At 25.9% G+C, this 130,024-nt stretch overlaps 1 protein-coding gene across 1 annotated transcript; it reads right to left on the bottom strand.

Annotated features, from left to right (window-relative positions):
* Positions 1-71,359: 71,359 nt before the first annotated feature.
* Positions 71,360-119,520, bottom strand: LOC135927489 (ubiquitin-conjugating enzyme E2 G2-like). The gene is made up of 5 exons (XM_065463500.1): positions 119,432-119,520; positions 119,305-119,386; positions 119,146-119,264; positions 118,964-119,104; positions 71,360-71,710 (listed from the first exon to the last, which is right to left on the bottom strand). Exons 1-5 carry the CDS (start codon positions 119,472-119,474, stop codon positions 71,595-71,597), a joined length of 501 nt encoding a protein of 166 aa, XP_065319572.1. The 5' UTR covers positions 119,475-119,520; the 3' UTR covers positions 71,360-71,594.
* Between the last annotated feature and the right edge of the window lie 10,504 nt (positions 119,521-130,024).

Raw genomic sequence — 130,024 nt, 5'->3', positions numbered from 1 at the left:
TTCCGTCAATGTTTATTAAAAAAAATTGTTATGATTTTAATTATGATAGTAATAATTTAGTTAAAAGGTTTGATTGTGTTTTTAACAGAGTTGTACAAAAGATCTTCTTTGAAGATTTTTGAGCGTGATCTAGCTCAAAAATTTGAGCAAGATCTTTGAAGATCGTAAAATTTGAAGATCTTTTATTTATAAAAAAATTTGAGCAACGATCTTCAAAGATCTATCTTTTATTTTTTAAAAATTTTGTGTAACGATCTTCAAAGATCTTCATGATATTTATTTTTTTACCCTTTATCCAGATGTTTTTCAATTTTATTAATATAATATTTCTTTTATGTTTTATACCGCTCCTCCTGCCTTGATGAAAGAAAAAAATAAATTTTTTTTAAAAAAAAAATATTGACACAGCATGTTTCTAAAATTTTTGTTGGCTTTATTATTAGATTGCAAAATATTAAAAAAAGAGTGCCTACAAGAATATTTTTTTTGATTGATATAAGAGTTTTTAATATTATCATTGAAAAGTGAAATAATTTTTATTTATTTGAATTGTAAAAAAAATATTTAAAAATTTATTGAAAAGCTTCCTTTTCTTCCGAAATTTTTTTAAAAAAATAAAATTATAACTGTTTCCAAGTAAAATATTTTGTTAAAAGATGATTTTAAACCAAGATTTTTGAAGGCCAGGAGAGTACCGTTTGAAATAGAAGAAGAGTTAGGTAACATTCTAGAACAATGGTGTCAACATGGCATAATAACCCCTGTTATATTTTCCCAATGGGCGACACCATTAGTTTTGGTTAAAAAGAAGGATAATGCTTTGAGAGTTTTTGCTGACTTTAGGGTCACTGTTAATCCACAGTTTTGAATATCCGCTTCCAAGGATAAGTGACATTATTGCTAAGGTCGGAAAAGGCAGATTATTTTCAAAAATAGACTTTTCCTCGGCTTATTTGCAAATACCTATTTCTAAAGAAACTTCCAAATTTTTAACCGTTTCAACCCATAAAGGTCTTTTTCAATTTAATAGATTACCTTTTGGACTTACAGTGTCGACTGCTTATTTCCAAAAGACCATGGATGAAATTTTTGCTGACTAACGGGGTTATGTATTATTTAGATGATTTATTAATTTTTGGTAAGAATAAGGAAGATCATTTTAATAAATTGAAAAAGGTATTTCAAAGAATGATGGATTTTGGTTTGATTGGAAATATAAAAAAAAGTTAATTTTGCAAAGAGAGTATTAAGTATTTAGGTTATTTGATAAGTGACAAAGGTATACAGCCAATTAAAGAAAAGATTGATCCGATAAGTACCATGACTGAACCTATAAGTAAGGAAGAATTGCATTCGTGGTTGGGTCTGATCAATTATTATTCAAGGTTCATAGAAGGTTTTTCTAAAAATTTATTTATTTCTACTGATGCTTCTAATAAAAGTATGGGTGCTGTTTTATTTCATGTTGAAGAGGATGGTCTTGAAAGGCCGATTGAGTTTATGTTAAAAGCATGGACGGGTGCTGAGAAAAGATATTCGATTATTGAGAAAGAAGGATTGTCGATTGTTGTGGCTGTTAAGGAATGGAGGGAATATGTAGTAGGGAGGAATTTTAAAATTTTTACGGATCATAAACCTCTAATTAATTTGTTTGGAATAGATCCGGTTAAACTTTACAATATGTCGCCATGGCTTCAGAAATGGGCTTTTTGTTTAGCCGGGTTTGATTTCGACATTAATTATAGGAGGGGTAAAGATCAATTTATTGCTGATGGGTTATCTAGGTTAATAAAGGAAGATGTTATTTGTTTTTTTAATATTGATAATGATTTAAATGACCAGAGAATTTTGAATAATTTAGATATGATAAGAAGAGAGACTGTGGAAGATTTAGAACTTATCAAAGTTAAACAATTTATTTTGAATAAAGCGGGAGATTTCACACAGATTAAAGTATATATGGAGCTAGGTAAGTTGTTGTTCATTAAAAATGATTGCATTTTTAAGGGAGAGCAGATTGTTATTCCCCAATCGCTAAGAAAAGAGATTCTATATGTTCTTCATGAGGGACATATAGGTTTGTCTAGGATGATTGATATTATGGAAAGATATTTTTGGTGGCCTGGGGTTAAAAGAGACATCAAGGAAATGGTTTTTAGGTTTAATATGTGTATGGTAAATGCTCCAAAATTACCAAGGGTTAGAAATAATCATTGGGTAGATCCGAGCAAACCCTGGTATCGTATTTTTATTGATTTTTTTGGACCCATTAAGAATTATTATGGATTAGTAATAATTGATGGGTACTCTCGATGGCTTGAGATTATCAAGGTTAAAAATATTACTACTAATACCACGATTATGGTATTAAATAATATTTTTTCTAGATTTGGTTACTCCGTAGAGTTGGTTTCTGATAATGGACCAGCTTTTAGGTCGTATGATTTTAAAAATTTTATATTAAAAAAGGGTATAACACATATATTTACTCCTGCATACCATCCGTCTTCAAATGGTATGGCTGAAAGAGCGGTACGCTCAGCTAAGGATATGATTTATAAATTAGGTGGTTGGGATGATAGGTTATTGGAAGAGGTGTTATTGAATTATTGCAATACCACTCATTCGACAACCAAAACTTCACCTGCGTTTAGATTATTCGGCAGGGAACATAGATTTAAGAGTTTTTTGAAGGACAGTGACTGTGATATGCGACCTAAAATTAAAAGAATAAAGTTCAGAGAATTAACATTTGGCAATTCTGTTTTTGTCAAAGTGGGCTTCAATCAAGAATGGCGTGTGGGGATTGTCATTGGGAGAATTAGTAACGTCATTTGGGAAATTCAGGTAGATGATAAGTTTCTCTTTGTTCATATTGATCACATTAGAAATTATTAATAGGAATATATTGCATTATATTTTTACTTTTATATTGTGGGTTACAAATATTAAAGCATCATATATATTCTATCTTTCCTAGTTGTGATAATTTTGATTAATAAGTAACATTGTTAATATTGAAAATAATTCTCCCTTCCCAATTGTAATTGTTTATTATATTCCAAAAAAAAAGGAAATAATGACAATAATTTCCCCTTCCCAATTGTAATTGTTTATTATATTCCAAAATAAAATAAAATAATGACAATAATTCCCCTTCCCAATTGTAATTGTTTATTATATTCAAAAAAAAAGGAAATAATGACAATAATTTCCCCTTCCCAATTGTAATTGTTTATTATATTTCAAAAAAAAATAAATAAAATAAAATAATGACAATAATTCCCTATTCCCAATTGTAGTTCCTACTATCCCCATATATATATTATTTGTTATATAATTCCTTGTTAATCTTAATGTAAGGGGTATTATTTTAATAATGATATCATTGTAACATTAAATTTTAACCTTATTACGCATTTAACAGTATAAAAATACCTCCCGCATGCCAAGCGAGAGTTTATTCCCTATAAATTGTAGTTTCTTTCATTTTTTATTTCAATATGATTAAATAATTTTCTTCATTATATTAATTTTATTCCAAATATATTTATTGTTTATTGGCCACTTATAGTGTGAATTGTACCTATCGATAGTGTAATCTATACCTTTTGTAAGGGTAATTACATAAAAAACTATCATGTACAACTATGGTGTCATTTCCCCTTTATACATATATATTTTTTTTTATTCTTAAAAAATAAATCTAAATTACCTCTCGCATGCCAAAAAAGTTCTTTCCTTCCCCATTTTTTTGTACCATGTTGTATTTTCAAGATTTATAATTTTTTTTTTCATATATTTTTTGGAGGTGGTGCATGTTGCATGTGCGCATGTGCGCTATTATATTATTAAATACTTAAATAATTTATATTTAAAAGTTCAGTTGTATATCTCAAGACAAAAAAAATATATATAAATTAATATATATTTTCATTTTAAATCACTTGTTTTTCTCATATAATAATAACTTGTTTTTCACATATAATAATAACTTGTTTTTTTCTGATTTTTAAAATAAATTATAAAATTATATTGGAATTTCTCAATCACACACTTTATTCTATTCTATTCGTATTCTTATAAATACTTTATAAATTAATATAGTACATATTACATATTATGTAATCAGTATAAAAGGTTAAAATCTACTAATATTTAAATTATTTAGTAATTTTCCTATTATGAGAAATATCTAGTTAAATTTTATTTAAGTTATAATTAATTATAATTAATATTTAATAATTATTATATAATTTCAAAGTGTTGTAATTATTTATACTTAATACTATTTATTATTTTTTTTTTTTATAGTACTGGATTCTTATAATTATAATGAGCTATCAAATTTCATAATAGGCTTCATTATATAATTTGAAATTCCCTTTAATAAGGACCTGTAAGATCCCTTAATCTACCTCTATATGCATCAATATATCTTAGTCATGATGAGTTATATTTTTTTCGAAACATTGTATTTTAAAATAGCCTTAATATACCTTATGACTTTATAAATGACTAAAATTAGAATTAATAATATCCATGCATTGGCGTACGCAGCGGCCCCCCCCCAAAGCCAAAAAATGCAGATGTCGGATATATTTTTCTAAAATATTAATGTTTATATTCATTTATATTTTATTATATTTATTCATATCTCATTCTTTTTAAATTTTTATATTATTACCTTTTTCATTTACTAATTTATTTTATCAATTAATTTCATTTTCAAGTTTTCCTTGGCGTAATATTTATCTATTATTTTTAAATTTCCCCATTTTCAAATTTCTAGTCATGGATATTAGACCTTTTTTTTTAAAACACTGAATATAGTGATAATCATATCAAAAAGCAAAAAATTATAGTAAAATAATTTAATAAAATTTTCATTTTAAAATATTTTTAGCACATAAAACCCCTCCCATAATAGCAAATAATGAAAGAATTGTTGAAAGAATAATTGAGAGTCAGGATATAGAGCCATCTAAAGGTTAGTTATTCTAAAAATACAATTGGGCAGGTTTATAATAATTTAGCTGGTATTATTTAATAATTTTAGATATTTAATTTAGTAAAAGAATGAGATTGCAACAATGTGCAACAATATTTTTTTTTAAAATAATTTTAATTTACATCTCAATATTTAGACATAAACTTAAAACTAAAATCTTTATACAAAACTAGAGTACAATGATCATCCATATGATATAGCCAATTTTTAGATAAAGATAATATTAGCCTAGAAGAAAGACATATACTTCTCAAAAAGGTATATATTAAAGATACTTTAGCGAAGGTAGAACCATTATTTACATTTATTTATTTCTATAATTCATTCAAAATGTGTTAGAGATCAGCAAAGTTAGGCCCGGCCCCTACCCGGCCCGAGTCCATTTAAAATAATTAGATTCGGGTCGGGCCGGGCCTAATATTTTTAAAAAAAATTCGGGCCGGGTCGGGCCGAACCTTGGAATTTTTTTTAAATATATCAAAATTTATCAATTTTATATTGAATTTTTCATATAAAATAAAAATATTAGATTTTATTTATCAAAATTAAACGGCATATAACATATTCCTTTTATTTTAAGTAATTATAAAAATTAATTTCTATATTTAAATAAATTCGGGCCGGGTCTGTAAATTTTTTTTAAAAAAAATTCGGGTTCGAGCCGGCGAAACTTTTTAAAAAAAAATTTCTGGCCGGGCTTGAAAAATTAGACTTGATGCAGATCACTACAATGTGTATCAGTTTTTATTGACATTTTATTCTATATTATTTAACCATAAGGTGCAACTCAATTATAAATGGCGATATATAATTACCCATTAATGGATGGGTCTGTACATAATACATTAGGAAGTTAAACAACCCCTATTATATTAATCGTAAAAAAAAATATATATATAATCATATCAAATATAATATATAATATGATAAAATATTACAATAGATTACTTATTTATAACCAATGACGTAGCCAGCGTCTACATGAGGGGGAGAGTTAGGAACAGTTTGCATCCTATTTTTTTGAGGGGGTAAGCTGCTAATGGGGGTAGGATAAATTTTTTTTTTGGGTTATCTATTAAATTTTGAGATGAAATAAAACAAAATTTATTGCTGTAAAAATTAATACTATTATTATAGTATTATTATAATACAATTCATCGACCAAATCTATATATTGCAAACAATCATACACATTGTTTTCCAAATAAACAATCCTTTTAAATATAATTTAAAAGGTTTAGATATTTCAGAAAGCTCATAATGCCATAATAATTAATTCATTGTAAATAATGGAGGTTTAATTAAATTTATTATCTAAAAAATAAATTCTTTATATTCACAAAATATTGATAGTTGGTAGTAGAGATAGATTAATTTAGGTTATCCTTTATAAATTATTAAAGAGAGTATCAATAAATAAATAGGTGAAAATAATGATAAAGAGACATCGCCGCCGAAGGCGGCGGAGATTTTTTAGGGAGGTAGGCAAAGGATTTTGAAGGGGGTTTGCATCCAGTGAAAATCCTGTCATGTAGACGCTGGGCGTAGCTACGGGGGTAGTTTTCGGGTTTGGACCCCTCCCAGAGCAAAAATATTTTTTTAGATTATACGTTCAAATGACTTAAAAGTGACTTTATATCAAATAATAAATGCCATTAATATTTATATTTTTCTGGTTTTGATGTTTGTGGAAGGATATTATATTATTATTGAAATTATTCTGGATAGTATTATTATAAAGTCATTGAGAATAATCCACTAAATTATAATAACATATTATTGATGCATTTAAAAAATATATTTATATATATTACCGAAGATATGGTTATGATTTGTAAGATAAACACGGCCGAAGCCTGGGCAAAAGGGCCAAAGGCCCGTATAAGGAGGTTTGGGAAGCGAATCCCCACAGGATTTTATATGTATGGACCCCCTCTAAGGAAAATTCCTAGCTACGCCACTGTTTACTACATTTCCCCCTACATTAATTGTGCGATGCCTTTATCTCTTCAATCATTCGTTTCAGGGGCTTATGTGTCCACCCTCGCCTTGGGGTCTCCCACTCTCTCTGATCGCTGTCAGCGACGCGCTCCGTCGTATCTGATATCAAACGGTCCCTTAGTTGGTCAGCATGTTTTCGTATTACACGATCTGGGGTCTTGACTACATAGGAATATAATCCCTTTTTATCCTGTATCACCCCTTCTCTCCAACCCTTAGTGGTTTCATCTATTACCCATACACGCTGACCAACGTCAAATTTCCTAAAATTGGAATGTGTATCACGTTCTTGATTTTGTTTATCATTGGCTTTATCAATCTCCTTTCCCACCTCTGGTCTAGCCCAGTCTAGATTAGTTCTTATTTGACGACCGAACATAATCATCGCTGGTGACCTACCCGTCGAACTATGTTCTCCCAGCCTATACGCTGCTACCGTTTGAGTCATAGCCTATTACGGGTCATTAATTGATTCTCGAGTGGCATAATAACTCCCTTTTAAGGTTCGAATGGTTTGTTCCGCCTGCCCATTTGTCTTCGGGTGGTGCGGCGTTGAGCGATTGTGGCAAATGTTGTTTTCTTCACAAAATCGCTTAATTTCTATTGAAATAAATTAAGGTCCATTATCCGTTACAATGCTTTTAGGTACCCCAAAAGTAGCAAACCACTTCTTTAATCTCGTTAACATCTCCTTCGCCGATGTATTCCTCATCAAGTCTATCTCAGCCCATTTTGAGTATGAATCTACTCCCACTAGCCAATATAAAGAGTCAACCGGTCCCGCAAAATCTAGATTTATGCACTCCCGTGGCTCTTTGGTACAATTCCATGAGTATAGTGGTAACTCCATTACGTTTGGTCGATTTTTCTGACATTCAACACACAGCTTTATATACCGTTCTATGTCCTCTTCGCACTTCAGCCACCAACAATACAACCGAAAAATAGATTTCATCGCGTTCATTCCCGGATGTCCCCGATGTAGTGTTTCCAACACTGAATTCCTAAGTTTCGTAGGGATTATCAATCTTTCAACTATTCCCCTGTCTACTGTTAATTCCTCTCGTTGGGTGTGAAAGATTACTAGCTCTGGTTCTTCTTTCCGATTAAAGCCTCTCCACCCTTGCTCAATATGTTGTGCCACTCGCTTTAGTATTGGATCTTTAATTGAATTCTTGCGCAGGTTTCCCTCTGAGGCTTGCATATCCTCTAAGTTTACGTTTCGAATAGCCAATGCATGCTTGGTATCCCGATTAGGTATGATATCGTGGAGCGGTAGCCTAGATAAGGCGTCTGCCATAATATTCTCACGAACAGATCAATATTCCACGCTAAAGTCGTAAACGGCCATCTTCCTGGCCCAACGTGTCAGACGATTGTTCGATATCTTTGGCAGATCCCTCTTTTCCCCGAACAACCGTTCCAAGGGTTTATGGTCTGTCCGAAGTATAAATTTTCGACCGTAGATAAAGTTGTGGAATTTTTCTATTCCAAATAACAATGTCCTCGCTTCTTTATCGATAGGCGCATAATGTTTCTCCGACTGTAACAACGTCCGAGACGCGAATGCTATGGGTTTTTCCCCGTTTTGTGAAACCTTATGAAGTAAAACAGCCCCCATTACTGTATCTGACGCGTCACACTCCATAATCAACGGCAATATAGCATTATACGGCGTTAAGGTTTTTTCTGCTGATAACAATGTCTTAACTTTATCGAAAGCCTCTTGCTCTACATTAGTCCAAAACCATGATACTTTTACACTAGTCAATCGATGTAACACAGTTGCTTCACTATGAAGAGGTGTGGCCTGGATTGCTTTAACTTTCTCTTTGCTTGGATGTACCCTATTTTGGTCGATAACGATACCTAAAAATGAAACAGATTTCCGTAGAAATTGGATTTTTCCAAATTTAGCTTTGAGGCCTGCTTCCTGCAGCCTATCGAGTACTATTTTTAAATTAGCCAGATGTTCGGCATCATTTTTGCCGGAGATAATTACATCGTCCATACACTCCAGTCATCGGGCAATCTTTTAAAACATTGTCCATGTAACAGTGGAAAATAGTTGGTGCGCACGAAAGTCCAAACAGCATCCTTCGGTATCCATAATATTTTTTATGTGTTGAGGTGACCAAATATTTTTGGGACTATATCTCAACGACCATTTGTATATACGCGTCCTTTAAATCTATCACCGTAAAAAGCCCCCCCCCCTGAATCTTAACCAATAAGTCATCTAGCATAGGAATAACATGATGATCATATAATAGATGGGGATTTAAACTCACCTTGAAATCTGCGCAAATACGAATCTCGCCATTGTTTTTCCTGACATTTACTGTTGGGGTTGCCCATAACACCCTAGTTATAGAGGAATCGATGGGCTCCAAAATCTCCGCAGCCACAAGGCGATCCAGTTCTAGTTCAACCGCTCTATGTAACGGAAATGGCACTCGACAGGCTGGAAACGATTTTGGAACAGCCGTATCTTTTAATTGGAGTCTTACCGCGAAATTACGTATTAACCCCGGTTTGCCGTCAAAAACAGCTTTAAACTGTTTAGCTAACAAATTCCCTATTGAGTTTTCCGTTAGTGACATCCTCGATCCGTGTGAGCATCGATTGTATTCGAACGGCCCATCGGGGCTTCGGCCCGCGGGGCCACCGATTGTATTCGAGTGGCCCATCGGGGCATCGTTGGTTTGGTGGCAACTTGATGTTATTGTTTTTCTATTCGTTTTGAGAACCTGTTGTATGCTTACCTGTCTCGGTAACTCAAACCCAAATGCTAAAATCCATGGCAACCCAAACAGAGGTAGGTCATTTGACTTTATTATAATAACTGATAAATTGCGAATTTCCTTCCCCACTTGCACACGAACCATGGCTTCACCCATAAGATCCAAAAGCTTATCTCCATAGGCTGCTAACGGGTTTGTAGAAGATGTTAGTGGTTTGCCAATTTTCTCTCAAATATTCAATCCTATAATAGAGGCTTGTGCTCCTGTATCATAATCAAAAGTGACACTAAGTCCATTTATTTTGGCTGTGATCCTTTTATTTAATCCCCTTGTCCAGAGATTATTAATTAAATCACTTGAGTAAAAATGTGGTTACTTAAATTGCTATATACAGGCTTACTACGGCAACATGCTGCAAAATGTCCGGTTCTTTGGCACTTAAAACATGTTTTGCTTTTAGCTGGGCATAAATATCTTTCATGCCAGCCGGTAAATTCTTACATTTATTATCGTAAAACTTGTTATTAGGCTTCCTATAATTATTGTCTCTCTTAACACACTCTTGTGAATTAGGCATTTTATGTTTGCAATCTTGCAATCTGACACTATTTACCAAGTCTTTCTTGATAGTCATTTCGATTTGAACATTTTCTGTTGCCGTTGCCATATCTAGCACGAACTGGAAGGTCAAGGGCTTTTTGTTCACATCCAATGCTAAAGGATATTTAGTCCTAAGTTCAACTTCGAGACTTGGTAGATCTATATCCGCAACTAATTGATCTCTTAACCGACCGTCAACTTCTTACGGCGTAAAACAACACGCTTTCGCAGTTATTTTGATTCTATTAGCGAAATCTCCAATTAGTTTATTCTCATTCCTAATTAACCTTATGAAGGATAATCTACTACCGAAAATGGTTTTATTCTTCTCAAAAATATAAAGCGAGACACTCCCTATCTTATCAAATTTAGTCGTTAGAATGGTTTCAGGAAATAAGTATTGTTTCGAGAATGTCAATGCTCTCAGCGCCAAAACTCACCATGAACAGGTCCTTATTTTCTTGATCGGTCGGTGTCAGTTCTTTAGTCTTAACGTTGCGTCCAAACCAACGTTGTATAGACCCATTAATTTGATATTTTTCTAACTTATCAATTACTTGGTAGATCTATACCCGCAACTAATTGATCTCTTAACCGACCGTCAACTTCTGAAGGCGTAAAACAACACGCTTTCGCAGTTATTTTGATTCTATTAGCGAACTCTCCAATTAGTTTATTCTCATTCCTAATTAACCTTATGAAGTCTAATCTACTACCGAAAATGGTTTTATTCTTCTCAAAAATATGTAGCAAGACACTCCTTATCTTATCAAATTTAGTCGTTAGAATGGTTTTAGGAAATAAATATTGTTCGAGAATGTCAATGCTCTCAGCGCCAAAACTCACCATGAACAAGTCCTTATTTTTTTGATCGGTCGGTGTCCAGTTCTTTAGTCTTAACGTTGCGTCCCTAAAATTAGAACCAACGTTGTATAGACCCATTAATTTGATATTTTTCTAACTTATCAATTACTTGGTAGATCTATACCCGCAACTAATTGATCTCTTAACCGACCGTCAACTTCTGAAGGCGTAAAACAACACGCTTTCGCAGTTATTTTGATTCTATTAGCGAACTCTCCAATTAGTTTATTCTCATTCCTAATTAACCTTATGAAGTCTAATCTACTACCGAAAATGGTATTATTCTTCTCAAAAATATGTAGCGAGACACTCCTTATCTTATCAAATTTAGTCGTTAGAATGGTTTTAGGAAATAAATATTGTTCGAGAATGTCAATGCTCTCAGCGCCAAAACTCACCATGAACAAGTCCTTATTTTTTTGATCGGTCGGTGTCCAGTTCTTTAGTCTTAACGTTACGTCCCTAAAATTAGAACCAACGTTGTATAGACCCATTAATTTGATATTTTTCTAACTTATCAATTATACTAGTATTTTTGGACTGAGGCATAATTTATAAAATTAATAACTATTTTCTTACTTGTTTTAATTAGAATATTAGAATCCTCGTCGCCACTTTAGCGAAGGTAGAACCATTATTTACATTTATTTATTTCTATAATTCATTCACAATGTGTATCATTTTTCATTGACATTTTATTTAGTATAATTTAACCATAAGGTGCAACTTAATTACAAATGGCGATATATAATTACCCGTTAATAGATTGGTGTGTACATAATATAGGAAGTTAAACAACACCTATTATATTAATCGTAAATATATATATATATAATCATATCTAACTGGCAAATATATTATATAATATGATAAAATATTACAATAGATTACTTCTTTACTACATATACCTATGATAAATATATTTGTCTATATTTTATGTTAAGTAAAAAAAAATTCTGTCTATTTAAATAACAAAAATGCCATTAAATACTAATGAAACTTAAAATCAGGCAAAAATATAAATAAACATTATTATTGAAATAAAACGAACATTAAAATACTGTACTGAACCTGTAAAGGGGTCAATATATGCATATCTCTAGTAGTTGGGAGATTATCATCAAAAAATAAAATTTGTCTAGTTGGGGACTTATCAAGACTATTATATTTTTCTGAAAATTTATTTTGTATTTGTTGATTAAATTATATATAAATTGTTGTTTATTATATAGGGTTATTGTAGCTTTTCGGATAAATTTAATGTATGTCTTGCATTTCCCAAATTATTTGTCTATATTTTATGTTAAGTAAAAAAAAATGCTATCTATTTAAATAACAAAAATGCCATTAAATACTAATGAAACTTAAAATCAGGCAAAAATATAAATAAACATTATTATTGAAATAAAACGAACATTAAAATACTGTACTGAACCTGTAAAGGGGTCAATATATGCATATCTCTAGTAGTTGGGAGGCTATCATCAAAAAATAAAATTTGTCTAGTTGGGGACTTATCAAGACTATTATATTTTTCTGAACATTTATTTTGTATTTGTTGATTAAATTATATATAAATTGTTGTTTATTATATAGGGTTATTGTAGCTTTTCGGATAAATTTAATGTATGTCTTGCATTTCCCAAATTATTTGTCTATATTTTATGTTAAGTAAAAAAAATGCTATCTATTTAAATAACAAAAATGCCATTAAATACTAATGAAACTTAAAATCAGGCAAAAATATAAATAAACATTATTATTGAAATAAAACGAACATTAAAATAGTGTACTGAACCTGTATAGGGGTCAATATATGCATATCTCTAGTAGTTGGGAGGTTATCATCAAAAAATAAAATTTGTCTAGTTGGGGACTTATCAAGATTATTATATTTTTCTGAACATTTATTTTGTATTTGTTGATTAAATTATATATAAATTGTTGTTTATTATATAGGGTTATTGTAGCTTTTCGGATAAATTTAATGTATGTCTTGCATTTCCCATATTATTTGTCTATATTTTATGTTAAGTAAAAAAAAATGCTATTTAGTTAAATAACAAAAATGCCATTAAATACTAACGAAACTTAAAATCAGGCAAAAATATAAATAAACATTATTATTGAAATAAAACGAACATTAAAATACTGTACTGAACCTGTAAAGGGGTCAATATATGCATATCTCTAGTAATTGGGAGGCTATTATCAAAAAATAAAATTTGTCTAGTTGGGGACTTATCAAGATTATTATATTTTTCTGAACATTTATTTTGTATTTGTTGATTAAATTATATATAAATTGTTGTTTATTATATAAGGTTATTGTAGCTTTTCGGATAAATTTAATGTATGTCTTGCATTTCCCAAATTATTTGTCTATATTTTATGTTAAGTAAAAAAAAATGCTATCTATTTAAATAACAAAAATGCCATTAAATACTAATGAAACTTAAAATCAGGCAAAAATATAAATAAACATTATTATTGAAATAAAACGAACATTAAAATACTGTACTGAACCTGTAAAGGGGTCAATATATGCATATCTCTAGTAGTTGGGAGGTTATCATCAAAAAATAAAATTTGTCTAGTTGGGGACTTATCAAGACTATTATATTTTTCTGAACATTTATTTTGTATTTGTTGATTAAATTATATATAAATTGTTGTTTATTATATAGGGTTATTGTAGCTTTTCGGATAAATTTAATGTATGTCTTGCATTTCCCAAATTATTTGTCTATATTTTATGTTAAGTAAAAAAAAATGCTATCTATTTAAATAACAAAAATGCCATTAAATACTAATGAAACTTAAAATCAGGCAAAAATATAAATAAACATTATTATTGAAATAAAACGAACATTAAAATACTGTACTGAACCTGTAAAGGGGTCAATATATGCATATCTCTAGTAGTTGGGAGGCTATCATCAAAAAATAAAATTTGTCTAGTTGGGGACTTATCAAGACTATTATATTTTTCTGAACATTTATTTTGTATTTGTTGATTAAATTATATATAAATTGTTGTTTATTATATAGGGTTATTGTAGCTTTTCGGATAAATTTAATGTATGTCTTGCATTTCCCAAATTATTTGTCTATATTTTATGTTAAGTAAAAAAAAATGCTATCTATTTAAATAACAAAAATGCCATTAAATACTAATGAAACTTAAAATCAGGCAAAAATATAAATAAACATTATTATTGAAATAAAACGAACATTAAAATAGTGTACTGAACCTGTATAGGGGTCAATATATGCATATCTCTAGTAGTTGGGAGGTTATCATCAAAAAATAAAATTTGTCTAGTTGGGGACTTATCAAGATTATTATATTTTTCTGAACATTTATTTTGTATTTGTTGATTAAATTATATATAAATTGTTGTTTATTATATAGGGTTATTGTAGCTTTTCGGATAAATTTAATGTATGTCTTGCATTTCCCATATTATTTGTCTATATTTTATGTTAAGTAAAAAAAAATGCTATTTAGTTAAATAACAAAAATGCCATTAAATACTAACGAAACTTAAAATCAGGCAAAAATATAAATAAACATTATTATTGAAATAAAACGAACATTAAAATACTGTACTGAACCTGTAAAGGGGTCAATATATGCATATCTCTAGTAGTTGGGAGGCTATCATCAAAAAATAAAATTTGTCTAGTTGGGGACTTATCAAGACTATTATATTTTTCTGAACATTTATTTTGTATTTGTTGATTAAATTATATATAAATTGTTGTTTATTATATAGGGTTATTGTAGCTTTTCGGATAAATTTAATGTATGTCTTGCATTTCCCAAATTATTTGTCTATATTTTATGTTAAGTAAAAAAAAATGCTATCTATTTAAATAACAAAAATGCCATTAAATACTAATGAAACTTAAAATCAGGCAAAAATATAAATAAACATTATTATTGAAATAAAACGAACATTAAAATACTGTACTGAACCTGTAAAGGGGTCAATATATGCATATCTCTAGTAGTTGGGAGGCTATCATCAAAAAATAAAATTTGTCTAGTTGGGGACTTATCAAGACTATTATATTTTTCTGAACATTTATTTTGTATTTGTTGATTAAATTATATATAAATTGTTGTTTATTATATAGGGTTATTGTAGCTTTTCGGATAAATTTAATGTATGTCTTGCATTTCCCAAATTATTTGTCTATATTTTATGTTAAGTAAAAAAAATGCTATCTATTTAAATAACAAAAATGCCATTAAATACTAATGAAACTTAAAATCAGGCAAAAATATAAATAAACATTATTATTGAAATAAAACGAACATTAAAATAGTGTACTGAACCTGTATAGGGGTCAATATATGCATATCTCTAGTAGTTGGGAGGTTATCATCAAAAAATAAAATTTGTCTAGTTGGGGACTTATCAAGATTATTATATTTTTCTGAACATTTATTTTGTATTTGTTGATTAAATTATATATAAATTGTTGTTTATTATATAGGGTTATTGTAGCTTTTCGGATAAATTTAATGTATGTCTTGCATTTCCCATATTATTTGTCTATATTTTATGTTAAGTAAAAAAAAATGCTATTTAGTTAAATAACAAAAATGCCATTAAATACTAACGAAACTTAAAATCAGGCAAAAATATAAATAAACATTATTATTGAAATAAAACGAACATTAAAATACTGTACTGAACCTGTAAAGGGGTCAATATATGCATATCTCTAGTAGTTGGGAGGCTATCATCAAAAAATAAAATTTGTCTAGTTGGGGACTTATCAAGATTATTATATTTTTCTGAACATTTATTTTGTATTTGTTGATTAAATTATATATAAATTGTTGTTTATTATATAGGGTTATTGTAGCTTTTCGGATAAATTTAATGTATGTCTTGCATTTCCCAAATTATTTGTCTATATTTTATGTTAAGTAAAAAAAATGCTATCTATTTAAATAACAAAAATGCCATTAAATACTAATGAAACTTAAAATCAGGCAAAAATATAAATAAACATTATTATTGAAATAAAACGAACATTAAAATACTGTACTGAACCTGTAAAGGGGTCAATATATGCATATCTCTAGTAGTTGGGAGGCTATCATCAAAAAATAAAATTTGTCTAGTTGGGGACTTATCAAGACTATTATATTTTTCTGAACATTTATTTTGTATTTGTTGATTAAATTATATATAAATTGTTGTTTATTATATAGGGTTATTGTAGCTTTTCGGATAAATTTAATGTATGTCTTGCATTTCCCAAATTATTTGTCTATATTTTATGTTAAGTAAAAAAAAATGCTATCTATTTAAATAACAAAAATGCCATTAAATACTAATGAAACTTAAAATCAGGCAAAAATATAAATAAACATTATTATTGAAATAAAACGAACATTAAAATAGTGTACTGAACCTGTATAGGGGTCAATATATGCATATCTCTAGTAGTTGGGAGGTTATCATCAAAAAATAAAATTTGTCTAGTTGGGGACTTATCAAGATTATTATATTTTTCTGAACATTTATTTTGTATTTGTTGATTAAATTATATATAAATTGTTGTTTATTATATAGGGTTATTGTAGCTTTTCGGATAAATTTAATGTATGTCTTGCATTTCCCATATTATTTGTCTATATTTTATGTTAAGTAAAAAAAAATGCTATTTAGTTAAATAACAAAAATGCCATTAAATACTAACGAAACTTAAAATCAGGCAAAAATATAAATAAACATTATTATTGAAATAAAACGAACATTAAAATACTGTACTGAACCTGTAAAGGGGTCAATATATGCATATCTCTAGTAATTGGGAGGCTATTATCAAAAAATAAAATTTGTCTAGTTGGGGACTTATCAAGATTATTATATTTTTCTGAACATTTATTTTGTATTTGTTGATTAAATTATATATAAATTGTTGTTTATTATATAGGGTTATTGTAGCTTTTCGGATAAATTTAATGTATGTCTTGCATTTCCCAAATTATTTGTCTATATTTTATGTTAAGTAAAAAAAAATGCTATCTATTTAAATAACAAAAATGCCATTAAATACTAATGAAACTTAAAATCAGGCAAAAATATAAATAAACATTATTATTGAAATAAAACGAACATTAAAATACTGTACTGAACCTGTAAAGGGGTCAATATATGCATATCTCTAGTAGTTGGGAGGCTATCATCAAAAAATAAAATTTGTCTAGTTGGGGACTTATCAAGACTATTATATTTTTCTGAACATTTATTTTGTATTTGTTGATTAAATTATATATAAATTGTTGTTTATTATATAGGGTTATTGTAGCTTTTCGGATAAATTTAATGTATGTCTTGCATTTCCCAAATTATTTGTCTATATTTTATGTTAAGTAAAAAAAAATGCTATCTATTTAAATAACAAAAATGCCATTAAATACTAATGAAACTTAAAATCAGGCAAAAATATAAATAAACATTATTATTGAAATAAAACGAACATTAAAATAGTGTACTGAACCTGTATAGGGGTCAATATATGCATATCTCTAGTAGTTGGGAGGTTATCATCAAAAAATAAAATTTGTCTAGTTGGGGACTTATCAAGATTATTATATTTTTCTGAACATTTATTTTGTATTTGTTGATTAAATTATATATAAATTGTTGTTTATTATATAGGGTTATTGTAGCTTTTCGGATAAATTTAATGTATGTCTTGCATTTCCCATATTATTTGTCTATATTTTATGTTAAGTAAAAAAAAATGCTATTTAGTTAAATAACAAAAATGCCATTAAATACTAACGAAACTTAAAATCAGGCAAAAATATAAATAAACATTATTATTGAAATAAAACGAACATTAAAATACTGTACTGAACCTGTAAAGGGGTCAATATATGCATATCTCTAGTAATTGGGAGGCTATTATCAAAAAATAAAATTTGTCTAGTTGGGGACTTATCAAGACTATTATATTTTTCTGAACATTTATTTTGTATTTGTTGATTAAATTATATATAAATTGTTGTTTATTATATAGGGTTATTGTAGCTTTTCGGATAAATTTAATGTATGTCTTGCATTTCCCAAATTATTTGTCTATATTTTATGTTAAGTAAAAAAAAATGCTATCTATTTAAATAACAAAAATGCCATTAAATACTAATGAAACTTAAAATCAGGCAAAAATATAAATAAACATTATTATTGAAATAAAACGAACATTAAAATACTGTACTGAACCTGTAAAGGGGTCAATATATGCATATCTCTAGTAGTTGGGAGGCTATCATCAAAAAATAAAATTTGTCTAGTTGGGGACTTATCAAGACTATTATATTTTTCTGAACATTTATTTTGTATTTGTTGATTAAATTATATATAAATTGTTGTTTATTATATAGGGTTATTGTAGCTTTTCGGATAAATTTAATGTATGTCTTGCATTTCCCAAATTATTTGTCTATATTTTATGTTAAGTAAATAAAAAATGCTATCTATTTAAATAACAAAAATGCCATTAAATACTAATGAAACTTAAAATCAGGCAAAAATATAAATAAACATTATTATTGAAATAAAACGAACATTAAAATACTGTACTGAACCTGTAAAGGGGTCAATATATGCATATCTCTAGTAGTTGGGAGGCTATCATCAAAAAATAAAATTTGTCTAGTTGGGGACTTATCAAGACTATTATATTTTTCTGAACATTTATTTTGTATTTGTTGATTAAATTATATATAAATTGTTGTTTATTATATAGGGTTATTGTAGCTTTTCGGATAAATTTAATGTATGTCTTGCATTTCCCAAATTATTTGTCTATATTTTATGTTAAGTAAAAAAAAATGCTATCTATTTAAATAACAAAAATGCCATTAAATACTAATGAAACTTAAAATCAGGCAAAAATATAAATAAACATTATTATTGAAATAAAACGAACATTAAAATACTGTACTGAACCTGTATAGGGGTCAATATATGCATATCTCTAGTAGTTGGGAGGTTATCATCAAAAAATAAAATTTGTCTAGTTGGGGACTTATCAAGATTATTATATTTTTCTGAACATTTATTTTGTATTTGTTGATTAAATTATATATAAATTGTTGTTTATTATATAGGGTTATTGTAGCTTTTCGGATAAATTTAATGTATGTCTTGCATTTCCCAAATTATTTGTCTATATTTTATGTTAAGTAAAAAAAAATGCTATCTATTTAAATAACAAAAATGCCATTAAATACTAATGAAACTTAAAATCAGGCAAAAATATAAATAAACATTATTATTGAAATAAAACGAACATTAAAATACTGTACTGAACCTGTAAAGGGGTCAATATATGCATATCTCTAGTAGTTGGGAGGCTATCATCAAAAAATAAAATTTGTCTAGTTGGGGACTTATCAAGACTATTATATTTTTCTGAACATTTATTTTGTATTTGTTGATTAAATTATATATAAATTGTTGTTTATTATATAGGGTTATTGTAGCTTTTCGGATAAATTTAATGTATGTCTTGCATTTCCCAAATTATTTGTCTATATTTTATGTTAAGTAAAAAAAATGCTATCTATTTAAATAACAAAAATGCCATTAAATACTAATGAAACTTAAAATCAGGCAAAAATATAAATAAACATTATTATTGAAATAAAACGAACATTAAAATAGTGTACTGAACCTGTATAGGGGTCAATATATGCATATCTCTAGTAGTTGGGAGGTTATCATCAAAAAATAAAATTTGTCTAGTTGGGGACTTATCAAGATTATTATATTTTTCTGAACATTTATTTTGTATTTGTTGATTAAATTATATATAAATTGTTGTTTATTATATAGGGTTATTGTAGCTTTTCGGATAAATTTAATGTATGTCTTGCATTTCCCATATTATTTGTCTATATTTTATGTTAAGTAAAAAAAATGCTATTTAGTTAAATAACAAAAATGCCATTAAATACTAACGAAACTTAAAATCAGGCAAAAATATAAATAAACATTATTATTGAAATAAAACGAACATTAAAATACTGTACTGAACCTGTAAAGGGGTCAATATATGCATATCTCTAGTAATTGGGAGGCTATTATCAAAAAATAAAATTTGTCTAGTTGGGGACTTATCAAGATTATTATATTTTTCTGAACATTTATTTTGTATTTGTTGATTAAATTATATATAAATTGTTGTTTATTATATAGGGTTATTGTAGCTTTTCGGATAAATTTAATGTATGTCTTGCATTTCCCAAATTATTTGTCTATATTTTATGTTAAGTAAAAAAAAATGCTATCTATTTAAATAACAAAAATGCCATTAAATACTAATGAAACTTAAAATCAGGCAAAAATATAAATAAACATTATTATTGAAATAAAACGAACATTAAAATACTGTACTGAACCTGTAAAGGGGTCAATATATGCATATCTCTAGTAGTTGGGAGGCTATCATCAAAAAATAAAATTTGTCTAGTTGGGGACTTATCAAGACTATTATATTTTTCTGAACATTTATTTTGTATTTGTTGATTAAATTATATATAAATTGTTGTTTATTATATAGGGTTATTGTAGCTTTTCGGATAAATTTAATGTATGTCTTGCATTTCCCAAATTATTTGTCTATATTTTATGTTAAGTAAAAAAAAATGCTATCTATTTAAATAACAAAAATGCCATTAAATACTAATGAAACTTAAAATCAGGCAAAAATATAAATAAACATTATTATTGAAATAAAACGAACATTAAAATAGTGTACTGAACCTGTATAGGGGTCAATATATGCATATCTCTAGTAGTTGGGAGGTTATCATCAAAAAATAAAATTTGTCTAGTTGGGGACTTATCAAGATTATTATATTTTTCTGAACATTTATTTTGTATTTGTTGATTAAATTATATATAAATTGTTGTTTATTATATAGGGTTATTGTAGCTTTTCGGATAAATTTAATGTATGTCTTGCATTTCCCATATTATTTGTCTATATTTTATGTTAAGTAAAAAAAAATGCTATTTAGTTAAATAACAAAAATGCCATTAAATACTAACGAAACTTAAAATCAGGCAAAAATATAAATAAACATTATTATTGAAATAAAACGAACATTAAAATACTGTACTGAACCTGTAAAGGGGTCAATATATGCATATCTCTAGTAATTGGGAGGCTATTATCAAAAAATAAAATTTGTCTAGTTGGGGACTTATCAAGATTATTATATTTTTCTGAACATTTATTTTGTATTTGTTGATTAAATTATATATAAATTGTTGTTTATTATATAGGGTTATTGTAGCTTTTCGGATAAATTTAATGTATGTCTTGCATTTCCCAAATTATTTGTCTATATTTTATGTTAAGTAAAAAAAAATGCTATCTATTTAAATAACAAAAATGCCATTAAATACTAATGAAACTTAAAATCAGGCAAAAATATAAATAAACATTATTATTGAAATAAAACGAACATTAAAATACTGTACTGAACCTGTAAAGGGGTCAATATATGCATATCTCTAGTAGTTGGGAGGCTATCATCAAAAAATAAAATTTGTCTAGTTGGGGACTTATCAAGACTATTATATTTTTCTGAACATTTATTTTGTATTTGTTGATTAAATTATATATAAATTGTTGTTTATTATATAGGGTTATTGTAGCTTTTCGGATAAATTTAATGTATGTCTTGCATTTCCCAAATTATTTGTCTATATTTTATGTTAAGTAAAAAAAATGCTATCTATTTAAATAACAAAAATGCCATTAAATACTAATGAAACTTAAAATCAGGCAAAAATATAAATAAACATTATTATTGAAATAAAACGAACATTAAAATAGTGTACTGAACCTGTATAGGGGTCAATATATGCATATCTCTAGTAGTTGGGAGGTTATCATCAAAAAATAAAATTTGTCTAGTTGGGGACTTATCAAGATTATTATATTTTTCTGAACATTTATTTTGTATTTGTTGATTAAATTATATATAAATTGTTGTTTATTATATAGGGTTATTGTAGCTTTTCGGATAAATTTAATGTATGTCTTGCATTTCCCATATTATTTGTCTATATTTTATGTTAAGTAAAAAAAAATGCTATTTAGTTAAATAACAAAAATGCCATTAAATACTAACGAAACTTAAAATCAGGCAAAAATATAAATAAACATTATTATTGAAATAAAACGAACATTAAAATACTGTACTGAACCTGTAAAGGGGTCAATATATGCATATCTCTAGTAATTGGGAGGCTATTATCAAAAAATAAAATTTGTCTAGTTGGGGACTTATCAAGACTATTATATTTTTCTGAACATTTATTTTGTATTTGTTGATTAAATTATATATAAATTGTTGTTTATTATATAGGGTTATTGTAGCTTTTCGGATAAATTTAATGTATGTCTTGCATTTCCCAAATTATTTGTCTATATTTTATGTTAAGTAAAAAAAAATGCTATCTATTTAAATAACAAAAATGCCATTAAATACTAATGAAACTTAAAATCAGGCAAAAATATAAATAAACATTATTATTGAAATAAAACGAACATTAAAATACTGTACTGAACCTGTATAGGGGTCAATATATGCATATCTCTAGTAGTTGGGAGGTTATCATCAAAAAATAAAATTTGTCTAGTTGGGGACTTATCAAGACTATTATATTTTTCTGAACATTTATTTTGTATTTGTTGATTAAATTATATATAAATTGTTGTTTATTATATAGGGTTATTGTAGCTTTTCGGATAAATTTAATGTATGTCTTGCATTTCCCAAATTATTTGTCTATATTTTATGTTAAGTAAAAAAAATGCTATTTAGTTAAATAACAAAAATGCCATTAAATACTAATGAAACTTAAAATCAGGCAAAAATATAAATAAACATTATTATTGAAATAAAACGAACATTAAAATAGTGTACTGAACCTGTATAGGGGTCAATATATGCATATCTCTAGTAGTTGGGAGGTTATCATCAAAAAATAAAATTTGTCTAGTTGGGGACTTATCAAGATTATTATATTTTTCTGAACATTTATTTTGTATTTGTTGATTAAATTATATATAAATTGTTGTTTATTATATAGGGTTATTGTAGCTTTTCGGATAAATTTAATGTATGTCTTGCATTTCCCATATTATTTGTCTATATTTTATGTTAAGTAAAAAAAAATGCTATCTAGTTAAATAACAAAAATGCCATTAAATACTAATGAAACTTAAAATCAGGCAAAAATATAAATAAACATTATTATTGAAATAAAACGAACATTAAAATACTGTACTGAACCTGTAAAGGGGTCAATATATGCATATCTCTAGTAATTGGGAGGCTATCATCAAAAAATAAAATTTGTCTAGTTGGGGACTTATCAAGATTATTATATTTTTCTGAACATTTATTTTGTATTTGTTGATTAAATTATATATAAATTGTTGTTTATTATATAGGGTTATTGTAGCTTTTCGGATAAATTTAATGTATGTCTTGCATTTCCCAAATTATTTGTCTATATTTTATGTTAAGTAAAAAAAATGCTATCTATTTAAATAACAAAAATGCCATTAAATACTAATGAAACTTAAAATCAGGCAAAAATATAAATAAACATTATTATTGAAATAAAACGAACATTAAAATAGTGTACTGAACCTGTATAGGGGTCAATATATGCATATCTCTAGTAGTTGGGAGGTTATCATCAAAAAATAAAATTTGTCTAGTTGGGGACTTATCAAGATTATTATATTTTTCTGAACATTTATTTTGTATTTGTTGATTAAATTATATATAAATTGTTGTTTATTATATAGGGTTATTGTAGCTTTTCGGATAAATTTAATGTATGTCTTGCATTTCCCATATTATTTGTCTATATTTTATGTTAAGTAAAAAAAAATGCTATTTAGTTAAATAACAAAAATGCCATTAAATACTAACGAAACTTAAAATCAGGCAAAAATATAAATAAACATTATTATTGAAATAAAACGAACATTAAAATACTGTACTGAACCTGTAAAGGGGTCAATATATGCATATCTCTAGTAATTGGGAGGCTATTATCAAAAAATAAAATTTGTCTAGTTGGGGACTTATCAAGACTATTATATTTTTCTGAACATTTATTTTGTATTTGTTGATTAAATTATATATAAATTATTGTTTATTATATAGGGTTATTGTAGCTTTTCGGATAAATTTAATGTATGTCTTGCATTTCCCAAATTATTTGTCTATATTTTATGTTAAGTAAAAAAAAATGCTATCTAGTTAAATAACAAAAATGCCATTAAATACTAACGAAACTTAAAATCAGGCAAAAATATAAATAAACATTATTATTGAAATAAAACGAACATTAAAATACTGTACTGAACCTGTAAAGGGGTCAATATATGCATATCTCTAGTAATTGGGAGGCTATTATCAAAAAATAAAATTTGTCTAGTTGGGGACTTATCAAGATTATTATATTTTTCTGAACATTTATTTTGTATTTGTTGATTAAATTATATATAAATTGTTGTTTATTATATAGGGTTATTGTAGCTTTTCGGATAAATTTAATGTATGTCTTGCATTTCCCAAATTATTTGTCTATATTTTATGTTAAGTAAAAAAAAAATGCTATCTATTTAAATAACAAAAATGCCATTAAATACTAATGAAACTTAAAATCAGGCAAAAATATAAATAAACATTATTATTGAAATAAAACGAACATTAAAATACTGTACTGAACCTGTAAAGGGGTCAATATATGCATATCTCTAGTAATTGGGAGGCTATTATCAAAAAATAAAATTTGTCTAGTTGGGGACTTATCAAGACTATTATATTTTTCTGAACATTTATTTTGTATTTGTTGATTAAATTATATATAAATTATTGTTTATTATATAGGGTTATTGTAGCTTTTCGGATAAATTTAATGTATGTCTTGCATTTCCCAAATTATTTGTCTATATTTTATGTTAAGTAAAAAAAAATGCTATCTATTTAAATAACAAAAATGCCATTAAATACTAATGAAACTTAAAATCAGGCAAAAATATAAATAAACATTATTATTGAAATAAAACGAACATTAAAATAGTGTACTGAACCTGTATAGGGGTCAATATATGCATATCTCTAGTAGTTGGGAGGTTATCATCAAAAAATAAAATTTGTCTAGTTGGGGACTTATCAAGATTATTATATTTTTCTGAACATTTATTTTGTATTTGTTGATTAAATTATATATAAATTGTTGTTTATTATATAGGGTTATTGTAGCTTTTCGGATAAATTTAATGTATGTCTTGCATTTCCCATATTATTTGTCTATATTTTATGTTAAGTAAAAAAAAATGCTATTTAGTTAAATAACAAAAATGCCATTAAATACTAACGAAACTTAAAATCAGGCAAAAATATAAATAAACATTATTATTGAAATAAAACGAACATTAAAATACTGTACTGAACCTGTAAAGGGGTCAATATATGCATATCTCTAGTAATTGGGAGGCTATTATCAAAAAATAAAATTTGTCTAGTTGGGGACTTATCAAGATTATTATATTTTTCTGAACATTTATTTTGTATTTGTTGATTAAATTATATATAAATTGTTGTTTATTATATAGGGTTATTGTAGCTTTTCGGATAAATTTAATGTATGTCTTGCATTTCCCAAATTATTTGTCTATATTTTATGTTAAGTAAAAAAAAAATGCTATCTATTTAAATAACAAAAATGCCATTAAATACTAATGAAACTTAAAATCAGGCAAAAATATAAATAAACATTATTATTGAAATAAAACGAACATTAAAATACTGTACTGAACCTGTAAAGGGGTCAATATATGCATATCTCTAGTAGTTGGGAGGCTATCATCAAAAAATAAAATTTGTCTAGTTGGGGACTTATCAAGACTATTATATTTTTCTGAACATTTATTTTGTATTTGTTGATTAAATTATATATAAATTGTTGTTTATTATATAGGGTTATTGTAGCTTTTCGGATAAATTTAATGTATGTCTTGCATTTCCCAAATTATTTGTCTATATTTTATGTTAAGTAAAAAAAATGCTATCTATTTAAATAACAAAAATGCCATTAAATACTAATGAAACTTAAAATCAGGCAAAAATATAAATAAACATTATTATTGAAATAAAACGAACATTAAAATAGTGTACTGAACCTGTATAGGGGTCAATATATGCATATCTCTAGTAGTTGGGAGGTTATCATCAAAAAATAAAATTTGTCTAGTTGGGGACTTATCAAGATTATTATATTTTTCTGAACATTTATTTTGTATTTGTTGATTAAATTATATATAAATTGTTGTTTATTATATAGGGTTATTGTAGCTTTTCGGATAAATTTAATGTATGTCTTGCATTTCCCATATTATTTGTCTATATTTTATGTTAAGTAAAAAAAAATGCTATTTAGTTAAATAACAAAAATGCCATTAAATACTAACGAAACTTAAAATCAGGCAAAAATATAAATAAACATTATTATTGAAATAAAACGAACATTAAAATACTGTACTGAACCTGTAAAGGGGTCAATATATGCATATCTCTAGTAATTGGGAGGCTATTATCAAAAAATAAAATTTGTCTAGTTGGGGACTTATCAAGATTATTATATTTTTCTGAACATTTATTTTGTATTTGTTGATTAAATTATATATAAATTGTTGTTTATTATATAGGGTTATTGTAGCTTTTCGGATAAATTTAATGTATGTCTTGTATTTCCCAAATTATTTGTCTATATTTTATGTTAAGTAAAAAAAAATGCTATCTATTTAAATAACAAAAATGCCATTAAATACTAATGAAACTTAAAATCAGGCAAAAATATAAATAAACATTATTATTGAAATAAAACGAACATTAAAATAGTGTACTGAACCTGTATAGGGGTCAATATATGCATATCTCTAGTAGTTGGGAGGTTATCATCAAAAAATAAAATTTGTCTAGTTGGGGACTTATCAAGATTATTATATTTTTCTGAACATTTATTTTGTATTTGTTGATTAAATTATATATAAATTGTTGTTTATTATATAGGGTTATTGTAGCTTTTCGGATAAATTTAATGTATGTCTTGCATTTCCCATATTATTTGTCTATATTTTATGTTAAGTAAAAAAAAATGCTATTTAGTTAAATAACAAAAATGCCATTAAATACTAACGAAACTTAAAATCAGGCAAAAATATAAATAAACATTATTATTGAAATAAAACGAACATTAAAATACTGTACTGAACCTGTAAAGGGGTCAATATATGCATATCTCTAGTAATTGGGAGGCTATTATCAAAAAATAAAATTTGTCTAGTTGGGGACTTATCAAGACTATTATATTTTTCTGAACATTTATTTTGTATTTGTTGATTAAATTATATATAAATTATTGTTTATTATATAGGGTTATTGTAGCTTTTCGGATAAATTTAATGTATGTCTTGCATTTCCCAAATTATTTGTCTATATTTTATGTTAAGTAAAAAAAAAATGCTATCTATTTAAATAACAAAAATGCCATTAAATACTAATGAAACTTAAAATCAGGCAAAAATATAAATAAACATTATTATTGAAATAAAACGAACATTAAAATACTGTACTGAACCTGTAAAGGGGTCAATATATGCATATCTCTAGTAGTTGGGAGGCTATCATCAAAAAATAAAATTTGTCTAGTTGGGGACTTATCAAGACTATTATATTTTTCTGAACATTTATTTTGTATTTGTTGATTAAATTATATATAAATTGTTGTTTATTATATAGGGTTATTGTAGCTTTTCGGATAAATTTAATGTATGTCTTGCATTTCCCAAATTATTTGTCTATATTTTATGTTAAGTAAAAAAAATGCTATCTATTTAAATAACAAAAATGCCATTAAATACTAATGAAACTTAAAATCAGGCAAAAATATAAATAAACATTATTATTGAAATAAAACGAACATTAAAATACTGTACTGAACCTGTAAAGGGGTCAATATATGCATATCTCTAGTAGTTGGGAGGCTATCATCAAAAAATAAAATTTGTCTAGTTGGAGACTTATCAAGACTATCATGTTTTTCTAAACATTTATTTTGTATTTGTTGATTAAATTATATATAAATTGTTGTTTATTATATAGTGTTATTGTAGCTTTTCGGATAAATTTAATGTGTGTCTTGCATTTCCCAAATTATTTGTCTATATTTTATGTTAAGTAAAAAAAAATGCTATTTAGTTAAATAACAAAAATGCCATTAAATACTAACGAAACTTAAAATCAGGCAAAAATATAAATAAACATTATTATTGAAATAAAACGAACATTAAAATACTGTACTGAACCTGTAAAGGGGTCAATATATGCATATCTCTAGTAGTTGGGAGGCTATCATCAAAAAATAAAATTTGTCTAGTTGGGGACTTATCAAGACTATTATATTTTTCTGAACATTTATTTTGTATTTGTTGATTAAATTATATATAAATTATTGTTTATTATATAGGGTTATTGTAGCCTTTCGGATATATTTAATGTATGTCTTGCATTTCCCAAATTATTTGTCTATATTTTATGTTAAGTAAAAAAAAATGCTATCTATTTAAATAACAAAAATGCCATTAAATACTAATGAAACTTAAAATCAGGCAAAAATATAAATAAACATTATTATTGAAATAAAACGAACATTAAAATACTGTACTGAACCTGTAAAGGGGTCAATATATGCATATCTCTAGTAGTTGGGAGGCTATCATCAAAAAATTTGTCTAGTTGGGGACTTATCAAGACTATTATATTTTTCTGAACATTTATTTTGTATTTGTTGATTAAATTATATATAAATTGTTGTTTATTATATAGGGTTATTGTAGCTTTTCGGATAAATTTAATGTATGTCTTGCATTTCCCAAATTATTTGTCTATATTTTATGTTAAGTAAAAAAAATGCTATCTATTTAAATAACAAAAATGCCATTAAATACTAATGAAACTTAAAATCAGGCAAAAATATAAATAAACATTATTATTGAAATAAAACGAACATTAAAATACTGTACTGAACCTGTAAAGGGGTCAATATATGCATATCTCTAGTAATTGGGAGGCTATTATCAAAAAATAAAATTTGTCTAGTTGGGGACTTATCAAGACTATTATATTTTTCTGAACATTTATTTTGTATTTGTTGATTAAATTATATATAAATTATTGTTTATTATATAGGGTTATTGTAGCTTTTCGGATAAATTTAATGTATGTCTTGCATTTCCCAAATTATTTGTCTATATTTTATGTTAAGTAAAAAAAAAATGCTATCTATTTAAATAACAAAAATGCCATTAAATACTAATGAAACTTAAAATCAGGCAAAAATATAAATAAACATTATTATTGAAATAAAACGAACATTAAAATACTGTACTGAACCTGTAAAGGGGTCAATATATGCATATCTCTAGTAGTTGGGAGGCTATCATCAAAAAATAAAATTTGTCTAGTTGGGGACTTATCAAGACTATTATATTTTTCTGAACATTTATTTTGTATTTGTTGATTAAATTATATATAAATTGTTGTTTATTATATAGGGTTATTGTAGCTTTTCGGATAAATTTAATGTATGTCTTGCATTTCCCAAATTATTTGTCTATATTTTATGTTAAGTAAAAAAAATGCTATCTATTTAAATAACAAAAATGCCATTAAATACTAATGAAACTTAAAATCAGGCAAAAATATAAATAAACATTATTATTGAAATAAAACGAACATTAAAATACTGTACTGAACCTGTAAAGGGGTCAATATATGCATATCTCTAGTAGTTGGGAGGCTATCATCAAAAAATAAAATTTGTCTAGTTGGAGACTTATCAAGACTATCATGTTTTTCTAAACATTTATTTTGTATTTGTTGATTAAATTATATATAAATTGTTGTTTATTATATAGTGTTATTGTAGCTTTTCGGATAAATTTAATGTGTGTCTTGCATTTCCCAAATTATTTGTCTATATTTTATGTTAAGTAAAAAAAAATGCTATTTAGTTAAATAACAAAAATGCCATTAAATACTAACGAAACTTAAAATCAGGCAAAAATATAAATAAACATTATTATTGAAATAAAACGAACATTAAAATACTGTACTGAACCTGTAAAGGGGTCAATATATGCATATCTCTAGTAATTGGGAGGCTATTATCAAAAAATAAAATTTGTCTAGTTGGGGATTTATCAAGACTATCATGTTTTTCTGAACATTTATTTTGTATTTGTTGATTATTAATGGTAGATATATCAATATTTAAACAATTATAAGGAAGAAATAAAGCAGGGTATGTTATATAAAATAAAAACAAATAAAAATTTTTAAAAAAATGAATGCGTTAAATTTGCAGAGAAGTCAATATTAGGTTCAACTCCCTAGAAATAGTGGGAATATCATCAGAAGATAAAATGGATGTATTCTAAAATATAAAAAAATATAAGAACATTTATGCCTTTTTAGTATATATATATATATATACACTAACTTTATTATGTGTTGTTAGTATATTTTGCTGGGATTCACAATCCCTATAGCTATTCTTTTATTGATGGACCTGCCATTTTTTTCTTACATTAATGATGGATAAATCACCATCTGTACAATCATTAAGTGAGGTTAAGACAGGGTTTGTTATCTAAAATAAAAACAAAAGAATAATTCAAAAAATATAAATGCATTGAACCTGTAGAGGAGTCAATATAAGGTTCAACTCCCTAGAAATTGTGGGAATATCATCAGAAGCTAAAATAGATGTATTCTAAAATATAAAAAAATATAAGAACATTTATGCATTTTTATATATATATAAGGGCTAACTTTATTTTGCGTTGTTAGTAGATTTTGTAGGGTCTCACGATCCCTAGAGCGTTTCTTTTTTGATTGACCTGCCATCTTTTTCTTTTATTAATGACGGATAAATCACCACCTTTACAATCATTAAGTGAGGTTAAGACAGGGTTTGTTATCTAAAATAAAAACAAAAGAATAATTTTAAAAATAAATGCATTGAACCTGATGAGGAGTCAATATACCACCTGTACAATCATTAAGTGAGGTCAAGACAGGGCTTGTTATCTAAAATAAAAACAAAGAATAATATAAAAAATTTAAATGCAATGAACCTGAAGAGGAATCAATATTAGGTTCAACTCCCTAGAAATAGTGGAAACAATATCAGAAGCTAAAATAGATGTATTCTATAATATAAAAGAGTATAAAAAAACATTTATGCATTTTTAATATATATATAAGGCTAACTTTATTTTGCGTTGTTAGTAGATTTTGTAGGGCCTCACGATCCCTGAAGCGTTTCTTTTTTTGATTGACCTGCCATCTTTTTCTTTTATTAATGACGGATAAATCACCACCTGTACAATCATTAAGTGAGGTTAGGACGTGGCTTGTTATCTAAAATATTAAAAAAAGAATAATTAAAAAACATATTAATGTATTAAACCTGAAGAGGAGTCAATATCAGGTTAACCTCTCTAGAAATAGTGGGAAGATGAATAACTTTATTTTGCATTTGGTAGATTTTATTGGGCTTCACGTCATATGACCCAGTATAATATTTTTGCTTGAATATGAGTTGAATTAAGAATTGAATGATGTTTATTTTTTGATAAGCCCAGCTTTCGGCTGGAGTGTGTAGCCTGAGGTAGGGAAATAAGAGAAAATTAAATGGAAAGAAAATAGGGAAATTAAAAGGGAAAGGAAGGTAAAGATAAAGAAAATTAAAAAGTGAAGATAGGAATAGGAAATGATGAGAAAGGGGAAGATAATAAAAGAAATTAAAAGGGAATGAAAGGAAAAGAGAATTTTAGTATTTTTTTAAATTTTGATTTTTCCCATATTATTTGAGATTGTTGTTAAAATAATGAATGTTAGTGATATCTTTAGTAGAGATACATATGTTGTCGGCATAGCATTATTCTACATTTTGTATGTTACTGAAAACTATTCTTTGAGTTAAAATATATATTAATAAAAATATTTAAGACTAACATTTAACATTAAATAATCCCAATCTAGGTTCAAGCCAACAATATCTGGAAAAAATATCCAAGCATCTGAGATCTTAATAATTTAAAAAGATTTTCTCAAGCCCACCTCAATCCCTAATAATTTTGAAACCAAGCCCAGAGATATTAAATTTATAATTAATGAAAAGGAAATCTCTGATTGACCATTAGTCTACGGGTAAAATATATTACTTTATAAAAATAATAACATAAGACTAACATTTAACATTAAAAAATCCCAATATAGGTTCAAGCCTACAATATTTGGAAAAAATTTCCAAGCATCCAAGATCTTAATAATTTAAAAAGAGTTTCTCAAGCCCATTTCAATCCCTAATAATTTTTGAAAACCAAGCCAATATTAATTTTGAGAAATATTTTTTAAGCCCAGTCCAACCCATAATAATTTTGAAAAAATTTTCTCAAACCTAGAGATATTAAATTTATTGAATTAACTCAGTTATGAATTTCTATATAAAATAATAATAATTTGTAATATTTAGTAAATAATGTAATACTTTGACAATTGGTTTTAATATGGCCTCCTACAGTTCCACTAATTTTGAAAGAAATCATGTGAATTGGTAATAAGGGAAACTGAGAAAGCCTGAACATAGCACTTATTAGAGAATCATGACAAAATAAGATTTGCATAGAAAATTTAAGTTATAGGTAAATTTTGTATAAAATAAATAAATAAAATCAACAATAGTAAATAATGTATTACTTTTTGGTTTTAATATGGACTACTACAGTTGCATAGAAAATTTAAGTTATAGGATCATCTGTTTGTATAAAATAAATAAATAAATAAAATAAAATCAACATTAGTAAATAATGTATAAAATCAACAATAGTAAATAAAGTATTACATTTTGGTTTTAATATGGCCTCCTACAGTTGCATAGAAAATTTAAGTTTTAGGATCATCTGTTTGTATAAAATAAATAAATAAAATCAACAATAGTAAATAATGTATTACTTTTTGGTTTTAATATGGACTCCTACAGTTGCATAGAAAATTTAAGTTATAGGATCATCTGTTTGTATAAAATAAAATAAAATTAACAATAGTAAATAAATAATGTATTACTTTTTGGTTTTAATATGGCCTCCTACAGTTGCATAGAAAATTTAAGTTAAAGGATCATCTGTTTGTATAAAATAAAAAAAAATCAACAAATAAAAAATAAATAAGACATGACGTAACGATGACATGACGTAACGATGACATGACGTAACTATGACATGACGTAACTATGACATGACGTAACGATGACATGATGTAGCGATGACATGATGTCACGATGACGTAGTGAGGACATCGAAAAATTATAATATAGATTTACAGAGAAAGTAAAGGTGATGTTTAATACATAATGAATATTATTAGATTAAGCAAGTTAGAATATATACCTTTTGATGAGAATATAATTAAATATTCCTGCTCTTTATTAACATTTTCAGTTTATTAATTAATGAATATCTTTAATATTTTATATAGACTAATCAATATAAAAGAAAATCTATATACTAATAAGAATATAGTTTAAAATTTTGTCATTTCCAGAGAAGTAAGGATTTATTGTTTTCTTTAATACTTCATGAATATCTTTAAGATTTTAAAAATATATTTAGACTTATCAAGTTAGAATGAATATTTTTTATAATAATTAATTTGATTATTTATATTTATATATTCAATAACAAGAATCAAAGCGAGGAAAGTTATATTATGATTTGAAATTTATTATATTTTTTATATTTTAAGAAAATTGACCCATTCTTGATTATTAACCCATCTTTAGCACATGTTTAATACCTAACTTTAAAATCTGGAATTTGCATATTTTCTATTTCATCACATAATTTCTCTTTTTTATTTCATTTATCACTTTTTTTTTATATACAACATTATTCAGACATTTCATATCCATAATTTTCTTTTCATTTTTTTTTAAATATTAGTAAAATATTTCATATCCATAATTTTTATTTCACCATATTTTTTTAAAATATCAATATTATCACAATATATATATATTTTTGATACTTCAAAAAAATTTATTTATGCTAATTATAATCTCAAAATTTAAATATTAAGCAATCTTTTCTGTCCTGCATATCGTAAGGTCTTAATTTCTTATGACGGAATACCTATAACGCCATTCAAGAGTTTTAAGGTTTTCAAAATAAACCTTATTATAAAGACAGATGGTTTAAAAAATAAAATCAAAACATATACCTAAATTATTACCCCCACCATATGCCAAAGTTCCAATTTTTTTTTCCAAAATAAATAATATATATCATATCCAATGGTTCCCAAAAAAATTTTATATTCTAAGATAAACCTAAAAAAACTCTTCTAAACCCATGTTTTACTTTTGATCACTTATTTTATTTACTCAATTAAGACCATTGAAAACCTTTTAAACCCATACTTTAATTTCTATCTTATCTTTTATTAACTCAAAATTTAACTATTAATTTTAAAATAACATATAAAAAATTTTTTTTAAATAAAACTTTATTTAATTTCATCCTTCTCTTTCTTTTTAAATTACCAAATTTTCTTTTAAATTCAACATTAACTTTACTTTTATAAATTTATACATTTTAAATTTAATTCTTTCAACTATATAAACTATTAATATATATAAAATAAAATATTATTCATTTATATATCCAAAACTTTAACTTCTATATATCAAAACATTTTAACCCAACCAAATTCTTTTGAAAACATCTTTCATTTAAATTTCTTTTTTTTCCTCTCTTCCCTTTTTCCCTTCCATCTATTCCAATTTTTCTCTACTTTCTTATTTATAATTTTATAAATTGCATACAAATATAATTTTGTAGGTTTGTTTTCAAATCTTTTTTTATTTTATTCTTAATGTTCCATGATCGTATATTGTTAATTACTTACATTGCGTCAAATTTTTCTCAAATGTCTTCTCCTTTGTTGAAAAAGCGGCATCACTTTTTAACAATATATGATTCTATATTGCCAATTCTTTATTTTACAAATATAAATCTATATAATAATGTCACATGATCTAAAAAGAACAAAGATATTAAAAATGTTATATATCTCTTATTCGAAATCAATTGAAGAACGTCCATAAATGTCAATTATATATCAACAGATACAACAAAGGGAATTGGCTTTTTGATATTAATTCAGACCCAAGGAGAGGGAAAAAGTAATCCATCATGTAATAAAAAGTCTCATGTGAATAATGGAATCAGATATTTTGTATTTTATATTGGAAATTTAGGATTATGATTGACAGTGAAGAAGTGCTGGAATAATATTAAAATAAACGAATAAAGAATACATTTTGGAGGTAATTTAAAAAAAAGGCATCTGGCTGAATTACTTTCTGTAATATTCTGTACAGTCAACTACAATGATACTGAATTAATTTTAACAATCGTAAGATAAGAAGGATCATGACTGCTCAATGAAGCTACGGATCAACCAAGTTATGACTCATTAACCATTAATATTAATCACAATCAACAGTATAATCAACGTCTCAATGGCAGAAAATTTGATGGAGGCAAACCCTCCTATAAAATCCACCCCTACCTCCCTAAAAAAAATCCGCACCTTTGGCCGCGATATTCGCCAAACCTTAAAGCTATAGTGATATTAATAAAAAAAAATCAGCTACCATTTATTCACAACAAAATTTTATTTACATCTTTTCATGCCTATTTAGGCTAGAAAAAACAATTAAATATCTAATTCTTACTAATAATTAATCGGCAATTAAAAAGCTGTTTGGACCACTCCATTGGGATTGATCATTGAATGAGAAGAAAATATAATCTATAAATCTTCAATAACTTTGGATGTTTGCTAATTATTAAATAAAGAATATAGTTAAAATTAGTTAACCTATCGAAAATCTTATTTTTTAATAATACATATTTAAAGTATTTTTCTAAAATTTTAAATGATTTATTATATTCTTAGATAAATTTATTATTAAAATTAATCGTATATGTTAATTACTTTTAGAAAATTAACAAATAAAAATAATATTAATATTTACGTGTGAAATTGTAAAATATTATGATAAAAAATTAATAAGAAAGCTTATAATATAAAAAAAATAATTTCAATATATTTTGGAGACATTTGTCTCCTATCCATCCCGGCCATGTAGACACTGATTACAATATCAATCAAGCTATGACCCACACACTGTTTTAAATGATAATCAACAGCAAAATGACAACTATTAGGTATGGTTAAGAGAAAATATGGAACTTCTGAAAAAGAAGAAAGAAAATTTAATGAGAATAAATAATAATAATTGTTGATCATTTATTAGAATTTATGCAGATATTTACTTAGATTATATTGATATATACGTAAGTTGTATTATTTATCCCAGTTTATTTGTAATTGACAGATATGGACGTTTTTCAATATATTTTCGAGAAGATATTATATTACTATTAATTATCTTTGTTTAAATTAAATCATGTGATTTTTATAGGGATTTCGATATTATAAGAAAACTAAGAAGTTTCATATACATATAAAATAATACCTAATTTAATATAATAAAAAAATGGTTATATCCTTTATTTCTTCTTTAAGCACCATAAACGCGAATTAGTAAATAAAAGCTAAAAATATTGACATAATTATTGAATTATGAATAATTTGATGGAATAGCTCAAACATATGACCAGGCCAAGACCAGCTAAGGGGGTTTGAGGGGCAAAAATTCCCCAAAAATCTCCCCCCCCCCACTATCTTAGGAAAAACATGGATACGGTGCTGACCTAACATAACACCAAATATCTAAAAAATTGGCAAAATATTTTAAATAAGTTAGTCCTCTGATTTATATGTATTTAATTTAAAACCTTCGCGTATTATATTTATTAGGTATTTTAATGTGTAGGAATATCTTATAAAATACTAATTATAATATAAATACATCGTGCCACATGGAAAATAATATTTATTTAAAATATGCACTAAAATTTCGTAAGGTTACTATTTAATATTAACTAATTATTTTAATTCAGTGCTAAATTTTTGAAAAAGGGTGCGAATCCATTTTCAAAATTGGTGCCTAATTTTGAAAAAGGGTTTCTAGCAGTCAAAGCATCTAGCTAGCGACGCCATTGCTAAAACCTAATTTATTATAGTATTTTTATTTACTAAAAACATCAAATCTAGCCAACCTATTTTTCATATTGTCTAATAAGGCAGTAATAAATTTTATTTATCTGATACAAGTGAGCCTTCTGTTTCCTTTAGCTTTTTGAGATATTCTCATATGTTCTACTTCGCAAATCGTCACCTGAGAATTAGACTATTTTATCTCCACTTTTTGTATTTTTACAGGAAAGGATTTTAAAAATTAGGTTTCGATAGTCAATAATATTGTTTACCTTATATTGGCTAAATTTAATTTATTTTATAAATATTTCGTTTTATTTAAGTAGAATAGTATAATTATAAAAATTGATTTATGTAACAAGTCATTTGTGACAAAAAAGGGAAATAAAATATTAAATAAACATTAATTTAAAATTGTAAAAGTGATTTGGAACCTACCAGGCATATTCTTAAACGATTGTTTTACACGAATACTTACACTTTATTGATTTTCAGTGTTAGGTAAACTGATTGTCCTTGACTAAAGCCTTAAAGACATATTGAATGATTCAAATAGAATTATATACATCAAGGCGAGATCGGACAAGAATTCGCCAATTTCCAACCGGGTGGTTAGCTTATTAAATTTTGCACTTTTTATATAATTTTCTGAATTTTTGAAATGCGTATGCAGAGCCTCATAATTATTCCAAACTTCTTAACAGTACGTAGACTTATAAACCAATCGTACATTAAATACCTTTCAATCTTCAGCAATTAGATACCCAATTCAAACACTATCTTATTGATCCAACGTCTTTGATTTTTGGTAGACTGCCTATTTGCTAGATATATTGATTTTATTTCAAAGATATTTATTTTATACCTAACGGCAATAATAAAAAAAGATTTTGTTTCTCAGGGTTGGGTAAATTTTCAGAAAATTGTATTCGGATACAGATACTTTATAAAATTTTGTATTTAATATTCAAGATACTTTAGAAATATTCCAATAAGATACAAGATACATGTATCTTTTTAAAAAAAGGTATCTAAGTTACAAGATACTTTCTTAAAAACTTTAAATAGTCGAAATTAAAATGTATAAAGCTTTATTTTCTTATCTATAATATAAATTTATAAAAAATATGAAAATAAATTGTAGAAAATAACAAATTTGTTATATAAGATAATGCGATATTTTTAAAAAAAATTGTATATTATAATAATGAAAACGATATCAGAATAAAAAATTAATTAGTAAATATTAATATATCAACATCATAAATTAGCATTATTTTTTAATATTATTAATTTTTCAAATAATTTATCGTTCAGTCTTTGATTGGTCTATTGACCATATTACCAAAGCTAAATAATCGTTCAACAGGGGCAGAGGATGGTAATATTGTGTTATATTTAATAAATATTTCTTTTATATTTATACCCATTTAACAAATTTATACTGCGCCTGTTAAATTTCATATAATTTAGGACCTCTGATTATATCATTTATTGAATTATTAGAATTGGATGTGGTACTTTTAAAACAAAAGTAATCATCATCTTCATCAATTGGATTTTGTTGACGTATTAATTTCAATATTATTTTTAAAAATAATTAAAGCTTTATGCATTAATAAATCCTGAAGGTATTTTTTTCTTTTCCACCATCAATCCAAATATGTTTAATATAGGTATGAGAAATAGTGGCCAAAAATGCGCTTTTAAGTTATTATCAAATTCATATATATTTTTAAATCTTTTATTTAAAAAATTTTCTACTGCAATAGCTAATGGTTTGCAAAAATGTAGATCAGTTTGAATTAAATTTTATAATTTTTTTTAACGACATTTAATATTGGAACTGATTCTCCATAATAGTAGTTGATTTCACTTTGTATTTTATCAATCGCTATAGCCAATGGGGACATTATATGGCAATATTCTTCTAAATATTGAATTTCAATATCTCTTAATTTTGGAAATTCAAATTTTTGACATAATTTAGGAAGTTCGCCTTTAAATTTTAATGAACTACTAAGGCTATCAAACATACTATTCCATCTGTACAGCATGGTGTAATTAATTGTTTTCCTAAAACTGCTTTGATTAGTTCTGCAGTTTTAGGTCTATTACTAGCATTCCATAACTTAGTACATTTAGCAGTGCGGGATGATGAATTTTAGAATTGTTAGGAAAATCTTTAATAACTTTTTCGACATCTGTTGTGGCAATAAGACTTATCGTATGGCATTGACAACGAAAGTGCCGAGGCAATGTTATTGAGGCTTCTTTAGACCCTTAAATTTAAACAAATAAATAATTTTATTTGAATAAATTTTTTTATTAAATTTACTATATCATAATAAATATTAAAATAAAAGAAGTATTAAATAATACTTTCAATGATTTCAAATTCTATACATGCTCCACACCTTCCATAGAATATCCAAACTCCTTGAAAGCTTTCTTGAATTTAGATCCGTTGTCTGTCACAGTTGCTATAACTTTTTTATCAAAGTCATGATGGATATCATCAACTAATTCTGCTATTTTATCATATGTGTGGCTTTTCAAAAATCTTCTTACAACAAGGGCCCGAGATTGTCTTTGTAAACTATCGCTTGAGAGCTTATTTAAATATTTATTAAATTGAATTTATAAATATAATTGGCATATTATTTCATTACCCAGTGATAAGTCTGAAAAGAAAGAAGGAAAGGATATACCTGCGAGTAAGTAAAAATATATTTTATTATTATTAACTAACTACTTTTTCTCTTTATACACATGCTATATATATACTATATAAAATTATAATATATATGATTAAACAAAAAACAAAAAGTAAGGTTACGAAAAATAAAAAGTAATACAAGTTGAATTTGAATTCATAATAAAAAATAAAAACATTATTTGAATAAATATAATGAATGTATGTTATATAAATTAAAACATATTACTATTCAATAACCAATATTTTAATTTATTAATTCCTATAATGTAACATTCTCCCTCTTCTACAAGCCTTCCCATAATTTCATCTAAGAAGTCATAGAGAGTTTGCTGTTCAAGTGGTTTATCGTTTTGGTTGTCAATGTTGCATAAGTCACATCGTTGGCTTGTCCAAATCGTTGGTTTGTTCGTTTTTACACGTTTTTGTTTAAATCGTGAGCTTGATATCCATTGTCCTTACAAATCGTGACTTCATATAGCTTGTAGTGCTCAGTTGTTATTATTATCATTTTTCAAATTACGAAAAATAAAAAGTAATATAAGTTGAATTTGAATTCATAACAAAAAATAAAAACACTATTTGAATAAATATAATGAATGTACGTTATATAAATTAAAACATATTACTATTCAATAACCAATATTTTAATTTATTAATTCCTATAATGTAACAAAGTCATTCCAAGAAGAAATCTAGTCTTAGTAGACCAAATCTGCAGTAATGTAGATATATGTCTGATTCCCTATTTTCTTTCCATTTAATTTTCTCTTATTTCTCTAGCTACACACTCCAGCCATAACTATTTTAAATTATCAGTTTCATATATGAAGCTTTTCTCAATTTTTCTTTGCAAAGATCTTCGAGAAAATTTTTTAATTGGTAATGATAATCCAATACAAGATAATATTTCTAATAAATTGACAAGTAGAAGAAATAAGGATAAGAGAAAAAAATTAAATTTACCTTCCATCAATTTGACAAATTCCTTTTCCTCAACTATAGATAATGGATGCATTCCTTTAACAGCAAATGAAGTTAATAAATTATTAAATTTTTCTTGAGATATTTTTTTCTTTTTATCATTTCAAATTCTAATGTTTTTTGAGTTAATGATGCAGTTTTCACAATTTCTTTTTATTTTTCTGTTTGTGTAACATATTATGATGGTTCATATAATTTTTATATGATTCATGACGTCTCTATAAGTGAAACAATAAAATATTTAATATTCGAGATTTACTAATTTTTTGTAAAATGTTTACTTTGAAATGATAGAATTAAATGAAATGTATTTATATTAAAATATTATGATATTTATAAAAATTTTGTCTTATTTATAAATAATAACTATTACCTATTAAAATTTTATAAATAATAATTAAAAACTTAGATACTTTTGTAAGAATTTTTTTTAAAATGCAATATAATGGTCATGGTCATCTATTTATTTTATAAAAAAAATTATATTTTTAGCATATATGCAAAAATTAAAAAAAAATATATATGAAAGGTGGATTAAATATTGCTAAGTACTCTATCATATAAAAATGGTACCCCAAATATTTGGATTATATTTTGGCCTAGTGTTCAAATTAACAACCTCTTTTTATTTCAATATTAATATTCTAATTCTTTTCATAGATAATTTTTATACATCATTTTAATTTCATTATTAATCAATATAAAAATTTATTTTAAAATACCTCTAAATTTAGCAACAGATTGATATGGAATATGAAATGATGATGAATATGATTATAAATGTTATTTATTATAAAATTTGTGGCATTCTTTACATTCTGCAATAATTTTATTATGTCCTTGTTGAGTTACTTTACTTAATTTAAATTTATAGTTATATTTTTCGGTGGAGAATCATCTGAAGACGAAGATAAACATATTATTCTATTTTCTTCTTCCATTATTTTAAAATAGAAGGATATACGATTCAAATAAAACATCATAGTTCTAATTGTTAGCAAATTGCTATATGATGACCAACGTCATATATCATACATTATCTTAAAATATCTAAATTCTGATTAAATTTCTCATTAAAATTTTAAATTTTAATACTATTTAAATTAACTAATATAAATTTTTTTAAAGTATCTGTATCTTTTTGAATACAAAGTAGGTTAAGATACAAATACTTTTAAGTAATATGTATCTTAGATACTGGATATAAGATACTAAATTTAATAATTTAGAATAATAATTATATGAGTTGACATTGAATATTGTAGGAAATTGTGCTTATAAAATCTGGAAGGTTTCGCATATTTCTCGCAAAGTTTCTTTAACCAAATCTGGGTATTCGGTGTCCAACTATTACACGTCATCGCTCAAGTTTGGTTTCATCCGTAGCCACTTTGCATTTCATTTTTTTAATTATTTATTTCCATTCAGATTAGAAATGCGATGATTCCAACCTTCGCATTGATTATATCAGTTATTCGTCAGATAGAGTGCTCTGATTCACGTTCCAAGTTTCTGAAGGAAATCGAGGCACAATTCGACGTGTTTGGAATTGAGAATTACTTCTTGTGACGTCCCTTGATACTCCATTGATATAATTTTTAATTAGTTATAATATGGGCACTCGCTTATAAATTTATTTATCAACATTAATTATTGCTAGGTTTTATTATTATATAAGAGTGTATAAAATAATTCTCCACTCATTCAAATTTGTAAAAAAAATAAATAATTCCATATAAAAATTAGCTAAAAAGTAAAAATCAAAACAACATTTACCTTTATTTACCCAACACTATATATTAATATGATAAAGCATTCCTAATAATTCCCCACCACTCTTTGATTTTTGATTCAAATAAGATCCCATAGAAGAAATCGTTTGGTGAGATTCAAAACGTGTTAATTATAAGCATAAAATTTGATTAAAAAATACTATTTAAATTTTTAATATTTTATTTCCAAGACATTTAATTATTGTTAATGTTATTAACATAAATTAAAATAGTATATGATATAAGTCAAAGTAATAATCTTTTTAAATATTTATAAACTTGATATATTATAGTATAGTATTCATTATTTAACCTTAGAATGGTTGGTAAATTATATATTTCCCCTTTTAATGATGGATATATTAGAAATTTACCTATCTTATGAGATGTGAATCAAAAATATATTTTTATTTTGATGAGAGGTGGTTACTAAATTTCCAATATTTAAAAAAACCTTAACAGAGTATTTATACCTTGTAGGGAAATAATAAATCCTCAAAAAGCTATGCAATCTAAAATAAGGTATGCAAAACTCACAACTAGCAATATTTTACAAATGAAGTGGTAAATATTTTAGGCAAAAAGTCAAATTTATATTCGCGCGTCATTCTTGACGGGATAGCTACTAGTTTATTATAATTGTATATGTGTTATTAATTGCATATAAAAATAAATACTTTCTTCGTTCATAAATAAAACAATTTTTAGAAGTTAATTTTGTATTAAGTTATTTGAGCCGTTAACAATTTTAGAAATATAAAATGTTTCTTCATTATTCCACTAGGAAATTTTATTAAATAGGATTAATTCCAAATAATTCCTACTAATAATATATGATTATTTTTCTTAATACTAAAAATTATACTAGTCGAATAATCTCGAATTATTCGATCGAATAATAGATAAAAAATTATTCGATGAATAATATATTTTCCTTATTCGAATCAAATAATTGTGTTATTAATATTCATAAAATATAAATCGAATCGAATATCAAATAACAAATAATTTGTTTTAGGTATACTCGAGTTGTAAACTAAGTTCCTAAACTCAAGTTATGAAAATCGAGTTATAAACTCGAGTCGTAAACACGAGTTATGAACTCAAGTTAAGAAACTCGAGTTATGAACTCGAGTCGTGAAATAGAGATATGAACTAGTGGAAGAATATTTCATAATTACCTTTAAATTAAAAAATAATTTTTATTTTTGTTTGTTTAGAAATAAAATAAGAATCTATGGCTAATTTTTTGGATAAAAATAGATAATTATGGAGATGACCTGATTAATTTTTTTATATATTTCTTTTTCGTTATTAACTTAATACTAACCTTGTGGACTTATTTTGTAATATAAACTCAATAGTTTGATTTAAATTGATTTTTCGTTTATATAAATTAAATTGATTTTTCGTTTATATAAATTGTTTACATGCTATATAAGCAAGAAAAATATATTACATTTTTAGTAAAAAAAATATATATTTTTAAATAAAATAAATTCTTAAAATTTCTAATATGATTGCAATTTAAATTGAATAAAATCTCCTTGTTATACCTATTAGCAGTAAACATAATGGACAATTGCATATTAAATTTAGAAAACTTCAGATTATATATGTAATGCTGTGAAGTAACGTCAAAAAAGTAACATCGTTACTAACGACGTTACTTTTTTTGAAGAAAAGGAACGCCATTCGTTACCTTCTTCTAGAAATAACGAGTAACGGTAACGCGTTTCTTTTTATGAGTAATGGTAACGTAAAACATTACTCGTTACTTTATATTTTTCTTAAAAAATATCAACAAAAAGAAAAACATATTTTAATGTATTATAAAATTACTTTTATCTATTTTTTAATTCTTTATATAAATAATTTAATCAGAGTTTTAATTCATATCAACCATTGCCTTCATTTTTATTTTAAATTCTCGTTAAATTTTCTATCGAAATTAATATTCAAATTCATATACGTTAATAATAATATTATTATTCTTATAATTTATTTTAAGAATATTATGTCCATAGTACTTACTTCTTCAGATGAAGATGATTTAACCCTTCCCTTGCCCCAATTTGAAATATATTTTAAACCAATAAAGAAAATTAATGGTATAAAGTGTACACTTTGGAAATGTAAATTATATCCCAACACAAATATTTCAACCTCAATGTCCAGAAGTTCAAACTTAAAAAAGCATTTGAAGGTAAAAAGATAAATTAATATATCATTATTTTAATATTATTTTAATAATAGAAGAATATTCTTTCATAATATTTTGAAAAGCTTAATCATGGAATTAAAATATAAGTAGGGCTGTGTCGTTAAATATAAGATCAAATCGGTACCGATATATAGAATTTTCCAAAATATCGGATCGGGCCGATACCTGTAAAAACCGATCCGATTTTCTAACTTTTTTTTTGTTATTTTATGTTATGTATATTTATTATAATATTTTCTAAATAATTTTTTTTTAAACAATACAAATGCACAACACCCTTTAAATTTTATTCTTTTTTAAAATAGATTTATAGTATTTTAAAAGTTTTTTACCACAGAAAGGTACACCCAAAGTTTTAATTATTCTAAATCTTTTAAATAAAAACGCCAATTTTATTAATTATACTTTAAATAAAAGAATATTTTTAAATATGGTATCTGAATTATGGAAATATTTTACAAAAGACAAAGTTAATTTTGCAAAATGCGTTATCTGTGGAATCATCTGAGTTTACGGAAGGGGATATAGATACTCCGTATCGTAGAAGCTTATTGCCAGAAAATCTAGAGCCTCTACTATTTATTTAAAAAAATCTAATATATTATAATTTTATATATTAAATTCAATTTTATAATTCATACCAACATAAAATGTATATATTATCAAATATATGTTTTTTAAATTATAGTCTTAATTGTAGAAATAAAAAAAATTAAAATGCATAATTTGTTTTTTGCATATAAAATATTGATTTCTTAATTAAATTTGGTTCAAAGGGGGGTGGGGGGTGGGAGGGGTTGTGAAAAACAATATAAATATCGGATCGGTGTCAGTCGCATCAGTTTTGGAGCAATATCGGATCGGTGAAAATATGTGGATCGGTACAGCCCTAAATATAAGCAATTAAATTATACTACAGTATTGGGCTGGAAACAACATTAAAAACCTAAAATTAACAAAATATTGGTGTTGGTTCAAAGTGTTATATTAAGTTTTTTATATCTTCTAGTTCTTGTTTAGTATTGCTTGGTGTGACTATATTTGTTAATAAATTTAAAGAATAAAAAATAGTGATTTTAAAAAACTTTATTTAAATAATAAATATATATGAAAGAGTGGCGAAGCCAGGATTTATCCAATAACAAAATTTTACAGAGAATTTTATTATAGATTTTATTTATTATTAAAATACTATATATAACAACCCATTATTTAACCAGCCGTGTTGAGCACTAAGCGCTCTTGTTTGTCTGATCAAAATTTTGAAATCAATTGTTGCTAAAAATAAATAAAAAATTATTACATAAAGATGTTATCTTATAATATATTATTTTTATATAATTTTATTTATATTATAATTAAATATATGTAGACATGTGCGCCGCCGGTGATTCTGACCACGCCGACGCCGCACGCCAAAAAAGTGTCGGCGCTCAACACGCCGCCGCCGATGTAAAAATATGGCGGCGTGGCGGCGTGATACATATTTTTCATTATTAATTTATTTTATATGTTATTTATGAATTGTAATTAGAAGAAAAATATTAATTATTTTTTGAATTATTTAAAATTGCGATTTTAATTAATAAATATTATTTGCTATAGATTTCCATATTCGCTCACTTTGGGCAGGTTTGTGACCAACTTGCTAGATAAAATAAGATTAGGACATTAAATTTGAAAAGGTAATTCTATATTTTATTCTTTTAATTTTTGATGCTTCAAATAATTTACAACTCGTTATATAAAATTTATTTTCTATCATAATAGGAAATTTTAATAATGATTTTTATTTTGTTGCCATTATAACATATATAAAAAAACCAGGACTAAAACAATTATAATGGATGCAGCATTGCAATACTTTGTAACAAAATATAGTATATCCTTGCAAGCAAAGCCTTCTTTTGCTTGGAAACATTTTGGATCCTTAATATTAAAAATTGACACAAATAATAAGAGTACCAATGTTACTACAGATAAAGTCTTTTGTAATATATTTGCAAATAGCACTTGATAAAGATGGTGAGGATGAAAATAATTATAGAGTAAATTTTTTGATTATTTTAAAAATATTTGTAAATTTTTTAATTTGATATCCAATCAAATCTTTTTCAAAAAATATCAGCACATCAAATATAATAAAACATTTACTTGACAAACATGATTTATCATGTAAAGAAGAAATACCTAAACAAAATTTAAAGTTATTTTTCAAACCCATAAGATACAACTGATCCTAAAATGGATTCTGGTAAAGAATTATGTTCTCATGTGTTGCAAGGATTTAATGCCATTCTCTTTTATAAATAATATTGGAATGCAAGATTTTCTAAAGGTTATTTGTAAAATCATTATAATTTTTTATAGGGCAAGGGCAATCTTAATTTTTATTATAACTATTAATATATTTAATTATTTTATAACATCCCACATTTAGAATTTTTTACGACATAATATTTTTATTATTAACTTTTTATTATATGGAAATATAGCATTATTTCAGATGCCAAAGAATTATCATATAGAACTACACTTAGCAGGAGTGGATTAGATGATGTGTATTTATAAATGAAAGCATACATATGCCAACATAATACAGGTCCTAAATTGTGTGCTATAACTTTTGATATGTGGACCGACAAATATAGACGGCGAAATTATATCACCTTTACATTTCACGAAATAGGTAATAATTTTAATATTGTATTTTATACATTGGCGACACATCATGTCACTCAAAAACATACCGCTGAAACTATTCTTTCCGAAATAGAAAAAGTTGAAAATGAATTTGATTTAGGGTCCAAGAAAATTCAAATGGTTACGGATGCAGGACCCAATATGAAGAAAAGTGTTCGTCTAGGAGAATATGACCATCATTTATGTTTGGGGCATGGATTACATAATCTAGTGACAGTCGATGGAATAAAAAAAAGTTAATAAAATAGAAAATCTCATTAAAAAGTGAGAGAAGTTATAGTTGCCTTAAGATTCAAAACAGTGGATTTTGAATAAATAAACGATATAGAAAATGTTTTGAATCGATATCATATATATCGGATATTTTAGATTTGGATGATAATGATTCTTTTTATGAAGATCGTTTGGGTTTTGTGATGATAGTGTAAATCAAAAATCATATGAGAAAAAACAAAAAACCTTAAAATTAAATGTGGCCATTGGTATAGTTGGTGCATGAACTTTTAAATTTTCTTAAAACCTCCAAAAAAAACTGTTGAATTTTTATCTGTCCAAAAAGGAGTAACTATAAATTTTGCCTTATTATTTCGTAGTGAAATTAATATGATAGTCCTCCCATAGCATCCCTTAAACAAAATAGTGCTTACTAAATTTGATCATAGATTTCCAATAACCAGGTACTATTTTAAAATACATAAATTATTTTTATATATTATTTCTCTTTCTTTTATTAATTTACTTAGGTGTTAGGAGCACTTTTGGATCCTCGTTTTCAATCAATAAACATAGTAAATGAATATTTAAAGGAAAAAATATTACTCCGGTTGAATTTTTATGTCAACACGCTACCTCTATACGGCCTTACACGGACGAATTAAACGAATATGAAACGACGGAAGTTGCTTCAAAACTCGATTATCTTAAGTCATTGGCTACGAAACATTCATTTATTCAAAACAATAACCTGGAACAACAACACTATTTAACTAGTTTAGAAAAAGAGTGTTATTCATTATTTTCGCCTTATAATTTGGAGATAAAAGATGTCTTCGATTTTTGGAAGATAAGAACATTGGATCTTCCTAAACTCAATATTCGGTAGAAAGGTGCTGTGCATTCCAGCTACGAGCACACCCAGCGAGCGTGTATTTGCTGGGCTCACTCTGAACTCTAAAAGATCATTATTATGTCCTTTAAATCTTAATAAAATAATATTTATTCATGATAATTATAACTTAATAAAATCATTAAATTATAGTTATAAACATAATAAAGTATAAATTTTATTTTAAAAGTGTTTCCAATGAATTTATAAATATAATTAAAAAAATTTAAGTTAGAAAAATATTAGACGCCGCCGCGCCGCCGCCGATTTTTGTGGCGGCGTCTAAATTGATTCGCCGCCACCAGCCGATCATTTTAAAAAAAGAAACGCCGCCGCCGAAAATGCTGTCAGCGCACATGTCTAAATATATGAATATTTTTTTTATAAAACGATTTTATATATTTTTTTTATATAGTTTTATTTTATTATATATTGTCGGAAATAAATATTATTTTTGTATATATTTAATTTTTTTAAGTAACGAGTAGCCTGTTACTTTATTGAGTCGGTAACGCGCGTTCCTTTTTTGAAAAGGTAACGAGTAACGGTAACGCGTTCCTTTTTTCAGATGTAACGAGTAACGGTAACGCGTTTCTTTTTTGTAGTAACGTTTACAGCACTATATATTAGTATATGAATTATTAAAATCAAAAATCATTAATTTAATTATATATTTGTATATAGATTTTATCTCAGATATCAAATGTTGCGTAATGGGGTGGGTCTATTTATCGCTCGGCTAGGAAATATCGCTCGGCTAACCACATAATAAATCATTTATTACTAAATATCGCTCGGCTAACCGCATAATAAATCATTTATTACTAATTATCGCTCAGCTAACCACACAATAAATCATTTATTACTAAATATCGCTCGGCTGGAAAATGTTGCTGGGCTAACCACATAATAAATCAAATCCTAAACTAGTGACATAATAAATCATTTATTACTAAATATCGCTCGCCTGAGAAATATAGCTCGGCTATAAATAATCCTCTATTTATATATTATATTTACTATCATATTCTAAGTGAGCTTTCATTTTCTTAATATTAATTGAGTATTATTAATTTTTATATATAAAATAAGTGTTTGGAGGTATAAAAAAATTTCTATTAGATATTTAAGCATCAATACTTTTATAAAATTAAATTTAACCATAATCCTTATTTTTTATAAAAGTAATAAAAATAATATTCTATCCGCTAGATGGCGTCAATAATATTAATTTTATTTAAATAAAAATAATGAATGGATTTAATATATTTTTTTTAAATATCTAAATACTACCAAGTTAGCCTTCTAAATCAACACACCCATTTAGTAACTTGACCCTATCCACGTCATGTACGCAACCTTCTTCCACTGTACTAAGTTTGAGACTGTTCCTCCCTATCAATAATCACATTCTGTTTCAGATATTATAGCTTTAATACATTTATAAAATAAAATTTACTCATTTTTTTACATTCATGATAGTAAAAAAAAATAAATATTTTTCTATCCTCTAGATGAAATTTTTTTTATCATTCAAATTAAGAAAACAAAAATTTTGGACTGGTCTATTTTAACTTATTCTACCAAGTTGCACTAAAATGAACGGTGTTTTTTATTGTATTCTTTTCTATATTTTAGTAAATTAATTAGTAGTCTTTTTTAAATTTTACCATTTCCATTGATCAGAGTAATTCGAGTAATTCTTTTTATTGATGCATAATTATAAATCATAATTTCACATATATATATATATATAATAATAATGCTGTTATAATATAAGTGATTATTTATATAAAATATAATTTATCCGGCATCGGCGAAGAGAGGATTAAAATATATATTTAAGATAATATAATTATATATATTGACGAAATAAATAATATTAGTTATTCTAGAAATTTAAGAAAGGGGCAGGCGAAGGTCGGGACAAGTTAACTTCACTATATTATAAACCTAATTATGTATATTGATGAAATATATCTGTTACTTTAATAGGCGAAGGGCATGCGAAAATCAGGAAAAAATAGGGAATTAAAATTTATAATAAATATTTTCATAATTGCGAAATTTAAAAAATATTAAGTAGTGAGTTCATAAATGCATTCTAAATATATTAATGAAGTGAAATAATAAAATAAATTAACGATAAGAAATAAAGCATTAAAAATATAATGTAGGACCTCTAAGCGAGTAAACCCGATTCATATTATTAATTTTTACCAATAATATAAAAATATTTGGAAAACACTAAATGTGCCAATCCTATGCGATATTTAATATCGGCACAGCCCTATAAATGATTTATGTTTTCCCCATAATTTCGTTAAATGAGCTCTGATTTTATATCTGGGTTTGAGTATTATGAAAATAAGTATCTTTTATTAATGAATATTGTATTTTTTTTAAATTAAACAAAAATTATTTTAAAAAAAAGTTTGGACCCTGAACCTAAATTTCAAAATAGGTTTTTTCCGCGAAATATCGAGTTGTTTTTAAATAAAAAAAATAATAAAAATTAATTTCAGGAAATAACTTTAATTCTCTGAATGAGAAAAATTATTTTCAGAAAAACTTGATAAAATATATTGAAATAACAGTGACAGATGAGTCAAATAAGTTATTTCAAAATAAAATCATTTATGACATATCACCAATTTTTTTCGAATTCAGATTCAATGGAGGATGCTTTATTAAGGTTAATATTCATTTACTCTTCATATTTTCTTTCAATATGTGATTTATAAATTTTATTATGGGTTCTATTTTTCATTCAAATAATATAGTTTGTTAAAGGGGTTTGAATCCTGCAAAAAATCTCTCAAGGTTCGAATTAGATTAGGTGCCCAGAAAAATAAAGACTTGTAAAATTTAGTTAAAATAACAGATACATAATTTTACTTTAAATTAATCTTATTATATTTATTTTAGAATTCACCTTAAAAATATTTATCATTCGGAGTTTTGGTGATAATCATTTTAAAAAAAAGAACTATATATTACAGTCTAGGGCGATAATTTAATAAAATTGGACATTATTTACTCTATATCTTATAAATATAAACCTTTATCTACTATTTATGTATAAATAAGAAATAGTTTTAGAATTTTAAAAAATCTGAGCTTTTTTTAAATTTTAAGAGCGGGGATTAAATGGCGTAAATAAATTTAATTGTTTAAAATTTATTAACATTCTAATAGGAATCTTTGAGAATAAATTCAAAAAATTCAAAAATGGCGTAAATAACTTAAAATTTATTAACATTTAATTAATTGGAAATTTGAAAATATTATAAAATCCCTTAAATTATTATTATTTATAATTATACAAATATCTTAATATATAATTTTAAACAATACATAGAACCCGATTGAACCCGGGTTTATATAAAATTTCCGGATTCTGTTTGAGGTTTTTAACATTTTTAATAACTAGATTTATAATGCTAACTAGATTTATAATGCTAACTAGATTTATAATGCTAACTAGATTTATAATGTATATTTTTAAATATAAATTTTAAAATTAAATTAAATAAAAGGAATATAATTAGATTTAATAAAAAATATATTTTAATAATTTCTAGATGTATTTCTGATGTAAAATGCGCTACTTCGCTACTTTCAAAATTAATAGCGAGATACCACTATCGCTATTTTCTAAAAAAAGTAGCCCGCTAAAGCTACCGTTACTGAAAAAAGTAGAGCGCTATATTAACAACACTGTAAATTAGTTATTATTAGCAATTATCGCAATATTAAATTCGCTATTATATCTTCGCGATATATGTTTCGCGAAATAATTATCGCTATATTTTCTTCGCGATAATAATTTCGCTATAAAATTTTCGCGATAAAGGTTTAGGGGTAATGTATTCGCTTTAAAGGTTTCGCGATAAAGGGTTCGTTATAAAATTCTTGCGATTATTGATACACGATATTGTATTCGCGGAATAGTAATTCGCTATTATGGATATGCGATAAAAGTTTAACTATAAAATTCATTCGCGATAAAAGTTTCGCTAAATTGACATGGAGACCATTATATCACATATGGGAAGGGGTGAGTATTGAGAGAAACAAAAAAATTACCTATATGTATATAAATATATGATAATATACTGGTTAATAATTAAGACTAATATAAATAAACTTGTCAACGATCTCAAATTTGATTTATGCACGATATAACAACTTTACGATCTATCTTGATCTCCCACATGACATTACTGATCCTCCCAATGACAATCCCCTTATGTCAATCATGATATGTACACACTTTCACAAAAACATATTTACCTATAATTAATTCTTTTACAATGAGACTCCACATCACAGTCATTTTTATCTAAAAAACCTAATTTCCATCTCAATTTCTTACCCAACAATCTAGTTGCAGGTGGAAAATACGTTACCGAATGAGCATTGCGATAATTTAATCATCTGCTGACATGAGCTCATCCCAACCCCTAATCTATAAATCAGCAATCTCTGCCATCTCTTTAGAGGAAGGGTGATAAGCAGGAGCAAAAAATATAAAAATTTACCTGGTAAAAATTTTTTAAATTCATAAGTTATAAAAATTGGTCCATTATCTAATACCAATTCTACTGGATAACCGATTCTAGAAATTTTTTTATTTTATTTAATTATAGTGGTAATGGTATTAATGTTTTTAACCTTGATAATCTCCAGTCATCGAGAGTACCTATCGATAATTATCAATCCGTAAAATTTTTTAATCGGTCCAAAAAAAAATCAGTGTAAATTCGATACAATGGTTTATCTGGTTGTACCCAGTGAATTTGCACAACTCTTCGTTATGTAGGTGCATTAATCATAAAAGTATTACACCTAAACACTATTTCTTAAATGTCTTTAATAACTCCTGGCAACCAAAAACATCTTTTCATCGTATCTATCATCCTGAATACACCATTGTGCTCTTCATGTAACTTAATAAGTATATATTTTGATAGTTCTTGCGGAGAAATAATTTGATTTAATTTAAACATACAATCATTTATTATGTTTAAAATATTTACATGTGTTTTATACTCCTTAACTTCTGAATAATTATTACATTTATACAACAATATTTCTTTAACTTTAATAAGCTCTGTATCTACCAAAGCGCTTTTAATTATATCCAAATCACTAATGATATTTTGATCATTATTAACATTATCCACATTAAAAAAACAAGTGACATCTTCAATAATTAATCTAGATCAACCATCAGGAATTATCTGATCTTTCCCCTTTCTAAAATTTATATTAAAATCATATCCAGCTAAACACAAGGCCCATTTTTGTAACCTTGGTGATATATTATAGAGTTTGGCAGGATGTGCCCCAAATAAATTAACAAGCGGTTTATGATCTGTATAAATTACAAACATCCTACCAACTAAATATTTTCTCCATTTATTAACTGCCAAAACTATAGCGAATCCTTCTTTTTCAATAATGGAATCATCACCCCACATGATTTCAAGAGACCTCTCATGTCATGACCATCTTGAACATATATTATTGCTTCCATATCCTTAGTAGAAGCATCAGTCGATATAAACAAATCATAATGTGTTAAAATAGTCGCATTACACAATCTTCTTCTAATCTCACAAAAATTTAGGTTGCATTCAAAGTGGAGACGGATCCGTTTTTTACACCCGTTCCGTCAAAAGTCAATCTCATTAAAAATGATATATATGTTCAAAGTGCGTCCGTTCCGATAACTTCCGTTTTAAAAACGGATCCGGCAAATTTTGACTTTTTGATCCGAAAATTTTATAGAGCGTTATAACGTTAGTTATAATTTTTTAAAAATGAAAATCAATACATACATATATATCATTTTTAATGAGATTGACTTTTGATGGAACGGATGTAAAAAACGGATCGGTCTCCACTTTGAATGCAGCCTTACTCTTTCATTAATCCCCCAATAAAAATGTTTCATCTTCTTAGACATATGGAATAATTTATAAGCCAATTTCGAAAAACCTTCGATAAACCTGGAATAATTCATGAGTCCCAACCAAGATTGTAACTCATCCTTATCTTTAGGTTGAGTTATTATACCAATCGGTTCAAATTGGCTACCTTTACTATTTATTAAGTAACTTAAATACTAATGTTATATTTACCAAATTCATTCTTTTTAATATTTCCTATTAAGCCAAATTCTACCATTCTTCCAAACTTTTTCAATTTGCTAAAGTGATGCTCGGCATCTTGACCAAAAATTAATAAAACATCTAAATATGACGCCATTTATGTCAGAAAATATTTCGTCCATAATTTTTTGAATAAGCAGTTAAAACTGTCAGCCCAAGAGGTAACCTATTAAATTGAAACAGACTCTTGTTAGACACCGCAAGAAATTTTGAAGTTTCTTTAGAGACAGGTATTTGCAAATAAGGCAAAAAATAATGTTACTTATCCTTAGTACTTAGTAGAAGATATTCAAACCTTTCTAATTGAGGATTTACTGTACATTTAAAATCAGTACAAAATACCAAAGTATTTTCTTTTTTTTAACCAAAACTAACTGTGTAACCCATTACGAAAATCTGTCAAGAATTATAATACCCTTTTTATGCCATTGCTCAAGAATGTATTCTAATTCTTCTTCCAATTCAAATGGTACCCATCTAGCCTTAAGAAATTTAGGCTTATAATTATCCTTTAATAAAATGTTTATTTTTAAAATTAACTCTTCCTATTTCATGATTAAAAACACTACCAAATTCTTTAATTAAATTATTAATGTTAGTTCTAGATTCAAAAATAATATATTTAGTGTAAATTGAAGGAATTAAAACATTACCTTTACTGTGGCTTAAAAAATCAACGTATTTATTATTCATGTATGTAAAAGGATTGTTAAAAGTTAAAACATTTATTTCATCCCCTGTTTCTTATTTATTAATAATGTTTGTATCAAAATTACTTATGATTATATCAAACTCTTTCCAATCCCGACCACATAAGGGTGGTCCATCTTCATCCAATACATAAAAATTTTAATAATATTTAACTAGTGGCGTCACTAGGGGAGGGGGCGCAGGAACTCGAGACCCCTGAAGCAAAAATTTTTCTTTAATGGCTCCTTAATATCCACTTGAACTAAAAATAAATTTTTTTGATTGCTCCCTGAGCGATTTCTTTTATAATTCTATTAAGTAGTGTATAGATTCAATTTTATTATTTAAAAAATAATAAGGCTATCTAAATTTTTATTAAATTTATACTATTTCAAATATTAAATTTATACATATAAATTATATTTTCACCAGGCTTGTTAACCGATCTTTTTAAAACGATCGAATCCCGATCACGATCTTTTCAAAAAAAGAGGATCGAAATCCAGGATCGACCTTTTTTTCTATTTAAATTTCTGCAGGAAATTTCTGACCGATGCAAAATTAACTAATATATGTTATAAATTTATTGTTATTGAATAATAATATAATATAACCCATGCAAAATTAACTAATATAAAAATAAATTAAATATGGTAGAAATTTATTGTAATTGAATAATAAATATAACAATTTTAATATATTTATTTATAATTAAAATTAGCTTTTAATAATAAATTTTTTTCTAAATTATCATCATTTAAACATCCGCGTCTTTCATTTAGAACATGTTTAGTTTTACTAAACAAGCGCTCCACAGGAGTGCTTGATGGCAAAGGTGTATTATATCCAATAAATATTTTTTTTAAATTAATATAAGTATTAAAAATATTCATGTAATCATTTGAATAAAAATTATTTTTAACGGAACAAGCATTTTGTACAGTATTTTTCCTGAAAAAAGTATCAATGTCATCCATACATTCATATGAGGTATCCGCATATGGTTGTTCCTGCATATTTTCCAAATGGGCAATTAATCTTTCTTTTACCATCATATTTTGTGGCAGATTAATATAAGGCCAATTAAGTTTAAATTTAGGGTGAATCATGGCTGCCAAAATGTTACTGTCTTCATACAGTGAAGGAAATCTATATTATGAAATGATAATTAATTTATTATTAAATAAGTGTTCAATTTATTCATATAAATCAAATCAAGTATCTGCAAAACTTAACCCTTTTAAATTTTACAGTCAAGTCTGGCACATCATCTGTATGGTATTTATTTATATTTGGGTCATATCATTAATATTAATTAAATGTAAACTTAATACTTAATACTTAATATACAAAGAAATTAACATTGTAATTTATTTACAAAGAATATTAATCAAAATATTAGCTTAAAATTCAAATAATCTAATAAATTTTTAATGTCTTCAAAGGCCCATTAATATTTTACTAGATATCAGAGTAGTAGAACTGGCCTGTTAAAAATATTTTACTAAATTTGCCAGATCTTTGCAATTTTTTAATATTGCAGATATCTGATAATATAAAATAATTGCATAAAAAAATATTACCTTTTATCAATACCTCTAAGAACACTATCAAGGGGCTGACAATACCGCAGGCAGCTAAATTTCGTTAATTTATCTATCAATATCGATAGAACGGGAGTTAGATATCCCTGCTCCATATTATCCTTTCGTTCCAAGATTTTTAACGAGATCGTCAAAGGTTCCATAACCTATAAAATTTAAATTTATTTAGAGAATATCATTGTATTACTGTTGCATACTCTTTAACAAAAAAACATTCCTTTAACATTGCAAATCCAATTTGATCACATACTTGTTCTACTCATCTTATCTATTAATTTCATGGATTGGTAAAAAGAATTCCATCTTGTCTTGTTGGGAGCTATTAAATATCTTACCAATTTCTCCAATAAAATATCCGCCATTTTTGACGACATATTTTGTTTATTAACTAAAGCAAAACATTTTGCAAAAGTGGATCTAGATATTCGTTTATAATTGAGATCACTATTTGCCATCTCCGCATCTGTTGTTGCAATAATGTTAAGATTATGGCAACAACAACGTTGATGTTTTGGTAGACTGATAGTAGGAATAATTGGGTCATCAACGGATAATATGTCATACAAATTTATCAATTCCTTATCCTCACTACTATCTTCTTCATTTTCTCCAAAAACTCTAAATAAATTTATTTAAATATTTTATGCTAATAAATATTACTTAAATGCCTTGACAAAGTTGGTTCCATTGTCAGTCACCATCTTCACCACCTTATTATGAATTTTACAGAACTTGTGGATACCCATGATTTCGTTGGCCAAAACATCATATGTTTGCCTCCCAATTATCCTCCTCAGTGCCAAAGCGGCTGACCTTCTCTTGAGGGTTAACGGATCCAGCCAATGTGTAGTAAGTCCAATAAAAGATTATAAAATTCATATAAATATAATATACCTTCGATGACCACTCCAACAATCAGCAGTGGTGCATACATAAGAAACTTTAGACAAATCTTTTATAAGATTTGTCGTCATATAAGAGAAGGAAGTAGATATCCTGTTGCCCAGTGTTTGGCGACAAATAATTTTTGTCGCAGGAGAAAAAGTTTTAATCATTTTTTCAAATGAAGGATCATCAACCAGAAACAGTGGTTGGAAGGTGTCAATAATAAAATCCATGATAACCTTGTCTGCTGTTTTTTGCGATACAGCTGGAATGTTTAGATTGTTAAAATTTAATTTAGATTGTCTGGATTTGCAACCAGAACCACTTTGGTTTTGCAGTGATATATTTTTTTGGGTAGAGAATTCGTTGAGGTGTTTGGTAATCTCATTTTTAAATTCACTGTGCTTTTTCTTTATAAAAGAAAAAAATAGTATGTATCAAAGTTGGATGAAAATAACTTCTCCTGAATCAAATTTCATTTTTAAAATTTTATATGGAAATTTAAAGTTAAAAAAAACAATGTACAGGCTGAATGTAAAACCTATATAAACAAAAAAAAATGATAAAGGGTTCAACACAAATTTTGTTAAACATATTAAAGTATATTATTTAATTTATATATGGTTAAAAAAGAATCATATAGGTTATTTTAAATTTTAAGTTTACAATATTGTCTTTGTCTATCTATCATTATTAAAAGTTGCCCAAGATGATATGGGCTAAAGATTTTGATAAAATATTTTCCTATATATGAATATAATTAGCCTTTTTGGCATTTAAGAACTATGGATTAAGGGTTCAACAAATTTTGTTAAACATATTAATATGTTTTATTAGTGGTTAAAAGGGGGTAGGTTATCTTAAAAATTTAAGTTTACAATATTGTCTATCATTATTAAAAGTTACCCAAGATGATGGGCCAAAGATTTTGATAAAGTATTTTCCTATTATGAATATAATGAGGCTTTTTGGCATTTAAGAACTTATGGATTGAGTCAAATGATACAAAAAATACTTTCAATTCAAAATATATTATTAAAAAAAGCCCTAAAAATGTTGTCAAGAGGATTATATAATCAAACTCAAACTGAAACTATAATACTAATTGATTAGATTTAACATATTATAATTAAGAAATAATAGAATAGATATTTATTTTTCTTTTGGTGAAACATTGCTAAGTTCAATACAAATAACATTGAACTGGATGTTTTAATTATATTAAAGAAAGTCAAAATACATTATAAAGGCTTAAATATTAGTTATTACACTTCCATTTATTATAAATACTCTTCTTTTGAAAATTAAACTAATATAATAGTAATATTAAAAAATAAATGCCTAATTATTATATATAAATAACAAAACCAAGATTAACTCTTCATCAAATATTTTATTAATTATACTGTATCTAATAATTCATTTTTTTTATAAAGAATCTGTATCTAGATTTTCTGTAGGACCTGCTCAACTCAGGAATGTAATAAATTAAATTTAAACATGTTGACAATAAGATTATCAAATAAAAAATTTTTAAAAGAATTACTTGTAAATGTCTCTTTAAGTTCGAGGATGATATTTTGGAAGATGATATTATCTTCTTACAGAGACGGCATTTGGTGCTGATCATATTATAAGAGTTGCTTTCATCCATTTCACATAAAGTAAAATACTTACGTAATTTCAAAAATGGTAAAAGATTCTCATTCTCACTTATATCTGCTGTTACATCAATAGTAGAAGCAATAAAATCTTCTAAATCTATAATGGACATTTACATTTACCTATTAAAATAAATATTAATATATTATTATAAATTTATATTAAATAACTTGTAAGAGCTCTAAATCTCGTAAAATTTAGGAAATGAATAAATATATCTATAAAATAAATGGTGGAATGGAAGTTGATAAAATATGAAGATAGATATTTTTTTTTAAAATAATATTTTAATTTAATTTTCAATATTTTTATTTTATTTATTGCTTTTTAAGTAAAAAATTAATTTTTAAAAAGATCGGGATCGAATTTTAAACAAAATGATCTCGATCTCGATTTAAGTCAGAATCATAAATCTCGTAAAATTGACAAATTTGCGATCGAATCCATCGTCGATCTTTTGATTCGATCTTTTAACAACTCTGATTTTCACTATGTCAGCTTTTTAATCAAATTCTGTACTAAAAATAGAACATCAATATCACTAATTAAATATATATTTAACATTAACAGTAGAAGCTCAATTGACTTTTATTATTTAAATTATTATCCTAATTAAATAAATATAATCATTTATTAATTTAAAATTAACAAATTTAATATTATAATTAGCCGGGTTCAAAATCACTAATCAACTATATTATTCATTTTTAAATTTAATCACCATGCCCAGGGTTGCCATGTCTCCCCCCATCAGTGGGAGTCTCCCACAATTTTTTAGTTTACCCACATACATCTCACTCCCACAAAACTCCCACAATTAGAAATCTCCCACAATTTTTTAATTTCTCCCACAATTTTTTTTTTTAGCATTTTAATGTTTTTAATATATAAATAATAATTTTGAGAGACAGTATTTGGTTATTTTTATATTTTTAAAATAAATTTTAATTATTTATTGGAAAAATATGTCTAGTTCCTTTATTTTATTTTTCCGCTCTAAAATATATTTTTTATAAAATTCTCCAATTCTCCACTCGACATTTTCAAAATTTTTGTGTTAGAAAGAATAGAAGTTAGAACAGTATGTATAATTATTATAATTATATTTTAAATTACTTAATATATTTTATATCGTTATCTAGAATTGCAGTGCTCCACTCGACATTTTCAAAATTTTTGTGTTAGAAGAATAGAACTTTTAGAAGTGGATATTATTCTAATCAAATTAAAGTGTATTTACCGAATTGAGGCAGCACAATAATGAATTAATACCAATTAGCTGTATATACCATATACTGCATAATTCTTGCAAGAAGGCAATGAATGTACTATCGGTAGATGTCGAAGTAATTGTGATGAAATGTTTTAACGAATTTAGTTCATCAACTAAAAGAGTCACTGAATTAAAAGAATTGGTGGAGTGGTCTGATTTGGAATGGTGTGAGTTGTTGCGATATGTACCTATCAGGTGGTTATCATTAATACTTGCCATCGAGAGAATTTTAAAATTTTACGAACCCTTAAAGAAATACTTCTTAAATAAAGATTTTAAAAGCTGTCCTAAAATTTTGAAAAATTTTTTCGAGGATGAAATGTCAGAAGCATATTTGGGATTGGTTTCACATGTAGGAAATCTACTTCATGTAGTTAATATTCAGTTGCAATCAGAAGATTCTTTATTGATAAAGATTCACAAAATCATGCTAGCTCTGTTCATCTCTACAGTTAAAAATAGATAATAAATTTTATGGCGCTATTGCTAAAAATATCATATTAAAATGTTCAAATATTACTATAATTAACGTATTTTTAAATGAAGCAAATATTTTTATTAAGAAAATTTTGGAATATTTACAATCAAGATTTGATTTTAATAACTCTATTTACAAGTGTATAAATATTATGACCTTGGAACAGCAACCATCATTTGATGGTTTTTGTAATTTAATAAATATATTAAAATTACCGATAGACATTGAAGCTTGTTTGAAGAGATTGTAATTTTTTCCATTTTTTAAGATTCGCCAGAATACTTAAAGTTAGAAGGTCTAAAAGCACAGGAGAAATGGGTGGAATTTTTTCGTAATAACGATAAATCCCCATGCTTGGAAAAAATTTGCGAGTATGTTTTCTCCTTATCTCATTCTAATGCCTCATCGGAGTGCATTTTTAGCCTGATGAGGACTGCCTGGAGAAAGGAAAGAAATCGAATTGCTTTAACAACATTAGAGGCTGAGTTAATGGTTAAACAAAATTATAAAATGTCATTCCAGGAACTTTATAAATATCTTAATAACGACGGTAAAGTTTAGTTCCATTATTTAAATCTCAAATAAAATATATTAACTATAACTATTTGACTTTCTATATTTTATAAAATCTTATTTATACATTTGCATAAAATCAAATAAATTTATTTTTTACATTGTAAAATTAATATTTTGAATATTTTGGCAAATCATAAAAATAAAGAAGCATTACAATCTCCTTAAACATGACATCATATTAAATCTTATTAATAATTATCCGATAATAGTAATATATTCTTACTTTGGTATTTCTGCAGCATAATTTAGTGAACCTTTATTAAATTATATTCTTCTGATAGCAACTGTATATTAACAGCATATAGTAGATTTCCTATATGTAAAATTCCTAAATATACTTCTGCCATTTATTTTTGAAAATTTTTTTCAAAATATTAGGACAGCTTTTATAATCTATTTATTTTTTAAAGGTTTGTAAAATTTTAAAATTCTACGATGGCGCGTATTAGGAGGAACCTGTCAACCAACATTATGCTGACTCAATTCTGTAAATACACTCTGGTTTTTGCCAAATTCACTGAGGAATTATCAGATCAGAAAGCTGCCATGCAATTCATTGGTAATGCCAAATCTGCCATATTTACCATTATATATGGTTAGCTATGTCTTTGGATATTTCATATCTGGAGAAAAATTTTTAATAGTTTTATTGAAATGACATTAATTTTGTTGAAATAGGGGAGGATCAAGGGAAATGTTTTGATATCTCCTTATTAGATGCATCTGTTAGAATTGCATATGTTTGCACATCTTTCAAATCGTCAAGAATTGACCTTCTGGATTTATATCCTAAAACATTGATGATAGCCTTGCTCATTTGTGTTCTATTAAGTATACTTTTCATTTATATTAGTCGTTAAATATTATGGGGAAAGATTCTACCAACATTGTGATGTTAAGTAGCTCTCTGAATGTTGTACTGCATGATAGGTATTTACCATTTCCGCAACTGTAGTTGCATCTGTATTATTTCTTATTTTTGAAGAATATTTTTGTTTTGCAATAGATGTTGATAGACTGCCCTGTACTGATTTATGCTTTGAAGATTTTTGATGCCTCAAAATATCATATTCCCTTCCCCCTTTGTATTAACTAGATACTGTAGAACAATTTCCCCGCACTGATTATAATTATTTTTTACATTGTAAATTTAAAATTGTTTGTTTTTTTATAAAATCTTATTTATACATTAGCATAAAATATATTTTTTTACATTGTAAAATTACAATTTTTTTATAAAATTTTATCTTGTTTACATTCTTTTGTATTTAAAAAAGATCGTTGGTTATTATTTTTAAACAAAATTAATATATTATAATAAATCAATATGTTATTTTAATAATAAAGATAGTATTTAAGAAATTTTGTGTCGTACTATAATTACCTATTTTGAAAAATAGTTGCGTATTTTATTTTGGAAAATAGTTACCTATTTTATTTTGAAAAAGAGTTGGCTATTTTATTTTGAAAAATAGTTGGCTATTTTATTTTGAAAAATAGTTGGCTATTTTATTTTGAAAAATAATTGCCTATTTTATTTTGGAAAATAGATTCGATTTTATATTTATAAAAAATAATAAGCGGATAACTAAGTCAATGACCCGCAAAATTTTTTTTTTTAGCAATTTTCATATTTCTCCCACAATTTTTATATTACTCCCACAAAATACCGAATTTCTCCCACAATTTGAAAATTTTGACCTGGCAACCCTGACCATGCCTCTTCCTAAAATATTTTCAAAATCCAACTAAGTATAGGAGATTTCTTTATAAAAAAGTAGACATTATTTATAATCGCCTAATATATATAATTGGTTATAAAATATTAGGTAAAATGTCACTTTTACAGATTGCCAGTTATATAATATATTAAAGTTAATATTTTAATAAATTTTACTAATAAATGCTTTAGATAATAAATATAAGTGACAATTTGCATTTAATTCTTTAACGCCATCTACTTATATTTATAAATTTTATTGAAAATTAAACATATTATTCATCCTACAATGGATGTAATAAATTAGATATCTTTTCTTCTCTTTTTTAACGTGTTTTTAGGTAAGCTATTTTTTTCTTATTTGAAAAACAGTTTCGAGTCAAATATTTAATACGAGTATATATTTGATAATATTACAAACTACTATTATTTTATGATATAATATACCAACTCGAGGTGGTGCGACAATGATATATCAAATCTTAATTGCTTTTCATATCACTCTGGAAATGTTTCATTTCTAATATGGCATCCTTGCCGTGTAAATAACTTAAGGCTTCAATATATTTACATAATTTCTTCCTAAGATTTCTAGTGTTTTTGTTTTATCAATTTATATAACATAATAAATTCTAATATGAGTTTACATCGTAAGTGTCATGGCTATGACTGCAAATTAACTAACATCTGTTATTTGTGTGGCAATGTAATTTAAGATTATTACTCCTGCTGCTGAGAGCATATGATTGCAAAATTTAAATGAGCAATAACTGTCTGGTCGTATATATATCATTAAATAAGATAATCTTTTAGAAATAATAATCTTTTCGATTACTTAAGCTTCCATCACGTCATCTAATAGGAAGCTAACCACCCTATAATTTTATGATTTGGATTGGTTGATTATATTCTCCTCTTCAAAAATTATTGATTTGGTTAGGCCTATAAATTTTTCCTTATTAGTCCATTCTATAAAACATTGTCTAAAATGGCAACAGTTATATTAGTTTCAAGACCTTTTGTCAATGTAAGCAGCTAAGAATTATATGATATTATGTGTTTTTTTAAATCCAGCTCGTAATTCTTTAGCGGCAAATTTTTTTATATCATATTATTTTTAGAAATCTATTGTATTATTTTAATTATTTATATGCTAGTTTATTTTGTATGCATAATATAATAAATGACAAAATATGAAATTCAGAATAATTGTTCAGAGTTAGCAAATTTTAAAAATATAATATAAAACCTGGTCGAAGGCCAAAAGCCCAAAGGCCCGCAAATTTGGGAGTATGTTTTTAGTTGAGCCCCCTGAGATTGTTAAGACTAGCAACGCCCCTGTATTTAACTTTACAATTGATAACTTACCTAACAACAGTGATAGGTAAGCCTATTATAAATAATTTTCTGTAACAACTACTCAATTCAATGTTTTCATAATTAGCGAATCTTTCAAAATCTTTGATAGGCAAGGAAGTCACTGGAGATCCAGTATCTATCATAAAAGAATAATTTAATTGAATATCAATATTATTGATTTTATTTATGGCCTTAGATTATATGGTATCTGTATAATCTCTTGTTTCTTGCTGTGGTTGCTGCAAAATTTTCAAATTGTGGGAGAAATTAGGTATTTTGTGGGAGAAATATAAAAATTGTGGGAGAAATTGCTAAAAAAAGGGATTTAGAATTGACTTAGTTATCCACTTATTATTTTTTATAAATATAAAATCTAATCTATTTTCCAAAATAAAATAGGTAATTATTTTTCAAAATAAAATAGCTAACTTTTTTTAAAATAAAATAGCTAACTTTTTTTCAAAATAAAATAGCCAACTATTTTTCAAAATAAAATAGCCAACTATTTTTCAAAATAAAATAGCCAACTATTTTTCAAAATAAAATAGCCAACTATTTTTCAAAATAAAATATCCAACTCTTTTTCAAAATAAAATAGCCTAACTATTTTTCAAAATAAAATATCCAACTCTTTTTCAAAATAAAATAGTTAACTATTTTCCAAAATAAAATACCCAACTATTTTTCAAAATAGGTAATTACTGTACGACATAAAATTTCTTAGAGTACTATCTTAATTATTAAAAAAACATATTGATTTATTATAATATATTAATTTTGTTTAAAAATAATAACCAACGATCTTTTTTAAATACAAAAGAATGTAAACAAGATAAAATTTTATAAAAAATTGTAATTTTACAATGTAAAAAAATAAATGGGGGAAGGGAATATGATATTTTGAGGTATCAAAAATCTTCAAAGCATAAATCAGTAGAGGGCATTCTATCAACATCTATTTCAAAACAAAAATATTCTTCAAAAATAAGAAATAATATAGATGCAACTACAGTTGCGGAAATGGTAAATACCTATCATGCAGTACAACATTCAGAGAGTTACTCAACATCTCAATGTTGGTAGAATCTTTCCCCATAATATTTAACGACTAATATAAATGAATAGAATACTTTGTAGAACACAAAATGAGCAAGGCTATCAACAATGTTTTAGGATATAAATCCAGAAGGTCAATTCTTGACGATTTGAAAGATGTGCAAACATATGCAATTCTAACAAATGCATCTAATAAGGAGATATCAAAACATTTCCCTTGATCCTCCCCTATTTCAACAAAATTAATGTCATTTTAATAAAACTATTAAAAAAATTTTCTCCAGATATGAAATATCCAAAGACATAGCTAACCATATATAATGGTAAATATGGCAGATTTGGCATTACCAATGAATTGCATGGTAGCTTTCTGATCTGATAATTCCTCAGTGAATTTGGCAAAAACCAGAGTGTATTTACAGAATTGAGTCAGCATAATGTTGGTTAACAGGTTCCTCCTAATACGCGCCATCGTAGAATTTTAAAATACAAACCTTTAAAAAATAAATAGATTATAAAAGCTGTCTTCAAAAATAAATGGCAGAAGTATATTTAGGAATTTTACATATAGGAAATCTACTATATACTGTTAATATGCAGTTGCAATCAGAAGAATATAATTTAATAAAGGCTCACTAAATTATGCTGCAGAAATACCAAAGTAAGAATATTACTATTATCGGATAATTATTAATAAGATTTAATATGATGTCATGTTTGAGGAGATTGTAATGCTTCTTTATTTTTATGATTTGCCAAAATATTCAAAATATTAATTTTACAATGTAAAAAATAAATTTATTTGATTTTATGCAAATGTATAAATAAGATTTTATAAAATATAGAAAGTCAAATAGTTAGTTAATTATATTTTAAATGAGATTTAAATAATGGAACTAAACGTTTACCGTCATTATTAAGATATTTATAAAAATCCTGGCATGACATTTTATAATTTTGTTTTACCATTAACTCGTCCTCTTAGGATATCTTAAGCTTAGATTAAAGATGATTAAGATAATAATATTTTCTAAGATGAGTTCCACTTTCATTGCTAATTTTTAAAAATATTACTTCTAATATTAATAATATATTTTTTAATATATAATAGTACATAAGCAGTTTATATTGAAAATAATTTTTCTTTTTATATGCTAATTATAACCTTTTATTGTCCAAAAAACAACATCAGTATTGGAAACTAATGCTTTAACCTCAAAACAATCTAAATCTCACCTAGAAGATAACTATCATGGTATATATAAATAAAAATATGTATAATATTTAGGATTTTTTAAGCTTAGATTAAAGATGATTAGGATAATAATATTTTCTAAGATGAGTTCCACTTTCATTGCTAATTTTTAAAAATATTACTTCTAATATTAATAATATATTTTTTAATATATAATAGTACATAAGCAATTTATATTGAAAATAATTTTTCTTTTTATATATTTAATTATAACATTTTATTGTCCAAAAAACAACATCAGTATTGGAAACTAGTGCTTTAACCTCAAAACAATCTAAATCTCACCTAGAAGATAACTATCATGGTATATATAAATAAAAATATAAAAAAAGCACTAGTTTCCCATACTATTCTAACTTCAAATTTTGAAAATGTCGAATGGATTGGATGGAGAATTTAAAATTAGCGGAAAAATAAAATAAAAGAACTAGACATATTTTTCGAATAAATATTTAAAATTTATTTTAAAAATATAAAAATAATCAAATACTGTCTCTCAAAATTATTATTTATATATTAAAAACATTAAAATGCTAAAAAAAAAATTGTGGGAGAAATTACAAAATTGTGGGAGATTTCTAATTGTGGGAGTGAGATGTATGTGGGTAAACTAAAAAATTGTGGGAGACTCCCACTGATGGGGGGAGGCATGGCAACCCTGTTGCTGACCCTTTATATATATATTTATTGTCTCTCCATCCCGTATTTCTTGTCAATTCGCTCCATCTCTTCTCCATGTATCTTTCTCTGAACAGATTTTATTATCTGCAACTTCTATCGATTGACATTTGACCACTATATCATCAATAATGTTAAAATCCGTCGTATTTCCCTCAAATAGTCTTACTTTAAGTTTTTCATTACGATATGTTGATGATAAATTGTAACCGAAATAAATTGCGTATTCAGCCTAGAATCACAGCCTTTAAGCTGATCCAAATATTCTTGTAATCTATTCTATCTAAAAGTTCAAATATTCCAGTAATCTTATCCTTTCCAACTTTTTTTAGATTCAAGACTTTCATTTGCTGATAGAATAAATTATCCAAATTGTCCATAATACTCACCGCCATATCTTTATCAATCATCTCGAAAAGTTTATATTTGTTGGTAGCCTCATCCACAATATTTTCAGCTAAGATTTTAAGGTCTAAAGTCTTAAAGAGCACTTTGATTTTAATGTAAATCCTATCCTCTACCATGTAGGGTAGGGATTAGCTCACTAATTTATCGGATGAAATTATATATGAAACTATAAGTAATTTTTGTATATAGTAAAAAGAAAAAAAATCAATATATCGAAGTCAACAAAAAAAATAAATATATCATAAAATATAATGTAGGGCTGTAACGATATTAAATATCGGATAGGCACCGATATATAGCGTTTTCCAAAAATATCGGATCGGGCCGTTATCTGTAAAAAACTGATCCGATCTTTTTACTTTTCTTTTTTTGTTATATTATGTATATTTATTTTACATTAATAATATTTTATAATTTAAACAATCACCCCTTAAATTTTATTTATTTTTTTAAACAGATTTATAGTATTTTAAAAGTTTCTTTATAAAAATAGAAAGGAACATCCAAAGTTTTATTTATTTAAAATCTTTTTAAATAATAGAGCCAATATTATTATTTATACTTTAAATAAGAGAATTTTTTTAAATATGATATCTGAATTATGGAAATATTTTACAAAAGACAATGATAATTTTGTCTGCGGAATTCTATTTTCACGGGGAGGAATAATGAAAAATTCATTTAATACTACCAATATCCGTAAACTTTTTTAAATTAGTGTAGAAATAAAAAAAATTAAATGAATAATTCGATTTTTTGCATAAAAAATATTGATTTCTTAATTACTTTGGTTCAAAGGGGGGTGGTTAAAAATCAATATAAATATCGGATCGGGTTTGAGCCAATATCGTCGGTGAAAAATATGTGGATCGGCACAGCCGTAATATAAGTATAATATTATTATAATATCAATTATTTGTGTTGATTAAAATTGTGAAAAGCATGTTTGGTTAACGCTTGTAAAGAAGATAAATGTATATATAAATTTCAAGGATGTTGTCATAAACATAGAAGATATATGAAATCATAATTTACTAATCCCTTTATTTTACATTGTCATACACATGCTCCCATATACATTTATAATAACATAATCAAAATTATACAATAATAAAAGAATTAAAGTGGAGAATCAAAAAGTTTAAAAAAAAATCTTCCTAAAAATTGAAAAGCGGCGAGTACAAAAATAAAATCTCAAATCATAGAAAAATATATAACTTACTTTTAAAATTAACATATTCGACAATTATAATCTATAATTAAGAAACATCACACGTAATATCGTAATAATTCTTCTAATTTGCATAAGAAATTATTCATATAAAAATATTAAATTGAATATCACTTTCTCACTCCGCAGTCTAGACATGTGCACTTAAAGTGATAATTATTATTACAATCAACCTATTATATGATAACCATATGATTTTTTATATCTCTCATCCAACTCAAAGATACTACAACTTAATAAGATCAAGTGAATTAGAGGTCTGCAACGAACCCGCCCACTCGTTGTTTTAAAATTTATTTAACCACCGCCCACCTAAATTTTTTAAAAAATTTTACCTCCTGTCCGCCCATTTATCTATAAATTTTGTTTTACGCGCTCGCCCAATGTTTAAAAATTATTTTAATGACTGGTTTGGCTATTTATTTATTTTTAAGCATATAAAATGTACAATATTATGAAATAAAACTATAATTTTCAATAAACTGAAGTCTGCTCTGCTTATTTCGCCCTAAAACAAATATTTCTTAACCCACCCAATGTTTAAAATATTTTTTAAAAATCCAACCACGCCCGCCCGAAGTATTTATTTTTTGATAAAAATATTATTGATCCTCAAAAATCTAAACGAGAGTGATAATTATGATTACAATCAAACAATTATTTGATAACCATATCAAATTTTAAACACCCACTCCCCATACCATAGACCAAGAGTGAATATATTAATCCAGTTAAAATATATTTCAAATAGCTTTTATTTGATACCCATATCATATCTATATTTTATGTTGATAAAAATCTTTCTAACCACCAAAGTTAACCCTTTAATTGGGAGATATTGACTTCCAATTGGAGAGATCTTTTGATTAGCTATCGATTGATGTCTATTATCTTAATTATATTAGGTATTTATTCTATAAAATAAATAGTTGTTGTATGATAATAATTCCACCATTGTTAAAAAAATAGGAAATAATTTAATCCTTATAAGGTAATGTTTAAAAAATCAGATTTATAAAAAGATCGGCAGATAAAAAAATTTCTTAAAATGACCAATATCGGCGTCGATTTGATACCTATATAAATATCAATGCTGCCTTATTACTTATAAGTGTATAATATATAATTTAAGAATCATCTTAATTCAGATATATCTATATTTTTTATTAAACACATATACATAAAAATAGTTTTTATAAGTTTAATATTAATATAAAAACCACCAAATGGGTTATTTATTTATTATTTTAATCGGATCAACAAAATGGCAAAAGAGTAACGTCTAGAAAAATTGTTATCGCTGATAATAGTATATGATCATAATAATACATAAATATTGTGAACATTGTTACTTGGATACGGTCTACTTACTCAAATTTTTAAAAATATTCATGTGTATTTAGCGAAAAAATAAAACAAAAAATATATAGTCAAGAGTAAATTGAAATGGTGATTTGATTATCGGTAATATTATATATTTTATATCACGCAATTCCGAGTGTAGATTTAACAATTCTTTTAGCCTTTTCCTTGAATTCGTTTCTATTTTCCCTCCACATTTTGGCAGCATCGACGTTGGCAGCGCTTTCATCATTAGGTTCTATTTTAAATAATAAAATATCCATATTAGTTTTAATTAGATGTATAACATTGAACATACACAGGACAGAGATATTTTATAAATAGGGTGGTGCTGATATTAAATATCGGATCGAGACCGATATTCACTTATTTAAAAAAAACTCGGATCAGGCCGATTTTGAAAACCCGATTTATCTTATATGAAAAACACTCCAAGGATTCCTTTGGATGATTACTTCCCAGGGCCTCTGCATCTGCTTCTACCCTTTCCTTAACTTATAATGAAGTAATTAATAGAATAAAATTCTTTAATAGTCAGTCGGGGGCCTTGATGGCTATAGTTTTTAACCAATATGGCCTAGTTTACTTGTATTCTAAAGGCAGTTCAGCCGTCATAGAGAAATTAATTGATAATCTTGAATAAATTAGGTTTGGCTAACTATCCAAATTACCTGGAATGAAACCCGTTCACATATCCCTGCTTGATGGAAAAAGACCCTGCTTGATGGAAAAAGACCAGATGCCCTTACAAATATCCTTGATTTTTAGGAAAGCTACTTATTTAGGATTTCACATAGGTCTCCTACTCCTCTAACTAAAACATTGACCCGATTATAACAGTTGAAAGTTCGAAATCATATGCCACGATCTTACAAATTTTAATTCCATTCCAATAGATATTCCTACCATTGGGTCCTTGGATCATCTAAGCTACATTTTATTAAGATTTTAGATGTAAAAATTTCTCAAATCTATTTGGAGCGTGCGATTTTTTAAAATTTTACAATCAACCTAAATAAATGTGACTCAATGTGGGCCATCTTACTTTTTTAAATTTAATAGTTTCTATAGATATTATTTTTTAAATTTATAATAAAACAAATTTTAGGTTTAAATTACCATTATTTATTTTATATAGTGTTGTTAATCGACTGAGTCTAAGTTTTGGGTCGAAAAAATCGACCCAAACTGACTTGAGTTATGAACTCGAGTCGACGCAAGTCGTGAACTCAAGTCTTTTCTATGAACTTAAGTCGACTAGAGGACGAATATTTCAAATTAGTTTTTATTTAAAGATATTTATTCTGTTTTTTACATTTATTTACTTTAGACTTCCAACTTGAGTTATGAATACAAAATATATATTTGAGTCGACTAGAGGACGAATAGTTATACTTATATGAACGTGAGTCGACTAGAGGACGAATATTTCAAATTTTATTAATTAAGATATTTGTGATCTATTTTTTACATTTATATACTTTAGACTTTGAACTTGACCATGAATACGAAATATATAATTGAGTCGACTAGAGGACGAATATTTCATATTAGTTATTATTAATTAATTTATTTGTTCTGTTTTTACACAGGATAATTATAATGACCAATATTGTTTGTTAGCTGTTTTAATTTTCCACCTATTAAAATAAGCTTAAAATTTTATTGTAATGTGCAGATACACATGGTATGTGTACCTGGACCACCTGCTAAAACACAGTTTTTAGGTCGTAAGAAAGCAAATCTACTCAGACCTAACTGTATATCGTTATGAGTCTCTCTAAAGTGAATGAAAAGTTCTTTAATATTACATAAAATTAGCCTTTTCTGCACTTGATATTTTCCTATTTACATATAAAATTATTTTTGCCTTCATAAGTAGTGTTGTTAATAGATTGGTTGTGTAGAGCCCAGACCCGGGGTTTGGGTCTAAAATATCGACAAAACGAGCTCTGAGCACGAACCCCTAGCACAGACCCGACGTTCAGACCCAAGGTCCAGATAGATGGCACAAAGGTTTAGACATCTATTATCGAAATCTCGATGCTTAGACAATTGTTTTCTGGTTAAAATTTTGATTTAGCCGTTTTTAAAAATCGGCTCATAAAGAGCCGTTTAACAACACTAATGGAAATCCTGTTCACATTGAAAACAAACTCCCTTTTTTGCTTAAAAATACAGGTAAAGCATTATAAGTAAACCGAATGTTAGACTCAATTTGGCGCCAATTTTTATTATTTTTTGATAGCCCTTTAGAGAATATTTTTACTAATATGATATATAATTATTTTTTGAGATATAAGCATTTTAAAAATTTTACAGATTTGAGCCCCTATATCTCAAGAACCAGGTGTTATAGCGAGCTAAAATAAACGGCTTTCTCATTTATTTACCCTTCTAAATAATTCCAGAAAAAAATGAAATAAAGGCGTGGATAAAATTTAATTTTAACTATTTTATATAATTATTTTTACTTTTTGCAAAGTCATGGTCTGATACATTTTTTATACTTTTTATATATTTTATAAACAGACAAAGTTAGATCATGTTTTTTTTCAAATAATATTTTATTTTTTGTTTATAAATTTTTGGTTATTGCTTAAGTCGAGGGGTATATTATTTTTTTTTTATTTTATTTTTTTTTTATTTTTTTTGTTATTTTTTTGCGCAAGGTCTATAAGTCGAAAGGCTTGGTAATACGAGAGGCTAAAAAATAATATTGAAAATAAAAATAACAAAGGGAATGTTTAATGAGAATTTTGATTGATTTATTGCTTTTTTTAGAGAAAAAATATTATAATAACATTACATTATAATATAATAAAAATATGGAAATTTTAAGATCTTTTCAATTTTTTTATTAATACTTTGAAATAATTTGCGGTTTTTAAAAATTAATTATATTATATTAATTTTTAAATTAATATTTTTAATTAAATTAATAATTGATATAATATATTAAAAATATGGAAATTTTAAGATCTTTTTAATTTTTTATTAATTCTTTGAAATAATTTGCGGTTAAATTAATATTTTTAATTAAATTAATAATTGGTTATGAATTTATATAATGAGTAAGTATAAATATATTGTATAGAAGTAAATGAGAAACATAAATTTTTAAAGGTATTTTTAATTTAATGAATAAAATTGACTCGTTTATTACTATATTTCGATATTTTTATTTTGTATAAATTTCAATAATATATTTCAATTTATTTCGAATTAACCCTTCCCAACAAAGGTTAAAAAAATCACTTAGAATTTAAAGATGGGGTCTATTTTACCCCTAATAAATACAAAATTTAAGATTTTATGCTAATTTTCCTAAAATTGCTTAGATTATCAGACTATATTTCAATTTAATGAATAAAATTGACTCATCACAATTCTTCTACCCTTCTCCCCTCCCTAGGAATTAAGAAATATTTTTAAAAAAGAAAAAAATATTTTATAATATCTTAAAAGAAAAAATACATATTAATTTAAAAATTTATCACCAAATAATAAAAATATGCTACATTATTTTAAAAATTTATCACAAAAAAATTATCACTAAATAATAAAAATATGCAACAATATTTTAAAAATTTAAAAAAAATAACATAAAAAAAATAACAAAAAAAATAAAATAAATAATATACCCCTCGACTTAAGCAATAACCAAATTTTTTTATGTACATGGTGAGAATTTATATTTTAGGTATAGAAATTAAAATATAAATCATTTTTGGTTGTTGCTATTGTATTATTTTTTTAAAATATTTTTTATTTAAAAAAAAAACTTTTCTATAATTCAAAGATTCAAACATTAATAAATCTAAGTAGTAATTATGGTCTGATCAACAAATTTTTGAATAATATAAGAGATATATAAAATAGTGATGTTTTGGACGGCCTGATTAAGATTTTAGCCAAATTAATATTATGCAAGATTGGAGATTTGGCAAATAGAGGTAAAAACCTTTCTGCCATATATGTGTAAAATCTACAGGCTTATAAAATATAATTTTGGTTATAATCTTAATTGGGCCGTTCAACAAGGCTAATATAAAACAGCTAAAAATTTATTATTAATACTTTCTAATTTTCGTGAAGAGCTTAAATTCGTGCATAAATTTATTTGATCAAAATTATTCCTCAATAATTTAAAAGAGATATAGAACTTAGCTAAAAAGTTATCTAATATTTTTTAATTTTCAAGAAGACTCTTCGAATCGAATAATTATATTATTCGTATTAGTACGAATTAAATAATTCCTTATTCGTATCCGTTCGAATAATGAAAACATTATTGGATTTGATTCATCGAATATTCGATGCCAAAAATTAAATTCTTCAATTCAAAAAGGATATTAAAATTTAATAAGTGATTTATAGATGAAAAAAAAAGTAAAAACTTTTCAAGGAACTTTTAAATACTTAAGAATCATGTCAAATATTTCTGGGTCTGAATAATTTGAAATATTAGCAAATAATTTGGAATATTTAATTACGAATAATTTCTAATATTTATAAATTATTTCAAATAATAAGAATAATTCGATCGAATAATAAATAGATAAAAAAAATATTCCACAGATAATATATTTTCTTTATTCGATTCGAATCAAATAATTTTTTTATTCATAAAATACGAATCTTATGAAATAAAATCGAATAGTGAATAATTCGTTTTAGGTATAATTTTATTTTTTGTTAAATTTTACTCAATTTTCTACAAAAGAAAATGATGATATTAAAGTTCGAATCCAATATACTAATACCACGAATTTGCGCTTACTGTGAATTCAGGATAATCCTTGGCTAACTGCTAGTGCCGGCTAGTTTCAGAAAAATGGGATCCCTAAAACAGTTTCTGACGGAACTCACTACCTACCAGATGTCAATTAAATAACAACTTTTTTGTATATCTTTTTTATTATTGATAAAACTGTAAAAAAATTTTATTGGGTTGTGTCCTAAATTATCAAAAATTAAATTCACAAACTTTCGAAACTAATGAAAATATATAAATAAGATAAGTCTATATTTTTAAACATAAAAATAAAAACATTTACAAAACATACTAGACAATATTTTATTGTTATTTATTAATTTTCAATGTTGTTTTATTGACCTTATGAAATAGGTTATGTCTAACATAGGGTATCAATCGATAGCTAATCAAAAGATCTATTCAACTGGAGGTCAATCTCTCCCCCGTAATGGGCGAGTCTAGGTCTGGGGGATCAGGAATATTTTTATAAACAAATTATCGATATGGGTATCAAATAAAAGCTAATTTAAATATCTTTTGACTCTACTAAGCATTCATTCTTGGTCTTGATTTGTATGACTTCTGTCGTAAATGTGACATTTTCTAATATAATGTCAATCAATTTATATATATAAATATATATTAGTTTTATCAATTGTATATAATTAATGAAATGTCAGTCATTTCTGATAAATATGTTGTTGATTTTTTTTGACAAAGAATCACTTTTTAATTTTTCATGATTTTTTTTAATTACAATAAAACTTTTGAATTTTCACTTACTGTGACTTAATAAAAATATAGATCCAAGTTTCAGTTCCGTGTTTTCTTTAGTTATTCTTTCTGAGTTAATTCTTACTTTAGAATTTCGTTGGTTTTAGTAATTTTTTATATAGTTAACATTTGAAGGTTCCTTTTGTTTTTGTCAACTTCGTCTAACATTCAAATATATTATAGAAATTTTAGAAAAATTCTGACGTCCTAAGCCCTAGACCCGACCATTTACTGTTATTTAATATTAAGAGGTTTCTTTATATTATATTTGATTTTTTAAAATCAAATTTTTATTTTTTAACCCACTCCGGATCTAATCCAACCCATTAAAAGACCAAGAGTGAATACTAATATTTTAGTAGAAAAATATTTTAATTAGCTTCTATTTAATAGTCCCATTTTTATGTTGATAAAAATATTCCTGACCCCCCAAGACCTAGACCAGCCCGCTTAAAGTGATTATTATTATATTACAATTAAAAATTATTTTAATTACCTTTTATTTGATAACCATAACAAATAAATTATTTTTTTTAACACCCCCCCTCCCCCCTTCCATCCATTTTCCAGACCAATCAAGACCAAGAATAAATGCTTTCAGCCAAAAGAAATTTAAATTAGCTTTTATTTGATACCCATATCAAAAAAAAATATTTTTTTAACCCGCCCCCCCCCATCTTCACCCACTCCCCAGACCAAGTCATACCATCATTATCATCAAGTGAATGCTTTGAGTCAAAAAATATTTAAATTAAATTAGCTTTCATTTTACAAAAAAGAAGATTTTAAATTCTTATCAAAGCAAATTTTGCTTAAAATTTGGGCTTGAAAATCATTAATTAATTGTAACAAACAAAAATATACACAAACACAATAATACAATACAATACTAATTCTAAATACTCGTCCTCTAGTTGACTTAAATTCACGACTCAAGTTGAAAACTCATGTTCTCGACTCGAGTTGACTTGAGTTCACGACTCGAGTTTACTTGAGTTCAGGACTAAAGTTCACGACTAACGACTTCAGGAGTCGGGTGAACTCGACTTTTTAACAACACTAATTTTATATATAATTTCCTAATTATAATAAATGTTATCACCTTTATCAAGGGGTATATTACTATTTTTTAATAGATAAGGGTTAGTTAATAAGGTTATGAGCATGAATTATAATTTTTATATTTGCATGTGCGGAAAGTTTTTTTTAGATAAAATTAAAATGGTCATGTGTAAAGTCGCATTAAGTGATTTCCTCCACAAAGTAGGTTTCTTCATTGGTCCCAATCGTTCCTTATTTCTCTGTCTCTTATTTAATTACTATTGATCGGCGTATCCTTTGTCATTTCTCAATGCCCTTGTTACATTGCTTCCCTCGTGGCATCGACTCACTTTCTCAATTCCTTGGAACTATCTATTCCTCTGATTTCTATCTTGTTCTCACTTCTAAAGTAGAAAGTCATCTACAAATAAAATTAACATGTATACCCTTTATCATCTCTATTTCTTATTTCATTCTCTCATTTCTGTGAGATTCAGTTTTCCTTTCTTCATGATCAAAATTTTTGACCCTTGTTGAAAAACAACTGAAATAATGTTTTAAGTCAATTGTTGACGAATCAAATTTAAATACAATAATTAAAGTTAAGCAACACCTTAAGATTTGTAGTGCATAAGTGTTAAAATTAATTTAATTGATAACCGAAAAAAATTTTTGAAACTTTATTAATTTAATAGGGGTAAAAATATATTGTTATAATTTAACATCGCTATTTATAATATTTTCGCTTTTCATAATTTACATTTGAGGTCTGCAATGGGCGGGTTTTCTAAAATATTTCCAACATTGTGCGGGTGGCGGGCAGATTAAAAAAAATCTTAAAGGAGAGGGCGTGGGCAGGTATTTAATATTTTTAAGGCAGAAATGAGAAGAGCATGCATCAATTTATTAAAAATAATAGTTTAATTTCATAATATTCCATATTATATATGTTTAAGTAAAAATACATTAAAAAAATTAAATAAAAAATCAAACCAGCCATTAAAATAATTTTTAAACATTGTTATTTAAAATAATTAAAGTAAATATTAATAAAAAATTGCCTTTATGAACTTTTTTGGATATTAAAAATATAAATAAATAAATTTTGAAGAAAAAAATAACATAAGCTATTTTTAATATAAAGCTGCAAAAATGACTTAAAATTTAAAAATTCTGTAGAAAATAGAAAAACATATAACTTGAATTACGATCAAGTAAAAAAGAAATTTTTAGCTGAGACTAAATTTAATAAATTATATTTTCTCACCCAACAAAAATCTGGTAATAATAATAATCATACACAAGGGCAGAGTTGTTAAAGTAGCGAGCTATCTTTTTTGGTAGCCATATCTAATAGCGCGTCATCTTTTTTGATAGCTATAGCTAATTATTTTTTTTAGCGGTTTCTTTTTATGAAAGTAGTGGGCTACTTAGCTACTTTTTACAAATATAATGAATATAACTATAAACATGAAAATTTAATAATATCATAATTAATTAAAATTTTTTATTTAATTTTGAAATTGAAATATATTTTCAATTTGTATATCACGTGTAAATAATTTTAAATGTCATAGCAAATTGATATCCAAATCGTTGAAAGTGAGTCAGACGATGAATGAAATGGAAGATACCCGGGAAGAAAATGTTCTTAATAACAATAATACAAATTTCCCATTTCCAAAATTTGAAAAAAATTTTTAAATTAAATAAACTGGCTACAAATTTATTTGTTTAAAATGTAAAAAAAAATATATCCTCAAATAAATAGTAGCTATAACCTCAAAAAACAGCTATAGGTAATTGTCATTTTTAAATTCTAATAGTATTTATTTTTATTTTGTAAAAATGTTCATGCCAAGGGTTTTATGAAAATATAAAAACACATCTAAATAATTTGCGTATAGACGACTCTACATCCAAAGACCAATTCAATTAAAATTGATTAATAATGCACATGCCAATATTTCTTAGAAACTGGCTGATAAAGTTATTGTTGATTTTATAATTGATACAGTTCAGCCAATATCCTTGTTTAATAATCCATAATTTACCATGAAGATTAAAACTTCATCTCCTGGTACAACTATTTTATGTCGCCAGACACTAATGAATAAGATAGCAGATAACTTTAAAGTGATGAAAAATGCTCAAATGTCTAGTCATCAGAGATGCTCATGCCATAATCTAAACTGATAGCAATAGTGGATGCTGAAGGAGCCCTAAAAAATTAAGATTTTAAATAGGTATCAAGATTCACTTTTTATAAATGTCAAACTCTATGGAATAAGCAGAACAAATCTTCTAAAGGCTCAGACATATTTAAAAAAAAATTAGGCAGGTATTTATTAACTCCTAACCACACTAGATAGAACTCAGTATACCACGCAATCAAATTAATAGCATTTTTTCTTGATGAAAGAAGTTAGAAATGAATTTTCTTTGTGATTATGTTGAAATTCAATATATTAACGATGAAAATACCTTTATAAAAGAGTATACAGAAGTAATTCTAATTATAATTATTCAATTTCATATCATTTTAATTTTTTGAGTTATGCAATATGTGATGTGGCTCTTTCCCTTGAAATTTTAGGTGAGGATAATATGGAGAAGATTGTATATGATGTTCCCACCAGAGATCTGCAAAGTTAGGCCAACGGGCTTCGGGCTATATGTCTTTTATTTTGAGTAATTATAAAGATTAATTTCTATATTTAAATAAATTCGGGCCGGGCCGGGTCGGTAAATTTTTTAAAAATAATTTCGGGTTTAAGACGGGCCGGCAAAACTTTTTTTAAAAAATTTCGGGTTCGGGCAAAATATTTTTAAAAAAAATTTAGGGCAGGGCCGGGCTTAAGCAATTAGGCCCGATGCAGATCACTAGTTCCCACTTTAAGTATCCTAATTACAAAAATACAGAGATTGAATAATCTAATCTTATGCCAGACCCTAGTAGACTATATATTAAAAGGCATTGAGAAAAGGAAAATAAAATTTATATTGTTTTGATTTTGACTGAATAATTTATTCTAATTTAAAGTTAAAAGCTAAAAATTTATAAAATTTTATCATTAAGATATATTTTAAATACACTATTTTTGTAACTTTTAGATTCCCCAACCTATACAATGATGATAATGTATTAGCTGCAATGATTCATCCATTTTAAAATTAAACTGGCCATATATCAATTTCGATGATGCTAAAGATCAAAGTAATAAGCTCATGGTAAAGTTGAATAATCTCATTCCAAACAAAAATGGCTAGTTATATACCCAAAAATGACATCCACTGATAATTTTTTTTAATTAAAAGATAATAAATAAAAAATCCCCTCGACGCGCTCAAATGAGTATTTTTGATAATCTTTCTAATATTAAAAATATGTATATAAAATTAAATGCTGCCTTGCCCTCAAGTGCTAGTGTTGAGAGATTATTTAGCAAGGCGAAACTTATACTTTCTGATCGTCGCCCTAGACTTGGGGATGATAATATTTAAATGATTTCTTAAAATGCAATAAAAAAAGAATAAATTACCATAAATATTTATTTTTATTACATAAATTTTTTTATAATCAAAACCAACTATATTTAAATAATTATAAATGTTGATTTTTATATATAATTTATTATACAATTATATTATAAGCAAAAATTGAAACAAATTTGTTTAAAAGGCAGATAACAGCGCGATACCTTTATGTCTCACGGAATTTATCAGGAAAATATTTAAAAAGTCCATGACCTCTATAATGAATAATATATTTATTATTATTCTAATTATAATATATACCTGAATTCCAAATGTCTATGCCTATTTCTGTGTTCAGTCGTATTTTCAAATATTATATTATAAATAACTAATAATTTTGAATCATATCAAGCTTGAATATTTTTATTTTTTTTTAAACTTAAATGTGTCCAAAGTGTTTTGTTATCAATTTGCGAAAATTTTAATGATCTTTTCAAAACATTTTGGGCACAGCCTAAAATAAATAAACCTTTTTGGATATTGAAAATTAAAATTTTCCTTTTTGGGAATAATCAATATTTCTGCATTGTATTGTTTTATTTTAGTAATGATTGTTTATCTTTATATTGCCCCTTCATTTTTATTTTCTTATATAATATATAAATTTTATTTTTTAATTATTTTATGAATAAAGAAATAATATTCTAAAAAATGATTATTCAGATAATAATAAACCCAAATCTTCAATGTGGAGACAATTTAAAATTATTTTCGATGAAAAATAAAAACGGTTCGACTAAACTACAAATGCCAAGGTAAACTGCAAATGTGGTAAAAATTTTTGATATATTCTCTCTTAATTGGAGCGAGGTTCATTTTCTTATTTTATAAATAACTTATATAAAATTAAATAAACATTAATAATTTATTTCCTTTTATCTCATAATAAAGAGTTTAAATCCTTTAATTTAGTTAAAAATAATTATAATTACATTTTAAATTTATTTAATATTAAATCCGCAAGGAAAAAAAATTAAAAAATAATACCAACTGGCGGATTTTATATTATTGTAATTTAAATTTTATTATAATCCTTTTTTAAGATAATTATATTAATACATTTAAACTATTTATTATGAGATAAATAAAAAATACAACTATTAATGGCTGTTCATTTATTATTGATTATATCTAATAATATAATTTTTATAAGTTATTAATATAATAAGAAAATGAATCTCACTCAATTAATAGAGAATATGTCAAAAAATTTTAACTAATCATTTGCAGTTTACCTTGGCATTTGCAGTTTAGTCAAACCCTGATAAAAAGCTAGATTGGATTCGCTACAATGATTGCGAATTCATCTATAAATATAACAAAAGTGGCACTTACTTCGGCATCAATGTCATGTGCAAATTATGAAGATATGATAGATAATAAAAAAAATAACCGGATATTTCAAAAAAGATAATTCTCAATTACAGTGAAACGAGTGTTAAAAATCAACTAACAATAAAAGGGGATAAACATAATAAAGTTTTATTTTAATTTAATACATATTGAAATTAAATATGGACAAGCAATTAATTAACAAGATTAATCGTTTTTAAATTAATAAAAAGAAATTATATTGTAAATATAAATTTGTAATAAAAAATGGAAATTTTTTTTGATCTTCTTTGAGAATGTTCAAGTAAGATTTTTGTTTAAATTTTATCTAAAATTCTAAACATTTTTTGTAAAAAGTTTTTTTGATATTTGAAAATATTTTAGAATTTCTTAAATGTAATCTATTTTGAAATTTTGCACCAATTTATTTCGATAAAAATATGATAATACTATAAATTTTTATAATAACTTCGATAAAATAATTAATACATAGAAATTATTATTATAATTTATCAAAATATTCTTTTGTTCCACGAATTTGATGATGGTACCTATTTAGAAATTAAAAGAGTTAATATTATAATTATTAATACAAATATATTAAAAGGATTACCTAATTAATCAGTTGCCCGCGATAACCCAACTCCAAATAGTTTTGCATGTGATTGTAAAAGTTAGTAAAATCATAAGGAATAAATCCGTGTAAGAGCTGAAAAATATTCCCAATAATTTCATCTCTTGAATTAGGGCGGGAGTTCATTGCTCGATATTTATTTTTCAAGACTCCAAAAAAATTTTCGATGGGATTTAGCTGAGGTGAATATGGTGGTAGATATTCAATCCTATCTTTATATGCATCGATAAGATAACTTCTATGGATAGATGCATTATCCATTATAATAATTGCATCTGGTGATAAGACACTGATAAGCTCTGTCATAAAATCACGGAATAACAACCCATTATAAGCTCCTTCGATTATTTTATAATGGATTATCCCTCCAATTCCAATTGTACAAAGTATGCTTACATTTTTACCCTTAGAGGATGGAATTTTTATTACTGGACAGACATTGTATGGTGCCCAGGCGTAGATTGGTACAACGTGCAAGTTTATTCCAGTTTTATCTAAGAAATATAATTTTTCTCTTGGGGTATTTAAGATCTTTACACAATAGATTTGACGAATATTGATTGCCCCAGGAGTATTTCTTCTATCAGGCTCCTTGCCAGCTCTTTTTTTAGACCAACCTATATTTTTGATATATTTGCTAATTGTTGTTTTCGTTCTTGGACTACCAGGAGGTAAATTTTCTATTATCTGCTGGATAGTAAGAGTATTATTATCCATCAATAAATTTATGATGAGTCTTTCAATTATGGAATTATCTTTTTTTTACTTCCTCTTTTTTGAATATTATATTCTTTTAAAGGTTCTGCATTTATATCTGGGAATGTGTCCCGTCTAAATTCATGAACTGATGCTAGACATTTCGACGTATTTTGCAATGTCTTTAATTTTCATCTGTTCTCTTTCTGGCATTGATAAAATTTTAGTAACAATATCTATTTTTTCTTTATTCCAATATTTGTGTATTCTTTTTGGTCTTTGAATTCTCGACGAAAATTGGGAGTTTTCATTTAAATTGGAAAAATTAATATATTGGATAATAAAGATTCTATATTAAACATTTTTTTTTAATATTTAAGAAAAATTTAATAAATATTTTTTTACTTATTTAAGAAAAATTTTAAAAATTAATAAAAGTCTTACACATTTATTTATTTTTAATTAAATTTCCAACACAACGATTAATCTTGTTAATTAATTACTTGTCCATATTTAATTTCAATATGTATTAAATTAAAATAAAACTTTATTATGTTTATCATTGGCGTACGCAGCGGGGGGGGGGGGCAGGGGGACAAATCTTCCCCCCCCCCCCAAAGCCAAAAAATGCAGATGCCGAATATATTTTTCGAAAATATTTTTGTTTAGAGTGTTGTGCAGATTTAATTTAAAACATTTCCATATTTTTTAATTTGTTTGTAAATAAAAATTTTAATTTGTAAAAATTAATAAGAATATATAAATATGTTATTTTAACAACTTTTTACAAGTCAAATAATTTTATTTTCAAATAAATTAATAAATATGGAAATTTATCACTTAATTTCGATTTCAAGTTTTCCGGCGTAATATTATCTTATTATTTTCAAATTTTTAGTGGCGTAATATTTATCTACCATTTTAAAATTTCTAGTCAAATAATAATTATTCTGAAATTGTCCATCAGGGAGAAAGAAATTGCAACCTTGTCCTATGAGATAGAGTCTCCGCCATCAAGCAGTAACAGCTTTTATGGAGTTAGAAGAGCCGATTATTTGCTATTACTGACATATCACAATAACCTGAAAGAAATTTTTCCTTAGAAGCAAGAAAATTATTGGATTCAATGCTTATTCCAAATTTTTTTTCTCATTAATGTACAACTATTTTATGTATTACTTTTCAAAAACATGATGACTTGATTAAGAAGATGAGAATAGCGAAGAGCATTTTATTAGAACTCAAGGAAATTAGGGCTAATGTTTATGAAGAATTTCATATTTTATATGTTATTGTTAAGTCAAAAGCAGAGCTATACGTGTTTAATATTTGTCTCACTCGACTTGCAGCAAGGCAAGCTCATAGTTAAAACATTAATATAGGATCAGTAGAAGAGTATATCTTAGATACAAATACATTTATAAACCAAATAAATGAATGGTTTTTAATTCATTATGCAGCACTTACCAATCTGCAAATATTATTTCCATAAAAGCCTTCCCAACCTTTTTCAGATGGTGATAGAAAAAAAAATATTTGTTGTTTATCATGAAGATGTTAAAGTATCTTATGATGCTTTATTAGCTGAATAACAATGTTTATAAGATTAACTATGGTTGATACAGTCCGAAAAAATGCTATGGATGCTCTGCATTATTTCAAACACATTTTAGATTATATTCCCAATGTATTAAAAGGCTTTATATATATTAGCAACTCTTCCCAATAGTAAACTAATGAGAGAACATTCTCTTTTTTAAGAAGAATAACAGAGCCCTGCAGAGGTACCATTTGCAGGACATGACCCGGATTGTTTTAAAGATTTTTACGGCTAAGCTCAATTTTCAGGCCCGGCCTTTTTTAAAATAAAATTTTCAGGCCCGACCCGGATTTTTTAAAAATAAATTATATTTATTTTTGATTTTTATAGCTAATAATAACGATTTATAGTATAGACTGTTAAAAAAAATTTTCAACCCGGCCTAGATGTTTTTTTTAAAAAATTTAGGCTCAGCCCGGGTGTTTATTTTTAAAAATTTCGGGCCCGGCCATAATGTTCAGCCCGGGGCCAGGCCTGCAGGTCTCTGAAAAACATACCAAGAAATACAACTTTTGAAAGTAGATTGAAAGGTTTGGATCTTTTGAATATTCATAGGCATTTGACAACAAGTAAGGATGAGATAATTGAAAAATTAGCTCAATCCCAACGAAGATTGGATTTTTCCCTAAGCTTTTTGTGTATTAATTTATATTTCTAACATTTAAATTTTTTATACTTTATATATAAATTTTAAAGCTCAAAAAATTCAAATTTCTATTTAGGGTCATTTAAGTGATTCTTTACATATAATTTTTTTATAATTCACATTAATTTAAAATTGTGTATTAGAAATAGTTATTAGTCCTGATAAATTTATGCTTGATATTTTTAAAAACCTGCGTACGCTACTGATGTTTATCCCCTTTTATTGTTAGTTGATTTTTAACACTCGTTTCACTGTAAACAAAACGATAAAATCGGGTCTAATTGCCAATAGAATATTGTGCTAGAGACATTAGGTATATTTGTCGACTTAGGGGTCACATAAGGAAAATTGGAGCCGAAAAAATTCCCATGCCCCATAACAGTTAGCAGGCACGTAAGCAAAGTTACAGAGGATCTTAAGGAAATATTATTTTAAAATTGGAGAAATGATAAAAAATTACATTTGCTCATGTACTACTGATATGTATGAGGATTTTACTAAAACCGATTACATATCTCTATCAATCCATTTTGTACAAAATTGGAAATTAGAAAAAAAAATCCTTTTTTTTTTACAATTTCGTCAGGAAAAAAAGACGAGAGAATATTTTTAAAGAAATATTAATTATTAAAAAAATTTAAAATTCCAAGCTCATCTAGACCAAGTAGCAAATATTAAAAAAAGGCTGGAAGGGAAATTCTATAAAATTTATCGATTAGGTAGATATTATAATAATTTTTGAGAGATTCTGTATACATCTAAATAAAAAAAATTCATATTTAGAAACTATATTTTCAGTTTATTCATTCAAATATGAGATTTAATAGACTTAACTGTTTAGCACATATGTTGAACAAAATACTTTGCAATGTAATCCAGCCAACTTTTATTTTGAAAAATGCTCCCGAGATTAATAATATTTTGGCAACTGCAAAATCGTTGACCCCTATTTCAAACAAAGTGGCAACGTAAAATATCTGAGAAAGACAATATAACACAGCATTTATTTAATGTATGATGAGATTTTTTGTTTTTAGAATATCGTGATATGACTAAAAAAATGAGATCTATGGGAAAGGAAGTTTTAAAAACAGTGATAGTATGGAGCCATTTAAAGATACAACTAATGCTCTTTAGGGCGACTTTAGGCCTATACTATAGAACGTTCTTATATGGTATGGAAATTAATATTTTGGGATTTATGCACATTTTAATTTTTATTTATAAAAAAATTAGGTATAATCTTCTTCTACATAAGCATAATCAAATAAATATTAATGGAGAGAAAAATAGAGAAAAGAGCTAAAAATTTTATAAATGAAAATTTTGAAACCCATATGCTCCATAAAATTTCAATATTTTTAATACGAAAGTTCTGACAAATGAGGATGTTGTCGCCGGAATTAATGAAGTAAAATAACACATTGAAAACCTATTGGATTTGATTTGCATAGAAGTAACATCAACGTGGATAAAAATCTGATTTTACCCGTTTGCAAAGAGAATCCAATTAATTATAAAATTCGCTAAGCTACTTATTAAATACAATGTATAAAATTAATAGCATCAGCGTCGAAATTAAACCACAACACATGGGAGGATGAGGTTTTATAGAGGAGAGCACCGTACCTAATGACATAACAATATTTAAATCTTAAAGTAACCAATTTTGATATATATAATTTGGCAAATTATTAAGCTGCTTTTTACAATGAATTAAAATTTAATCACTTTTTTAAATTTATTATTATTTGGTTTTACTTATTTAAAGATCTCATTTGAGGAAGTATACTTCAAAAAAATATCCTATTCGTGGTGGAAACGATAAGGAAAAGATTTGAAAAGCTATCAAGATTAGCAAGAAATATATTGGCACTATCCTACAACTAGTGTTTCTTCTGAACAAAGGTTTGGCATTGCTGGAAAGTTTTTAAGCAAAGAAGAACCTGATTGAATCCAGAAAATGTCGATTCAAATTTTGCATTATAATTACATATAATATCAATTCTATATTTATCTTTTTTTCATAAATAATTTTTATGCTTAATATAGTAATTTCCTAAATTATAAAACTTTTTTGCAGAGGTGTAATGCTGAAACTCAATTATTTTTTTTATAAGATGCTTAAAAAAATTAAAAGAATGAGCATTGTTATGTATTGAATTGTTTATTTTGTTATTTTTGTAAAATGTTTATTTTCATATTATATGAATTTAAATAAAGAAAGTACATTTTGATAAGAAATAAAATAAAATTATATTCCTAACATTACATTTCAAGAATGGCGTAGTCAATAAAAAATCTAACGGATTCAACCCTGTGTTACAAAGATTGGTACGACTTATTCAAAGAATTTAAAAACAACCAAGTTTAACATAATCACTGTTATTAACAAGAATATGATGTGATACTTACAAAATACTGGTAAATTATGTGCACCTGATAGTCTGGAAAACAAAGAGGTATTAGAAATACATAATATTTTAATCAAATTTTTTCATCCTACTCTTAATATAATTGTAGAAAGATATAAATTTTATCAATATAATCAAAAAAAATGAGGAATAATTAATAGACTATATACAAAATCTTCGAAAATTAGCAACGACTTGTGAATTTGGGGAATATTTAAATACTGCATTAAGAGAAAAATTTATATTCGGAATAAAAAATCCTAAAATTTTAAAAAGATTATTAAATAAGGTTATTTAAATAGCTACTGCAGTATAGAAACAGCTATAAAAAATACAAAATGATGAAATTAAAATCGATCAGTTAGAAGAGGAACATAATGATAATATAAATATAATTAAAAAAGTTATTAATGATAATACAGGGTTTCCCATTCAAAAAAGGAAAATTCCCAATCAAAAAAGGAAAAGTTTCAATCATAAAAAGAAAAGGTCCGATAAAAAAGGAAAATGTTCAATCAAAAAAGGAAAATTCCCCCCAAAAAAAGGAAAAAGTCAGATCAAAAAGGAAAGGTGTCAAACTAAAAAGGAAAAGGTCCAATCAAAAAAGGAAAAGTGTCAATCTAAAAAGGAAAATTCCCAAAAGAAAAGGAAAAGTGTCAATCAGGAAAATCGTAATTTTTTAAAAAAATTATAAATTTTTTAAAAAAATTATAAATTTTTCAATTTTTCTTAAATTTTTATTTATTTTTGTCATTCCTTCTTATTTTATTTCTAACTTTTTGCGATTTCTTTACTTTATTTGTATCTTTTCTCAATTTATTTTTCTTACTATATTTTTTCTTCTCATTTTTGACAATTCTTTTGTATTTTTACAAATAATTTATAAATTTAGGTCCAACTAGTGTTGCGTAATCGGCTAAAAACTACGCCTAAGCCAAATAAGGCTAAGCCTAAAAATTGGCTAAAATAAATTAGTCAAAAATTCTGCATCGATGCCTTAATATTTTTTATTTATGGTTATATTTTGAAATGAAAATAAATTAATTTTATTTAAACATGTTATCAATACTTATTTTAGCCTATTAACGTCAAAAAAATTCAAAAAACTTTAAAATCTACGATTATGACAATTGTCACTTATTTATCATACATCTTCACTAAATTTTTATTTAAACATGTTATCAATACTTATTTTAGCCTATTTACGTCAAAAAAATTCAAAAAACTTTAAAAACTACGATTATGACAATTGTCACTTATCTATGGTACATCTTCAATAAATTTTATTTAAACATGTTATCAATACTTATTTTAAAATATTTTCGTCAAAAAAATTAAAAAAACTATAAAAATAACGATTATGACAATTGTCACTTTTCTACAGTACATCTTCACTAAATTTAATTTAAACATGTTATCAATACTTATTTAAACATATTTTCGTCAAAAAAAATTAAAAAACTTTGAAAATAACAATTATGACAATTGCCACTTTTCTATGTTACATCTTCACTTAAACATGTTATCAATACATATTTTAATCTATTTTCGTCAAAATAATTCAAAAAACTTTAAAAATAACGATTATGACATTTGTCACTTTTCTACGGTACATCTTCACTAAATTTTTATTTAAACATGTTATCAATACTTATTTTAATCTATTTTCTTCAAAAAAAATCAAAAAACTTTAAAAATAACAATTATGACAATCGTCACTTTTCTACAGTACATATTCACCAAATTTTTTTTAAACATGTTATCAATACTTATTTTAGCCTATTTACGTCAAAAAACTTTAAAAACTATGATTATGACAATTGTTACCTTATGGTACATCTTGACTAAATTTTATTTAAACATGTTATCAATACTTATTTTAACATATTTTCGTCAAAAAAATTAAAAAAACTTTAAAAATAACGATTATGACAATTGTCACTTTTCTACGGTACATCTTTACTAAATTTAATTTAAACATGTTATCAATACACTAAATTTTTATCTAAACATGTTATCAATACTTATTTAAATCTATTTTCGTCAATAAAAATCAAACTTTAAAAATAACGATTATAACAATTGTCACTTTTCTACGGTACATCTTCACTAAATTTTATTTAAACATGTTATCAATACTTATTTTAGCCTATTTACGTCAAAAAAATTCAAAAAACTTTAAAAATAACGATTATGACAATTGTCACTTCACTAAATTTTATTTAAATATGTTATCAATACTTATTTTATTAACATATATTCGTCAAAATAATTCAAAAAACTTTAAAAATAACGATTATGACAATTCTCACATTAAAAAATATTATCCTTAAAAAGATCATATAAAATAACATCAAAAAAGTTTAATATAAATATTTTTTTAAAAAAACACCTCATTTAATAAAAAAATAGATAATTTTACAAAATTGATAAAAAAAAATTATAAAAGATTTCCCTAAAAGATTGTTTTTTATCTAATAAAATTTACAATATAATTCCTCAATAAAAGATGTATTTGCAAAGAAGATTTTAAAAATCACTAATAAATTATATTAAAAAGAATATTACATTTTTACAATAGCAGCATATTATTTTTTTTATTAAAAAAACATCAAATAAATAAATTTATTTTCATTTCAAAATAAAATATTTACATTAAATATAAATAAAATAAATTATTTTACTAAAATATATAAAAATTAATGCTAGGCATCGATGCAGAATTTTTGACTAATTTATTTTAGCCAATTTTTAGGCTTAGCCTAATTAGGTTTAGCCGATTTTTAGACTTAGCCGATTTATTCGCCTAAAATCTCGGCTAAGCCGTTTTATAATCGGCTAAAATTAGCCGATTATGCAACACTAGGTCCAACAATTCTTTACGATTTTTTTTCATCATACATATGTCGTAATTTTTAAAGGGATCATAACTATCCGGAATCTTCATGGGTTTTAAAGGGATCCCTTTAAAATTTCATTTTTTTAAAGGATAAAGAACTATACGGGCATTATCACGTTTGAACCATGATATAGTCTTATTTTAAAAAGCGTTTTTGAATTTTATTATTATTCATTAATTTTCAATGTTGTTTTTTGGCCTTATGAAATAAGATATGTCTAATATAGGGTGTAATTCGATAGCTAATCAAAAGATCTATTCAACTGGAAGCCAATCTCTCCCCCATAATGAGCTGGTCTAGGTCTTGCGGGGGGGGGGGGGTCAGAAATATATTTATCAAAACAAAATATCGATATGGGTATCAAATAAAAGCTAATTTTAATATGGTTTGACTGAAAGTCTTGATTCTTGGTCTGGGTGGATATGACTTGGTCTGAGGTTGAAGGGGGGTGTATGGAGAGGGGAGTGTAAAAATAAATTTTTTTGATATGGGTATCAAATAAAGGCTAATAAAAATATTCCTGACCCCCCCCCCCAACCTAGACCCGCCCTTTATTGATTATTATTTTTACAATATGATGAAAAAAAATCGTAAAGAATTGCTGGGCCTCAATTTATAAATTATTTTTTAAAATACAAAAGATTTATCAAAAATGAGAAGAAAAAAAATTGAGAAAAAATATAGTAAGAAAAATAAATTGAGAAAAGATACAAATAAAGTAAAGAAATCGCAAAAAGTTAGAAAGAAAATAAGAAGGAATGACAAAAATAAATAAAAATTGAAAAATTTTAAAAAATCACGATTTTCCTTTTTTGAATAAAAATTTTCCTTTCTTGATTGACACTTTTCCTTTTCTTTTGAGAATTTTCCTTTTCCGATTGACACTTTTCCTTTTTTGATTGGACCTTTTCCTTTTTTGTTTGACACTTTTCCTTTTTTGACAGGACCTTTTCCTTTCTTTTTGGGAATTTTCCTTTTTAGTTTGGACCTTTTCCTTTTTAGTTTGGACCTTTTCCTTTTTTGATTGAACCTTATCCTTTTATGATTGAAACTTTTCCTTTTTTGATTTCCTTTTTTGAATGGGAAACCCCGTAATAGACAATCGAAATCATATAATAATTATAATACGAGCTACAAAGAACCAAATCCCTACCACTCCTTCGGGGGAAACCAAAGAAGGGAAAATTGTCTTTTCAAGAATGTCACTTGTTATAAATGCAACAAAATTGGGTACATTGCTGAGTTTGTAAAAAAGAAATAGTGAATTTTATTAATAATACAACAAATGAATATAATCCAGAATTTTGGGTGGATATCAAAATAAACAACAGCGATATCAGAATGAAATTAGATACTGGAGCTGGGGTATCATAATAAACGAAATAGATTGGAAAAATAAACTTAATCGTCCTGGAATAACAAATTGCATGCTAAAACTTAAAAGCTATACAGGAACCAATAGACCACTATAGGTCAGGCTTTAGTAAAAGTATATAATAAAGGACGAACATTAGAACTACCTCTCATAATTACAAAAGGATACACAAAAAATCTAATTGAAAGAAATTGGATAACTAAATTTCCAAAAATGACTGAAATACCTGAAAGGGCCATACAAATAAATAATATTAAAATACAAAATGAATTTCCTCAATTATTTACCAAGGAATTGGGCTGTTTGAAAGATTTTAAGGCACAAATATATGTGAAAAACGAGAAACCAATTTTCTGTAAATCATGTCCCGTACCATATGCATTAAAAGAAAAGGTTGAAGAAGATTTAGACAGATTGCTAAAACTATGAATAATAGAAAAAATTAAACATTCACTTTATGCATCACCCATAGTAATTGTTCAAAAGAAAGATAAAACATACGAATTTGCGAAGATTTTAAAAGAACTATAAATCAAAATATTCATATTGATTCATACCCACCCAATACCAAATCTAAGAATTATTGGCCAGTTTAGGAAAAGGAGAGGAATTTTCAATATTAGATCTCTCAGATGACTATTATCAAATTAAAGTGGGGGGGAGAGTCTCAAATCTATTAATCAATATGCATAGAGTATTATTTAAATATACAAGACTACCTTTTGTTATATAGACTTCTCCAGCAGTATTTCAAGATGCCATCGAGAATTTATTAAAAGGTTTAGAAGGGGTAGCTTGTTATTTAAATGATATTATAATAACTGGGGAAAAACAAGAAACAAATTTAAAAAAGGTACTAAAATGTCTAGACAAAAATGGAATCAAGCTAAAGATAGAAAAACTGAATCAGTAAAAAAAATTTCAGAACCAACAAACTTAAAACAATTCCAGTCATTTCTAGGATCAGCAATATATTATTCATAATTTATTTCAAATTTTGTAAACAAAACCAAACCATTATACAAACTATTAGAAAAAGCAGTACTTTGAAGATGGACTGAATACAAAGACGTGTATAAAAAAATAAAGCAAGAAATGTAGTACTCCAATATTACAACATTATGATCCTAAATTACCCATTATATTAGCAACAGATGCGTCAGCCATATGAATTGGGGCAGTAATATCACATATAGAAAGTGGTAAGGAGAGACCAATTGCATTCGTCTCAAGAACGCTAAATGCAGCCGAGAAAAATTATAGCCAAATAGAAAGAGAAGTTCTTTTCATCATATTCGGGGTTATAAAATTCAAAGAATTCATATATGGAAAAAGTTCAAATTACACACAGATCAGATTAATGAGTTTATTTCATACAAGTAAAGATATATACGAACAACATCTACTGCCAGAATACAAAGATTGGCTATATTATTAGCAGGTTACCAATATGAAATAGAATTCAAAAGTATGCTAACTGTCATCTAGGTTACCTATACAGGGAACCACAAAATCAAAAGAAGAATCATCAGATCATATATAGGTGGGAGAAGAAACACTAAATGCAAGCAAAATTGAAAGTAAAACAATGCAAGATGATGTACTCTCTAAAGTATGACAGATGGCCAATAAACATACATGCTTAAAGGAGTATAGCCAAAGAAGAGAGAAAATCACAACAGAGAGGTTGTTTACTATGGAGAACTAAAATGATAATACCACAACAATACCGAACAATGTTTTAGATATGATACATCAAGGACATATTGAAATGGTAAAAATGAAGATAAGAGCAAGACAATACGCGTGGTGGCCTAATATAAACCAAGATATAGAAACAGAAACATGGGTCAAAAAATGTAGAAAATGCCAGTAACAACACAATATGCCTCAAAAGACATCAATTCAAAATTAGCCAAAATTACCAAAAGCATGGCACCGAGTACATATTGATTATGCTAGTTATAGATGCTAGAAGTCGCTGGCCCGAAATCCATGACTAGTACAACCGGAAGCACGATAAAGATATTAAGAAATATCTTTGCCAGATTCGGATTTCCTAAGATAATCGTTTCTGATAACGGGCCACAATTCAGCAGTAAAGATAGATGATTTTTGAGAAAAAAAGGAAATTAGTGCATGGAGGTCCATACCATCCTCAGACTAACGGCATGACCGAATGTTTATTTTGAACCTTTAAACAGAGCATGAATAAAAGAAAAGAGAGGAATTTAAAACCAGTTTAGATATTTTTCTCTACAATTACTGAAATATACTAGGGGCAGAAAATGAACAAAGTCCCGGCGAAATACTACTAAATATAAATCTATAGGATTCTTAGACCAAATATTTGAATGGGGGAACATAATACTCAAAAATTTGAGATAAATGAAAAAGTGTGGTGGCGCATTTACAATAATAAGGAAAAAAATGGAAAAAACCAATATTAAAAGCATACTCGGATCACTACAATATGAAATAAGTATAGAGGGTGAAACGATTATATTTATACGTCATACTGATCAATTAAGGAAAAGAAACGAAAATATATTAACTGAAGAGTACGAAGTAGAAGAGAGAACCAAAAAGAGAGTAAATAAAGGGTGGTAAACAATAACGATGAAACCTAAAGGAGAGAGAGAAAAATGATTCAAGTCAAGAAGCTGAAGGAATATTACACAAAAGTTAGAAATTACAAGCCAAGATCGATATCCGAAATGAATACGAACGAAACCAATTTGATTGGGGATAAATGTTATGTATCTAATTGTTTATTATGTTATTTTTTGTAAAATGTTTATTTTCATTATTATATTATTATATGAATTTGAATTTTAATAAAAAATAAAATAATATTTCAAAAATTACTTCTAACATTATATTTCGAAAAATACTCCTAACATTACATTTCAGGCATAATTAAATTTTATAATTGCGGGCTAGGGTTAAAATAGGCGGGCGGATAAAAAACTTTAGACTAATGAACGGGCGGACAAGGAATTTTAGACTTATTTTTCTCCCCCCCCATTTAATTCTATAGATCAGTTCAAGATTGTGAAGGATATTTTTATCATGTACGTTAAAAAACGGAAACGCAAACGCTCATTTTGTTCAAAGAATATATAAATCCTTGCTTACCCATGATGCCCATTAATTATTAAAAACAATACCATTGATGCACAAAAATTTTGTTCAAATGAATGATAAAAATAGGGGTATTGATAGACATGTACTCCGCCAGTGATTTTTTACCAAGCCGAAGCCAAAAAGTGTCGGCGCTCAACAAGTAGATGCCGAATACATATTATTATTTAAAATAATATTTATTTATGAATTGCAATTAACCCATTAATGGTCAAGATTTTTCTAGTGGATAAAAATGCTCAATTTTTTCAAATTATATTGATTAATGCTCAAATATGATATTCTAAAAAAATCAGCCAAAAAAAATAATCCTAAATAGAAAATCTAGCCTGGTGCATATATGCACCGTTAACCATTAAGAGGTTAAAAAAGATAAAAATTATATAAAATACTATAAGATCAAAAAACAACAAATATCTTTATTCTTTTTTTGTAATTTATAATAAAAACGAGAAAATGTTTATATATTATGAAAATCCTTGAAACATATGGAGTGCGATTTGACATGTTTGGCACATATATCTTGCGTGCGTATGGCAATATCTGCATCTTCATCTTTTTCCATCTATAATTTTGGATAAATAATGTCCAGATGAATCAATAGGGTTTTCACACTGTAATGCAAACTGGCTGGCGTGACCTGTACTTGAATTTTTTTCTATTTTACTGGCGATCGAAGGAGGTAATAAGTAACTTCTCATCTAAATGCAAGAAACTCTTCTTGTCATCTCGATTCGCGAATTTCCAGATTTTCCATGAATTTACCAAAGCTACATCAATAAAATTGGTGAATATTGGCCACCACCATTTTTTTCCTCTTATTTTTATTCTATATGTAGATATTAGATTATCACATAGATCAACTCCACCCATGTGTTTGTTATAAGCAGTTACCATATTTGGCTGAGGAATTTTTATTTTAGAAGATATTTTCTTAGAATACCTTGAAACATTAGAAAGCAAAGAGATAGTGTGGCATGTCGATGCAACGGTCACCACCGAATTATCATTCCAACGAACTACAAATATTTCGTTTAATTTTTCAAACCTATAATCATAATATCCTCTTTCTTTTTTTGCTACAACCTTTATAGATTCAACTGGGCAATGCTCTATTCTATTGTCCCTCACAGTTCCAGTTGCAAAATATCCCATTTGTTTTAAGTATGACAAGAGTTTAAATGATGTAAAGAAATTATCAAAATATATTTTATGATAATTTGGTTTTTGCAATTTAATAATTTTATGATTACATTTCCACCTAATCCATATTCATATTTATTTTCGCTTTTTCCTTGATATATATCAAATGAGAATACGCAACCGTCGGAAGAAGCCAATATCCAAGACTTGTATCCGAATCTAATTGGTTTTCCTTTTATGAACATTTTGCAAGAATGTCTTCCTCGATATGGTATCATCTGTTCATCTATTGATAAATGATGTTTGAAAATTCCGAATTGCTGAAATTTATTATTCAATATATTAATGTAAGGCCTAACTTTATAAAATCTATCATGTATATCTATTTTAGTATTGTCTGCCAAATGGATAATATATTTCAAATTTCGAAATTGTAATTGGGTCATTGTATCCCGGATTATTGGAATAGAAATATCGCTATCATTATACCAGTACATTCTTTCTTGTGGGAGAGAATGATATCCAGTAAATAATAGAATTCCAATAAATCTCTGAATATCTTGGATGGTTATGCATATGAGGTCTATTCATTTGTTTAGCATAAATATTACTTTGTTTTACAATTAGTGAATATAAGTCTTCGTCGAAAATTAAAGAAAATATATCTGATGGACTTTTACCATGTAAATCATTTTCAAGTTTTATTACATCTTCTTTTTATCCATTGAAAGGACTTGAAGAATATATTGCATCCGTTTTTCTCCATTTTAAATTGTGAGAAATTCGAGAATAGCTTCTTGTAGAATATGGTTCTGGAAGGTCGTCATCAACTGAATTATGAATCTCCAATTCTCCAGCTGTATCTGAAGGCAAAACTCCGACATTTGTTAAGTCATTTTCATCGAAATCTTCTTCATCACTAACTGCAGAGGGGTTTGGCGGAATTATAACCATATCTCTTTCTTCAATTGGTTCCTCTTCAAAAAGTTGAGCAAGTGTTTGTTCAATTGTTAGAAAACGTTTCATTAAAAAAATTTATTAAAAATTAAATATCTAGACAAATTATTTTCGTAGAATCTTGATTTTTTTATTAGTCATCTATTATTTTGATAATTTTGATTGAATTGACAAAACAGGTGCATAATATTTTATATAAATAAAATAAAATCTTCAGAAAGGAAGAGGCTAAAAATAATTTTAAACTTTTGAATATTTATGAACCTAATAATTTCATATAATTTGATCGGGATAAAAAATTATAATAGGAACAATATATTATTCGATTTAATCTCAGGGGGCTAAAAAAAATTTTTAAATTATTTTCAAAAGGTCTTTTTTTGGGTATAAAATTTTTTTAAAAAAATTCTTAGGGGGCTCGAGCCACCCACCCCTCCTCCCCTCACCCTTAGTGACGGTAGTGGTTTTAATATAAAAAATTATAATTCATTATGTTAAATTTCATTTGTTTGAATTTTTTAAATAATTTATACTGCTAGATGGTTAACGGTGCATATATGCACCAGTCAACTTTATGTGGTTACCTATTAAAATTTTAATTATTTAAAAATTCAAAAATGATTGATAAATATTGATATATCTATAAAGAATATATACACACTAGTTTTTATCGAAATAATTTTATAATATGCTTGTGAGATCACTTAAAAAATTTTGCATTTTAGACCTCATAAATTCGCAAAGTTTGAGGGTTTCTTAGGGACATAAAAAAATATTTTTTTTCATATTTTTCTTTTCCAGTTTTGAAGTACAATGTCTGAACTATATAAAAATCTTTTTTATTATTTTTTAAAATAAAAACTACTATGTTAAAATAAGGTATATAGGAGGTGGTGCATATGGTTACATGTCAATACCGCGAAAATTTTAGCGCGAAATGTATTATCGCGAATGTCGATTACCGCGAAAAGATATTATAGCGAATGCATTACAGCGAATGCATTACAGCGAATACATTATCGCGAATATAATATAGCGAATGCATTACCGCGAATGCATTATAGCGAATATAATACAACGAAAATATTATAGCGAATGTATTAGCGCGAATGTAATACCGCGAAAATGTTATCGCGAATGTTTTATAGCGAATACATTATAGCGAATGAATTATCGCGAATGCATTATAGCGAATACATTATAGCGAATGCATTATAGCGAATCCATTATAGCGAATGCATTATAGCGAATTCATTATAGCGAATGAATTATCGCGAATGCATTATACGAATGCATTATAGCGAATGCATTATCATATCGCGAATGGAGTTTCATGAAAGTTACAATTTTATATTTATCGACTTTTCGACTGACTTAATTAAATCTGAAAATTAAGTTAAAATGGGGATTGGCTCTAAAAACATTTTTTTATTGAAATTAAGGCTAAGGCTTTTCTTTTTTTTGACTCAAAATATATAAAAAAGATTCTAAGTAATAAAATAGATTTCTCTTTTTCATCTAATCATTTTAAATATTAAACATCAAGTTTTTTCTTTTTAATTTATTGAAAACTTGTAGGGGAGAACGGGGTTATGGCGAACCCTAAAGGCAAATTATAAGTACTTTATCATTTTTAATATAAAATATCTCATTTTGTTCAGCTCTATTAGTTTTATGATATGTTTAAATTTCAAAAATACATCTCTAATAATTCTTTCAAAATAACATTTTTCCTGGAATTTTTTTTGGTAACCGAGTGAACCCTACCCGGGGACGAACAAGCCCTTGGTCGAGGCTATTATAAACTCTTCTTAATTTTCCATACATAAAAGTTATATATTTTTTATTAGGATAAATTTAATGATTTAAAACATAAAAGTGTTATATAAAATCATTTAAAACATTCACAATCTTTGCAAATAAAAAAACAATAAAATTGCAAAGCCATGTAGTAACTAATAACGGACATTGAAAGCAGTCTTGATTGTTATGCTTGATATAATTTATTTGTATACCAAGCAATTATTTATCATATAATAACATTTTTCGATTTTTTTTCTTTTAGTTGGTCTCTCCTTGGCTTTTTTTGCATGTCAAATTTTTAAAAAATAGCAAAAAAAAAGGTTCGACCTAACCCCATAAAAATAGCCCCAGTAGCACCACTTTGATTAAGATCATATTTTGAAGTATTCACATTATCAATTTTGTTCGGGTAAATTGTTATTCTATAAAATAGGATTTTTTCTTTTATATAAGATGATTTTTGTGTGGTAAGACTAAAAAGAATAGTATCAGATTACAGAAATCGCGATATTTTATCGTACTTGAAGGGCCTAGCATCCAATATTAATTTAAATATATAATTTAACAATAATGTATTCAATTATAATAAAAAAATAAAATAGCAAATATATATTTTTATATTATTTTATATTTTTTAGTAAAAATATAAAACTCTATAAGCAGCTAGCAGATTGTAATTGTATTCTCTATTAGATTTTTGTTAGAAAAATTCATTTTTGTGGCAATATAGTGAATTGATCTTTAATAATATATGAAGAGTTTTATAAATAAAATTAAATTCTATATATAAATTGAAACGCGAAAGTGAGATTTAAAAAAATTACTGATCAAAAATATTAAGGGTTGTAAACATTAATAAATTTGAATATAACGAGTTAGATTTCAGGCACTAGTCTTGATCCCAAGTTCAGTTAGGGTTCCAGAATTTAAAAAAAATTAAATTATTATTTTAGAGTAATAAAATATAACAAAATATGAGTTAATAAACAAGTCATGTAATCTATTTATAAATCTTATTTCGTAGTATCATCAATTAACTTATATAAATCTTTAAAAAAATTGAAAAAAATTATTGCACCTTTCATCTTTTTAAAGTAAGGTGCCAGAAGTAAATTATAGTTTGGTAATAACTTTATTTTTATCCAATTCCAAAAATGTCTAAAGATTTTAATAGAAAAATATTATTTCAGCCGCTGGGTTATTTTTGAAAGGATAACTTTATCAATGCCAAAAAAAATTATACTTTTATTATAATTTAGCTATTTTTTACAGTCCTGACAAAATTGAATTTAACATATTTCAATGTCATAATTAGTAATAAAATAAATAATATAAATGTCGTAAATTAATATACCCGTGTTCTTTGGCTGCATTTTTAGCTCTGATTATTTAAAGCCCTGCCCTAAATTTTCAAATTTCGTTATTTTGAATATTTTCTCTGTATTTTATAAATTGTTTTATACGGAATTTAAGATAAGTAAATAATATTAAAGCATAATTAAAATGTTTTTCACTATAATATTAAACGGCATAAAAATATAGATTTGTGGCCTTCTGTCTCTCTTAAAGTTGAAATTGTTTTAAACCGTATCATGAATAATAAACCAATTTACACAGTGAGATTTAAAAATAATTAAATAGACAGAATATGAAATTAAAAAATCTTCTTTTCCTATTTCAGAAAGTCTCATAATCATTATGTTTAAAAATATTTATTGTAGGCATTCCCTTTTAGGCAGAATAATATGATTTGAAAATAATTTACAAAATATTAAATTTGAACTAAATTCACATATCATCTCTATTGAAACCACCAAGATATATAATTAAATATATTTTTTATCATTTTAAGATTTATATTTGAAACAGGAGTTGGCATTTATTATTTTTAAATTTAACAATGTTTAAATTTAAAAAAGATAAGATTTTATGTTTTAAAGCTATAAAATTAATGACGATTACAAAAGATTTAATAAGATAGAGGTCTCAATCCAATGTTCCCCTTCATCTAATCTTATTTTAAAAATTATCAACATATTTTTTTAGCGCTGGAAAGGGTAAATCATATCAGTAACTAGGGGCTAGCAGAATTAGGTCGAATTAATTATAATGATATAATAAGTATTCATTGGCTACTATTATAGCTTTAAATTCTATTTTTTTCCCCTTTAACTTTCACCTTTTCTGGTGGTTGATAATCAAAAGAATTAGAAAAAAATTAAAAAATTCATTAAAACTTAAACATTTTTTAAAATAAAATATCACATTTTGAAATTTTTTATAAATTATTTATATACAAATGGTGTATTATTGATAATAACAATTATCCTATAGGAGACTTAATAAACCAATATAATCTACAAGCCTGGGGTTTGGGGCTTGTTGGGGCGAAAATTAACTTTTACTAGAATCAATCTTAAAATATAAAATATTTATTAATAGGGTCTTTTGTAAAAAACGACTTAATCTAATCGTTAAAAAAATTGAGTATACCAAATTCCACATATTTTTAAATAAAATACGAATTTCATAAATAACGACGTGTTTTAGAGGTAAATAATTTTAAAACGCTACTTTAAATAAATATAGACAATTAAGCTGGTTTTCTGGTTTTTTGGAAAATGGGTTAAATATAATTTTGTCAAATATAAATCACTATTGCATTGTGATAATGTTGGTTGTAATGCATTCGCGATATTGCATTCGCTATGATGCATTCGCTATGATGCATTCGCGATAATGCATTCGCTATGATACATTCGCGATAATACATTCGCTGTAATGCATTCGCTATAATGTTTTCGCGGTAATGCATTCGCTATAATGCATTCGCGCTAATATATTCGCTATAATAAATTCGCTATGATGCATTCGCGATAATGCATTCGCGGTATTACATTCGCTGTAATGCATTCGCTATAATATTTTCGCGGTAATGCATTAGCTATAATGCATTCGCGCTAATATATTCGCTATAATACATTCGCTATGATGCATTCGCGATAATGCATTCGCGGTATTACATTCGCTGTAATGCATTCGCTATAATGTTTTCGCGGTAATGCATTCGCTATAATGCATTCGCGCTAATATATTCGCTATAATACATTCGCTATGATGCATTCGCGATAATGCATTCGCTATAATATCTTTTCGCGGTAATCGACATTCGCGATAATACATTTCGTGGTAAAAGTTTCGCGGTATTGACGTGATACGGGTGCATATATGCACCGTTAACCAGTAACGGGTTAAATGGAAAATAATATTAAATATTTTTTGAATTATTAAAAAATACAATTTTATTTTATAAAATTAATAAATATTATTTGCTATAAAAATATTTGATTTGTAACAAACCATATAATACACGTTCGCTCACTTTGGGCAGGTTTGTGACCAACGTGCAATATTAGATAAGATTAGGCTAATAATTTACAGAAGAGGTATTGAAATATTATTATATATTTTATTCTTTTAATTTTTGATGTTTCAATATTTTTTGTAAGACCATCATAAAATTTATTTTTATCATATAAGGAAATTTAAATTAATGATTTTTATTTTATAGCCATTATAACATACATAGCAAGACAACAATTATGGCTGCAAGATTGCAATACACTGTAACAAAATACAGTATATCCTTGCAAGCAAAACTTTCTTTTGCATGGAAACATTTTGGATCCTTAATATTAAAAACTGACATAAATAATTGGGGAAGCAGTGTTGCTACAGATAAAGTATTTTGTAATATATGCAATAGCACTTGATAAAGATGGTGAGGATGAAAATAATAATTAATTTTCAGAAATTTATTATTTTTAAAATTTTGTGAATTTTTTAAAAAGTTATCCAATAAAATCTTTTTCAGAAAATATCAGCACATCAAACATAATAAAACATTTACTTGACAAACATGACTTAGCATGTAAAGAAAACATATCTAAACAAAATTTAAAATTATTTTTCAAACCCATTGTAAAAGATATAACTGATCCTATAAAAGATAAAAAATGGATTCTGGTAACGAATTATGTTCTCATGTGTTACAAGGATTAATTAAATGTCATTCTCTTCTGTAAATACATTCCACATTTAGAATTTTTTAAGGCATCATGTTTTTATTATTAACTTTTTATTATGTAGGAATATGGCATTATTCAGATACAAAAGATTTACCAGATAGAAAACACTTAGCCGAAATGGATTAGATGATGTGTATTTATCAATGAAAGCATGCATATGTCAACAAATTAATATATAGATCCAAAATTTTGTGCTGCTATAACTTTTGATATGAATAGAAAATCTCATTAAAAAAGTGAGAGAAATTATAGTTGCCTTAAGATTCAAGCGGATTTTAAAAATATATAAGATATCGAAAATAGAAAATGTTTTAAATAGATATCATTTACATCGGATATTTTAGATTTAGATAATTATCCTTTTCAAGATGATCGTTTTGGGTTTGATGGATTTATTTTATATGTGTGCCCTATTACTACCAAAAATTTTTTGTACAACCATATTTTCAAATTTAATTTTTTATTAAAGTGAAAAGCCTTCAACAAGCCCTAGTATAGGGTTAGGAAAGTCATCTCTTCTAAAACTATTGGATTCTTAGTTGTTAAAAGATACTTTTAAAATCGATCTAGATACAGATATGTCATCTAAAAAGTTATCTGGATACAGATACAGTTGTAAAAAGGTATCTAGATAAGATATATTTTTATAAATGTATCTAGATACAGATATAATTTTATTATACTCTTATATAAGGTATGCATATACCTAAATTAAGATTCTATTGTGAAAATTCATGAAATTAGCTAAGATTAACTCTATATCACATTTATCAAAATATAACTAAAATAATGATTTTAAAATTTTAATATAATATATGAAAATATATGATTAAATGATTATCAAAAATCCAAAGTTGTTAAACGCTACTTAAAATTAGCGCGCTATCGCTATTTGTCAATAAAAAAAATTCAAACAAATTTTTTATTTTTTGCTTATAATGTTATTGTATAGTAAATATATAAAAATCAACATTTATAAATATTAAAATATAGTTAGTTTTGATTGTAAAAAAATTTATGGTAATTTGTTGCATTTTAATAATAAAATCATTTCAATATTATCATCCCAAAGTCTAGAGTGACGATCAGAAAGTATAAGTTTTGCCTTACTAAATAATCTCTCGACACTTGCACTGGAGGGTAAGGGGTATTTAATCTTATGTACATATATTAATATAAGATAGATTATCAATAATTTTATTTGCAAGTACATCGTAGGCATCCTATTATCATTTTGAGGGCTAATGCCACAGATCTTATTTTAAAGTCCTAGGGTCTAGCCAATGGCCTGTGATTCCCAAATAAGTTCAAAAATATTTAATCAGATCAATTTATAAATATAAATAAGTTTTCTCCCATGGTACATATATATGATATCTCTGATAACTCTATTAGAGCATCTTTCTCATTTTAAAGATATCTGCTATTTTATTCATTAGTGTCTGGCGGCATAAGTTGTACCAGGGGATAGAGTTTTAATCATCATGGTAAATGATGGATTATCAACTAAGGACATTGGCTGAACTGTATAGTATAAATTATAAAATCAACAATAACTTTATCAGCCAATTTCTGAGAAATATTGTCATTTGCATTATTAATTAATTTGATTTGAATTAGTCTTTTTGGATGTAGTTGCCTATATCAAAATTACTTAGATGTTTCTCCATTTCCTTAAAACTAATGAACAGTCTTATAAAATAAATATTATTAGAATGTAAAATGTCAATTTACTAGGTGTTTCTTGAGGTTATAGCTTATGATTGATTTGAGGAAATATTTTTTTTTACATTTTAAACAAATAAATTTGAAACCAGTTTTGGTTATATATTTATTTTTAAAAATTTTCAAATCTAGGGAATGGGAAATTTGTATTATAGCTATTAAGAACATTTTCTTCCCTGGTATCTTCCATTTCATTAATATCATTGTCTGAATCACTCTTAACGATTTAGATATCCATAGGCGATGACATTTTAAATTTAACACGTGATTTAGGTTTATAATACAAATGAAAATATAAATTACTATATTTCAATTTCAAAATTAAATAATAAATCATAAAAATTATAATTAATTATGGTATTATATTTAAATTTTCATGTTTATACTTACCTTCATTATATTTTTTAAAGGTAGCGAAGTAGTGGCTACCTAGCTACTTTCAAAAAAAGTAGCGCGCTAAAAAATTAAATAATTACAAAAAAGTAGCCCGCTATTAGTAATAGCTACCAAAAATGTTAGCGCGCTACTTTAACAACTCTGCAAAAATCGAAAAAACATAAAACTTTAAAATTAAATGTGCCGACACGTTGGCATAGTATTTTAATAATGCTGGAGAGTGGCAATAACAAAAATCCTATAAATATTCTATTAAATAGAATGGAGAACCCGGATCTCAGATTATTTAACTCCGATTGGGATTTGGGTAATGAACTATTAAATTTTCTTAAAACTGTAATAAAACAATTAACCTCAAAGGCAATTAATAATATGATTAATTAAATTCAAATATATAGTTAATTGTGTATACGTATTTAGATTGATTTGTAAAAGATATATAAACTCAAGTACAAAATATAATATTGTACAATATGTCATTGGTGCAGTTTCAAATATTGTTTAATATAAAAGAGTGCAAGATGGAAGTTTATGTATCAAAGATCGAATCCTCTTTAAAATCGCCAAAATAGAAGAAAAAAAATTGTTTTTATTAGCAAATTGGACTAGAAGTTTATTCAAAATTATTTACTTTGTGTTTGTCAAAGGCATTAGATGTAATTAAACTTTTAAAAAATTATTACTCTAAGAAAACTAATTTTATGCTGGAGGGATATTATTTTTTCAAAACGGAACAAGGAAAAGGAGAAACTATTACAGAATATATAAATAAATTAAAGATAAAATCAAATATGTGTGATTTTAGAGTGTATAATATAGTATTGCGGGTTAAATTAGTGTAGGGAATTACTATGAAAAAATATTAATAAAATTAATCAACATGCCAGGCTTGACATAGGAAAGGGCTGCACAAATCGCTACCTCAATGGAGACAACGGAAATGATTTCCATATCTGCAGGAAAGGAGATAAATAAAATTGCAAAAACAGCGACAAGGGAGCAGTATCAAATACAAACCAGTATCATAAATTATTTGTTATTATTGTAGATTAGAAAACCATATAAAACCAAAGTGCCCAAATATAAATGCAATTTCTCATAATTGTCATATAAGGGCATTTACAGAAAGTATGCAGAAGGAATCGTGGTAAGAAAGAATATATTTGAACGATAGATGCCCCAAAAAAGGGACAAGAAAGTTTTGAGGATTGGGATTCTCCAGAGGAGTCGCAGGACAAATTTGAGGTAAAATTATTGATATAAAATATATATTAATTTTTTAACTGACGTAGGATGGGCAGTCTCCATTTTGATATAGGAGACATTTACTGTTTAAAAATACCAGTAACAAAAACGTATATTATTTTAAAATCTTATAATAATGTAATGATCGATATTCTAGTAAATGTATATTACCCATTAATTATAATAAGAAATTAGGTTTACTGAAAAAGTTTAGAGCGAGTTTATCGGTAAAACCCAACCCAAATTTTCAATATCTTAAAAGCTGACCAATACCATTTTCGTGGAAGATAAAAAACTAGAAACGGAATTACAATCACTGGAATTCATGGAAGTTATAGAAAAACTAAAATACTATATATCGTTTCGCCGATCGTGTCTGTACTAAAAAAGATGGATCCTTACGAATTTGCGGTGATCGAGGTTAAGACAAATATTTTGATTGATAAATATCCTATACCCAGAATTAATGAATTATTAGCCATATTAGGTATTAAAAAATATATGGTATTAGATTTATCAGAAGCGTATTTTCAAATATCATAGATGAGGAGACAAAAAACTGTTAGTGGTCAACACGCCAAGATTGAATCGACTTCCGTTTGGGGTAGCCTCAGCGCCAGCCATTTTTCAACAAGCAATGGACTCGTTATAAAAAGTACTACCTAGGGTAGCGGTATATTTGGACGATATAATAATTACTGGGGAATCAATTGAGATTCATAAAAAAAATTGATAAATGTATTAAAAACGTTAGAAATAAACGGTATGAAATTAAATCTAAAAAAATGTAAATTTTTAAAAGAAAAGATTGAATTCTTAGGTGTTCTACCATTAGAAAGGAGGGTATCACAACAACAAATAAGAATGCCAATGCGATTTTAGACGCACCGTTACCTAAAAAACGTTAAAGAATTACAAGCTTTAATCGGTATAATTAATTATTACCAAAAATTTATAAGCAATTTTTCGAATATTGCCACTCCGTTATATATAATTCTAAGGAAAAATGTGGCATAGAAATGGACAGATAATAAAACAGTAAATAAATTTTAAAAATTAATATCAGAAAAATTTTTAACGCATTATAATCCGAAAAAGCCGATAATTCTAGCTGCTGACGCGTTGCAATATGGAATAGAATCAGCTATCTCATAAAATTAACAACGAAGAAAAGCCGGTTGGATTCTTCTAGAACATTAAATGCTGCCGAATAAATTACAGTCAGATAGAGAGTGAGGCTTTAGCAATCATATTTGGATTAATTAAATTTAAACAATATTTAATTGGGAATCATTTTTAAAAACCACTAATCATAAACCACTTATCTCGTTATGTAACCCACATAGAGGAATAACAAATATGTCGTCAAGATTAGTAAGATGGCCAATACTACTAGCAAATTATGATTGTGAATTGCAGTTTCGAGGAACGAAAAAAATAGCAAAGCGGATACACTTTCACGTTTCCCAATTGACGGTAAACTATCTGCTTGGGAAGAGTTAGATATTAATTTAATATTATCGAATGCTCCACAATTTATTTCAGCGTTAGATATAACACACACAAGAAATGACCCGGTACTATACGTTACATTACAACTGGGTGGCCGAAAATAATGAGGAAACTCTACGTTTTTCCAGCACCGAAATTAACTCACGACAGAGGCAAGGTGTGTATTATGGGAATCAAGAACCATAATTCCAAAAAAATTACAAGTAAATATATTGTCTTTTTTACATATGGGGCCAGGATTATACTAAAACAAAATTAATGGCCCAAGAGAACGTTTGGTGCCCTAATATTAACGAAGATATTAAATTACACGGTAAGAATTGTGAATTATGTCAAACAAATAACCCTAGCGGTAAAACGATCATAAGGAAATGGTTCTCCACAAATAAACCATGGGGAAGAATTCAATTTTGCCGGACCAATTAACGGAAAATTTTAGTAAATGGTCTGAAATACAAAAACTATCGACAAATGATTTTACTGAAGTAAGTAAAATATTGTTAAAACTTTTTGCTATTTTCGGTTACCCCAATACTATTGTTACGGATAATGGGCCCCCATTTCAAAGTAGAGAATTCAATATATTTTGCAAACAATAAGCAATTAGAAATGTGCATAGTGCCCCTTACCACCCAAGAACTAACGGAGAAGCGGAGAGGTTAGTACAAGCTTTTAAGAGTTTTTTAAAAACAAAATAAGATTGTGTTTTTAATTATCAAAATATTCCACAAATAACCACAAAACAATCACCAAGTTCAATTATGCTTAAATTTCAACCCATATGGACCCTTACAATTAATAAACCCAATTTATTCGCATCCATACAGACCCCAGTTATCAGGTTTTTTTTAAAATATATATGAGAAAATATATGCAAGATTTTAAAAATAGATATTTGGATACCAGGTATCTCGTTAAAAGAACAGGACCAATGACGTTTTTAGCTGAGACTAAATTAGGGTTATGGAGAAGGCATATTAATCAGTTAAAACATCGATTCGACGATTCCGATTTAAAAAATAGAGAGGAAGGAAGAGAAGGAGAAACGATGCAAACTACACCATGAATGAATGAAAGTGATCCTATACAAGACTCGATGACCAAAGACATTGATCACAAGACTCCGATGGCCAAAGAATTGATCCGATACAAGACTCAATAACCAAAAATACAGCATAAATGATAAGATTGAAATCGACATTACAGATCAACCAGCGGTGGAAAACGAAAGTACAATTAGTCGTTATCCAAAACGGATAAGAAAAACCGTTTCAAATCGAGAGCCCAAAAAGGAGAGAATAGATGTAATAGAATCAATTAACCTCAATGTTACTTAATAATGATTAACTGTATTCATATATTGCTAATTGTGTATGATTATTAATTGATGTATTTAAATTGATTTGTAAAATATATATAAACTGAAGTACAAAATATATTAATACAATTAAAAATATAATAAATTGTACAATATGCCAAAAACTTTCAAAAAAACTGTTGAATTTTTATCCGTCCAAAAAAGGAGTTACTAAAAATTTATCCTTATTATTTCGTAGTGAAATTAAAAATCATTTAATTGTAAAAGAATATGATAGTTCTCCCATAGCATCCCTTAAACAAAATATGCTTACTAAATTTGATAATAGATTTCCAATAACCGATCTTCAGGTAGTATTATAAAATACATAAATTAGTTTCTTTTATATTATTACTTTGTTTTATTTTTTTTACTTAAGTGCTAGGAGCACTTTTGGATCCTCATTTTCAATTTATAAACATAGTAAATGAATATTTAAAGAAAAAATATTACTCAAGTGCAATTTCTGTCAACACGCTACCTCTCTGTTGCCATACACGGACGAATTAACTGAATGTGAAACGACGGAAGTTGCTTCAGAATTCGATTATCTTAAGTCATTGGCTACGAAACATTCATCTATTCATAACAATAAACTGGAACAATAAGACTATTTAACTAGTCTAGAAAAAGAGTTATTCATTATTTTCGCCTTATAATTTAGAGATAAAAGATGTCTTTAATTTTTGGAAGATAAGAGCATTGGATCTTCCTAAACTTTCAATATTAGCTAGAAAGGTCCTGTGCGTTCCAGCTACGAGCACACCCAGCGAGCGTTTATTTTCCATAGCTGAGCTTACTCTGAACAATAAGAGATCATCTTTATGTCCTATAAATCTAAATAAAATAATATTTATACATGATTTATAACTTAATAAAATAATTAAATTAGTTATAAATAAACATAATAAAGCAATTTTATTTTAAAAGTGTTTCCAATGAATTTATAATAATTAAAAAATTTAAGTTATAAAAATATTTGACACCGCTCCAGATTTTTGTGGGCGTGTAAGTCGATTCGCCGCCGCCAGCCGATCGTTTGAAAAAAAACGCCGCCACCGATAATGCTGTCGACGCACATGTCTAGGTATTGATATTTTTATTATTATCTTGTTTACATATTTTGTGCTCTCGTAATAAGAGTTTTTATTCGAGAACGGCTAACTCTGTATATAAGTATGGGAAAAATTGTATCTGCTTATAGATACATTTTTAAATGGTGTATCTATATCTGTATCTAGATTCATTTTTAGAAGATGTATCGATAACAAGATTCATTTAAAAATGCACTACCAAATAAATTTATAAAGGTGTTATACATCCATAATTATATTATAATTCTTATAGGAGTGACTACTATAAGCTCTTTTTATCCTCTACAATATTTTAGAACCTTTCATAAGCATATCCGGGATATTGTGGGGGGGGGGCACTAATAGCTGGGGTGTTCCCAAAAAAATTTATTGGAGATATATAGCTCCACTTATTGTAGGCCTTTGGCTATATTAGATTTTCATTAAAATAATTTTTTCCATTTTTTTTAAAATTTTGAATTATAATAGTTATTTTGAAAGTTATTTCCTTTCTAATTCTTGCTTATAGTGATGTTTACATTTCTTGTAATAGGGAAGGAAATCTCCTCTTGACTACACGCTTGGAACCTCTAGATTCAAATACTCTTGACTACACGCTTGGAACCTCTAGATTCAAATAATACTAAAAAAAAATAAGACACTTTATTATTTAGATGATAGTCATTATTTTTAATTATTTCATTAACAAATTAAGAGGTTTATATACTAAATCTAAAGGGCCCATATATTTGGCTTCTAAAGATTGCATAATTATAGACTCTGATGAAGTTTTAAATATAAACAAACTGTCATTAATTGTAGATATCAACTATTATATATCTGAGTGCATTGTCAGAAATAAGTTAAAATAAGGTCAATTGTTTGACTTATATTAAAGCATTAATAAAATATCCAGATGATTTTTATATTAATTATTAATAGTAATAACAAGGGGTTTATATATCCCTCATCTAGTGTCACAAGCATATGTTTAATAACAAATTCTTCAGGCCCTTGAATAAAAACACAAAACATAAAATGGCTGCCCTTATGTTAAAATATCATGTGTTATCTAACATGTATATTTTACCAGATTTGGCAAAACACATGTTTAATCAAGTTATTTCTAAATTTTAATTAATCTCTTAATCTGTAGATATAAAAACACATTATTTCATCATTTTGTGAGAAAAGAATTTTAAAAATAAATATTATAAAATTTGATATAATTTATTATATATAATATTACTAATTAGGGCAATAATTATTTTTTTCATTATATAAAATAATCCTGTTTATTTTTAATTTTTCTTACATTTTGTATTTTATCTATTCTTCCATAAAAAATTATATGAATTTTAAATTTATGTCATTTTATATTATAAAATCTAAAAACTAAATCAGATGTAAGAAGTTTATTGTAAAATGTAATAAAATTAATTTACATAGTATATTTTTTTTATTTTTTAGCTTTCCAAGTGGGTGGGTTAAAAGATTTTTTACACTATGGGCGAGAGTGGGCGGGTTAAGAAACTTAAGCAATGAGTGGTTGGGCTAAAAAAATTTAAAATAATTTAAGTTAATATTATTAAAAAATGGTTATTATGAACTTTTTGGATATTAAATATTAAAATGTCCTTTTTTGGTATCACAAAAACTCTTTTGTATATTTAAAACTGCTTTGGTGGAAACAACAAGAAAAAGATTTGCCAAAGCTATCAAGATTAATAAGAAATATATTGGCAATTCCAACTAGTACTTCTTCTGAACAGGAATTTAGCATTGCTGGAAGGTTTTTAGAACAAAGTAGAATTTGTTAGATTCCGAAAATGTCGATTCATTATTATTTTTGCATTATAATTACATATAATATCTTTATATTTATATCTTTTCATAAGTATTATATTTGATCAAATAAATTATACATAATTTAAATTCAATATTTTTTATGCTTAATATTGTAATTTGCATAATTATATTCCTGTAGAGGTGTAATGCTGAGATATTTTTATTAAATGCTTAAAAAATTAAAAAATATAATTAAATTTTATAATAGCAGGCTTGGGTTAAATTTTTTTTATAAATAATGGATGGGCGGGTTTAGACTAATGGATGGGCGGGTTTAGACTAATGGGTGGGTGGGTGGGTAAGAAATTTTAGACAAATGGGCAGGTATATTTTTTTGAAAACTATGGGTGGGCTGGGTGGGCGGGTTAAATTTTTTTAAGGCTGCATTCAAAGTGGAGACGGACCATTTTTTACATCCGTTCCGTCAAAAGTCAATCTCATTAAAAATGTTATATATGTTCATAGTGCATCCGTTCCGATACCTTTTATCTTAAAAACGGATCCTGCAAATTTTGAGATCAAAACATTTTGACTTTTTGATCTGGCAAATTTTATAGAGCGTTATAACGTTACGTATAATTTTTTAAAAATGAAAATCAATATATATCATTTTTAATGAGATTGACTTTTGATGGAACGGATGTAAAAAACGGATCCGTCTCCACATTGAATGCAGCCAAAATATTGGGTGGGTGGGCTTATGGTTCAAAAATCCACCCAATGCAGACCTCTAATTTATATTCAAACCTCAACAAGATGATACACCGGGACACCATTGTAAAACCTGGCATTATAGTAAACTTTATTGCTTATTTTCTTATATTAAATCAATCACGTATTTGACTTTATTTTATAATAAAATTATATAAAAAGTGAAAATAAAGGTTGCTATTTTCAAGATGTTAATTATTTTAAAGACATTTTTTTTATCGTTGAGCAGTCTATATTAATATAAGTCTATGATTAAAATAGAATGGTGATCTAAATAACAAATGAGACATGATAATTATTAAATATGAAAAAGATTTGCTGATGAATATCATTTTGTAACTGAGTGTGTGGTAATGATACGAAATCTTATTATAGGGTCATTCCATGTCAAATGAGCAAAAAAATGAAATTTTCGGCCGTACCCTTTGATTTTTTTAAAATTTGGTAATCAAGGTTAATGTAGTTAAGAAATAGCCAAAATTTTAGCCTCGTAACATTTATATTGGGTTCAAAGTGGCAAAATGACGTATTTTTACCATTATCTGCCTTCATTCAATTAAGCATATCTTAAAAACTACATATTTGTAAATAACAATATTAATATCAAAATTACGTACAAAGATTATACTTTCAGATAAAAGTATATTTTTTATATTTTATCCAATTTCCGGTCATTTTATTTAATATGCAAGGACTAAAAACGATTTTTTGTAAATAATACGACCTCAATATTTTTAAAAAATTTAGTAGATATTACTAAACTCTTCCTTTATATTTATAAAAAAAAATTGGTGTGGAACGTGGCCATCTTCATTCTCAAAATCGATAAAAATGTTTAGAAAAGTGTATAAATATTTTCCCGAAAGGGGGCGTCTTTGTATAAAATTATATATTAATCAGTTTTTAATGGATTTTCGTAAACTATTTGATATAATTTAAAGGATTATTCATCTTGTAAATGATAATAACAATAAATAGGGCTTTCATTCAATTATAGAAATTGTTTATCGATAAAAGAAATTCAATTTATTATATTTATAATTTATTATAAAATTTTTTGCTAATAATGAATATTAATAAAATATGTCCAACCAAGTTTCGAGTTCTTAAATATATGAAATCTTGTGCATTTCATATATGACGCCAAAAATAATATCAAAATTTTCGATACTCAATTTTTTTAAATAATTTGATATTTTTAAAATATTACAAATATGAATTTATTATTATAATGAAATTATTATATACAAAATAAAAGTATTATCATCATAAAAAATCCAAAACAATATAAATATTATATCGGATTTTCTAAATCGGCATACCCTTACTTGTAAATAAGAATAACAATAAATGAGTGTTTCAATCAATTAAATAAATTTATATGGGCAAATGTGATAATTGACCAGGGTCAACACATTTACGAGATCAAATAGAAATATCTTGTTCTATGGACATCAAATTTATAACATACAAATAATGGCTATCCGTAGATAGAACCACTCTTGAAACAATAACCAAACCAGTAGATGAATTTATCAATGCCTTTTTGGAAAAAATCGAATCTTTATTACCCCATTCTTTTATTTCAAAGCAGCAATCGTTGTATTAAAACAATCTAAAATTGAACTTATACGAAGGCCAATATTTAATTTTATGTGGTTTTTAGAAAACTATAGCTTTATACTTCAGGATGAAGTACAAAGTTATCATTGGAATAGGGCTCAATCCACTGTTCATCCACCCTTTTGTTATATATTATAAAGATAACTTTGCCAATATTTATTACCTAAATTATGTAATGATATCCGAATCATTCCAACACTATACAATAGCGGTACATTATTTCCAAAAAACATTGGTAAATTTTTAAATTAATAAAATTTCTGTCAAATAAAAATTTTTATTTTTTCGATGGATCCGCTGCACAGTATAAAAATCGTAAAAAATTTACATATTTACCATGATGAGATGGATTTAGGGGTAGGGGTGGAATGACATTTTTCTGCTACAGCACACGGGAAAAGTGTTTGTAATGGGATTGGTGGCACTGTTAAAAGATTAGCCTCTATAACTAGTTTACAAAGGCCTTACTCAAAGCAAATAATCACATCATATGAATTGTACAAGTTTGCTAAAGAAAATATTTATGGCATATATTTTGAATATATGACCCAAAAAAATTATGATTCCGAAGAACTATTACTCAGAGAAAGATTTTCAAACACTTGTTTATGATTTGGTGGTTAGCCTTTGTTTTAGGGAAAAATCAAAAGCAGTAAGAAATATATATATAAGGTTTTTATACCCATCCAAACCTTCTAATTCCTTTACATTTCCAAGTATAGATGACACTAGAGATCTGCAAAGTTGGGCCCGGCTCCAACGAGCTTCGGGCCTAATTTTATTTAAAATAATCGGGTTCGGGCCGGGCCTAATATTTTTAAAAAAATTCAAGCCTGGTCGGGTCGGACCTTGGAAATTTTTTTAAATATATTTAAATTTATCAATTTTATATTGAATTTTTTATGTAAAATAAAAATTGATTTTATTTATTGAAACTCACAATATAACATATGTCTTTTATTTTGAGTAATTCTAAAAATTAATTTCTATATTTAAATAAATTCGGGTTGGATTAGAATTCGGGCCGGCAAAACTTTTTAAAAAAAATTTCTAGCCGGGCCAGGCTTGAAAAATTAGGCCCGATGCAGATCACTAGATGACACTCTTTACTTTCCAAAATGTCATATCTTAACATTAGTTTCATCGTTAACTGCTACTGGCCATAGTTATACATTGTCATCATAAGAAAGTAAATGCACTACTGAAAAATTAGAATCTTTTAAAAGTGAGATATATATTAGATTTTAAAATTTATATTATATCAATTATTTTTAATATTTAGGGGGCCATATATGAAATGCACAAGATTCTGATTCATATATTCAAGAACTTTAAACTTGGTTGAATATATTTTATTAATATTCATTAAATATAAATATATGTTATATAGGCAAAAAATTTTATAATAAATTTTAAAGTAATAAATTGAATTTCTTTTATCGATACACAATTTCCATAATTGAATGAAAGCACCATTTGTTATTTTCACTTACAAGATGAATAATCCTTTAAATTATATCAAATAGTTAAAGAAAAACTATTAAAAACTGATTAATATATAATTTTATACAAAGACGCCTAATTTCGGGAAAATATTTATACACTTTTCTAAATATAATGAAGAGGGCCGCGTCCCAGACCAATTTTTTTTTATAAATGTAAAGGAAGAGTTTAGTAATGTCTAATAAATTTTTTTTAAAATTGAAGGTCGTATTATTTCCAAAAAATAGTTTTTAGTCCTTGCATATTAAATAAAATAACCGGAAATTGGAAAAAGAATAAAAAATACCTTTTTATCTGAAAGTAGAATCTTTGTACGTAATTTTGATATTAAATTTATTATTAACAATTATGTAGTTTTTAAGATATGCTTAATTAAATGAAGACAGATAATGGTAAAAATACGTCATTTTTCCGTATTTGAACCCTAATTAATATCTCCAAAAGTATAAATGTTACGAGGCTAAAATTTTGGCTATTTCTAAACTACACTAACCTTTCTTTGCTAACCAAATATTAAAAAATTCGAAGGGGGTCAGCCGAATTGTGGTTGATTTGTCATGGAATGACCCTATAATGAATTGAATATAGTAAAACAATGGGAAAAACACCATGGAGATTTAGAGATATATGATAATCTATTGATGGTGACGATAAAAGATATATGTAATAAATTTATACTTATGAAAACCTGGTTATTGATATTTGTTTGGTTGTAATGTAAAAAAATAAGGAGATATTGGACTTAGCATTATGATAAATGTTATGAAAAATATAAAGATATGGGCTAACAACCATAGTACCCCAAGAATAGGTGCCTATAATTAAGATTGGGTTACTAAGTACAAAGATTAGACTATAGATGGTTCATTGAAATATAATAATAAGATACCTTATCGAGTAGTTGGTGTCCATATTAAAGATTAGGTTACCAAGTATAAAGACCTAAATGTGGTCATCAAAATATATTAAGTAGATACCCTAAAGAAGTAGATGCCTGAATTAAAGATCAGGATACCAAGGATACAGATAGTTCATCGATATGAACAAATATGACTACCTCTTAATTATGATGAGGGAAAAGATTTAAAATCCAAAATTAAAGTAAATTGGTGATGGGATTTGGCTAAAGTGACATTGTGATATTTATGTGACAACAAAATTTTCAGGTACCATTCAATGTTTAACGGCATGTGAAATGTCCATGAATTATTCAACATATGGAGGTAAGTTGACTTCAATTTATGTAATGTATTAAATGAATCATCAGTCTGTTATAATTAATATTATTAAACCAGGTATAGTTTTACATGTCCACTTGGAATTAACTATAATGAGTTTTAGGTATTTTTTTTATATATTATTATTTCTCCTTAATATATTTTTTCCCATTTTTTAATTATTTTACTTAAAAAATATATTTAAAATTTTAATTATAATTCAAAACAATTTCCTGATTTTTAAAATTGCTTGTTTTATATTTTTGTCGTTAGTTCTCTGCATGACTTTTTTTTATTGGTGTATTGTGTTTTTTTCATTTTATTTTGGTCTAAGCCTATATTATATTACAAAATAATATAAATAAAAATTAATTGCTTTGACAATTATACAATAAATTAAAGTGTAAACCTCTGTAATAAAATGAAAATTATATTTACCAGCCAACATACTAATAACAGATAGAAGAATTTTTTCTATGCTCTGAACTGGGCTCCATCTTTCAGAACTAGATTCATACCCCATAGGATCATCTCCAGGTGTATGTAATATTGATATGCACACTTTACCATCTTTATAAACTATAATAAAAATTATTTAGAATCACATCATGTGATATAACTGTTTGGGTGGAACATATCACATGTGAAAATCATTTTAGGGGGACTTAGTGGATAGTCAGTTGGAAAAAATAGTTTGGTTGGAAAAACTCCACCTTCAAAAGGTGTTCCCTGTGGTCCACTAATAAAAAAAATTGATCTTAATATATAGATTAAATTACATTATAAGTGCTTCCCATTCAAAAAAATCATCTTCTGTAACAGGGCCTGCAATAATCCCTTCTGGAGGGTTTATAGTTAATTCTATTATGAATATCAATCTTTATATTATCACAATTTTATTTATACGCTTATATTCGGCCATCAATCTCCTTAAAGCAGATCCAGACATCTGTATGTTTAAAAAGGAATAATGATATATGATGTTGGTGGGTAAATAGCCATTGCTAAACAACGTCCAGAACATATTAAAAAGATCAATTTATTTTGTAATATACACTTACATATTAATATGGATTTTTAAATTATGATTTAATATTTTTGCTAAAAGCAAAATAGTAAAAAAATATTATAACTGAAAAGCAGCCGCTAAAGCGCAACTCGGGGAGGGCGTCTAGGTCTCTACACAGCATCTACATGACAGGATTTTGACTGGATGCAAACCCCCTTAAAAAATCTTTGCCTACCCCCCTTAAAAATCGCCACCTTCTGCGGCGGTGTCTCTTTATCATTATTTTTACCTATTTATTTATTGATACTCTTTTCAAAGAATTTATAAAGGATAACTTAAATTAATCTATATCTACTACCAACTATCTATATTTTGTGATTATAAATAAATTATTTTTTAGATAATCAATTCAATTAAAACCTCCATTATTTACAATGAATTAGTTATTATGGCATTATGAGCTTGCTAAAATATCTAAACCTTTTAAATTACATTTAAAAGGATTGTTTATTTGGAAAACAATGTGTATGATTGTTTGCAATATATAGATTTGGTCGATGAATTGTATTATAATAATACTATAATAAAAGTATAATTTTTACAGCAATAAATTTTGTCCTATTTCATCACAAAATTTAATAGATAACCCCCCAAAAAATTTATCCTACCCCCAATAAACAGCTTACCTCCTACCCCCTCAAAAAAATAGGATGCAAACTGTTCCTACCTCTCCCGCTCATGTAGACGCTGCCTCTACATAAAAACACTCGCTATTTTTTCAAACTCAGGAGCCAGAGCTGGAGTTTGAGGTTAGGGGGATCTTTTGATCCATTTATTTTATTGCATAAGTTGCTTAGAAAATAATTTCAATTAGCATTGTTGAATGCGAATGTATTAGATTTTTGAAAAATCAAAGAATTGACATTCTGCCAAAAGCAGAGTTGTACAAAAGATCTTCTTTGAAGATTATTTGAGCAAGATCTTTGAAGATCGTAAAATTTGAAGACCTTTTACTTTTAAAAAATTTTGAGCAACGATCTTCAAAGATCGAGATCTTTTGAAGATCTTTTATTTAAAAATATTTTAGATCAACGATATTCAAAGATTTTTATATTTTATAATGTTTTATTTTTTTGATATTATTTTTTGAAGTAAATGGATTAGTAAGCAAAGCATGTTAAATTAAAATAAAAATTTAATAAAGATGTATCGACAATTTTCCTAATCGTTATTTTTTTAAACTTTTTTCGACATATATGGGTAAAAAAAAATTTATATAAAAAAAAGTTTATATTATAATTTCAATGAAGATGTAATGTAAGTAACATAAAAAAGTGGAAATTGTAATAATCGTTATTTTAAACTTATTTGATTTATTATATCGTAAATTAAATAGGTTATAATTATTAATATTAAAATGTAAAAATAAAATTTCAATAAGATGTACCATAGAAAAATGACAATTGTTATAATCGTTATTTTTGAAAATTTTTTTAAAGCATAGATATTGTTAACATGTTAAATTAAAATTTCAGTGAAGATGAACCAAAGGAAAGTGACAATTGTCATAATCGTTATTTTTGAACATTTTTGAATATTTTTAAAGCTAATGAGTAAAAATAGATATTATTAATATGTTAAATTAAAATTTCAGTGAAGATGTACTACAGGAAAGTGACAATTGTCATAATCGTTATTTTTGAACCTTTTTAAATTTTTTTTAAGCAAATGGGTAAAAGAAGATATTGTTAAAATGTTAAATTAAAATTTCAGTGAAGATGTACTACAGGAAAGTGACAATTGTCATAATTGTTATTTTTGAACTTTTTTGAATTTTTTTAAAGCATTTGGGAAAAATAGATATTGTTAACATGTTAAATTAAAATTTCAGTGAAGATATACTACAGGGAAGTGACAATTGTCATAATCGTTATTATTGAACTTTTTTAATTTTTTTTAAAGCAAATGGGTAAAAATAGATATTGTTAATATGTTTTAAATTAAAATTTCAGTGAAGATGTACTACAGGGTGACAATTGTCATAATCGTTATTTTTGAACCTTTTTAAAAATTTTTTAAAGCAAATGGGTAAAATAGATATTGTTAACATGTTAAATTAAAATTTCAGCGAAGATGTACTACAGGAAAGTGACAATTGTCATAATCGTTATTTTTGAACCTTTTTAAAATTTTTTAAAGCAAATGGGTAAATGAAGATATTGTTAACATGTTAAATTAAAATTTCAGTGAAGATGTACTACAGGAAAGTGACAATTGTCATAATCGTTATTTTTGAACTTTTTTGAATTTTTTTAAAGCAAATAGGTAAAAATAGATATTGTTAACATGTTAAATTAAAATTTCAGTGAAGATATACTACAGGAAATTGACAATTGTCATAATCGTTATTTTTGAACCTTTTTAAATTTTTTTAAAGCAAATGGGTAAATGAAGATATTGTTAACATGTTAAATTAAAATTTCAGTGAAGATGTACTACAGGAAAGTGACAATTGTCATAATCGTTATTTTTGTAATTTTTTGAATTTTTTTAAAGCAAATAGGTAAAAATAGATATTGTTAACATGTTAAATTAAAATTTCAGTGAAGATGTACTACAGGAAAGTGACAATTGTCATAATCGTTATTTTTGAACCTTTTAATTTTTTTTAAAGCAAATGGGTAAAAGAAGATATTGTTAACATGTTAAATTAAAATTTCAGTGAAGATGAACTACAGGAAAGTGACAATTGTCATAATCGTTATTTATGAACTTTTTTGAATTATTTTAAAGCATTTGGGTAAAAATAGATATTGTTAACATGTTAAATTAAAATTTCAGTGAAGATATACTACAGGGAAGTGACAATTGTCATAATCGTTATTTTTGAACTTTTTTGAATTTTTTTAAAGCAAATGAGTAAAAATAGATATTATTAATATGTTAAATTAAAATTTCAGTGAAGATGTACTACAGGAAAGTGACAATTGTCATAATCGGTATTTTTGAACTTTTTTGAATTTTTTTAAAGCAAATAGGTAAAAATAGATATTGTTAACATGTTAAATTAAAATTTCAGTGAAGATGTACTACAGGAAAGTGACAATTGTCATAATCGTTATTTTTGAACCTTTTTAAATTTTTTAAAGCAAATGGGTAAAAGAAGATATTGTTAACATGTTAAATTAAAATTTCAGTGAAGATGTACTACAGGAAATTGACAATTGTCATAATTGTTATTTTTGAACTTTTTTGAATTTTTTTAAAGCATTTGGGAAAAATAGATATTGTTAACATGTTAAATTAAAATTTCAGTGAAGATATACTACAGGGAAGTGACAATTGTCATAATCGTTATTATTGAACTTTTTTAATTTTTTTAAAGCAAATGGGTAAAAATAGATATTGTTAATATGTTTTATATTAAAATTTCAGTGAAGATGTACTACAGGGTGACAATTGCCATAATCGTTATTTTTGAACCTTTTTAAAAAATTTTTAAAGCAAATGGGTAAAATAGATATTGTTAACATGTTAAATTTAAATTTCAGTGAAGATGTACTACAGGAAAGTGACAATTGTCATAATCGTTATTTTTGAACCTTTTTAAATTTTTTTAAAGCAAATGGGTAAATGAAGATATTGTTAACATGTTAAATTAAATATTCAGTGAAGATGTACTACAGGAAAGTGATAATTGTCATAATCGTTATTTTTGAACTTTTTTGAATTTTTTTAAAGCAAATAGGTAAAAATAGATATTGTTAACATGTTAAATTAAAATTTCAGTGAAGATGTACTACAGGAAAGCGATAATTGTCATAATCGTTATTTTTGAACCTTTTTAAATTTTTTTTAAGCAAATGGGTAAAAGAAGATATTGTTAACATGTTAAATTAAAATTTCAGTGAAGATGTACTACAGGAAAGTGACAATTGTCATAATTGTTATTTTTGAACTTTTTTGAATTTTTTTAAAGCATTTGGGAAAAATAGATATTGTTAACATGTTAAATTAAAATTTCAGTGAAGATATACTACAGGGAAGTGACAATTGTCATAATCGTTATTATTGAACTTCTTTAATTTTTTTTAAAGCAAATGGGTAAAAATAGATATTGTTAATATGTTTTAAATTAAAATTTCAGTGAAGATGTACTACAGGGTTACAATTGTCATAATCGTTATTTTTGAACCTTTTTAAAAAATTTTTAAAGCAAATGGGTAAAATAGATATTGTTGACATGTTAAATTAAAATTTCAGTGAAGATGTACTACAGGAAAGTGACAATTGTCATAATCGTTATTTTTGAACCTTTTTAAATTTTTTTAAAGCAAATGGGTAAATGAAGATATTGTTAACATGTTAAATTAAAATTTCAGTGAAGATGTACTACAGGAAAGTGACAATTGTCATAATCGTTATTTTTGAACTTTTTTGAATTTTTTTAAAGCAAATAGGTAAAAATAGATATTGTTAACATGTTAAATTAAAATTTCAGTGAAGATGTACTACAGGAAAGTGACAATTGTCATAATCGTTATTTTTGAACCTTTTTAAATTTTTTAAAGCAAATGGGTAAAAGAAGATATTGTTAACATGTTAAATTAAAATTTCAGTGAAGATGTACTACAGGAAATTGACAATTGTCATAATTGTTATTTTTGAACTTTTTTGAATTTTTTTAAAGCATTTGGGAAAAATAGATATTGTTAACATGTTAAATTAAAATTTCAGTGAAGATATACTACAGGGAAGTGACAATTGTCATAATCGTTATTATTGAACTTTTTTAATTTTTTTAAAGCAAATGGGTAAAAATAGATATTGTTAATATGTTTTATATTAAAATTTCAGTGAAGATGTACTACAGGGTGACAACCATAATCGTTATTTTTGAACCTTTTTAAAAATTTTTTAAAGCAAATGGGTAAAATAGATATTGTTAACATGTTAAATTTAAATTTCAGTGAAGATGTACTACAGGAAAGTGACAATTGTCATAATCGTTATTTTTGAACCTTTTTAAATTTTTTTAAAGCAAATGGGTAAATGAAGATATTGTTAACATGTTAAATTAAATATTCAGTGAAGATGTACTACAGGAAAGTGATAATTGTCATAATCGTTATTTTTGAACTTTTTTGAATTTTTTTAAAGCAAATAGGTAAAAATAGATATTGTTAACATGTTAAATTAAAATTTCAGTGAAGATGTACTACAGGAAAGCGATAATTGTCATAATCGTTATTTTTGAACCTTTTTAAATTTTTTTTAAGCAAATGGGTAAAAGAAGATATTGTTAACATGTTAAATTAAAATTTCAGTGAAGATGTACTACAGGAAAGTGACAATTGTCATAATTGTTATTTTTGAACTTTTTTGAATTTTTTTAAAGCATTTGGGAAAAATAGATATTGTTAACATGTTAAATTAAAATTTCAGTGAAGATATACTACAGGGAAGTGACAATTGTCATAATCGTTATTATTGAACTTCTTTAATTTTTTTTAAAGCAAATGGGTAAAAATAGATATTGTTAATATGTTTTAAATTAAAATTTCAGTGAAGATGTACTACAGGGTTACAATTGTCATAATCGTTATTTTTGAACCTTTTTAAAAAATTTTTAAAGCAAATGGGTAAAATAGATATTGTTGACATGTTAAATTAAAATTTCAGTGAAGATGTACTACAGGAAAGTGACAATTGTCATAATCGTTATTTTTGAACCTTTTTAAATTTTTTTAAAGCATATGGGTAAATGAAGATATTGTTAACATGTTAAATTAAAATTTCAGTGAAGATGTACTACAGGAAAGTGACAATTGTCATAATCGTTATTTTTGAACTTTTTTGAATTTTTTTAAAGCAAATAGGTAAAAATAGATATTGTTAACATGTTAAATTAAAATTTCAGTGAAGATGTACTACAGGAAAGTGACAATTGTCATAATCGTTATTTTTGAACCTTTTAAATTTTTTTAAAGCAAATGGGTAAAAGAAGATATTGTTCACATGTTAAATTAAAATTTCAGTGAAGATGTACTACAGGAAAGTGACAATTGTCATAATCGTTATTTATGAACTTTTTTGAATTATTTTAAAGCATTTGGGTAAAAATAGATATTGTTAACATGTTAAATTAAAATTTCAGTGAAGATATACTACAGGGAAGTGACAATTGTCATAATCGTTATTTTTGAACTTTTTTGAATTTTTTTAAAGCAAATGAGTAAAAATAGATATTATTAATATGTTAAATTAAAATTTCAGTGAAGATGTACTACAGGAAAGTGACAATTGTCATAATCGTTATTTTTGAACCTTTTTAAATTTTTTTTAAGCAAATGGGTAAAAGAAGATATTGTTAAAATGTTAAATTAAAATTTCAGTGAAGATGTACTACAGGAAAGTGACAATTGTCATAATTGTTATTTTTGAACTTTTTTGAATTTTTTTAAAGCATTTGGGAAAAATAGATATTGTTAACATGTTAAATTAAAATTTCAGTGAAGATATACTACAGGGAAGTGACAATTGTCATAATCGTTATTATTGAACTTTTTTAATTTTTTTTAAAGCAAATGGGTAAAAATAGATATTGTTAATATGTTTTAAATTAAAATTTCAGTGAAGATGTACTACAGGGTGACAATTGTCATAATCGTTATTTTTGAACCTTTTTAAAAAATTTTTAAAGCAAATGCGTAAAATAGATATTGTTAACATGTTAAATTAAAATTTCAGCGAAGATGTACTACAGGAAAGTGACAATTGTCATAATCGTTATTTTTGAACCTTTTTAAAATTTTTTAAAGCAAATGGGTAAATGAAGATATTGTTAACATGTTAAATTAAAATTTCAGTGAAGATGTACTACAGGAAAGTGACAATTGTCATAATCGTTATTTTTGAACTTTTTTGAATTTTTTTAAAGCAAATGGGTAAAAATAGATATTGTTAACATGTTAAATTAAAATTTCAGTGAAGATGTATCACAAATAATCTTTATTTTTGATTTTTTTATATATAAAATTAAAAACTGATAATTGTCATATGTAATATTTTTAAACTCTTTTTATTAAACAAGGTTAGAATAAAGATATTTTGAAAATTATTTATTATTTCAAAATTATTAAAAAAATATATTGTAAACCAGGTTTGTTGTTAGTAAGGTCCTATCATTTAATTTTAAAAAATAACCAATCTAATTTTTTTTTAATAAAAAATATTAGCTCATCATGTTTCTTAAATTTTTGATTGCTTGTAAAATATTAAAAAGTGGTGCCTTCTAACTTCTATAATTTGAGCGTTATTTATGTAAAGTCGTGCTTTTACAATGTACAACGACATTAAACAGCAAGAACTCAAATTTATATTACGAGCCAAATATATTTATGGATTGTCAAATTCTTGGTTTTTTAGTTTTGACGAAATAATAAACCTGACCTAACTTATTCAATTGGATAGATTTAGTTTTTTTTATACTGAAAATATTTTATATTTTTTTTATTTTACTCTATCAATTCGAGTCGCGAAAGGCAGTTTTAAATATGAATATTTATTGTAAACCTAGCATATAAATATTTCTCCTTTTAAAATTCAACCCATTCTTTTTGATCCTTCACTACAAAGGTGGAAAAAAATTTCTTACAAAAGTGGGGTCTATTTTATCCCAAATTTTGATTAGCTATATCTCAGAACATATTAAAATTTGAGATCTACAAATACAATTTTGAATATATATTCAAATATTATTGGAAATAATAAATACAAAATCTTAGATTAATAGTTACTTCTAAAAACAGTTATGCAAATTTTACTAAAGTTACTGAAATAAAATTTTTTTTCTGAGACCTTTCTAAAATTATATTTTGATCACCAAAAAGTATTATAAAAATGCAAATTTTATTATATATTTTATTAAATGAATGTCGAGTATAGATAATTATATAAATTTTATAAAAAGCTATCAAATATTAAAAAAAGTACTATTGGATTCCTGGATATATAATATATGGGGATAGTTTATCAACTGTATCAACTCCAGTTTTTGTTAAATTATAAAAAGTTATAATTTCTGGTTTTTTAAACTTATCAGTTGATGCATCAATTTTGTTATCAGTGTTTAGAAAACAACACTACATTCTTATACTTTTTAGGTATGTATGAAACTAACAGTTCTATTTTCTCTAAATGCAAATAAATTAAATTTATATCTCTAATAATCACCTGACTCACAATCTTTATAAAATTTATAAATATTAAATAGACAATTCTTCCAGAACTTGATGTTATTAAATTTTCCATGTGCATCTTTTATAGTATTTAGCTCCATAATAAAAAAAAATAGTATTAAATTTTAAAATTTTTGGTTACAACACAACATTGAAAAATAAATTTAAGTTAAGAACCTTTCTATAAATTTAGGTAGCTGACATATAAATGCAATAAATAAAAAATTTAGAAATGGTTGGTTCAGTTTAGATTCTCTATAATAACGGCTAATATATATTAACAAATCGTTTCAGGTTTGGTTTAGCTGAGTTAATAATCAAGCTAAACCTTGGATATGAACTAAAAAGATTTCACCGAAAAACCATTGTTGAAACAAATAAAGTCATCGAAAAAACAAGAAATAAACTAAATTGTATTGTTAAAATGTTAATTTTGATATATTTGTCAAATCCCGCATAAATTTTTTCAACTCTATAATTGTCCCATATATAATATTTCTCTATAAAATCAAGATCTACAAAATAATTCTCTACATTCATTTTAGAATCATTCTCTATAAACGACATTCTCTATAAAATACATTCTCTATAATGGTTTCTCTATAAAGACGTGGAACCCCATTATTATTATTAAAAAAATTTTTATATATAATTCTTTTTATAATAAAAATAAAAACTTCACCCTTCGCCTTCTATTTTATTTGAAAAAAAATTAGTTTTAAAATTTTGGGTTATATTGATGGGGGATTTCTTAACATGTGTTAGTGAAATGGGGGATTTATTAAAAAAAAATTTTAAGATTATATAAAAATCTCTCTAAAAATCTTTCATTTTTATTCATTATTCAGAGTCAGATAAAATATAACATTAAAAAATATTTTTTTTTAAATATTTTTTTTATTAATAAAAACTTCAAACGTTACCTCGTCATGTAGCCTTAAGATTGTGGTCATAAATGGCACAAAAGTTTGGATATTTATCAGCGAAATGTCGAGGTTTAGGTAAGTTAAAAATATTTAATTCCCCTCAAATATATTTAGTATTTTTCTTTATTAAATTTAGCCCTTTTTGAAAATCTAGCAGTTTAGCACTTATATTTATATAAAATTATAAAAAAAACATGATTTAATAAAACAAATTTATCTTTCATCAAAAGAAAGGTGGGACTATAAAGACCTCAATTTTAAAAATTTCAGCACTTAAAACAAGTATTTGTGAATTTTGATTTTTTTCAGTACTTCAAGAGTTTGGGTAACAATTTTATTTTGTATTTCAATTATTCGTCATATTTTAATTAGTAAAATGATTATATATAATTAAATAATACATGATATAATATATACAAATAAAAATTTTATATAAATATAATAAAAATCAAAATATAACGTTATTTAATAAACTTTTATTAAGTTTAATTAATAAAATATCATTTAATATAGATTTCTCTAATCTTGTTCGTAGCGGTGTAAGGACCAATCCCAGAGCACTGAATGATCTCTCAACAGATACTTGAGAGCAAGGAGCGGCTAGAACTACTCGCGATAGAGCATATAATTCCGGATCCTGAAATTTTTTGGATTGCCAATATTGCAAAATATTTTGATCATATGGCAATTTTTGACCATATATTAAAGCATTAATTTTGGTGTTCATATCAAGGATTTCAATATTTTGGTATATTGGAGCATTAGCGCTTTCTCGCTCCAAATATACATCTAATCTGGTTTTTTTACAACTTACAGGGATTAAAGGAGAGCCACTCAGAGCTGGATTATCTTTTGGCTTATTAAAAATTTGTATTTGTCTCCACGTAGACATCAGATGTTCCTAAAATAAAATAAATTTATTTAATTTAAAGTTAAATATTATAAATTTACCCTGGCCAGCAATTTATCACTTTCGGATGGATAGATTCCATTCTGATAATTAAATCTGGGATCCATGTAGATCCCACTTCTAAAACATTATTATCAAAAAGATATTTTTGACGATAATCCAGACATTTAATCAAATTATTTGAGGATTCATTATTTATTTCCTCTAAATCTAATTTGCATTCAAGCCATAATTTAAAAAAATCTCCGATTGTACAAGATTTTTCTTGCAGTTTAATGGTACATAAATTAACAGGAGATAAGACGGTGAGATATGCGTCAATTCTATCCCAGAGTCTTGAATTTATAAAAGTTTCTAAATATATATGGCCCATTTTTAATTAAATATTTTATTATCCTTTAGATTTTTTAGCAT

The sequence above is a fragment of the Gordionus sp. m RMFG-2023 genome, chromosome 1 (assembly GCF_954871325.1).
Source record: "Gordionus sp. m RMFG-2023 chromosome 1, tfGorSpeb1-WG-v2, whole genome shotgun sequence".
Taxonomy (NCBI): Eukaryota; Metazoa; Nematomorpha; class Gordioida; order Chordodea; family Parachordodidae; genus Gordionus; species Gordionus sp. m RMFG-2023.
The sequence above is the reverse complement of the archived record's forward strand: the minus strand, read 5'-3'. Positions and strand labels throughout refer to the sequence as shown.

Coding starts and splice junctions, on each gene's coding strand:
- LOC135927489 (XM_065463500.1), bottom strand. CDS start 119,474: ATGTCTGGATCTGCTTTAAGGAGATTGATGGCCGAATATAAGC. Junction 119,265..119,304: donor GAATGGGAAGCACTTATAAT/GTAATTTAATCT, acceptor TTTTTTTATTAG/TGGACCACAGGGAACACCTT. Junction 119,105..119,145: donor TGATATGTTCCACCCAAACA/GTTATATCACAT, acceptor TTTTTATTATAG/TTTATAAAGATGGTAAAGTG.